Source organism: Cygnus olor, chromosome 9, assembly GCF_009769625.2.
Source record: "Cygnus olor isolate bCygOlo1 chromosome 9, bCygOlo1.pri.v2, whole genome shotgun sequence".
Classification (NCBI taxonomy): Eukaryota; Metazoa; Chordata; class Aves; order Anseriformes; family Anatidae; genus Cygnus; species Cygnus olor.
Window position 1 is genome coordinate 2,842,124 of NC_049177.1, and position 144,179 is coordinate 2,986,302.

The 144,179-nt window shown below is 43.5% G+C and overlaps 1 protein-coding gene and 1 long non-coding RNA gene across 8 annotated transcripts; both read left to right on the plus strand.

Moving 5' to 3' along the window:
* The first annotated feature begins 5,653 nt into the window (after positions 1-5,653).
* Positions 5,654-99,121, plus strand: PID1 (phosphotyrosine interaction domain containing 1). Of its 7 annotated transcripts, none has more exons than XM_040566592.1 (3): positions 5,654-6,202; positions 45,928-46,074; positions 97,501-99,121. In XM_040566592.1, exons 1-3 carry the CDS (start codon positions 6,164-6,166, stop codon positions 97,975-97,977), a joined length of 663 nt encoding a protein of 220 aa, XP_040422526.1. In that variant the 5' UTR covers positions 5,654-6,163; the 3' UTR covers positions 97,978-99,121. The 7 variants fall into 7 exon arrangements, with proteins under 7 accessions (XP_040422526.1, XP_040422523.1, XP_040422527.1 ...); XM_040566589.1 differs by lacking the exon at positions 5,654-6,202 and adding an exon at positions 15,551-15,703; XM_040566593.1 differs by lacking the exon at positions 5,654-6,202 and adding an exon at positions 19,197-20,193.
* LOC121074494 lies at positions 68,575-74,706 on the plus strand. Its single transcript, XR_005822383.1, has 2 exons — positions 68,575-70,419; positions 71,983-74,706. It is a non-coding gene; the product is annotated as an uncharacterized LOC121074494 (long non-coding RNA).
* Positions 99,122-144,179: the final 45,058 nt, after the last annotated feature.

Here is a 144,179-nt window from a genome sequence, read left to right on the forward strand (position 1 = left end):
ACTCTGGTTAGCTCTAAAAATCTAATGCTCATTTTGGGGTGGAGATGGTAGTAAACCTGGGAGTAAAGCCTGTAGTAAATGACTTAGTAAAACTGCTCCCTGTTATAGAGAAGCACTGCTCAAAGTAGTCTCTTACTGTTATGAATGGCTGGATGGTTGAAACAGGACACAGGTTAGTAACAGCACACTCTGAATTATGTAAATGCTAAATGCATCTCTGAAATACAGAATACCTTCCCTGACGTCCTGTAGCTGCTACCATGGACTTTCAGTGATATTGGCATAAGACAATAATTGATACTAAGAGACCTAAAGAAACTAGACTTAAGCCTCCCTTTCATTTTTCAGGCACAGTTTGAACAAAGGTTGTGTATTTGCATCTGATGGCTGTCACACTAGTTTTTTTTTTTTTTTCATTCTTTTTCTTTATTCCAGGTATGAAAACTTTTTATTATGGTGACTTCCAAGTGACTTCCAGAAATGCTTTAAGAACTCCTGCCAGAATAACACTGTCAGAAGCTATACCCTATGCCATTTTTCATATCTCGTGTGGAACAGGCAAATACATTTGAGTTATAATTGATTTGCTAATCAGGTAGAAAAGAAATACCTGTTCTTCAGAGTTTTTGGTCCTTTTAGTGGCAAAATAAATGATTTATCTTTGAAGAACTACAAAACTATGCAAAGTATGTAAACAAGGAACTTGGTTGTTCTAAGGAACATACATGTTCATGGTCCATATTTTACAAGAGAGATGTTGCAATGAGCAGTAGTCCTTCTGCATATAAATCATGTCTTGGTAGGGATTCTTGACCATTCTGTATTTCTCTCAAGTGACTGACCTGAAAGATAAGTAATTTGTGAGGAGCTATTTTCCTGTCAGCTTGGAGCCTCCAGCTTCTGTAAATCATCCTGTAGTTCTTGTGAATTGTGCTTTGAAAGTTACTTTTCCTCCTTCCAATTTATTTTATTGAACTCTGATGGCATGTTATGCATGCTCTGTGCATGTATCAGTGCACTTCTCAGACATTTGTGAGGCACTGCACTGCCTGCCAGATGGAGCGGCCCTTAGACCTGAGGGACACAAACCTGTCCTGAGATATTTCATCCCAGCTCTGAAGCTGCTAGAACAAGTTGGTTATAGCCTATAAGCCATACCATGTCTTTCTGGGGATAGACATTAATGTGACAAAGGACATCTGCTATTCCATACCCTCCTTCTACAGAGAACAAATATAGCTGTATAGCAAATACCACCTGCTATTATTATACCACACTCCCCCCCCCCCCCCCCCCCCCCCCCCCCCCCCCCAAATCATCCAGATGCAGAAAAGGGCTGGTTTTATGTGCTCTTCCCCCTGGCAATGGGCTAATGGCCTACAGATCTCCTGTAGCTGGGGACAAGTCTCAGGGCTTGTCATTGACCTTCAGCGCTTGTGTTTGGCCCCTTTTTCTTCCTGGCCTGAGTTTGGCCCCTTTTTCTTCCTTCTCCCTCTGGGAATAGGAGAATATCCCTGAGTGTTCCTCCCCAGCAGCACGGACAACTCATCTTGCATCTGGAGTACTGTGTCCAGTTCTGGTCTCCCCAGCACAAAAATGACAGGGATCTCCTGGAAGGAGTCCAGTGGAGGGCCACAAAGATGATACGGGGCCTGCAACAGGTTCCCTGTGAGGACCCGAAAGGCTGAGTGACCTGGGTCTGTTCAACCTTGAGAAAAGAAGACTGAGAGGGGATCTTATTAATGTTTACAAATATCTTAAGTGTGGGAGACAGAGGGATTTGGCCAACCTCTTTTCAGTGGTTTGTGGGGACAGGACAAGGGGCAATGGCCAAAAAATGGATCGCAGGAAGCTCTGCACCAACATGTGAAAGAACTTCTTCATCGTAAGGGTGATGGAGCACTGGAACAGGCTGCCCAGGGAGGTTGTGGAGTCTCCTCTGGAGATGTTCAAGGCTCATCTGGATGCCTACTTGGGCAACCTGCTCGAGGGAACCTGCTTTGGCAGGGAGGTTGGACCCGATGATCTCTGGAGGTTCCTTCCAACTCCTACAATTCTGTGATTCTGTGATCTCTCTTGGAGTGGTGTGAAACTTGCAGCTAGAGCTCAGAGTTGTGATACGTGTGCTAACAGGAAAATGTCATGATTTACATAGACTCTGGATGGAGTCAACCCAAAATGTTGAAGACAGCGTCCCTGTTCTTGTGGTTGGGTTAACTGCAAGGCCCAAAGAGAACAGTTGAGCACAAAAGCTAGAAAAAACGTTGACTAAAACCACAAATTTTCCCCCTGTGTGGTCTCCAGAGGTGATGTGCAGCCAGCCCCTTGGGTGACCATGGCTGGAGGAGAACACTTGGTCCCTCACGGACCAGTTTTCAGTAGCTTGGAAGAGGCCGGACCTCCATCTTCCACGGGCTCTAACAAACTTCATCTTCCAAGCCAGAGCGAGAGCCGATACGGAGGGCAGTGCACGGCTGGTAAGGAGCCAGGGCTGCCCGGCGGGGCAGGCTGCGGCCCTGGGATGGCGGCACCCGCGGGGTGGCAGCACCCTGGGGTCACCCGCCTCGCCGCGCCGCCCGAGGGGCCCGGATGCGAGGCCGGGCCGGGCGTGCAGTGGCAGCCTGGGCCGGGCAGGTGGCAGCAGAGGCGCTGCTGTGAGCTCCGCGGCAAGCGCGGGAGGGGGCCCGGCCGGCTCCGGGCTCCTGCCGTGCTGGGGAAGCTGGCGAAGGGGTAGGGGTGTGGGGACGGGGTGCTGGCCCGGCCGGGGCCCCGCCTGAGCGCCCGGTGCAAGCCTGGGCGAGCCGCATTTGTCCCCAGCTTAAGTGCTCCTGTCAGCGGATGGATCCAGTGGGGGTCGGGCTGGGAGGGCTCCTCCCCGAGCTAGCCCCCGACCGTGCCAGCCCGGGCTGGGGAAGGCCTCCCGACAAAGCCACCCGGCCGATCTGGCCCTGAAGGAGGACTGGGAAGGGTGAAGTCTCACGAGGTGGAACTTCAGTCGCAGCACTGACGTTTTCATCCGATCTCGGCTTCGTTTCTGGAAACGGCTTGGCGTTCCTCCAGCAGGCCTTTGCTGACAAGCACCTGAGCAGATATGACGTTCCTCAGGATGTAGAGTTTCTCCTTTATAGCAACAGACACCTGATGGGGAATAAATTCAGCACCTCTGAATGTAATTATGTGTGTGGGTAGCTGAGAGGAATAAAACAGGTCCTCCTCACTTGTGTGGCTGGAGTTATGACTACAGGGAACTACTTTGCCCCTTCAGATGGCTAAATCCTTCTGTACCCAAAATTTCCCTGATTCCATCCCCATTTTGCCCGCAGCCTCTGAGCTCTGGAAGAGCAGACCCGCATGCTACAGTAGGCAGAGCTGTGCCCCTTCCCTCCAGCAGGGCAAATCCAGCCCAGCCTCCCATCGGGTGCCTCCAGTCCCATTTCTGTGTGAGCACCACTGGCTTTGGGAGCCTCTTGTTCCTTCACTACCACCATGTTTCCAAGCTTCACATGCTACGTGGTGTTGGCTGGGCTGATGCCTGCCATTTGTAGGTGCTCTGCTGTCATGGTCCTGGCCTTGGTGGGGGAGCAGAAGCCTCCCATCGGCCTCCCATCGGCCTTTTCTTCCTGCTTGGATAGGGGAGGCCAAAAAAAACCACAATTTGACTCAGGGAAGGGGTTGGTCTCTCAGACTATTCCTTGTTATGTATAATTAAAATAAAAGAGTGCATTATTAAGAAGAGCTATTGAGTTCCTACACATTCCTAACATAAGAAATGGGAGCCTCAGGGCAGTCCAGTGTGTGCCCAAACCCTCTTGCCAGACCTGTGGGCTACTGTGAAAGCGATGTGCTGGGTTATGGCTTTCAGTCACCTTCTATTTTGCAACAAAAAGTGTGTGGGGAATTGTTTGTTTGTTTAAAATGTGTTTTATCTCTTGGAGCCTAATACTCCTGTGAAACGCTCTGTACAAGCAGGTGAGCAGTGGGAGAAGGGCAAAGCACTTGGTAGGTGCCAGATGAGAGATATGGAGCAGAACTGTGCTTTGACCTCCTTTCTTCTCCTCTTTACAAGTTTGTCTTCTGTTCCTGGAAACCTCGGCCAACACTATCTGCCAACACTATGGGGCCATGCAGGGTCAGAAGGGATGGCATGAAGTAAATTTGAGTCCGAGTCACCTTTATGTCCATTTTAAGCATCTTATCAGGGAAATGGGACTGGCCTAAGGCCAGAGTCAGAGCAATCTGAATTCTGGTGCTGCCTCAAATAGCTGGAGATTGTTATGAAGATGGGCTGAGCGCAGTGTGCTCTCAGCTCCCACAGGCTCCTTAGCCTGATGTGCCGGTCACTGGTGAGGGCTCACTCAGAAGTTGTCTTTGTACTTTCTGGCTCTCCACTTTCTGCTTGCACTGGAGGTGATCCCACTAGTGCAATTTCTGTGCTGCAGAGCAGCTTCTGTGGGATCCAGCTTCTGAATCCTTTATAGCGTTTCCTAGCCCCCCATAATTTGGAAGTGCTCCAATTAGGTGAAGGTGATTCTTTCTGATGGGGAGTGGGTCAACCAGTGAAAACAAACAAAACTTCAAAGTGGTTATGCCACATCAAGCCCCGTCTGGGCTCAGTTGGCTTCATTCCTTCTGCAGTGCAAAATGGATAACAAAAATGACCTCTCTGGAAAATTCAGCTTTCTCAGTTATTATGAATTCCATTTCTGAATCCTCTTTTTAAGAAGTTTATGATAAGATGATTATTGTAAATAAGCTTCCCCTTTAGCAAAGAATAAATCATCAGATAGGCTTTGTTTGGTGAGATCTTTGGCAAAGGAATGTAAATAAATAAGCTAACTGAATAAACTTCTTTATCGGATGTGCTGAGCAGAAAAGGCACAAAGTTAATCATTTAGGAAAATAAGCTGGTCTGCTGTGCTTGCTTCAATAACAGGCCAGGAAGAGTCTAAGGGAAACAATCTGCTCTAGCTCACTGACCCCAGACTTTTTGCTAGAGTCCCACAGACCCAAAGAGATCCTGTTTATCAGTCTGGAGGCAATGCTGTCTCCTCAAGGAGATGCTCTTTGGTCTAGATTTTTGTTTAGTTTCTTTTCCTGTAGACTGGTCTTCTTCACTTCGGGGTTAGCTCCCTGCAGCAGAACAAAGATCTGTTATGAAGCCAGCTGTGACTTCTCTTCCACCTCCTGGGAACAGTACATACATGAACAACAATCTGAATTTGTAGTGTCTTAAGCTTTGGAGTCCGTTCTTGTTTCCAGATGAGCAAGTTAATGTCCTTGTGCATGTGATGATACATGGATGTCAGCCCATCAATGCCCAAAGAAATGAGCGTGTGACTGCTCTGATCTTTACCTCAGGTTTTTATTGACTTAGACGGATTTGAGCTAATCTGAAGTAAGTCTGGTTGGAACCTGAGCCGAAGAGCCAGAAACAAGTTGCACATATTACCAAAAATGCGCATAGCTGTTGTGGAACCAGAAAATCACCTAATGCAACTTAGATGACTTTGGCATGTAGTAACTGCAATCACACTTAGTTTGTCAGCAGAAGATTTAATTCTTACCTCCTCTCCCCCTAATGGCTTGAGGGATGATTATTGCCTCATCATCCTTTGCTTTTTCCCTTTGCTTGTGCTGTATCTTCTAGCGTGCCATTCTTGAGCACTGCATCAGGCAGGTAGTATCTCAGAGTGACACTGCTTGACCAGGGCTGTACAGTTTAACACCTAAATGAAACATTAATGGAGATAGTGGGCTGTAGCCTTTGTGAATGCCCCATTTTGTTGTCAAGCCATGGCTTTCTATTGTTCCTTGTTTCAAACACTCAGCATTTTGGCATAGTTGCATTTCTGCCCTTTTGCAGTGTTTGACTTAAAAACACAAAGTCAAGGTTGCTTGGAAAGATAAGTGTCTACAACAGAGATAGGATACATTTATGCCAAAATATCAGCACAAGATGGTTCTGTTAACAGACAGACCTTATGGCTTTGACCTGTGAATGTATCCACAGGAAAAGAAGCAGCATAGCTTCGCTCCTCAGGCTGGTGGCTTGGAACACTTCCATGGTTTGAGTGAAAGCTCTTGCAGATGCAGAAGTGGCCTTGTGAGCATTGCTCTGGAGCTGTAGCGGGTGGAGACCACAGGAGATTCCTGGGTTCTTACCATGAATCTACAACTATTAGCACAGCCCTTAAATTCACAGGTTAGTAATTTATTCTAAATTCAAATTGCATGTAATTAAATTTGCCTTCTATGCATGTCTCTGAAATGTTCTGAGATCTTTTCATGAAAGTCTTTTTGTGTGTCTATGATTCTAAAACAAAGTTTCGCCAAACTTCCCCTTTATCTAACCACTTATATTTTGGTTTAGTACCTGTGAAATTTATGAATCTGTGTAAAATCTAACAAAAAATATCTCAGCCAGGTTGAAAAAATATGATCAATGCCCTGTTGAATGTGGAAGCAATATTTATGACAGACCTTTACTGCCAACTCTTTTATGGTCTTTGCTTAGTGTATCTGCCTTTGGGCAATCTGCAATTTGTTAAAATACCATCATGAAGGCTGTTTAAAAATAGTTGTCCCATATGATGGCTTAGTGTCCATTCTTGTATTGAAAGAATTGAAATATAATAGTATACTCGCTTGCAATATCTTTCTGGAAATTATATCTTATGCCCTCAAGCCTATGAAACCAAGATGTAGAATCTCAGCTCATACATCTTTCATGTGAAAATGTGACCACTACTAGTTTCAAGAAAATATTTAGGTAATGAATATCAGGGCCATGAGGCCAATTTCATATACGATAAAGCTTCATTTACCCCAGCCACCTTCCAGAAGTTTGGCTTTGGCTTCTCCTTGTGAAAAAAATGGCTCATGGATACAGGTTATTCAGTGTCCTAACATTAGCTTATTTCTTACACTGTGTTGGGGTAAAGAGCACATATGATAGGTTCCAGTTCAGAATCACTTTCCATTTTTTAATATAAAACATGACTCAAACTAGACACAAATCTAAATATCCACCTATACCTGCTTTCTTCCTTGGTGTAAGAATGGCTGTAGGAAAGTGTAAAGCTGTGTCTGCATTTGATCGGAATACTCTGGCACTGCTGCAGGGGCTGTAAAAGGAGGAGAGCCTGTACCAAATCTCCCCTCTGGTACATTGCAGCAAAGCTGCTTGCAGGTCAGAAGAGAGTACTGACCTTGCTGCTCATGTCTAGGTGTACGGGGGGTAAGCTTTATCCCTTGCAATCCCCAAGGAGCAGGGGTGGGAAGGTGGCCCTCAGTTTTATCCACTGATAGCCTTATTCTAGCGAGTCGGTGTTATCCTTTTGAGGGATAAGACTAATGTAGCTAAATCAAAACCAGATTGTAGGGTTGATGACAGACCTTTTAATTGCATCCCTGCACAGGAGTGACAGGCAATTTCCACAGCCTCTTCTGCCTCTGCACCGCAGGGCTGTGAGGCACCACAAGAGCATCCTGCTTAGGGCCACACAGCTGCTGCTTTGGAAATTATTTTCTAACCAGCATGGAGGGAGTCTTTGTTTTCTTCTCTTGGGTAATTTGGCCATTTACCCACTGTCGAAATAGGCCTTTAAAGTCAACCTACGAAACTGTGGTGTCCCCGGTGTGACTTGGCTAACCAGGTGGGAGGAGGCGCTGGGTGACTGTGGAGGCAGGGGGCTGGCAGGTGCTTGGCAGGTGCTCTGTCCCACTGGGTTTTGTGTGAGTTTCCTTCCCGAGCTGCTCGGCCTAGACTGACTCGCTGCCACAGGTGTCCCTGGGGATGTGGTGGCTGGCACTGGCTTGGCCTTCCTGTCCCCATCTGAGGAGGAGTGAGGCAGGCGGGCCAGCAGAGAGAAACCAGAACGATTCTGCTCATTACTTGAGCTGGCTGCTCTGGCTGCCTGCTGGCTGCCTGCCCACGCTTCAGCATACTGTTGACAGGCACGTACAGCTTATTGTCTGCAAATGCTGATTTTTCCTGCCTGTCATAGGCCTGATTGCTTCCTGTGACACATCGGAGGACTGGTTTTGACATGAGTCTCAGTCCACTCTGTATATTTAGTTTGAAGGTGCAATTTTGGGCTGCTACTCTTGCTCCTAGAGGAGATCTTTCTAATGAGTCTGGAAACTTCTCCATGGTTTCATTACTACGCCTGTGCTTTGCAAGCCTCTCACCCGGAGAGTGAGATTTGCAGTAGGAAGAGTAGCAGGTCGCCTCCAAAAGTCATTCAGAAGTTACGTGCACTGGGAAATGCAACTTTCTGCTATGGAAGTGTGTGGGGTCTTTCACTTGGTGAGGGGACTTTCCTGCGTGGCCCAGGGGAGGACAGAGCCTTGGTGCTCTTGGATGGCTGCATGGAATGAAAATTGGGGGCACATGAGGACAGTGCAACACCTGGGATCTCAGGGATCTCAAATCAGTGTTAACTTGCTGAAAACTCGGTGTTTGTAGATCCTGTTATATGGCATTGATATTCTACAGAGCAGCCTGTAGTTGTTTGACTCGCTATGTTGCATCTATCATGTGAAGAAGGCAACCAGGCAATAACTGTCATGATGCAGAATAATTTCTTCCAAGGATTTTGTACCGAAGATGTGCTATCCATAATGCTTTATTTATGATCTGTATGTAATGCCAATTCCTCCTATTATTTTAATTTGAACATGTATTTTGGTTGTTTTCCCTTTGTATTGCTCGTGATAGACCAGGTCTGTCAAAACAAAACTGGCAAAAACCTCATGTATTTAAGAAAGGATCTGCTTTCACATGTGCCTATTATGTTATTCTGCCATGAATTTGAAATTGTTATTGTTCTACATATCGAAGCCAATGACCAGCTTTTTTTAATCCCCAGTACTCAACAAGCTGCTTCTCCCTTTCCCCTTACCCTGTGTTATTCCATGTGTGGTAATGACAAAGCCTGGAGAAGATTTTTAGAGCACTGACTTAAGTGTGGAGTTTATCAGTTTTCCTCTTTCACCCATTTCATTTCCACAGACAGATCATCTTACAATTCCAGGGAGATCCCTTAATTCCTCATAAACTTTGAAGAGTTTACTCTGTTTTAATACACGTGATATTTAAAATAGGGTAGTAAGTTAGCAGTAATGACAGACATGTTACGTTTAAATCAAAATGTCTCACAGTTGTGATTTACTTGGTGATATACACTGCTGAATTTTGAAAGAGTTCACTTGGAATAGGCTATTGAATGGTAAATATGGTGATGCTTTAATGACATTTTAAAGTTTCATGGAACACACTACAAAATTTCTGTACAAACTGGTTAATATTTTCTAATTTTGCTCCACTTTAGGGGACTCCTGTCTGCAGAAAAAAAAAATAAAAATCTCCCAACAAAACAACTACCATACCCTGGCAGTAGGGCTGGCACTACCCATGTTTTTTCAGTTGTTTTTCAAGAAGCCCTGATTTTGCATAAACAGTATGTTTTTTTTTTTTTTATTTCTCTTTTTCCATCTGGCAGTACCTCTTAAGAAGGGCAGAAATTGCAGACAGAGAAATATCTGACTTCAAATTAACAGTTAAATGCACTCTTCATTCAAAAGCAACTGAGATTTCTGAGAATTCATTGTCTCTCTCTTTTTCATCTGTATATTGCCTCTGATTTACATCCCTGTTCTTCAAACCTCAGTGTCAGGGGTGATTTATGAGTGCAATTTTCTGTGTAACATTCTGCAGCAATAGTTGGCAAATCCCTTCCCTCAGCATGGGGATGTATTTGTTACACACCAAAGAGGCACATAACTCCTAAATCTCTTTAAAAAGACACTGTTTAATACATTTTTGAGGGAAAATACAAATCCCATCTCATAATGCATAAACAAATTATGTTACAAGTAGATATGTTACCTGTGCAATAACTGCCCTGACTGCATGCCGATGGCAGTTTGTGGGATGGAGCCACCCAGCCCCTCTGGCCACCCCACACCAGTCTGCTTAACTGATCTCTTGCTTTTAGCTTGAACCAAGTTCCCAGATGGCGCTGAGGCAAAACACAAGCCCAGCTGCACTGCTGTGCTAGGGACTGCTCATGTTGAAATTTAAGCAGGAGCTAAATGAAGGACTTTTGAGATTCGTTAATTTTCTGTTACATATTTTTGCCTCTTCTAGGGTTGGAAAAGTTTACATATTTGTAGAGTTCATTTTTGAGTTGCAAAACTTGGTAAAATCTTGTGTGAAATGTTGATGGCATCAGCCTTATACTTTCAGCATTGACTCCTCCACTCTGGTTCCCAAAAACTTAGAAGGGACTGAAGCCCCATTAAATTACCATCCACCAGAGGTGGTTCTTCGGCTTCTCTGAATGCTTTGTAAATCTATATTTACTACCTCCATAGGTATTTGTCAGTGAATCAGTTCACATCAGCCCAGCAGCACGTGTTTGAAATCTTCCCAATAATCTGTGCAGTGCCCAGGTCATGGACTGAGAAGGAAGTGGTTGGCAATTGTGAAATCTAAATGACATTGCAAACCGTTTTCTTGCTGCGGTGATGTACTGCAAACAATTTTAACCACAGACGGTCAAAAGTCTCTTTCCTTAGTAAATGCTCTTATTCTGAGGGGATATTTATCACCTATGACTCTTCATTCATTCATTTTGTAATTTCACTGTCTCTAGTGCTTTCCCTAAAAACAGCTTCTCTATATGCACATGATTCTTCTCTTGTTTACGTTGCTAAAAATCAGAAGTATTTCACATTAAGTTCATGGTGTCTCATCTGTGCAACTCACAGAAGAGTCATGGACAGGAGCTGTAAGCAAGTCATGGACTTAGCTTCGTGTAAAAGTGATGTGGGGCGATTGTAATCTCTGAATGTATTTCTGGAGGGAGTATAACATAGACAAATAAGTATTTAATAATCATCAGAAGTAATTCACAAATAAAACCAGTAAAATCTAGGTGCACAGAGCTGATGGGGTCTTTAAAGGTTTTGTTTCAAATTCTTCTGGTCCTAGAAGAGAGTGAAGACAGAAGTGTCTGGCATGTGTCAAACCCCAAATTTTGTGTTATTTTCTGCTGCTTACAAGATTACATTACAAACTGAACTTGATATTCTTTGTGTATGTTAAGGCAAAATTGGCTGCTAGAGACACTCTGGAAATCTCTTTGTCCCCGCATGGCAGTGTCTGGTGAACAGCTGTGTCACTGGTGCTGTGGTGGGAGTGTTCCCTGGAGATGAGGACTTCTGTCCCTTCTGCCTTGTCCTTCCTGTGTCACCCCACCATGTGGTCACTATCCCCAAAATGCTCTGTGCTTTGGCTCCATCAGGCTCTGGGCCTCTGCTTTTCCCCTTTCCCATCCTTGCTGTCCCCTCTCCTCTGTGCGGATCCCTCTGGGCTCCTTGCCCATGGTCCCATGCCCTGTGGCTCAGCCTTTCCTGTCACCACCGCTGTAGACCAGAGCCTGCCCAAATCACTCTCTGCTGCTGCCCTGCCTTTTCTGGGTGGCCCAGATTTGGGAGGCCTGGGCTCCCCGGTGCTTCCTGACAGCTGGTGCTAGGCCGTGGTACGCGGAGCTAGGAGGCAGCTACCCGAGCTCCTGCCAGGCTCTCGCCCTTCCCCTGCTGCTCCACCATTGCCAAGATCTAGGGATTTGGCCTTTTAAAGCCACGCAAGCCATTTGTGGTAAACTGCTGTCTGCAGTTGTTGGCCTGCCTTGGTTTTGGTGCCTTGTTTGTGGCGCTGGTGTCAGCAGGGCTGGCACAGTCCAACACAAAGATGAGGTGACACCAGATGAGGTGACAAAGATGAGGCCAAGAGGTGAGAAGAAAAGACAGCTATCACAAAACATGGCCAAGTAGGTCCCTAATTGTGCACGGCACGCATTTATTGACTTCTATTGATTTATAACCCCAGACACCTTTGAAGTCATCTTCCAAGTTGTTGTGGGGAGAGGAGGAGAAGCTGTTTGGTGCTCCAGGAAGGCAGTGGGACAGTTCCAGCTGAAGAGACCATTGGGGACATGAACGTTTTTGGCACCAGCATGGCTGACAAAAAGCACCTGGTTACCATGGTAACCCCAGCAAGCGCTTCTCAGGCACGTTGGAAATCAGGACTGGATTGCACCCGGCAAGCCTGGCACAGAGGGGCTGGAGAATATGCCGTATCCAAATCTGAATTATCTCCCTTCTCTGGGATACTTATCGCTGCCCCAATTTCACAAATCATTAACACCGTGTTGCTTCAGGTTTATAGGATCTCCCAGTGCCATTTTAAAATATTTGTGAAGAGGATAATGAGCCAGATGCACTGTGAGCAGAAGTGGCCTCAGCTGAACTACCACTGGTGGAGCTGCACTGCTGCACCTGCAGTCATCCCAAAGCACCTAAGTAATCAGAATAAAGACAACTACCTAAATAGATGGTGCTGCACGGGTGGGATTATACAGCAAGCAAGTATGTAAATAATTTTTTCTTTCAATTTACCAAAGCACAATGCTGAAAGGCAACCAAGGACCTTTGGAGATACGTGGTCTGCATTTTGTCAGTATTTGAAAGAAATATTCTTGCTGTTCAATTGCTGTGACTTTAACAGCAGCCATCCCATATCTCCTGGGTAGGGAATACAGAGCCGGATCTATAGATGCGGCTGTACCTATTAAAGGACGGGTATCTGCCATTTAGAAGTTGCTGTAATTTAAGTTGCCTCTCAGGAGCTACTGAAGCCAGCAGGTGAATGAGTCCCCTCAGAACACAGGCTGCTGATGTTGGCAGCTTGCCTGCGTCCCATGGCCAGACACGGCGCTGGAGGCCCAGCCTGGCCATATCCTCCATGAGCAGCACCAGCACCGCTGCTCTGCCATGCTGAGCCTCCGAGTACACGTGGTGCCACTGGAACTGGAAATCTCTGACTTGGTTCTTCACTCTGTCCTCTTTGTATCATTTAGACAAAAAGCAGAGATAATTCCATCCTATCTAGCTTTGCCTTCTGTGAAAGATGAAGTTCTACTTAAAAATACATTTATTGTTAATTTGAATGTTAAAGTATGATAAAGCTGTCAAAAAAAAAACCACAAACAAACACAAAACACAAAAGTTTCAATTACTTGGATACTGTATTTTGGGTTGCTTAGGCACAAAACATTTTTTCAGAAAGATATCATTCATACAATGTACTTGATGTACTTCATCTGTGCAAGGATGCTATGTTGGCTTGGAGTGAGTTGACAACAAGTTTAAGAGTAAATTTAGATTTTGGAAGGATGTTGTTAATTACAGCTCTTTATGGGACATTAAAGTCATCAATTAGGCAAACTCTGCAACAGCAAAAACAAGGTAAACTGAATTCTGAAGAAAAAAAAAAGATGGGTTTAATGACTCATGTGTACACTTGATAATCTTGCACAATCAAAATGAGGATCTTGGAAACTGGAGTTGCAAAGTCTGCACAATATTTGGGGAAGCAGCATTTAAGTAACAGGATGACTCTTCTAGTGATATGTTTCAGTGTGAAACTGTAGTGCCCCTAATGCTAATGGAGCTTGTTAAGTCCAATTATACATTGGGATTGGCAATCAGACAATTTTAGGTAATTAAAAAGGCAATGTCTTCAGAAAAAAAAAAAGTTTGGTTTTGTTTTTGAAAGCAGAGGAGCCACGTTGCTATATACACCTTATATTAGTGTATGAGATGGCCCCAAAGGGAAGACAAAGAGCCATTGAGAGAGAAAATACCCGGAGTCACTGGAGAAGCTTCAAATTTGCTTTGTGAATAAAACTGAAATTGGCTTATTCCATCAAAATGGGAGAGCACCCCTGGCTTCAGTATTTCTGCCTCGTGACCACTGAGAGACGTGGGCCTAACCTGGGTAACACACTGCAGTCTTTGGAAAGAATTATCTTCATATTAACTCATTACAAGAAGAAAAATCCCAGAATTTGGCACAGAGGAAGGAAAATTAATAGAAAAAATATCTGTATCTTCTTACAAGCACATTCTGGAAAATGGCACATCCTGGAAATATTAATTCACACTATTTATTTAAGCAAAAGCAAAAGATTTCTGACTGGCTGGGGACGGAACTTCCCTAATGCAGAACAGCTCAGATACCCAATAAAAAACAGTGCTCGGATTAAAATATTAGAAGGTCTAGGTAAAAATGACTTCATCTTGGTGAGACTGTGACATGAAATCACCCAAGCTTGATTGATCATTTCCTGAACTCGGCCCTGTCTGGTCCCTCACCAGTCCAGCCGAAAAATGAGTTTCCTGCAGAGGCGTCGCGGGGAGCCTCAGAACAGGAGGGGACACTGCGCTCGTGCTGGGGACAGGAGGAGCATGTCCCAAGGGGCTGAATCTCCTGGGACAGCAGGAACCCGTATGACAGCCGAGTGCTGCTGGAGGCTGCACGCCCCTGCACTGGGCAGCTCTGCGGCTGCCTCACTGCTACTGCGAGGGACAGCGCCTGGGGAGGCTCCGGGAGCTTGCACGGTGCTTTGATGTCAGAAACCAGCCAGCCTGATTTCAGAAACCTGCAGCCAAGCTGCTCCACTCTACCCACAAGCGTATTCCTGCCTTCCTCTCGTATAACACAGGCTGAAGCATACAGCGGGCATTTTCTCCACTTTCCCATACTTTTGGAAATGAAGTGAGTGTTTCTGCTTTTCTGTTGCAATAGCATGCCACCCATTTCACAGAAAATGAAATGAAAATGAAATGAAATGGTTTCCCTCAGTGGTTTTGGTTTGTATAAAAGTCATGTCAATGAAGAACGAAGAAGCCTCCTGCCATACAGTTGGCCCCTTCCTGCTAACTGTGGATCCCAAACCCGCTTCGTGAGGTGCTGCTGACAGAAGCCTGGGTTTGTATGTGCTCCCAGCCACTACAGGCAGTGCCGGCAGGTAAATTCACTGTTAGGAGAAGGGCAGCATCAAAGTTTACTTGGGAAAGAGCGGGGCTTTTAGGAAATGCCTCCCTGGCGTCAGTTGGAAGAAATGAGAGGGTGACGGGGCCACACGGTGCCACCCTGTCAGCTTGTGGGTGAGGAGGGCAGCACCCAGTGGGGTGAGTTGTTCCCCTCCTGGGGAGGGGATGGGCCAAGCCCCTCTGCTTCATCAGTTAGCCAAGGCACAAGCCTTGAATGGCTTTCACTAGCCCGTCCCTGCTAAGGGCCATGCCGGTGGCGTGTTTCCAGAAGCAATTTCGAGGTCTGGAGGCCTCGCTCCCACCACACGCAGCCTCGCCTCGATCCTGCGACGACGCGGTCACGGGGCTGCTTCCCACAGGCGAACGCGGTGGAAACCCTGGCTTTTTGGGAACGTGCACAGTTGCGTTTGGGAACACCGCTTTGTCATGTAACACACCGGCAGCCAAGAAACGACACGGCGCTGGCGCGACGGCCGGGGCCGGGGCCGGGGCCGGGGCCGGGCGCGATGCCCGGGGCCGGGCGCGATGCCCGGGCCCGGGCCCGGGCCCGCTCCCGGTGCACCCACCGGGGACCACCCCTTGCAGCGTGCTGCTGCTCCTGCTGCTCCTGCTCCTGCTGCTGCTGCTGCTGGTGCTGCTCCGCCCGGGGGCGGGCCGTGGGCGGAGCGGGGCGCGGAGCGGAGGGGAGCGGGGCGCGGAGCCGAGCGGAGCTTTGCGCGCCCGCGGAGACCCCAGCGCGCTCGGCAGCGCCTCCCGCCGCCGCGGCACCATGTGGCAGCCGGCCACGGAGCGCCTGCAGGTAGGCGGCGGGGCCGGCGGAGCATCCCCCGCCCGCGGCAACGGGACACTTGGCTGCAACTTCTCCCCCGGCCCGGAGAGGCTGGGAACGGGGGGCGCGGCGGGGCTGCCCCGCTCCCGGTGCCCGCTGCCCCCCGGTGCGGGCTCCGAGGGGTTGGGGCACGGGGAGCGCAGCCTCGGCGCTGCTGCCCCGCTGGGTCCGCGCAGCCCCGCGGCTGGAGCGGGGTCCTGGGGGAGCGGGGTCCCCGGGGGCCGGGTGTCGCCCCCAGATGTGCGGGTCCCAAAGGATCGGGGAGCTCCGGCCCCGCTCGGCCGGGGTGCTGGCCCCGGTTCTCTGCGTTTTTTTTTTTTTTTAACGTATGCTTTTATGCAGATTTGCATGTAAATAAACTCAGGGTGAAATTTGAGACAGGCAGACGGCGAGAAGAAATCCAACTCACTTTGTAGTTCCACTGTGTCTACTTCGTTAGTTTCCAGAGCAAGTGTCTGCTGAGAGAGAAGCGGGCATTTTAAGCAAGAACCAGCGGTCTTACTTAGCTGGGTGCCAATGAAAGGTTTTTATGGCTTTTGCGACTGAAATTGAGAGTTTGCTTTGATACCATCAAGCAGAAAATTCAGAGGTTTGGCTTGAGTTGATACTAAAGCCACACTGAGCAGATCTTTGAGCATGAATCCCCCCAGCCAGGAACAGGAATAGTTATTTTTCTCAAAAAGGCATACTTTTCTCTAGGACGAGGAGCTTGGTTTGTAGTTGATTGGAACAATAGTTTGTGGGTTCCAGGACAAATATTATTGTGTAAATTCTTACGATGTAAATATTACGAACCTTATGTAATATTATTATGTAAACACATTATTATTTGTTTGTTTCCCCTGTGTGAGCCAGAAACCTGCGGGTACCAAAGGCAAGCAGTGAGATCACCTGTGTCGTGGTGATCCTGGGCCCGGTGCTGAGGCTGGGGCACCTGTCCCACCTGCACTCCGGTTGGACCGTGCCCCTGGCTGGGCATGTGGCCCCGGGATGCTGTGGGGGAAGGACCCGAGGCGAGGCTGCACCCAGCACTTGGGGCACAAAGAGCAGCAGAGGGAGGAGAGGAGAAGGGGAAGGCTGAGGTTAGCAGTGGTGTGCAGGTCTGGATCATATGGATGTGTCCTGTTCTTGGATTTCGGTTTAAAGCTAAGATACTAATGTAACAAGCAGGTGATGCTGCCTAGGAGAGCATGAAAGGCTAATTAGAATCAAGTGCTTATGTTATGTAGAAGAAAGTTGTGAGTGTAACCTTATTCAGCTTCCTTAGGCGCGTGCGTTCCGCTGCAGTCCGCTATAGCTCGCAGGGATGAAGTTATCGCATCCTGCGCCCATGCAGGCGTCTCTCCCTGAGGAGCGCATGGGGAAGACCACGTGCTGCAGGGAACCTGGGCTGCCTGAAGGGGGGACACGCACCTCGCTTGCCTGTTGCAGTGAGATTGAGGTGCAGGGGAGGCTGTGCTCTTGGGAGGCAGCTAGGAGCCCCGAACTGCTCAGCAGTGGCCACTGATCTTGTGCAACTTACTGTTGGTTGCCTCTAGCTGGAGCCTCCAGGCATCCTGAGTCTCCCAAGATGCTGAGTCTGTAACTGTGGTTCTTGCTACCGGGAGTTGCTGGGGAAGCGTATTAAGAGCTGTAGGTGCTGTCAAAAACAAGCCGGAGGGATCCAAACCTCCAGAATTAAATGACGTTTTGACTTGTGCTAGTTACTGGAATGAGAAGGGGAAAGCTTTGAAAAAGCCCCAAGAAGCCATTAATAGTTCTGCGTTCACATGAGGTTAAATAAAAACATAGTAAACAATGGGCAAAATGAATGCAGTGAGCACCACCAAGGAGGAAGGCTGCTCTGAGTCACTGGGAGGCAATCACCTAATTAAAAGTTGGATTCTAAGCTGTATACACACAAGCCAGAGTTGCGTTGGCAATAGATTAGCTAATATTCCCAACTTTTTTTTAAAAAAAATTTGAGACTTGGTCATTTTTAAGTAGCCTGATCTCTGTGTTTGTCTCCAAGAACCACCACACGTTGTGCATCACCAGCCTGGCCAGAGCTGCTGGCAGCGCTGCCTGGCCCTCCTAGGGGGAGCTTGTGCAAAGCAATACATATGTGTTTTTTTCCCTTCTTTCCATGTCAACATCATAATCCAGTTTCAGGTGTCCCGTGTCCTTCCCCTTGTCCCCAGGCTCCCTGTCTCCTGCCACCCAGCTGCTGTGAAACAAATCTCGGTGCCACCAGGGTACTGTGAGGGGGGCCCCAGCTCGTCCCTGGTGCTTCCCCATGGCATGGGTGGGAGGGTGCTGGGCGTGGGGTTTGGGCTGCAGCAGGGGAGACTTTGGCTACTGGGGCACTGGGTAGAGTTGATGATATCTTGTGGTCTCTGTTCACATGTTGTGCAGTTATGTGCCAGTCATGCCAAGATGCAGCAGTGTTTGGGGGATGTATATGGCAGGTTGCAGCTCTGTCTTTTGTAGGCTCTCCTTCAAGCTGATGTATGGGTGCAGAGAGCATGGAGCTGGGCTTTCACTTGTATGTGGTGTCATTGTGACTCAGATGCATCTTGCGTCAGTTTCCAGCTGTGCCAAAGTGCAGGTCTGTTATTAGTCCGTGCTGTAGCTCTGTGCTAAGTAAAACAGCAGTGAAAATATTTTCATCTTTCTGCATATTTCTTTTGGCCTGGTTTAGTAAGAGACTGTGAGCCGACTTTGGAAGTGGCTGCCTGCTGTCCTGGGTCAGCCCTGCACTCCTTGCTGAGGACAGCTGCGTGTGGTTAACTGAGAAGGGCATGCTCATGGCAGTGTGCAGACACCTGCCTCCTTCTGGGAAGGGTGCAGTGGTTGTCTATTGCTTGTGGGTCTCTCTTTCTCAGTCCCACCCGGTGAGCAACAGGGCTGCATGTTCCTGGTCTGTGGCTGTTCACGTAAAACCTGCTGTTGTTCTGAATGTGCTCAGTCCTGTCAAGTTTCACAGTTTGTGCTGAAGTTTTTGGCTTTGGCTGTGCGTGTACAAAAATCCCAGCAGACTCCCAGTGTAGTTCCCAATGGAATTAAATGGATTAGAAGAATAAGCAAGAGAAACGTAAATATCAAGGTTTCTGGAATTTCCTTGAAAATACAATACCACTTTTTCTTCTTTGTTCCTTCCCCTTCTGCCATTCTTTTACCTATAGCAATATCTCGGCCACGTGCATTTTCTCTAAAGTCCGTGGGACTGTTACTTATGTGGGACACTGCAGGGCCAGGGCACTGCCCGAGTATACCATAGGGATCAGCCGCTCTGGTGTGGTACGTAAGAAGGTTGTGATTTTACAGGTAATACAGGCATTAGCATTTTCCATGCTCAGTGTAAAAGGGATGATCTTTGTGTCTCTTTTGAAAACTTTTTCTGCTGTAATTTCTGCGGCAGCACTTCTTGTTTGTGTTCAACTAAATGCTGGTGAAAGCAGAGGACTTGTGTGTGCCCTGCCTCTGTTGGAGTCCTCACCGGGAGGTGCAGCGCATATATAAGAGCTGGTCCACCGGTTGCGATCACTGGGCTCCAGCTGCGGGCGCCCTCTGCCCTTTGTGCATGGGTTTGATCGCACCATTTGTGGCAGAGTTTGTCGGTAGTCGCAGGCAGTGCTGCCTGATTTTTGGCTTGATGTTTGCTGTGATGGCACTGGTTGAAATAAAGCCAAAACTCTTCTGAAGTCCGTGTTTAAAACTAATTCCAAATGTACCCTCTGTGTCTGGTTCGGGACGGGAGGGTTGCAGCTGGGATTTCAGAGCTGCTGGCCACAGTGTTGCTCCCATGAGGGCTCTGAAGTGGTTTTTGAAAACAACCAAGGTCTTAGTGCAGTTCCATTTGCTTGTCTGTGAGATGACTGGTATTTGCTTTGAAACCTAAATTTTCCTGGAAGCTTGATGCCAGACATTGTTTCTAGATAATAAATCCCTGAGGGTGCATAGTTTCCGAGTTCAGGCTGTCCGTAAGCCCTGTTTATAAGTCTCCCTGCTGCTTCTCCTAGCACGTGTGGGCAGAGGATCGCCGTGTCCAAATACATTTCCTTCAGGAGTGGGGGATGCGGCGGTGCTATAACCTCGAACGTCCCTGTGTGGAGCTGCGCCGAGCTCTCATTGTGGAAGTAGCTCTTGCTTCTGTCCTGTGCGTGGTACCACTGGTGGGCTTTGAGAAGTGGTGGTGCCTGCTGCCATCATCCCACGTTGCATCTCTGCCTTTTGGATGCTTTTCTTGGGCAAGTGGTTGCCTCTGGCTAATCAGTCCCTTGATTTCTGCCCCACGCTACTGGAAGGCAGCCAGGGTCCCCACACCCGTGCAGTATGCTGCACAGCGCTTTCCAGTATTCAGAAAATATCCTCTACCACCTAGGGTAAACATCAAACACCTTTCCTGTGTCAGGAATACGGAAACCGTTCCCTGAAGAAAAGCCAGCTTTGAGCAAAGCGGCATGTGTGATGGCTTCAAGGTAATTGGGTTGTGGCATGCGTGTCTCTGCCACTGGTTTTACGGCAACGTTTGTATCTGTTAGATGTAATGTGGTTTTAGGTGCTGTCGGTGCTTTCAAATCAACTTCTCATCTTGGTATTATATCTGTAGTGTTCCGATGCACGTCTACTGAAAATGCGCTATACAGTCAGTTGAAACAGTGTTTTTCAAATTTTTAACAGCATATGGAATAACTCCTCCTTAAAACCAACACAAACAGATTGCAAGTGTAAAGCATACAAAGAGCTGTCTAGACAGAAACTGCTGCAAGACATGTATAGCGGGAGCGATACTACTACTGAACTCTGGTTTTATTAAATATTATGTCAGAAGGAAAAAGTGAAAAGTATTTTAAATTTAAGCTTATATCATGTGGATGCAAACGTCCGGGAAGTCTCACAGCACAGTGTTTTGGCATTATATAGCTACAGGATATTTTTCAAGGCATCAAAGTTTTTATGCCAGTTTGCTACTATGACTTTGCAGCAGTCAGAGATCTTTCAAACAAAGCTCAGTGAATTGCAGCAAGCTCATCTGGCACCACTTAGCCTGGGCAGTGCCTTTTTTCTACATTATTTATTCTTTGTAGAAAATGAATGGCTCTGGAAAAATGCTAATTTTGGGAAGCATTCTATGACCAAAAGAAAATCAAAATCAGTGACTGTTTTGTGGAAAGTCCTCTGGGAAATGATCTTAAGGGTTCGTTTAATAGTGTACTACCAGTTTCAGTTTATAAAGCTGACAGCCTGTTTGATGACCAAGACAAATAAAAATAAATAATTAAAAAAAAATCAATGATTTCCTTGAGGAAAGGCAGTCAGCCCAAGGCATTCAGTCTAAATAGTTCAGGATTTTGACTGCCTGCTTTTTTTTTTCTTTCTGTTCCCCAGTGGCAGCCAGTAGGACAGTCCATAGCAGCATTGCCATCACCTTCCATGGGTGGTTGTGTGTGCAGCAGGCAGGCCTTCAGCTGGGCGGCGGAGCCTCTGGCTGCAGGGGCTTTGTGCCTGGTTGGTGTGGTGGTGGTTCTGCCTGCCATCCGGTGTGCTGTGCAAGCAGGATGAGAGCCTGGCCTGGGCGCTTGTGGATGTGGAGCTGAAAAGTCCCTTCAAGCAATGTTTAATACTTGCTTTCTTTTTCCACAATGCTTTCATGTATAATAATTGAACTTGCGCTTCAAATAATAGCTGGAAAGTTGCAGGTGACAGCAGTGTTAGTCTACCGGGCTCTTCTTGATTAAGTGCATAAAAATCTTTGAGCAAAGATTTTAAATGTGGGTGATTGTAAAGTGTCTGTGAAAAGACTTAATGTGACCTTTCATGATTTGTTTTTCTTGCTGAAATACTGAAAACGTGGAGTAGCAAATACGAATCTTGATGCATAAAGTCTTTGGGGGATTAATTTTTTTAAAAAAAGTTGTGTTCTGATACTTGATATCTCTTTATTTTAATGATAGCACTTCAACAAAATTGTACGGACTCAGAATGATAAAGTTGATTTCGTTACAGTGACCCCTATCTTAGCAGTTCAGCAGTGGCTTCTGAAGTGTTGGTTGTTTTGAAGAACCTCCATGCCTGTTTTCACTGGCTGTGTTTAAATGGTAGCTGCTTTTCTGATGAACCAGTTATTGTTGGTAATAGTTCCAGTGCAAATTCAGAAACTTAAAAATTTTGCCATTCTCACTGTTTGCCGCCTTTGTTCTCTCACAGGCCTCCCTCACCCCCATGCCAAGGGCCTCAAGCGAGGGGTTGAAGTCTGGGGCAGGCCCCAGGCCTTCTTTGGCTGTCCCACTCCACTCTTGCTGGTTAATGGCTGACCCTGCTTCCAGGCAGCCTTAACAGCCCTATGTGTGACCCAGATCCCTGATGGGCTTCCTAATGACTGAGCTGAGCTGTGAGCACAGGTATCTCAGAGCTGTGGCACCGAAGTCACCAGCAATCTTGTGCTGTGCCCCTTCATGGCATTGGATCTGTGCCATTCCAGATGGTTTTCAAACATCTCCTCATGTGAAAATATTTTCTCCAGATATATTTGATGGGAATTGCCAGGAACACTGTGAACAGATAGAAAGTTAATTAAATGTCCTGGAGCTCAGATTTGTGGCCGCTTCTTTCTTCCCGCTCCAGGCTCCCTCTGGGTTTCAGAGATGGATATTCCATACGTTTCGTGTCAAGCGTTCAGAATGACCCTGGAGTAAGTTTCCAAATATTCAGAGCCTCCATTTGGGGCCAGGCTTTTCCAGAGAGCTTTTTACCTGGTGGACTGAGCTCTTCTGAAAACATGACCACTCATTCAGCGCCTGTAAAGAAGTGGTGTTCAGAAGTCTGGTCCCACCGGGGGAGTATCTGCCCTGAAGATCTTGCAACGGGAGCTAGCCCAAGCTCCACTGGGGTCTGTACCAGCCTTCATGGGCCCGACTGGGTTTCAGGGCAGGGCAGCAATCCCACCTACTGGGCTGTTACACGGGATCCAGAAAGCATGTATGGTCTCATTTAAAACAAACATTTCTCCACACTGTGGAACTTCTTCCTGAGAGTGGGCTGTGGTGCTGAGAGACAAAAGGTGTGGGCAGATGCAACCTTTCCTCTCTGTGTGGCTGCAGGAGGAGGCTCTGCATAGCACATCTTACTTGCTTGGTGGCTTTCCTGTAGCTGGAGATGAGCTTTCCTACTGTCAGGATTAATGCTCGCTTTCTGAGCTGATGATGATACTGACCTGAAAACGGTATTGTTCCTTGGGGGAAAAGTCACTCCCTCTAGTCTCTCTGATTAAAACAGAAAAACAAAATTTCTGTTGTTATTTATCAAACATGACCAGTCCAAATTAATATGCTGAATTTGGTTTCTAGTGTTATGTTAAGAGACATTTTTCTCAATTTTCCAGTGTTGCCTTCTGGAAACAAGACTGCCACCAGGAGGGCTGTGTCTGGGTGTGCTGGTTCTTGTGGCTCTGGTGTGGAGCTGGAGCACACCAAGACAAACAGCAAAAACATAAGGTTTCAAAAACAGAGTTTTAATCTTCTTTTTTTTCCCCCCGATTTGAGACTTTTTAAAATAGAATCTTTTTCCCATTTTTAGCTTTTCCATCTGGAATTTATTCTTTTTTTCCTCCCCAGTTTTTGACCAGAAAAGTTCTTTTTGGAAGCCCTGCCTGTAGCTCCCTGAGCTGCCTGGGGGTCGAGGCCTGGCACAAGCCTCCTCCCTGCCTCCCCACGCAGTGTGTCGGCAGAAGGCGGCAGAGAATTTCTTTCATCTTTCAGAAGACTGTCAGGGAGGAGTCAAAGCAAGGCCTGGAGAACAGATTTTGGTGGTGTGGTGCTTGGCAATTAGGGCTTTCAAAATGTCTCGTGGGCTGAGTGAAGTTTTCATGGGGTTGTGTGTGAGGGGACACAGGCAGTATTACTGTGGGGTACAAAGCAATTTGATACATTTCTCATACGTAGATATTTTAAGACAGAGGTGAGCCCTGACATAGAAGCACTTGGATGTACACGTGGAGTGTAAAGCGAGCTGTTTCTGTGATGCTTTCCAGGCTTGCATACTCTACAGTGTCCGTGTTGCTTTTCGTGTTGCCAGTTCCAGCACTGTTGAATGATAGTAAATCAATTTCAATGTGAAGTGTTTTATTTTTCCTCAGTGTTTTGTTTTTTGTTTATAGTCCACAGGAATATTCCATGCTTGACTATAACTTTGAATCAACAAAAATTGTAGAGGCTTGAATTTTGTCCCAGTGCTTTTCAGGAGGAGGCTGTGCAGTGTGGATCTGTGCAGGCATCAGTTTTCACAGCTGGGCTCTGTTGTTTGGGTTAGAATCAGAAGGAAGGATATTCTAAAAAATTTCACAGTGGTCTTCTCAACAGTTTGGCTGAAAGGGGCCATTGAGCTGCCAAGGACAGAGTTCGGGTCATTTCCTGGTAGCTGTCCAGTGGTGACTGGGCAGCCTGGTACAGGAGACAACCCCATCAGAAATACTGGGCTCACTGCAGGGTCTGGGGAGGTGAAGGTCAGCCTTTCTGTGGGACCGAGCAAGCCTTGGACTGAGACAACTTACTTTCATAATCAAGGGTGAGGAAAAGCCCTGGCACTTCAGGACAGTATTCACTGAAGTTTTAGTTAGTCACTGTTTAATTTTTTCTTCCCTGAAGTCACTCTCCTACATCCTTCTTACGACTGAGATGCTGACAAGTTTTGGGCACAAGCGGTGGAGCTCATCCGACTAAGGAGAGTTGTATCTGAAGAGATTGTGAGTTGCAAGCAACAGCTGAAATGAGTTAGAGAGCTCTTCTCCTGCAAAGAGCCATCCCACCGCTGCAGCTGAGGGATTTCACCCCGTGGCCAGACAAGCTCCCTCTGGTTTTCTGAGCCCAGGACAGGACTGCAGCAGGTTGGAGTGGGGCAGTGGGGTGTGGGTAGGTGAACGTATCTTGGTATGTTTGTCAGCAAAACAGCAACAAGAGAGGCTTTGGACTAATGTGAAGTGCCTTATAGAGATGAGGAGCTGTTGGATGTGGGGGCAGCCGGATGTCCCCTTGGTGGGGAGCTGTCAGCAGCTGGGGCCAGAGGGGGCTGGGGGCTGTCACAGCCCAGAGCCCTGTCTGCAGAAACCTTGCACTGGCATAACTTGGTTCTGATTGGTTACGAGAAACATAAATATTGTTAAATGATTTTCAGAGGGCTGTTATGTTGTCTTTTCGATTTAGGATTTTTATTTCTCAACAGCAGGAGTTATTTGTGGCTGCTTACATGACATTAGAAAAATATCCATGTGCAGTGAGTGAGCAGCATTAACCGTGGAAATGTCCGTAACTGGTTTGTTCTGCAGTTTACTATGCCGGCTCTGAAAGCAACAGTCTGACCTTCAGTTTCTGTGTTATGGTTTGAGGGTTTTCTTACGTGTATGTGAAGCTTTCCAAGATAAATGAAGTGAATGTGGTTTGGCATTTAAATCACTGATGTTATATCAAGCTAGAGAATTTCAGAAACTGTTAATGTCTAAATAGATGTCACTTTGTTCACATGGGGATAAACTTTGCTCCTGTCTATCTATATGCAGATCTCTTTTGGTCCAAATTCTGATCTTGGTAAGTTGGTATTAATCTAAGTGCTATTGCTAATGTCAGGGGAGCTGCTCTGGATTTCTTTTCCTCTGAAGAAACCTCATGTGTATTTGGGAGTGTCCAAATTTTACCTGATTTTTTTTTTCTTTATTTTTAAGCAGATATATGTGACTGTGAAAAGATTTAATGTCTGAGCGAGCCAGACTGAACATTTCTGTGTTACTCTTTTTGGAACGCGTTGTTACTGAGGTCATTCTAGACCAAGCCCTCCCTGTTTGGATAAGGGGCTGTTACGTATCCAACCGGAACGTCTGTGTCACGCTGCAAGCCTGGAGCGTGCTTGCTTTGGGGTGGAGGAGAAAAGCACTTTACAAAATATTTATGGAAGCATTAATAAACCTGGTGGTCACACGGCTTCTTCCCTTTGTGAGGGTAAGGGGAGTGCGGGTAGGGGGCCCGTGGGTGCCATGCTGGGTCCCCAGGCGTAGGCTGGTAGCATCCCGGGCTCTTGGCCACCAACCTGGGGCCCTGCAGTGCCCATGGCCACCTCCTGCTGTAGCCTTCAGCCTTCCGTGGGCTGTGGCCTGGCTTCAACAGATGTTTTTGAGATTTTGGTTGAAAAGCGTATTTCTCGTTTGTGAATGCAGTCTGTCTCTGATTCCTTTTCTTATTTTCATGTTTTCTCAAGAAAATGTAACGTTTGTTTCTTCAAAGGGTTTAAAATGCCTACTCCAGTTTTTGTTTTTTTCAGCATTTATCAGGAGCAACAAAAAATGTTTCTTATCCAGCAGCTGTCCTTACAGAGTTGAAATTAGAGAGCAGTCTGTCTTATCCTGGGGAAAACATCATTTCCAACATTTTCATATTCTCAAATCCATATGTAGCACAATAGGAAAGTGATGTCATATTCTTCCTTATTATTCCAAAATCTATCCGGAGTTTTTAAAATTTAATTAATTAATTAAATTTTTATTTTAAAATGCTTTCTGGGAAGTTTTTAAATCTGGCCTCCTGAGTTTTACAACTCAACATATACCTGAACAAAATCAGACTGAAACATCTGCTTTCAAAAATGTCCGAGGCCTTACAGTGTTATACGTGACTTCCCATACAGATAGAGAAGGGGTGCTGGGAGTTTGAAGAATAACGAAGCTGATCATTGTTAATCGTTGCAAGTCTGCTGCAGAGATATAGACAGTGGAGTGGTTATGGCTGCATAATAGTTTCCAGAAAAAATAGCTTGGCATCTTTGTAGCACCCCAGTTAGCAGGCATCAGCAGGCAGCAGTATAGTTGTTATAGATATGAATTCTTTTATTAGTGCTGTCCAGCTAGTGGAGCAGGTAAGGGCTTCCTTTCAGTGCCAGCTTGAATCTGACCCGTGGGATCGGTGCACTGGGGAGGGAGCGGGGCTGCAGGCACCTCGCTGGGGGACTGCAATGGGAGCAGTGACACCGCACAGCTTGTCCGTCTGTTATCCTTCCCTGGGGGTGGAGGAATGGCTTTTAAGCGTATCGTCACCTCCTTAGCATCGTCGGTTTTTCCTGCTGAAAGGAGGTCATTGCGGTGCCAGTGCTGGCAGTGCCAAGGTGCGGCTGCGTGCTGGAGCCTTTACGCTGCGCAGTGGTGGTGCCCTGGTGAGGAGCAGCTCTGGCGACTCTTTAAGGCAGCTTGCTTTGCCTGGGTGACTGGCGATGCTAGACCGTTGGTATCACAGCCTTTGGCCCACCTCATCCCTCCTGCGAGTGGGGTACGGGGATGCTGAAGTCCAGCAGGCCTCCAGCTGAGCAGGGGCTGCCCGGGCAGTGCATGGCACTGGGGGGAATTGGGCTTGGAAAAACTTTGGGCTTTGGAGGAGACTCTGGGGATGGGCTCGTGTCTGCAAGGGGAAGCTGAGAGCTCTGGTTCACTGTGTGCCATTGGTTCTCGCCCACCCTGATGGATGTGTGCGGGAGCTGACTGTCGTGGCAGCAAGTGTGCACTGCGAATGCCGTGCTGTGATGTGCTGCCCATGCTGGCTGGTCCAGGGTGTGTTACCTGATCCCACGTACAGACCCAGGGTTTGCTCTAGCGAATGTTTAATGCTGTTCTGCTTTGTACACCTGGAATTCAAGAGAGAACACTTTTTTTTTTTTTTAGCTCATCATCATATCTTTGAAACTAATTGTAAGCAAAATGAAATAAAGCTGAGCACGTGGAGTCTGGACAGATCTTGGTAACATCTGGACCAGCTTGTCTGATACCATGTTATTTCTATGACTTGATTTTACTTAACTTTCATGCAATGTTGAAATGCTGTTTGTCTGTCTGCTGGATGGACAAAGGCTTGGTCCTCGCTAGAGGAGCTGCAGTGGGGGGCGAGATGATTTCAGGCAGTTCCAATTTCTAATGTGCATGTTTTGATTAATATCTCGTTAACCTCATGTTAACCCCTAACACTCTGTGGTTACAAGGATAAATATTTATTCCCAGAACGTAGCTGTAGATACGTGTTAGGATTAATGCTAAATTGTTAGTATTTAGTACTCACTTTAAGTAAAATCAGTTTATCAGGCTGCTTCCTTTTTTTTTTTTTTAATTGCCAAACGAGTGTGCACAAACAGGGTTCAGATGGCCAGAGCCTCCAGAATCTCATTATCTTAATTGAAAAATGTCAGCCTTTGACATTAATAAATGATTTAGCTAGCACATGATTCAGTCACTGGGGAGAAATGAAATTGGCTGTTACAACCATCCCTCGCTTCTAGATGATAGTGATAAGCTACAGCCCACAGCACTTCAGAATTAATAGCTCAGGGCTTAGGACATTATTTTCATATATTACAACATCTCAATTTCATTGCATTTGGTAACATTTTATTCCGAAATATCTTCATGTAGAAAAAAATGGAAGGTACACGAGGGATATCCTCCTGTACACTCTAATGTTGCCGTTCAGCTTTTTACAGTCAGCAGATGTGTTGCCAGTGCTTGGCCTCTTCTTTTCCTTAAAATCAAACTGTTTTGTTTGTGTTGACCATTAAGCAGGGCCACTCTTCACTTACCAGAGGAAATAAGTTGTTTAGTCGATGTTTGGGTCTAGCTGTATATTGAACTACTGCAGTAAACAAGTAACTAATTCTCATCCGAATGTACTCTGTGCATGGATTTTATGGAGGCTTCTGGAAAAGAAAATATTTTTCTGTCTAAAAAGCATTTCCTACCCAGTGACTAGCTGTAAAAGAAACAGCTTGAAAGTATTTCCTGGCCGAAGGAAAGGTTCGGTGCATACTTCTAGTTTGCCATTGTGGTTAACATCAATATGTGTTTTTCTAGCGCTGCTTAAGCTTTCCTCTCTTTTATGTACCCAGAGTTAATAAACAGAGGTACAGAAATAACAATCTGTCTGAGTCAACCTGCTTGATCTTTTCTTTTCTTTTGGTAGCACCAATCCTGGGATTTTGCAAAGGGTAATCGGAAGATTCAGGCTTGGCTCTGCTTCTCGCTGAAATCGCTGGTAAAATACGGACAGCCTTGCTGCTGGAGCGGGGGCCTGAGGCTTGTGGCTTGGCTGGTTGGCTTTTGGTGGTTCGTGTCTTTGTTTGTTTTCTGAGAACTAGATCGGTGCAAAATTTAGCATTGGCATATTGAAGGAGATGAATAGGTGAGGTGAGCCCAGCCAGAGCAGACAGGTATTGCTTTTGCCGTTTGCTTTGTGAAGCTAAAGTGTCGTTTCTTTCAGTTTCTGAGCTGGGTTAGTGAACAGCTGGCAGGACTGCCAGGAGATGTGTGGCTGTGGCTTCGCACAGTGCAGGCTTTTTGTGTTGTCACCAGTCAGCAGAGGAAAGTTGGGATTTGCAATATTGCTTTTTCCAGAAAATAGGAAATTGAAGGTGGCAAACACACATGTCCTCAGGTGCACTCAGGTTTTGAACGGAGGGGCTGGGGCTTTGCTTCATGCAGACTGCCCGTTCTGCTGCCACTTTGCAGTTCTGCCACTCTTTCAGTCCTGACTGTTTCTGTAATAACAGATGTGTTACAACTTCAGGAGATCTGGGGTTAAAGAACCATTAAGGTTGGTCATCTCTGTGATACCAAAAGCTAGGCTAGATAACCTTGGTCGGTTTTTGGCAAAAGTAGGTTTGAAATGGTTTTGAAGGCTGGGTACAGACAGAGCGAAACCCATGACTATATCTCGTAAATTTGCTCTCCTGAGCTGCAGACCGTCACCCAGCAACTCAGGCCTGAAGACTGCGAGTTAGCCGTGCTCTGTGTATGGACAAGTGAGTGCACTGCCGTTATGTTATCACAAAACTGGAGCTAAACCCAGCTGGAAATGGAAAAACCATGTCAATCAAAATAATAAAAAGAGGGGGCATGCTCCTAATAAATGCTGCAGTGTAACAGTAAATACTTGCACGCTTTTATAGAAATAACAAAGCTCTCATTTCAGCCATGCGCATATTTTTACTTACTGCGAGCAAGCAGCCGCCTGTGTCGAAAGGGCTGTGCTCTGAGCACTGAGTGAAGTCTAATTTCTTGCAGGATAGCATTTGGGTTTTGCTAAATATTAAATCATTTGGTGCACATGTATCTCTTCTGGAATTGAAAACATCTTTTATTTATTGGGCTGAGCTGGCAGCCAACACAGAAAGCAGTCTGCATTTTGTTTATCAATCCACAGAGAAATCCAGTTCTTCAGAGTGTAATTGTCATCTCCCAAGAGCATCAATGGAAAGTTTAACTATCTCCCAGTATCTTTCCTAATTATTTAAACATGGCCATTAAGGAAGGCGTTTAATTCTTTAAATAAGGTGCAGAAGGCGTTAGCAAATTGAGGGACGTGGTGGAGGATTTAACTCCATGATTTCCGAGGTTTTGCTGGCGACAGACCACTTGGCTGGTCCCTGGAGGTGCTGCAGACCCGCCTCGCTCGGGAAATCCCATCCCTCGGACCCCTGCCCTTCTCGCCCTGTGGGGATGCTGCTGTGGTGGCTGTGGTTTTGGACCATGTGTAGACTCTTGCTGGGGAAGCCCTGATTGAAAGCACTGCTCTGTGCTGCCATCTATGCAGAGGCTATTCAGCGAGAGTAAGCAGCCTAGTCCTAATGCGTTCATTAAGCTATTCCGTTCATTTTAATTAGTCTAATTTAAGCTTTGATATATGCACATAAAAATGGTCCATGATCATTTCAGGGCTTGGCTGAAAACCTCTGGTACAGAGCTGTCAGTAAACCCATAGCAACGCGTGAATGCTGGAGGGATTCGGATGGATCTTTTCAGATGATTTTTGTGCCTGTGTTTGGAGAAATGGGAACGTGTGAAAGGTTTTCCTTGCAGCTGAGAAAATTCTAAAAGTCTGCCATTCTGTATTTAACTATCAGGATTTTATTTATTACGGTCCTAGCAGGAAGATTTCTTGCATAAATTGTGACATCCAGGTTCACTAACTGAACACAAGGTTTATTACTATATGGACTTGATAATTAGTTTGTAATTTGTGCATAGGCATTTCATCCTGGCGGTTTTCTCGCAGCGAATAATTTGCCTTTTATTTGTTGAGGCTGTTTTTTTTTCTTTGATGAAAACAGAACTCCCATTCATGATGGGCACAGCAAATGTAGTAAAACATTATCATAGCTGGGATTTGTTGTACACTATGGATTTATGTCAAGAATGTTAATGATTTGTTTATGAATAAGTGAGCCTGTAATATTGTGAAACAATATCTGGCAGGGCTGCTGAATGGACATTTTGAAAGCAGAGGATTCTTGAATTGAGTAAGCTGTAGATACTTGTATGTCTCAAGCTAGTCATAAGTAGGCTTATGGATTTTAAACAGAAGTGTTTATTTATCATTATGCATTATCATCTTCTACCGCACTCATCTGCCATATGTATGGGCCACTCAATAACATGCAAAGAGGCTGTCAAGTATTTTTTTTAAGGATAGTTAATCTCCTTCTAGTAGGCTTTATTTCAAAAATAGCTGTTTTTTTTTCCTTTTTCCTCAAAAAAAAAAAGAGGCCTTAAGCAGAGCAGTGTGATGTTTGCAGAGTTGCTGGAGATCGGGAATGTACAGTGGATTTGCAGTGTCTCACTTGGGTGTAGCACCTGGTTTAGCAGAAGAACCACCTGAATTTCCCGATGAAATACGGGCACCTGAGCCCAAAGCCTAGGGGCTCAAGTGCTGGGTTTGAACAGCTGGGCTGTTCTGTGGAGTGTGTCTAAACTCTGCCCAAGAAATTATGGCATTTCTTGAAACGGCGTCTTGTACTTTTTAATGAGCTGGGCTATCAGCTCTGTATCACTGGGTGGTTAAAATGGAGCAAGAATTGCTTTAACGTTAAAACTGTGCCTGGAAGACTTCTCAGAGAAATTGCTTATGATTATTATGTGAATATAATACAGGAAGACAGCTTTGCTTCTTTGCTGTGCTTTTTTTCATACTGAGTGCAGTTTTGAGAGTTGAAAGGTACACACGGAAAGCAATGTTCAAGTGGGAACGGCTTTGGGAGACTTGCAGTACTCTCTCCCCTTGAACGTGGGTAGGGAAGAGAGGTAAGACACAATTTATTGAGATGCAACTTTTATAGAAGAATTGGATTTCCTCTAAATACGGTTTGATTGTGTGCCAAACGGAAAAGCGGCTGAGGCCAGAACACATCAGGCACTGAAATGGAGAAGGATCTCTTCCAAACCGAATGGGCTGGGGGAAAATGAGCCGAGCATTGCTCGCTCCTTCGGCTGTGTGTGCGTACGCACATCTGAATAAATGGGAAGATGCCCTGCTCTGTGACAGCTGAGGATGATGAAGCAGCCATGGTGGGCAGCCAGGCTGGCTGCAGCCTAACCCAGTACGGGCAGCGACACCCAGGAGTGCTTTATAGGGCCTGGGGCAGGCGGCCGGAGCTGCTGATGTGCAACCGCTGAGATTTGTCCCCGCGTCCTGTGAGCGCTATTTCTGCCATGGCGTGTTCATTGCTTGCGCTGCTTTCAGAATTGTCTCCCCTCCCTTCCCCAGAATCGTCTGGTCTGAGCTGGTAATTCAGCAAATAAATAGCCTGCAAGCTTCATTTTGCTCCTGTTCTCCAGTACAGCAGTGCACAGGCAGGGAGGAGGGCATGGAGGGAGGCTGTGGTGGAGCCGATGCACTAATTGTTCTCCATATGGATGCTTGTGCCCTGTCCTCGCTCAGACCCATACCGCACCATTAAACACTATTAAATATTGTCAGCATAACAGTAAACTGCATTTGTGATTTGTCTACTGTGTAAGCAGAAAAGGCAATCCCAAATCTGCTTCAGGAACAGCTTTATTCCGTTGGGTTGGGAATATCAGTGATGGTCACCAGAGCCTGTTAATTTCTAACTGCAGTGGTGATAAAACATGAAAGTGGAAATGCTCATGTCATAGGGCAGGAGTTGGAACTAATCACTTTTCTACAGATGCTACAGGGAAAATAGATTACAGCCACAGCCCTGTTTCATGTGCGGGTTGAAGCTGGTTCCCTATTTATACAAGGGATGGAGCACTGCATGGAGTACCATGGTCATCAGATGATATCTAATCTTTATTTCTACAAATAATTATTTTTAAAATTCAGCGGTTAAGCAGATGTACTTGTTGTTTAGCTTTTTCATTGTGAAACAGTCAAAAGCTATTGCCATTCCTTATGGATAAGCCCTGCATATGCCTGCCTGCCTTGAACAACAGAAGATTTTGTTAGTTTGTGTTCGTGTTTCTGTGGGGAGATGATGTAGCTCTTCAACCTCTGATTTTCCCTGTTGTGCTCTTTGTAGTGTGGATGACACTGAGCTGCTTATGATACCCAACCAGCACTTAAAGATGTGAAAAAACAAAACTTGAAACATTTCTGTTATGGTGGTTGCTGGATTGCACCCAAGAGGCAACAGGCTTTGTCGAATGATCAAAGGTCCCCTGCTCTCATCAGCTGCTCAGAATGGAGCAGACAGATGTTTATCTATCTGATTGTCTTGTAAAACTGTAGATTTGCCTTGTGCAGATAGCTGTGCATGCAAAACTTTACTGATGTTATTTCTGAGGCTTTTCTAATGTCATCTGAAAATCTGTTCTAGACGGAGAACCTGGGATCTGAAATAAAATAAAAATCAAACAAGGATACCTTCCACTCCTGAAGTCTCCTAAGCCTCAAAATAGCATAGTTGGGTTAAAGGTCAGCATATTGGAGGGGAGCTGGTGGTGATAGAGTGATGTGGAGTTCAAGTGCCCTCTCAAAGTCCGTGACTGCGACTAGCAGCTCACCCAGACTTTCCACTTCTGGGTTTTTCTGTTTCAAGATTTGCTTCTGGACTGAATTGACATAGATGTATTTGTTTATTTATTTTGAATGACAGTGCTTTAGTTGTGGTGGTCTCCAAAGTAACTTTCCAACAGCACCAACACTTTTACAGACTTTCCTTTAAATAATAGTAAAACTTGGAATGCAAGAAGACAAACCTCTGACATCTAGCTTGGAATCAGCCCTCAGGAAGAGAAATACCCATCTCGAGCACTGGACTCTGACCTCCTGCTGACTTTCCCAAGTGCATACCGAAGGCAAAACCTTATTCTGTGCCTGTCTGAGGCGCTGAGTGCTGCATGTTCATGAACAGCATGTAGGCAGAGAAAGCTTTGTAGTGCAGTCTTGGGGATCTCGGCAGCTGCAATGAAAAACCAGTTGGCAGTGAGTGGTGATGAGGTCTTGCATAGCTGTTGCATTATTCTCTGTGTGCCAGAGAGCTTATCCGACAAGCTCTGCATTGAGGTTCTCTTCTGTTGATGGCCCTCCGTCAGAGGAGTTGGACCTCATGATACTAGCTGGTGTTTGCTCTAAGCGCTGTGTAAATTATCTTTCCTTTCCAAGATGCTATGAGCTAGACAGTTACTTTTGCTAGTAACGTTTGTGGAAGAGGACAGGAGACTTGCTGGAGTCCCTTCAAAAGTCCCTTGTGGATTCTTCTCCCATTGCAGAACTGGGGCTGACTCACACAGAAGCAGCGCTGAAGGTTCCCATTGAATCCCTGTGTGTGTGCATCCATCTGTATCGTATCTGCAGCCTACCTGATTATTGCCATATCAGTAAATGGCCAGCATCAGCTTTATTTTTTTTTTCTTTTCTCCAGATTACTGTCATTGACATCGCTTATCAGTTTGGCCCAGAGATTTTTTTTGAAGGAACTGTATGTCCATTATACATGCAAATAGCTTAGATAAGCACAGTTCAGAAGTAGGGCTGCAGCATGAAGAATTGCAAATAAAAGAAAAAGTGGATTCTGTGATTGATAACCCTTGGGCTTAGTGGTCAGAATGCAAATAAAAGCTGCAAATCTGAGCAGAGAGACATGCTATAAAAAGCATTATCACAAGTTAAGCTGTAGAAGACACATTTCTGCATGGCAATCTACTGGATTTATTTTGGCAATTATTTATTTGTGGCAGTCGTGTTTGTGAAAATGGAATTTTTAGCAATCTTGTTATAATTATAGAGGACTGAGTATGTAAAGCTGCTCAAACATTTTACATCAGTTTGCTTTTTTTCAGCCAAATACATGTCTTTTTTGATTAAAATTAGTGTCTTTTTTTTTTTTTTTCCCAGAAGAATGACTAATTGGTACAAGATTCAAAACTTCAATTTTTTATCAGAGGCACCTAAATTCTTTCCCTCCCTTCTCTTTCAGGGTAAATAATTTAGATTTCAGATGCACTGAGTTTGATAAAAGCCACCTTGTTAACATCTCCCGTAGAATTACAGCTCTGTGCATTTTGAGGGATGCTGGAATAACTGCATCAGTAATGCCTGTAAGTTAAATTGAATGGGGCAAGGGAAGAAGGCAGTAGGGAAATGCTGGGCAGGCAGTTCATTTATTTTAATTTTCCTGGTTCTTTCACATCTGTTTAACTAGCTGCCCAACACATGTACATTGGAGACTGGAAGTGTCTTGGGCATTCGGAATACTTCCATCGCCTTATATTACAGGAGCTTATGTTAAATCTGCATCTAGGGAAGCTCAGAGCTTTAAAAGCCCAGGCCCTTTTCCTTGGTTGTTGATGTTCTGTATTATTTCATTTCCCACAAGCCTGAAATGTGTTAAAGTTTTGTTTGTGATAATTGGCAGGGTTTGCACCAGGAAACATTTAAAAAGGAAAGTGAACCTCACTCATTTACATTCCCATGTCTCCTGCAACTTCACTGCTTGAAGTTGAGCCCAAACTCTCAAAGTTGACTGGCTTTTTTTGGATGCAAAATAAAATTTAAGTTGTAAGGTGCCTGAGAAAGGATCATGTTTAAGGTGGCCATGTTTAAGGTAGGGGTGGGGTGAGGAAGGATGGGGATGTGCTGAGAAGAATGATTTTCCTATTCTGCTTGTCTGCTGATGTGCAGGGTTGTTTATTTTGCAGATGTTTTCTGCGTGGAAAACTTGCCAGTCATTGCTGTGTCAGTCAAAACTTGGAGCAGATCGGGCAAAAGCGAGAGTATACCTCTCAGAAAAAGGGGAATCTGTCTTCCCAATGTAAGAGGTTGAACGACAGCCCTTATGTAGGCCTGAGGTCTTAAATTATGCCAGTCTTGCTGGAAGGGAACGCTGGGATAGTTTTGAGCTCTTACATTTAATGCACCTAAACAGTTTAATATTTCCATCAGTCAATGTGCTTCATTGCATTGGTGATGCTGAATTACAGGACTGAAATAGCAGCGTCTAGTTACTGCTGTACAAAGCAGTAGTAATGCCACGCGTAGGTGAATGTAGTAGCACATGTAAAGCAGCAGCAAAAAGGGGTCTGGTGCAGTTCCCGATGAACTTCATAGCTGTTTTGCCCTGGATTTCTATGGAAGCAGGGAAAGTTTTTGCATGGCATATGGGATTCCTAAAGTCTGGGATTTAGTTGTGAATGAGTATGTGTTTCCAGAATGGAATTACTGGAGTTTGTTTAATCAATTGTGGATTCCTCCAGAGTGACGCTGCAGTGCCTGTGTGAGGAGTTAGCTCTGTTTAATTGGTCCCATATGTATTTGCAGATAGTATATTAACCATGCCTTGGGGGGATAAGGGCTTTTGGTCGAATCTCTTGGTGCACACTTTATTTCTTTTCTGGATTTTTTTTTGTTGCTGTTCTAAGAACTGTAGGCATGTATATAAGTATAATCACTAGCATTTTGAAACTTAATACTCAGCAGAGGGTTTAGTTAGGCTTCTGCAAAAATATCTGAACTTTGACAATTAAAGAAAAAACTGAGGTTTTACAGGGAAGCTGGGATTTCTGAGTATCTCTGGATTTGGGTGCTTAAATTGGGAGACTCGGGAGCTTAATCTCCCTTCTCATCAAGCACTAAGGACTTGGCCTTTGAAAATCAGAAAAGTGGAAACATCAGCAAACATTAATTACTTTTGGAAAACCTTGAAAACACCATGCAGATCCAGCCTTTACATCCGGAGCCTGTGGCTGTGAGAGGGCTGTCCTGCCTGTGGCTGCCATAGGTCGGCACCAGGCAAGGCGAGCGCCGCTCTCAGCCACCTCACTTGAATCATTTTGTGCTGCAAAAAGCAGAGTAATTTTGCATCTGTCTGTTTTGGCTTAACTCAACCAGTAAGGTAGTTGCAGGAGAAATAGGAATGTAAATGAATTGGTTTGATTTCCTTTTGTGAAGGTTTCTTGGTGCAAATGCTGTCAGTTATCCAACTCTAAATTAATTAGACACTTAGTGGAAGGGTATTTTTGATCATTTTCTGTAGACTCCCTTATTCCTGATATAGGCTCTCTGGTGTGCTGCTCTTATTCATGGCTTTAAGAAGTGAGAAGACCTACTGTGTGAAATCTCCTGGGGACAGGGGTTATGCATTTGCACTGCAGTGGGGCCCAAGTTTTATCTATATTCTGCATCATCAGCCCCAAAGGTTTGTATCGCCGTGAATCCTTGTAGGGGTCCTCCCTGCTGAATAATTTGCTGATGGTAGTGAGACAGGATTAATAGTGCAGAGATGAAAGGCCTGTGAGCATAGGGCTGGCCAGAGGGGACGTGTGTGTGTGTGATGGGACAGCAGTGCTGGCCAGACGTGGTTCCCCTGGGTATGCCCTGGAGCATGTCCTGATGGCACTCGTGGGGATGTGTGGAGAGAGAGGAGGCTAAAGCCATCAAGCTTCTTCCTTTGTCTTCTGCAAGACTTGGGGGGATGCACCATGATAGAGGCTTTCCAAAAAGGAGGGTGACTTGCTGAAGGAGCAGGTCTGTTCACCTGGAGATGGCTTACATCCCTGGGAAGCAGGAGGACCCCTATTCTGAGACCTTCGGGAATGCCAGGCTTTAGTCTGGGGACTGTGTCAGACCCACAGAAGTCATTTCTCTAAAACAGAATAAAAGAGTAACCAGGAGTGAGCGATAAAATGGACAGCTTTAGAGAAAGGAGTGGATTACCATTGTATTATATCATTAGGATTGTGTCTCTATCTCATAGCTGTAAATACAAGAATTAATAGACTTGTTACAAAAGTTCATTTGGTTCGTATTTATCCAAGAATTTTGGCAAGAATTTGGACACTTTTTTTCTGCAGTGTTAGCAAACATGCGCGTACCTAGCAAATAAATCAGAGCAAATTCCCTGTTCGTAGCAGACACCTCTGTCATCCAGTCCTTAGCCCTGTCTCAGAAAACGAGTCCCAGAAAGGCAAGAGGGAGATCAGTGAACTACAGAACTGCCTAACAAGTTATCGATTTATTGCAAAAAGTGAAGGAGAAAAGTGAAAGTGACTGAAATGCTTTTTTGTTGTTGTTTTTGAAAGAGCTGTGTTGGGGAATGCAGTGGCTGTCTGGCAGGTATTGTACAAGATGATCTCGCTTTGCCAGGCTCAGAGTGAGGAGAAAGAATGTTTTAAAGCATCCTCTGACACAGAAATTATTGGAAAGCCTCCAAGAGCAAATTGAAAAACCAACAACTGCCTTCATGCTGCAGGATTCCATTGTTTTAATATTGGGCCAACTATACCAAATAATACATCCACTGGAAACTCATGTTAGGGGAAAAATATGTTGGAAAGCAGCTAAGGGGTCAAGCTCAAAATCGAAGTGAATGGACTTGACATATCTATGCTGCTGCATGTCCTATTTTGTTCTTTCCTTTCTTGTCAGTTCCTATTTAATTTTATCAACTCTTTCGTTTCCTTTTTTTCCCTTTTAAAAACAACAACAACAACAAACCAACAAAAAACATCTAGTTTTCTCCTGGGCCTGTGTTCTGGTTCCCATTTGGGCTGAGAAGTGCAGGGGCTGATAAATACCTGGGTTCGCATGGAGAAATTCTGGCATACTGGTACTTTTGGAAATGTAATCTAGTTAAAAATCCAGGCTTGCAAGTGGTCACAGTGCTCTTGGGGAGGTACTGCTGCTCTGGTGATGAGAAGATGAACAGCAGATAAAGAGGATGACTTTAATTTCCTTTAGTGCTGTGCATGGGGGCCATGTTTCCCAGGCAGGTTTTCTTTGACTTCTGAACGTAGCAACACATTTCAAAATCTATTTTACACTTATCAGTAAAGCAATAAACTGTCAAAGCCCAAATCCAACTAGATGTAGTTAGTTGCACATCTTCAGTCCACATGCCTAATTTCCACTGAAATAGTGGACTGGGAACTTAGGTACTGTAATGTTAAAAAAAAAAAAAATCAAAAAAGCTATTGTAGTGCTATGGTTTCTTTTACCTCTTCCACTGACACTTTAAGGATTTCTAATTGTATTTTCCCGCTTACTAGTGTTCTGAGATACTGACTCTTTATTACTCCGGTGTGGATCTCTATAGCGGGACTTAAGTTTTTTAGTGTTTACAGCTAAACGGGGAGCGTGGTCGCTGAATATCCTGGGTATTCAGATTTGCTGAGGTCGGGGGGTTTAGTTTGGCTGAGTGTAGAGAGATGTTAGAGGATCAGTCATGAAATTCTCATCTGGCTCTGAAGTTCCCTGCAGTTTGGAGGGTGTTTGTATCTGGGACTGTGTTTTGTTTGGGCAGCAATCCTGCTGATCGGAATCGCATAAGCTTGGCAACAGGATGGAGGAATCCAGCCAGAGCAAACTCAAAGTACACAGGGTCTGAGAACAAAACGTTTCACATGAATTAAATTGTGAGGAAACAGAAGTTCTTCAAACTTGTAAGAAAACAAGGCAATGTGAGCATCGTCACACATGCAGCTGGGCGATCAGGGGTATGGATAGGCTGTGCAAGTTTTTTTTTTTTATTTTTAATGGAATCTTCGTAGTTGTGGATTTTTTAAGGGCTTTGTTTTATCACAGCAGGAAGCAGAATATTCCCCAAGAAGCTGGTATTGCAGTGGGGTGGAATAACTCTCAGCGCTTGCATGCAGCAGCATCTTTGCTGAAAGGATTTTTAACACCTGGCTGAATTTGGCTTCCTCTGTACCATACCCTGCACCTGGGCTTGTGTCCTCATCCTGCTTTTCTGTCTACAGCCCTATGTCCCTCTTCACTTCACCTACCCCTTTTTTCTGTATATTATGGGTTCCTCCATCTGACCTTTAACCTTGACCTCCTTGTTGTGTTCACCGAATACAGGAGAGGCCCAGGAGAAGTCTTTGTGCCTGGCAGCAGGCAGCAGCGCCTGCATGATGCTGGCTACTGCTCTCCTGCCACTTCCCTCTCTCCAGTCTCAGGCCTTGCTTGCTTTGATGCTGTCTTCTGCTCGGTGTCCTGTCACACAGGTTGGGGCGCACCCCAGCAGCTGCAGATTACTCTTTTCTGTGCCAAAGTGCTCCCTGCTGCCCCGTCTCTCCTCCAGGCTGCTTGGTGGGGGGTGGTAGGACCAGGGGACACAAGTGGGGACGTGGCGGCTTGCAGTCTTTCAGTTTCTGGTGCGTGACCACACAGGGTGTGAAGGTCTCTTTGTGACATGATGTTTGCCAGGTGCTTTGCCCCTGGACCCCTGGGAGATGCCGTGCCCTCAGTGTGGGCATGCTGAGTCACACCATGGGCTGCCTGAGCTCCTGGGCTTCCAAACTGAGTCTCACCTGAAGGTGAGTCCATCGTATCCTCGTGTTCTTTAACCTAAATAGCATTTGTTATCTGTAAGGGATCGGATGGATTTGGTTTGATAGGCTGGCAAAATCCAGCTCTCCTAAGATACTAGAAGGGATACACTCGAAATAACCACCAAATTTCTGGATTTAGATCAGTTTCAAACAGATTATCCAGGCCAGATCTGCCTGAGTATAAAGACTTGTGACAGGATCTTGGATTTGTGCACGCCGATCAGTGCTGTGCTGTAGAGCAGGCTGCTGATGGGATGATTTCTGATTTTGATAAGCGCTTCCATCCCCTTTGTGGAGGGTTTCATTGTAGTGTTCAGTACAATGTTTATATGAACTGCTGGTACAGGATAAATAAATACTGCACTGAGAAGTATAATGTGGGGAAGAGGAAAGAAGCATTTAAAGTGTATTACCAGTATTTGTTTAACAAGAGATGGATCAGATTTGACATTTATCTGTACTGGATTGCATTTGCTTTAAATAAAACAAAGACTTGAAATGGATAAGTTTTCATATGAACTGTATCTGAATTCTTCTTTTCTTGCCGAAAATATAGAGCTTGGGGTGGGGTGTTCCTTGGGTCACAGCTCTGCTTGCGTCAGTGATGGGATAAGCGTACTGCTAAAGGATGATTGTGTTTTCATCTCCTTTATCTATGAGTAAGATAGTGGAGTCTGTTGTACATACGGACTGGATACTTCAGTAGTCAAATTCCGCTGAGAGAAGGGAAAAAGAACATTTGGACTTACCAAAATTCTTTTGCAGTTCATTGCATTTGGTTTTGTCCTTGTTCTCCTAGGCTGCTGTTGCTGTGGGATGCTGTTGAACAGTTTGGGTTTCATGCCAGAACTAAATGAATTTCAAAGATAGAGGAAGTGCTTGCACAAGGTAGTACATCATAGAGGTTATTTTTGAGTCTTCCCAGTGACTGATCTTTTGCTATTGCTCTAATGTGGATTTCATCTGTCAGTTTTCTTGTAGGTGCTGTAGAAGATTGAGTTTTGCTTCTCATTTTGGCATATCCCTATCTCAGAGGCTTTTAACACATGTTAACACCCTACCAGTTTGGGGTTTGCAATACTGTTCGTTCAACATGTGTCTGGCAAAATTTGGCAAAAGATAGGAAGTATCACATTTCCAGATGAGCTGATGCAGCTGAATGTTGGTTATAACACTGATGTTAGGAGATAATGGGGGCTGAGGGCTATGGGTCTGAAAACTTTGTTACGCTCACTGTGTCACAACCCGTATAGCCTGTAAACTGAGTCCGTTTTTGCTGCATTACAGATTATAATGAGTTATGGTCCCATTTTTTGTGACTCATATATGTATATGCACATGCAACATATAATACTTTCTTAGTTGTATTTATTGGAGTTTGTTTTATTTCCGTCACCTGGTAGAGAATAAAAGGATCTACTAGCCCAGTCTTGGCTACTGAGTACTCAATACTGTAAACAACAGCGGCTGTTTAGTTATGACCTAAAAATGAAGAACTGTGCAGAAGCGTTAAGCATTGTTATTACAGACAGTCAGTGCCTACTTTTCTCCTCAAAGACACATTTAATTGTATAGTATCATAGTTTTCTCCAAGCCATTTGGCCTGGGTTGTGGAAAAGGCCATATTTTTGCTGACAAATTAAACCAAAGCGCTGTTAATTTTTTTAACAGCAACAGAAATTAAGTTTGGACTAAATGCATAGTAACCTAAAATTTGCGAATTGAATGTTGTAAAATAGTTATTCTAGAGCTAAAACGTGAATGTTGAGTTGATAAAATATATTGAAACTATTCAGAAGTACTTGATTCTTACGTTGAATTAACATGTAGCTAGGAGAGTTAGTGATAATGAAATTTTCACTGCAATACGGAGCACTTACCAAGGAGGAAAGAATCTTTCATACCTCTGTAGTGACAATCATGGCCTGCTAAGGGTTTGGGTTACCAGTTGTACACTGTCCCATTTTCTTCTATAGGGGGAAACGATGCCATTAGTACTGGTAACTAAGCAAAACAAAATGATGGAACTTGAATAGCTGAATGAGCAAAACCATGGTTTAGTATTAAGATAAATTTTCAGTGTTAGTAGGGTCTTTACTTAAATTTCACGCTGAATGGTTTTATGTTCAGCAAGTAGGAAAAATACAATGCTAATTACAGCTCTGATCCTTTCTTTGGCAATTCAGCTATTTTGTTTGCTCAAAGAATTTCAAAACTTGCTGCCAATTTCTTATTGCTATGTTGCTCCTCACATTTCTTTCGAACATAAAGTCTGTATCAGTAACACCATCTAAATGGATAAAGGATGAATGATGTGCAGTTGCAAGCTGATATATTCGTGCCAGTTAAGAATCTCTTCTTTTGATGTTCAGTTTAAGAGCTACCAAGTGAAGCTAGTGGTTCTGGCACATAGAATGTGAATGCTATAATGTTCTCTGAACCTTTATTTACTGAATTGCCAAAGTCATGCTTTTCAAGAACTTTGTGAACTTAAAGCACTTTAAAGAAATATTTTGGGTTCACAGCAGTGGAGAGCTAATGCTTTTTACTCAAAAAATACATTGGCTACTGTTATATGTCAGCATTTGCCAACAGTTTCCGGAGGAGATGCCAGTTTGGAGTGGAAACTAAGAAATGGATTCAGCGAAGCACTTTATCCTGTTCTTGGCTTAAAGCACATGAATAAAACCATTGACTACCCACGTGTGCTTTACTGGGACTGCTCACATAGTGAAAGTTAGGCACGTGTTTAAATAACTTGCTTATTTGGGTCTCACTGCATGATGTCTTGCTGGCAGAGTCTTGATTTTCTTATGGCAACCAAAGTATGACCTGTGCACAGGGAGTACAGCATTGTCTGCACCAGCCACACAGTCCAAAGCAAAAGGATATTTCTGTGTCCACCCCCAGTCGATCCTGCATTTCTCTGGCAACTAGTTACCTATCTGCTGCCAATTGTGCTCTAGTGTTTTTGGCATTCAACCACTCCAACTTGCTGCTCATGCAAGTATTGAATTGTCTTTGTAAGGTGGAGAGTAGGCTTTTCCTTGTTTAAGACTTTGTATGTGGCTGTTAAAACATGAAAAAAAATAGTTTATTGTCACATCTTTCCTCATTTGGTCAAACTTTGCAAGCAAAACGTTGTTGGTAGTCCCACTGAAGTTGATAGAGATGCTAGCAGAGGAGAGGCACAATACCAAAGAACCAGCTCAATGCTCTGAAGCCAAATGGAGGTTTTTCATCTGTTGAACATCTAATGGAAGCAGTGTTCTTTATTTAAGAACCTCTGTAAACAGCTCATCAATGCAAATGCAGCTCTTCCAGCGTGCTGGGAGGGAGAAGTGCTGTGGTGCTCCTGAGGGCCAGTCCCAGGCCGGGGTCATCCCAGCCCTCACAACCAGCCTCCAGCACGCTCTCCTTTCTACATATTTTCTCCAGAAGTACAATTTCTGCAGCAAGTTAGCCGATCTAGAGCCTGTATATAAGAGCAGTACAAGCTATTGTAGTTGTAGGAGACAGCAGTTACTTGACGGGCTCAGCGGGCCCAGTAGGCCCAGTGCTGTGGTTGGCAATCAGCAGTGCTCCATCAAACCCAGGATCTCAGACCGAGCTGGCTTTATGCTCTTTGGGGCTGGCAAGCTGTTGTCTGGCCTCTGCTAACAGCTTTGCCAGAGAAGCCTAGGAAACTCCAAACAAAAGGCTGCTAATCGGAACTGAAAGGTGAAATGAAATAGGTTCTCTCCATGAGTTCAGTAATCCTGGCTGGCAAAGAGCACTGTTATCTTCAGAAATATGTGTCAAAGAATATTCTTCAATGTATAATCATCTTAAACAGAGTGCTTTTTTTTTGCTGGAGATGTGTTTGGGAGAGTGAATGGGATAACACGTAATATGAGCCAGATGAAAAATAGTATGAGTAGATTTTTTCACTGGAATGGAAACTTGAATGCTTGCATAAACTGCACAGAGGCTCTGAAGTATTATTGTAACAGGCTGTAACTTCATGCGTGAGGTAGGAAAGCAAGTATTATTTTCACAGGCTGTTAGTGTTTGTGCCCTGAATATGCTTACAAGAGTGTTGAAAAAGCTGTAGATCTAGGATCGTAACAATTATTAGATACAGACACTGGTGAGGTAAGGATTAAATTGTTTCAGAAGTATATTGTTTTAACAGGCTTTCAGTTAGCTAATGATAAAGTATTTATGAATTACATAGGAGGTTTATTTCCAAGAAACTCTCGTGAATTTTCAATGGAAAACTTGAATCCACAAAAATCTGTATGAAAACATCGTAAAATCCAAATGGTTGGATTCATCCCTTGTGTATAAATAAAATATTTAGTAAGCACTCTCCTCACCTAAAGCACAGGACTGAAAAGCAAGGACCTGAGTTAAATTTCTAGCTCTGATAAAGCCTTCTTGTATGGTTCTGGGAAATCACTTAGTGGCTCTTTTTCTGCAGACCAGACCCCATACTGTTCCTCTGCCTTACAGAGGTGAAGGGGAGGCAGAGGAAAGGAGTGGTTGCAAACCAAATTAAGAATCTCCCATCAAAAGTCAGAGCATACTGTTTGGTTTTGATAAAAATAATAATAATAATAAAAAATGGAGACATTGCACATATGTCTAATAACTGCTGATTTATAAGAGTCAAGTTATGAAGCTTTAACAAATGCATATTTCTTCAGACAGAATTGTAGTATATTTCTAGCTGGAATATGACATTAATTTGTTTCGTATCTGCATAGTTTACCCTTTAGATACATTTTAGCAAGCAAAAATACTTAGTTTCTCAAATCAAGGTCAGTTCAAAGAAACATCTAAAAATTGAAAAAAATCTGACTCTTCTGATTCTCCAAAATTGATTTAGAAACTTTTCATGGATTGGCTTTCTTCACTTAAGCAATTACTGAGAAACTTTTAATTCAACAGTGTTAATGTTCACTTGGCTAGTTCCTCTTCCAAGTCTGGGAAATTTTCTTGTTTGTTGTAGCAAGTTGCAAGTTTTTAATGACATCCATTTGTTATGTACTTGTAGTGGCATTTACATTGGAGACTATGGGAACAACTGCTTACAAAGCAGGATGATTTAAAATTCATAGGCTAAAGGCAAACTGATGAGGCATTCAGCTTGGCAGGAATGGTAACTTCTTCTAGCCTCAATGGGATGACATTTAAATACAGATGATAGAAAACAAGAAAGGTTGAAACAGTGGTTCTTTGAATGGTCTTTGATCACCTGTTCTTTCCTTCATATTGTCATTAGTAGTGGAACTGGGTCTAAGAGCAGTTTTTATAATGTGCCTGGGAGTGATTAGAGGTTGAATATAGACTCTTTTTGGGACATACATAGATCTTCATGTTAATTTGGCAAATTTGGAAATGTTTTCTCTGCTCAAAATGAGTAAATCATCTCATTTTGTGTGTGTATATCCTTTTAATTAAAAACAGTCTCCACACTGCTAATAATAACGGATATTCACTTTAAGTTATAAAGCTTCTTCACTCTCCCCATGGAAACTTCCAAGGCATTGAATAGCAAGAAAAACATGCAGACAGGTCCAACTATTATCTCTCATTTTTCTGCACCAGAACGCAATATAATTGCTTTTGTTTCTCTGTTCAGCACTTTCAGACCATGTTAAAGACCAAGTTGAATGTCCTAACTCTTCGGAAGGAGCCTCTCCCGACAGTGATCTTCCACGAACCAGAAGCCATTGAGCTGTGTACCACAACGCCCCTCATGAAGACCCGGACTCACACTGGATGCAAGGTACTTGCAAGCAAAAACTTGAGGAATGAGACCACAGTGGAATTGTCCTATATATGTAAGAGGAATCTAAAGAGCCCAAAGTAACCAACGTGGTCATTGTTCTGGAAACCCCATTCACTACCACTATTACCATAAGGTTTCTAAATCAAAAATGTCATTAGGGGGTTTCTGAAAAATTCTGGGCTTCAATGAAAAATGTGGTGGAGGTGTGTGGCACAACACAAATAGAGAATTCTTGACAGCCTCCCAGGAACGTTACTTGCTGTAAACACAACAGTTGCTTTCTGTAAGTGCTAGTGCTGAGATGGGAGATGAAGAGCCAAGTGCTGTGCATTTGCATTTAGCAAGCTGTACTATCAGAGGTATAAAACTACTGAAATAGGGTTGCAGGTTAAAACTCAAGGTTGGTTATAAAAAAAAGTTGGGGAGCAGTTAGATCATCATTTGGTTAAGAAAGAACATGAATTTGCCTACTTAACATCAAAGCAGCTTCTGAAAAAGCTCTGCTGCTTTAAAGTTTAATGGCTTAAGAGCTCCGAGTGCATTCTTCTGTGGAAAGAAACCATATAAAAAAAGCAAACAAATCTACTCTGTGTGTATCTTGTGTTGGAGCTGTCTAGCGTCATGGCAGAGCTTGCCTCACCTCACAAACAGGCAGCCTGAGCCAGGTCACAGTTTGGCCTGTGCTGCCCTTTGGGGCTCAGCAGCCAAGTCTACTTTGCCTGCCTCAGGAGTTGGTCATGTGGAGATACCTACCCTTAAGGGTCTCCAAAAACAGAGAGAACTGGGTTTGAGCCTCCTCTGCTCTGTAAAGCATCAGCTGTAGAAGAGCCATTCCCTGACGCTGCAAGTGCCAGGTAAGGTCCAAAGTGCAAGTAAATGTCATAACGCTCTATTCTGTGTGGTGTATGTGTGCACGCATACACAGGCACTCCTCCTGAGCAGTTGTCTTGTTGGAGGATCTGATGGGACTGCAATGGGGATGAAATAATTTGCTTCCTGGTGAAATCCCCTGCTTTTCGTAGCATACTGTGCACATGGCATGGGCTGTGGGTGTGTCATAAAGGGCTGTGCTCTGACACCTCCAGGTCTGGTACTTCCTCAGCAAAGTTTCTTGTTGGGAAGTGTTATTTTTGTTTGACTTTTTGCCTGCCACGATAGCTGAGAAACAAGACCATTGCTGGGTATTGAAGCAGTGCTGCCCTATGCTGATGTGGTGGAACACAGGGCAAGTGACCCTAATATGCTTTGTATGGTAGCACGTAGCATCTGCTCTTCCGTGCTGAAGTCTTATGTCCTTTATGTTGACATCTAATGAATTTTTAGAGAATATTAGCTATCATAAAAACGTTTCACAAAGTGTCTGATTTTCACCCCTATTGAGAGAGAGTTCAAACATAATAACGCTTTCTGAAATCAGTTTACCTCTGTGAATGTGTGCAGAATTTAAATGAGCCTTTTTATTTAACCTATAGTCCTTGAACTGAAAAGACGGATTGCAGAGAGACGTTGAACCACTCCGTGAGGAAAATCTCATTCTATATTTAGAGGTCTTTTTTATTTATTCATTTATTTTTCATGCAATATATCATAGTAGTGGTGACTAGGGAACATCTGCTGCCACAATGTTCCCCTTTTCCTGCCTGTACCAGTTTTTTCTTCCCTTCCCCCAGTAGCCAGTCAGTAGCCACTGACCTCCTGTCAGTGCCAGAGCATTACGGGGATGGTTTTGGGGACATGGCCAGCCTCCGTTTATCAATTCAACAATTGTGAGTTCCAGCACTTTGCTTGGGAAGATGATTCCACACGTATGTTGTTCCTATGGCTAAGAAATCCTTTGTAGTTGTTAACTGAAGTGCTCCAATTTTACCCAGTCTCTCTAGTCACAATCTTTTAATTTTTTTTTCCCCCTGACTAAATATATTCTTCTCTAAGGGAGCTTACATCCTCCAGCTATTTCTAGGTAATTAGCCTTTCTCTCCTCTTTCCCCTCTGATTATTAGTTTCTTGCTGAGTGAAGTGATAATAGTGTTGCCATAACAAAGCCAATATTTTATGAGTTTTCGCTCTATGGGGTCTGATGCATCACTGTTATTCCAGGCATAACTGGGGGAGATGCTGGGGTGTTGCTGGTACCACTGAGCTTCCCCGGTTTGGAGACATAAGCTTTTCAGGCTAGAGTGAAGTACCCAGTTTCTACTTTCTTTCATGAGTCATGCTCTTTTGATCCTTAATCGTTTTACTCCTCTTGACTGAAATTCCTCCAATTTTTCTGTGTAATCCCATTAATGAGATAGCATCATTCTTCTGACAGAGGCTTCAGACATCTCGTTTTATTGCACTGTTTTAACATAAGCCTCAGCTGGCACCATCATGTTATGGGAACTTGACACATGCAATTGCTTTGCTGTTCAGAGGTCTGGGCATTGGTTTTCTTATGTGATTGCTCTTTTCCTTGTCCTTTCATCACAAGACAAGCTTCTCTTTTTCTTTCATTCAGCATTAGCTGCTGAATCCCAAAGAAACAAAACTTCTCTGCTGAGATCCAATCTCATTCTGTAATTGAATGTGATGGCTTTAAGAATAGCAGAGAAATGTCTTGCTTTAATTCAGGCAGAACCCCCACAAAATCTGGAAAGTTAAATAAATGAAAAAAATGCTTCCCGTTCCTCCGCAGTTCCAGATCTGATGCAACTTCACTGCCATTGTGTTTCCTGAAATACATTTTTTACTTACAGCAGAAGGCTTCAGACTCATTCCTCCCATCACTGCACGTCCACACCTGCCTGCCTGGGCTGGCTGCACTGTCGCCATTCCCACCCTGCCAGACTTGGCGTGATTTCACCAAACAGGAGAGAGCAGATACTGTTTGCATTGATTTGCAGCGCAGGGCTGTATGTTCACATGTTTCAGAGCTTGTGATGCTGGTCGCTCACTAAGGCAGCAGTTGACTCGAAGGCTGCAGATCCCAGGGGGCATCTTCTTGCCCTCCTTCACCTCCATTCCACACCAGCTGTGTTTGCAAATGGGGAGTGACAGACCCACACTCTGGGGTTGCACCGTCACAGTCCCACTCAGCAGGGTTCCTGGGCTCAATAAAGCATTCAGACCCTTGTGAAGGGTCATTTGCTTTTGTTTGAGCCATGGTGTATGTTAGGTGGGAGGCAGGTCTTGGGCCCTGGAGGAATCCCAGCCATGGCTGAGACCCCACATGCTGCCTGCTTCTTCCCTACAACGGACGTGGGGTTTGTGAATGCTGGAGCACCAAGCATCATTGGTGGTAGCTGGCCTGAAGAATGAAAAATCCCAACTGGCTTACTGTAAACCTGTAAATAGCAAGTCTCAGCTTAAGCTAAACCACCTTGTGCTTCAGAAGGACACAAAACAGTAAGAACAAATCTTCTATTCTTCCCAGCTGGACCACGTTTTCAATCACGGGCTCCTAATTTGCTGTTATTTAAATTGAACATGTTTGTGTATACAGGCATGAGTGCCATTTAGATGCATTTAAAAATGTGTCTGTCCTTGTTGAGATCCTAAGGATTTTGATTTGACTGTGTTTGTCTGACTTGCAGGTCTTTCGTGTCAAACGTGGTGTGCTCTTGTGTTGCAGCTGGAAACTTCCTCTTGCCTTATCACAGCACTAAGTACTGCCAGATGGAAACTGAAAATCTGGAACCCCTCCAGAAAATAAGTCTCTGTCTGCTCAGAAATGTGTGCTTTCTCTGTGACTTTTAACAGATTTTGTTTAAGTTCTGTGTGTTTTATTCTTCCTTAATGTCCTTACTGGCTTACGCTGATTCTAATGCTTCATGATTTCTGTCCGTTTCAGCTATGGTGCTGGTGTGAAGGGAACTGCCTGAATGACTCCCTCTCTATTGCTGTAGCTTTTCCAGGCACTGCTGTATTAATGCAAAAGGACAGAGGTTAAAAATGGTGCCTCCGATTTTTCAAGTGGTGCCATAGGTTTAGCATTTTTTTTTTTAATATTGGAAGGCTCTTCAAAGTGAAGTTAGTGCTGAATAATCAGTAGCTGGCTGTAATCCACCTGGATAACGTGATCTTATTCCTTCAGTTCCCACCAGTGGATAAGCTTTTTTCAGCAGCATGGGAGGCTGAGATGAGAGAAACATAAACAGTGCAAATAATTACATTCTTAAGAGGATGCTTTTATTAAATGGCAAAACATATATTCATGATGTGGTGTTTACAGGCACGATACACATTGCTCGCCTGTCTTATTGCATTCAGTTGTTAAGGTTATTTATTCAGGCTTTGTGGAAGGTATGATGTTGAAATTTCTATGGTGGTATATCTTAGTTTAAGATTGCTAAACAAGATTTAGTCAATTTGCATGCATTGCATTACAGCAATACTGGTGTTTTAAAATCAAATCTTGTACATATTTAAAAAAAAACAGCTAAGGATTAATACCAATAAATGGAATTTGGTCTTTTTGTATAGCTTAATCATTTTGCTTACAAGGAAAAAAAAAAAAAAAAAAGAAAGAAAAAGGTTCCCATGCTAAACTTGCTGCTAAGCTTGCTCGTGACTGCAGTGCGTTTTACCCCATGTGTGTGCAGGAGGAAGGGACCGTGGCCCACAGCTGGGCTTCCCTGGTGCAGCTGTGGGGCCAGCGGCTAGCACCACGTAGCATCTCCGCTTTCCGGCTCCTGTACTCCAGGCCGTTTTGCTCCCTTTTGTCTCTCTGCCTTTCACCCATTTTTGTTCTTGTCCCACAAGTAACTTCCACCTTTAGAGACAATATGGACACTGCTAATAAATCTCTGCATGTGAAACTGCCCCCAAACGGTATGAGCGATGGCATTTACCCCAGAGTAGCAGAGAGTGGCATGTAGGCTGTGAGGTAAAAGCTCATAATGAGTTTGTGGGATGAATAGAAAGTGATATTGATAGTGATCTGATTATGTTCCCTAGAAATATGATGTTTTTCATTGGAATACTTATTTAACTAAGTAAAACTTTGTCTTAAAATTGCCCTGCTAGGCCTGACTCTGATTCTTTGTGTGAGAGAGTCATTTAGGAATAATGTCTGCTCAGATGTTGTTGCCTATTTTTGATATTCTGCCTTGTTAATTTTGATTGCAAAGGCCTTGCAGCAGGGCTGTCTCTTACCATATACTTGTAAAATAACCCAGTTCTACTCTACCCTAAATGCCTCTACAGCAAATTTATTAATGCTGTTGCTGCTTTTATTAGTCGTGCGGTTTTAAAACTTAAATACTTGTGTTTTTTTTTCCTTTAGACCAAGTTCTTAAGCCATTTTGTCCAGCATTTCTGTCCTGTGTCCTGTCCTAATCAGCACAGCCATGCATCACTGCTCTCAATTTCAGGAGCCAGCTGGTCCATCCCAGTGTGCTCCCCATCTCCTGGGCCTGGTGCCCCCTCAGCATTTGGAAAACACCCCAACTGTTGAAGCATCCTCCCAGGTGGCAACCCCGGCCTTGTGCCTTTTCCTCTTTGCTTCCCAAACCCCAAATTTTTGCTCTGGCTAGTCAAAGAGTAGGTGGATGGCTCCCCTCTGCTGTGCTGTTAGTGAGCGTAGGTTGTGGTTTGTGTCTTGACAATGAATCAGTCAAAATTAACACAAACGTTGTGTCTCATTTCCATACCCATAAACCAAGGTGTTCCTTATTGTTCATACCAACATATTGGCTCAAAAAGGTTGAAAATGTGCCTGAAGACTTCCTGAGATGGGGAAATCCAGAAGATATAAATTGATGGCTAATGATCCAGTGTTTTATTTAAATTTCCATTGAGGATTTATATACCTTGCTCCTCTTAAACATTTATTGCTGTTTTGACTAGTCAAATCATAGCTGGCTGGAAGCTGCACGTACTCTTAAAACCACCTCAGTTTATCCTAATAAAGCTTAATAAAAATGGTTCTCTTTCCAGCTATCGCGTGGTCAGGAATTATTGCCTTGAGTGCAGCTTTACCCAGCTGTAAATACAAGTCCAGCTAGCTGGCTGGTCTTCGTTACTATTTTGTAAGCCTGTAACATTAAGATGGCCATTAACTTTAACAAAGATACAGATTAAACAAGTGAAACAAGCTAAACCATACCATCACTCCCGAGTGTACTGTTTTCTACCATATTTAATGTGAATGTGAAGCACATAGCTTATTTTTGTCTTGGTTCATTAGAGGCTTTCTGTTATTATCCTTAAGCGTTACATATTTTGTACTATGAAGAGAGCATTTTTCTATTAGTCTATCTTGTTTTTCCACTTCTGCCCCTCATCAAATGAGGTAACGGGATGTGTGTGAACTCTTGCATGGGGCAGATGTTAATAGGTTCAGTATCTTTAGATATAGTGCTCATTGGTGAGAGACAAAGAGTCTTTAATGATGTGTTTTCCAAAAGTGGAGTTCATCAAATAAATTAATGCTACAACAAGTAAGTTATATGAAGACAAAGTATTTTATTTACTTTTTCTTAATGTAGTGTTGCAGAAATGGAAAAACAAACAAACAAAAAAAAAAAAAAACCAAAAAAAAATACTGAAGTTAGGGAAGAGTAAAGTACTTGCAGAAGCCTTTCACGTGACTGCATCCCAGAGTGCTTCACAACAATTTGGCCAAGTCCTGTTCTACTATTAAAAACAGAGTTGAATGTGGTCCTTTCTTTGTCAATGCATGACCAAATGGCTGGGTCCTCTCCTGCACCTATGAAGTTAACAGCGGCTTTTGCTCCACTGAGAGCATGATGGGGTGCCCTGCAGGACGGCAGCAATCTTCACACAGTACATGCTCTGTGATGTCTGGCACTGGCTGCTCTCAGATCCTCCCTGAAGCTCAGCACTCTTGCATATTTTATTTATTTCATGTGCGGAAAGCCCATTTACGTCAGTGAGGATTGATGCTTTAAATGAGTGCAGAAGAGCTAATAGAAATATGAAGGGTAGATGGAAGTGGAGAATGTTGTTAAAATGTCATAATGCTTCATTTCCTGAAGTCCAGGAGTCCTAGGTGGAGAATATAAATTGGCTAAAACATTTATTAAATCTTAAACTGAGCCTGCTTTCAATAGGACATTCTGCAATGTTCAGTTTTGCTGTGTTGGGTGTATTTTGGTGTAATTTTATTTGCTTACTGGCGAAGTGGCATTGTAAGACTAACATATTCTGAGGGCAGTGTAAGTTATGTCCTGTCAGATATGCTGGTGGTATTTTTTTTTCCATAACGTTTGCACCACTGACATTTTTCCAGCCATGGTTCAAGTAAAGGGCATCTTGTTATTCGGGAAGTTCTTATATCCCATCTGAAAATGGTCTTGTATTTCACAGTCAGCTTTGTGTTTCTGATTTAATCACCTTTAGAGGAAAAAGTATATGGCTGTTTTCTACATATGGTGGAGTAATTTTGCTCTGAATGTATGCAGGTTAATTAAAGGAAAACAGTTTTCCCTATTTCTATTTATTTTTGGATTTTACTGATGAATGTGCCTGTTAAAACCATTTTAGGGAGTTCCACAAAATGAGTAAGAAAATCACCTTGAGAGAACAGGAGGATTTCTGGGACCTGCCCTGCATCAGTGCAGGACTTGAGGTGCCCTGGATGCAGGCCTTGCTCCCTCTGGTTCCCTTGGGATTTCCTTCAAGAATAAGGGAGCTCAGGGCTTTTGCTGGGCATCTTGCGAGTGAAGTTAGGAAGTGAACTGGGTTTCGTAGAGAGTTTAATGAACATGGTCATGCACACCCCAGGGAAGAAGAGAGGATTTTGTTGTCACCAGCGCCTTGGGCTGGGTAGCTGGGTAGAAAGGCTTCCAATTGCTGTGGACCATGCAGATGATGCTCAGGTCTGTGTTACCCAGCAAGTCCTGGCTGTTAGGATGCTGAGGGTCTCCTTAGCCCCTCCTGGGAGCAAGGCCCAGGGTCCCTGGCTTTGCATGGAGAGTGGCCTCCAGACAGCACTGCTTTGAAGAAATAGGGGCAGAAATGTCACACCGCAGTGAGAGCACTCTCATTCCGGTAAGCCAGACTTTGCTCAGATATGTGTGTCCAAGTCCACTCTCATGGGCAGCAGGCTGCAGAAAATGTCCTCTAAACAATAAATAAAACCTTGAAAAACACGGGGAAATAAAGTCACAGCATCCATTAGGACGTTATGCTTTACTCCTCCAGTTGGTACATGTAGTATATGGCTTGCACAACCACCTTGTACATCATATTTCATTTCACACCCCTAGTTCTCTCCCGGAGGCAGGTGCAGCAAATAAAGAAAACGGAAATAATGCATGATATGCAGCCTGGGGAAAGTATTGGTAACATAAACAAAAGTCCCTTTGGCTGGAATCGAGTACGTCCTATGCCTTGAGAGCTTTGATGGTATTAGTTGAGTTTGACTTAACAAAAGCTTGAATTGGAAGTCATCAACCCTTAATTTTGTTAGCAAATGATATTTATCAGCAGAAGTAGTCTAAATTCAACCCCTTAATGCAAAACAAGGCACTAAACAGTTTATATTTCAATTAGGTGTGGAAGGAGAGAGCACTGTGTAAAATACAGATATATAGAAATTGAAAATAGTTCCTGTGACTTGGCTGAGAATGAGCACCAGCCATTCCTGAATTTCACCCTTGCTTGTAAACGCAGCTGGAAGACTTGTGTGGTAGCAAGGAGACAGGCACTGCGTGCTGGTGAATGCTCAGCAGCAGCTTGCGTGTATAACTTGTATTTCTGTAGGATTTCTCACCCAGAAAGATCCTAAAAACACTTTCTAAATAGCTCTGTTGTCCCCTGCTGTTCAGGCTGGCCATTCCCAGCCAACAGCCCTGGTTGCAGAGTCAGATCAGCTCACTGGTGCTGGGGGAAGGCTTGATGGGGACACTGTTCCACAGATAAAATGTGTCACAGGAACACTACAAAAGATGGTGAAAATTAAAAATGCATAATTCTGTTAAGTAGTAATGGACTGAAACAAGGTAATAAAAAGTAATGTGTATTAATGCAATTTCTTCAGTGCACGATACTCCAGTGAATACTTCTCTATCCTGGAACCCAATGTGTGTTTTGTCAGTTATAGAAATCCCAGTCTTCAAGGTACTTACAGCTGTTGTGTAACCATGGCTGTCATCATAGGAGGTAGCATACCAGAGGAGTGTTCTCTCACAGATTATTTGGGTATTTTAAAACAATTTATCTATCTGCTGATGGAAGTATTTAAAACTTAATAAATACGAAATTTCCTGTGTTAGGATGTAATCTTCAATTACCTGGCTGTTAGTATCATATGGTGCGTGCCCTTAAAGGAGAAAATTCTGCCTTGTGCAGCCTGGCACATAGCCAAGACACCAGTTTGAAGCATGGGGCAATGGAAAGGTCCTAGATAGCTGCAGTTCTGTTAGTATGTTTATTTCTTGTGCTGTAGGAAATATTGGGCTCATCACAATTGCTCAGGCAAGGCCTTCTGGTCACAGGAGCTAATTGCTTCCATAATATTAAGGTTCAAATCTCTAAGACTTAATAGCTTTTGACATATAAAAATTAAAATGAGATTGAAATTTATTATAGTGGTTATGCGAGCAGATGCTGCAGTCACTGACGATTGTTTTGTTCTAGTGCGTCCTTGAGCGACATTTCTGTGGTGGTTAGGCTGTTTCAGCGGGATGTGGAGTTGTGACTTGAGCGGCACCGCTGCGGTTGGCTGGCGGGCTCAGGGAGGCTCCCGCTTCTCTGCGGTGCTCAGAGGCATATAGGGCCCTGCTGTGAGCTGGCGTTCGGGAGAAGGCACCCTTCCTTCATAGCATGTGATGCTGTTCTCTTACAAAACCCAAGAACTTCTGGTTCAGTGGCTGTTGCTCCCTCGTATCCTTGCAGCGGGAGGAATGGGCTGCGAGTGCTGTTGGCAGATCTTTTTAGGCAGTGCTTTTTTTGCAACAAAGACGTGCGTGCTTAGTGCTTATTCTGTGGAGGTATTCTGTGTAGCTCTTCCCCTGAAGCCATGGATATTGTTTCTTTGATTTCCATTAGAATACTGCAAAATTTGCATTTGGCACTGGGCGCTGATGTTCACACTGGTTTGAGCCAACATGACCCTCTAAGGAATACGTAATCTCTGTTTACAGCTGTACTATGCCCAAAGCCATCAGTTTTTATTTCGGAGCTGATCCTGGGTGCCCAAAGCTTCCCACTGAAGTAAATGACATTGCCAAATAAAAAAAAAAAAGAGGCTGAAATTGGATTGAATTACAGATCCATTCCTCCACTGGCCTCGTTTATGATGCACAGGCTGCGGGACTGTAGATTAATGTTGCAATCAAAAAAAAAAAAGATATAATTGGAGAAGAGAATCCTATGTGTGCCACCTCTGTTTTTTGTTGATCCCAGGAGTAATTGCTTGTACTATTGCAATATAGCTTGCGATGCAGAACAAAGTATAAATATATTAGCTTGAAAGAGGAAGGAAAATTTTCCATTCCTGGGGATGTATGACAGTGTATCAGAAGTATTGTTTGTTTGTTTCATGAAAGATTGCATATTTAATTAAATGTTTATAACAATAGCCATTTTTACAGCATACTTCTGGGCAATTTAAAGACTTTTGCTATATGTTATGTATTGCTGACCTACCTTTATTGCAGTCTGCTGTGAATATTAGACTTCAGGCTTGTGGAAATTCAGTAAGATTTCTTCTCTACAATTCTAGCTTGTATAGGAATAACAAGTGCAACAGAGTTATGATTTTTTTTTTCCTTTAAAATTGATCTGTCTCCTTTCTTCAGGAGACAGCCTGGTTTGGAAAAACCTGTAAGTACTGTTGGTATGAACTTCCCTTGTACTATCAATCCAAGAATCTCTGGTATTTGCCTTTAATCACAGCACGATCCTGTTGAATGATACATACTGTCATTGAAATAAGATGCTGAATTTCACGGACAATGTCAATTTAGAATTAAGTTTATCAAGTTGTTATCTGTGAAAGTCAGCAAAAAATTACAAGGTTGAATTGGTAGAACCTTGGTAGAACCTTGATAGAACTGGATACTGTTTTATAGCCAGTGAGAGTACAATCTACTCCTTTTCAGGAGCTAATGTTCACATGCCTGTTAGGTAACAGGATTGTTGTCTGGTTGTTAGAGCATAGCACGCTGGGAGGAAATTAATGAGTTAATCAGCTGGAAGATGGTCTTAATTCAGCATGCTCTTTTTTCGTCTGTAAAGCCATATAGTCTTATATATAAGATATAGTATAAGGTATTATACTATAATAATAGTATAAGTATATAGATATATAAGATATAGTCTTCTGATTTAAATGCTCTCAAGATTTAAATGGCATGGCAGTGACCTGCACTTGATAATTAATAACAAACTTGGGATGTGGATGACCTCTTATTTAATAAGGGCCCATATACAAACATTACAAATAGAAGGAACTACTTTAATATAAATGAGCAAATTTTGGAAGGAGAATAAGTTGAAAATTTGGGGGATTGGACTAGCTGATCTTTCAAGGTCCCTTCCAATCCCTAACATTCTGTGATTCTGTGAAAATGTTTGCTACTTTATAAAATTCATTGAACTGTTTGTTAATGAATAGTTATTTGGTTGGATTTTTTTCATCCTCAGGGTCTTTTACTTTGTGTGTGTGTGTGTGTTCTGGTGCTCCCCCTCCCCGCCGACAATTTATTTTTCGGTAGCAAAGAGAAAACAGGAGGGAAAAAAGCAAGCTTCAAGTCAGAAACAAAGATTTAAATTAATATCTCTAAGGTCAGAGAATGATCAATGTAAAGATTGGTGTAGTTGAGTATGAAACTGGAGAGGAGATAAGGAAAAAAAATGAAATAAGGTAAGATAATATCTGTCTCATGATTATTTGAGAATGTTCTTGAGGTGACTCTGGGTATTCTGTAGGACAGGATGAACAGAAAAGCTGGTTCTAGATCTTTATGGAAGGTGCTTCATTGACTGAATTATCTATAAGGCTGGGAGTAATTCCTGTGCGCTGATTCATCTGACACATGCTTTCAATATAGCGCAATAACATAATTTACCTTTCTCAGCTGTTTGTAATCATGCTGCCTAGAATCACTGTGGGAATTGCCATAAGATGCAGTTTTGGGGTTGGTTTTTACCATGGTATTAATTGGTGTACTTCCTTTGACTTGGCTGCTATGCTAAATTATGTAATCTGAAAAACTTGTGCTTCTAGTTCGACATGTGGCTTGGTATTCCTGATGATTGAAAGTAGTCTGTTAATGAAATCAGAGTAATTGAATACAGGATATGTGAACCAGTGCTGTTTGTCATTTGTTATTAGGCTTAGGTGTTAAAAATATTTAATGATTAAATGATTCTTGAAATGCTTTTTATTGCATGAAGCATCTTGTAGTGATTTAAAGGGAGGTGTGTTTTTTACCCACACAGCTTGCCTGGAGTTATGTTTGAAGGTCTTTATACAAGGCAAACAGATTGTGACTCTGCATTCCCAAGTTGGAATATCTGATATCAATCTAATAAATGTCTGACACCTGATGTGTTGCACACCTGAATGCTCTTGTGCACATTTACATTAGCCAATGTGGTCTTTAAAGATGATAAAGATATATATATATATATATATATATATATATATCTTTATATATACACACACTAAATAAAATCTCACAAAAAAAATGTGTTGGGGATTTCTGTGCCTTGTCTTGCTCAGCAGCTGAAGTTGTGTCAGCTTTCCAGGTTGTGAGTTTGGTAGGCATTACTGGTGACTGAGCTTGGCTTTAAATAAATAAATGAAGTAGGAGGTGAGCAAGAGACCCCAGATTTGGGACTCCTGTGTGCCTCCCCAGGCTGCCTGGCCAGGATGGGGCTGCCCCAGGCTATATGGCAGCTGCAGGTGGGCCTGCCTGAGCCCATCGGGCCTGCAGGTCAGAGATGCTTAGGCCTGCCTCATGGCTATGGCGGGGCTGTGTTGCAGCCTCTTGGATGTAACGGCCATGGTAGTGCAGGGGAAGGAGCTGTGTGGGCCTGCAGCGCCCAGGCCTTGCCACAGGAATGGCTGTCTCTGTGCAGTGGCTGCAAAACAGCAATGCCCGAGCTGACAAGAGAAAGCTCCTTGGAGCCTGTCTTGATGTTTCTTGCCTCCTGATTAAGTCCTGAAACTTAATTCAGATATGTTTTCTCATCTTTCCAGTAGCTTTTGTGTTCACAAGAAGTTAAATAAGTCAACAGTAAAAAGCCTTGCTGTCCCCCCGAGAAAGTACCAAAGGAGAATGCTCAAGGTGTCCTGGCGTGGAGGGCAGGCCGCAGCAGCCCACCCTTCCCTTAGGTCCATCTTGCTGGCCCTTTTGGAGGGTGCTTGCATATCACTGTAAGGTGAAATTGGCTATCGGTGACTCGTGGCCATCTGAAGTACTCTCATCCAGAGATTATGCAATGGGAATTAAATTCCTATCATTTCAGGCAAAAGACTTTCAGCTTATGAGTCCTACATTGTGAAACCTGAGGACTCATATTGTGAAAGTCTATTGTGAAACCAGAGGAGAGAAGTAATTTAGCCTCTAGACTTTGTAGCAGGAGCCTTGTGAACAATTGTGAGGCGCTCTTGCTGTCTCTTTACATTTGTCAGTGTGCCCTCAGTTTGCAATGAAGTCATTATTTGATTCGCCATGGCAAGGCTGGTGGCACACTGGGGATGGGTGAAGAGCAGCAAGGCAGGGGCAGGCTCATGATGGATGGTCAAGCGCCCCACTTGACAGTTGTACTGCAAGGCAAACGGCCAAGGGAAGCGCATCTTCCAATTAAATATTAAAATGTTACTTTGCAATACATTTCATAAGTTTGTTTTTATTCCAGTATGGTCCTCAATCGATGGTGAATTTTACTTTGGAGTGAGACATAGAGATTTTGATTGCAGACGTCTGTAATTTTCTCCCCTCTTGACTTAGATTCCATCATTGCTTTCCATTATCAATTACTTTTATGTGACTATGAGTGCACGAGGTTACAGAAGTGCACGATGTTTCTCACATTGTAGCAGCTTTCTGCATACCAACCCTTTTGCCCTTTTGACTACATGGAAAACTATAAATGTGTCACACGGGAAGATTTAAATGAGTGCTGCTAAAGTCCCAGACGGTCATTTCAGAGTTGCCATTTCTTAAGAGCTGTCTGAGCTTTACCTTACATGCAGCCAGCACAGTCAAGCCGACTGAAATCCTGCTAATTATTTTGGAGACATTTTTGTGTGACATGTCTTGAGCAAAGAGTCTGAGCATCTGTGAAACAGATGAAGTAAAAATTCCTCTGGCTTCTATCAGCAAGCATAAGCAGGTGGAGCACATCCAAATTTTTGCAGCAGGGGAGGGGTTCCAGAAAACACAGTGTTTTTTACAGCATAGAGGGAAAATCAAAAGAAAAATAATTACTTATCAAATTAAGATATGCCATGTCGTGTAAAGCCAGTCCAGGAACAGCAGCTTTGTTTCAAGGGCTATTGTAACTTGATTGTCTGGTTCATACAGGAAATGAAGAGGACACTCTAGACCCTTCAAGATGCAAAGTCCTGAATCTAGGACTGTACATTGCAAATAGGATTCATTTCTTGGTTTGAAGGGTGTTACTTCTTGCCTATGCAGAGTTAAAGGTAATCTTTGAAATATGTTGCTGCATCATTCTCCAAATAGCAGTATTCCTGAAAATCAAATGGTTGGTGTGTTTTAAGGCAAAACCCAGGCATTAGAAATGAAAAGCATACTGCTGGTGCCCACAAAACAAAATGTGTGTGGTAAAAAGCTGTTTTTACTGCCCAGGATGAAAGGCCAGCTGGCATCAATTAGCACTTTATGCATATGCACTTCTATAGAAATAATTTTTACTGAGCATGTCTCAAAGCCTTTTAGTGTCAGTTAATTACTTCTCATAACAATCCTGTGCAGAGTTGCACCATTATACACACGGGTAGAGTAGAGATCAGGGAGGTCAAGTGACTAATCTGTAGCTGCACAGAGAATCAAAGGTAGTTCAGTTCCATCCTGTCCTATCTGTCTTTGCAAGGCAGCACTGCCTTCACTCAGAAAACAAAATACAGCATAAATTCAACAGAGAAATTACAGCAGCGATTATGTGGTATGTTTTAGAACATCTTTCATGAAGCAATGCCTTTAAACAGTGTATGGGATAGAAATAAGTTTTATTACATGAAGGACAGCTATAAAAAGTAAGTAATATGTACATTAATTGACTTTTCAACTTCAAGTGCATTCTTGATGTACTTAGATAATTTCATATGCAAAGAGTGACATTTCCAGGTACATGAAAGAAAGCCTTGCCTTCTTCTCAAGAAAAAAAAAAAAAGACTGCCTTTTTTTTTTAAAAAAAAATGCTTTCTTCTTCTGAGTGCATGACAATGCAAAAATGCAGGCATGCCAAATTCAGTCCTGTATGTGAAATGAGCAAATGTCCTTCATTGCATTCTCTGAAGTTTGCAGCCACTTAAAGGTCTGCAATCTTATTTCCATGTTGTCTTTTTGGGCCAAGAAAGTGCAGCCAAAACACCCAAATATGTGGCAAACTTGGTAGTTACCGAGTGGCATAACCTGATCCTTGGATGAAAGCTCAGTACCTTGCTTTGTGACTTTATGGTGTTTGTGTTTTCTGTCCCCGTCACACGTGCAAGGTGGAGAAGTGGGAGAGACTGCAGGCTTTAGTTGTGAGGGAGGTGTCTGAAATGTCACCCTTAAGTGCAGGGTCTTTTCTTATAAAGATTCCAGTGTGAGAAATAAGTTCTACCTTTTTTTTTTTTTGAGGGTTGTTATAAGGGGGAAGGGCCTTTGTAGAAAAAGCTACCTAGTTCCCTGTTACCTAGTGCTCCCATTGAAATCAGACAGTATATATACAAATCATCCTGCAGTTGTGCTTGACTGTTGCCTCAAGATATGAATGGCATTTCTTTATTTCCAGCTGACAGGTGGTATGACTGACGGTAAAATGAGGTTCATCATTGTAAATGAGCTAGAAAGGCCTTGTGGTTTTACACTGGGGTTTGGTTAAGCTGGTGTGTTGGTTCAGGTCTCGGGGCTATCTTTCCAATTAATTCTCCTAAAGCTGATGGCAGAATAACATGAAACACGTTAAGGTGTCAGGTGATGGTGAAAGGCGGAAAGTGCTGCCTGATTATACAGTTATGAAGATATTTTTAATAGTGTTGTATATTTGGAAGTATATTTTATTCATTTTATAGCAGTACAATTCTACATCAACTGCACTAAACTTGTGGAATTAACTCTGATATTCCAGCACTGTAACATAAAGCACTCTTTTAAGTCTCTCCAAGGTGAGAGGAGTGTTTAAAAAACAAACAAACAAACAAACAACAACAAAGAACAAAACAAAACAAAAATCCACACACAAACCCTAAATGTTTTGTTATAGGAGATATACTATTCATATTCTATGAAGTGAAATCTGGTTTGTATTTCTTCTTCTGAGTGCCCAGATGATATAAATGATTATGGCCATCTCTGTATAGCACGAAGCAAGCCACAAGCGTTTCATGTCTGGAACAGCTTGACGTAATCAACACACGTCTAAGGTATTTAAGGTCCGTATTTGGTGTCTCAAAAAGCCATGGCTCAGGCTGCTGTTCCCAAGTGTAAAATTTGGGGCTCTTTAGGAGAAAATGAAACCAAAGAAACACCATGCATTCCTCACAAATAGTGTATATGTTGCTATTAACTTAATCCACAGTTTCATTCTCTCCCTGTTCTAAACATAAAAGAAGGATAAGATAGTATTGACTCCTTTTGTCCTGGTTCCCTTACAAGGTGTGAATAATACCCCGTTCCCTGACTTGTTCCTGGGTCCAGCTGCCTTGCACACCTAATGAAAAGATTCAGGCAGGCGATGGGTCTGAGAGTCACCTTCAATTTAGATTTCAGATTTTGCACTGAGGATACAGACGTTGGCCTTATAATGCTGTATATCTCTGAATTATTTTGTGGAGGTCATACAGAAAAACTAGGACTGTGGTTATGCTGGGTATATAGCAATGCACTCTGGCTTTGATACCATGACTAAATCCTCATGGTTTCTATAAATCAAAATTAATTTACCTGGTTTACTTCAACATGGGGGAGGGATGAAAGAAGCAGATACAATACGGTTTTGTCTCAGACAAGTAGCATTGGCTGGAGATGGTAGTTTCACATTTATGACTGTGAAAGTCCTTTAACAAAATTTCCAAAAGATTAGTTCAAACAAATAATTTTCCAATTTATTTTGTTTTTCAAAAACAAAGAAATAAATTATGAACATTATAAGGATCATCTTCCTTTTCTCTTTTGAAGCCCATGGAAATAATAGTATCTTGGGGCCCTTTTGTTCCTCTTTGCAGAGCGCCATGAAGAAAATTGGTTATTGCCTTTTTTTCTCTGTCATTTTCTGTAGATTGAATAGAGATTGATTGCTCTTCTGGGATGAGAAAAACAGGCTGTGTCTTCTGTGATATTCAGCATCAGTGGAGAGCACGAAGCAAGCAGTTTAGTGTTGAACTCGAGTGTCAGTGAATGTAGGTTCAATTAAGTCAATTTACTTATATAGTAGATCCTGTTTGTACAGCAGCTCCCCTGCTCTGTCACTGTCTGGAAGCTGTTTTTTCATCATAGTTTTAGATACAGTTCTTATTCCTGTTTTGAAGTCATGATGAATCTTCCTTTGATACTGGTAGTAGATAGATTTGTCTGAAGGGTACTGTTGCATTTTATGTCTCCTGTTTGTTTTCTTGTCTTTTCTATCCATTAACAGCATACCCTTGCTAAGCATGCGTCTGAAGTTGTGTAGATACACAGATACTTGAAGAAATACATTCTTTATTAAAGTTAAGAAGAGAAGTTGTGAAAGACAATTTGAAAATTCACAGCGGTCATATAATTCTCTTGGCGCCTTCTTATTTTCTGATTTTTTTTTTTTGCATATGCAAGAAGCCCAATAGCACTGTAGAAGTCATTTACTGGTAGAAATGCTCATTTGCTACTGCAGTTGGCGTAGCTGTGTATGCGGTGCAAGGCCCCTTTGCTGTCTGTCCTGCATATTGTGTCTCCTGAGTAGTCTATGAACAGAAGTTATAAAAATGACTTAGGATTTTGTTTCCATGTTTTTGTTTGTTTTGTTTTTTCCATTATAGGAAATGTTGTTCTTTTGTTATGTATCTTTATACTTATTTGCTGCTTGGCATTGAGTTCCCCATAAAATCAACATCTATGTTTAAAAATATATTTTTTTAAAGGCAGGCTGTCATAAACGCATATGGATGTGATGGTATTCATTTAAATTGTCTGTTCCAAACCCCACAGAGGTGAACTCAGTTGAGAAACAGTCTATCTCCATACATCAAACATATGTTTACCTAAAGAACATTACTGTCACCTTCCAGGGATATTACCAATGAGAGAAGCGACAAAAGCAAAGGATCATTCCACGTGTTTGGAGGAATGTTTTACTTTGCGGTAATCCTACGGCATGTGTTTGAGTTTCATGCAGAAGTAAAAGTATTTGGCTAGTACAACTATTTTGCATCCCCTCCGTCTTTATGTGCTGAGGTAGCTGTGTGTTTTCCTGACTCTGTCTGTATGGGTGTTGAACAAATGCGTCATCATCTTGTTCTGTATTTGCCCTCCAGCAGTGGATGCCTTGAAGAATAGAAACTGAAAAGTAAACAAAAAAACATTGCCTGCACCTGGCCAATTGCTCAGTGTTTAAAAGGGTGTGGGATGAAGTAGTTTGTGCCTGATCTCAGCTGGTGATCATCATATGGATCCTCTTACCCTTCAAGCATGAGATTGATTACCTTGGTCTCTTTTTGTTCATGCTCATGTAGCTGTGAATGCACACCTGCTAAGTTACCTAACTCTGTAAAATTACCTAATTTTATAACCCTTTAACTAGGGGAAGTACACTTGGTTAAAAGAGAGCCTCTTTGTCTCAGCCAGTAGCATAAGGCCAAACAATGTAAAAGTGGTTTTCTTGCAGAAGCTTGTAGCTTACAGCTGCAGCAATCGTTTCTCAGGTGGAGGTGTCCTGCTCTGCCCATGCTGTGCCCAGTGTAATACTTGATACAGGCATGGTGATACAGGTATACTCTAAGTTAAGCACACCAAAATGACTGAACCTGCTGGTGGTCTTGCAAATGGTTCAGTCTTGCAGGCTGGGGCTGAGTCTGAGAGGCCTATGCAGATCAGGCTGCGATATCTGAAATACCTGTGAATTCTCCTGGTTAAGCAGGACAGCTGAAGGGTTAATGCTGACCCTAGTATTCCTGCCCAGTGTTTAAATCACAGGTTAAAAAATAATCCTGTGCATCTAAAACCAATTGTCTGTATTTTTCATTGGATGTAATAACTACTGGAAATAATTTTGAAGTGCAAGGGCAATTAAAAAATTGTTCTCATAGAAGGGAATATTGCAAATTATTAATAAACGAGTGGACCATGGGCACAGCTATTCTCATCGCCAGCGCCAGTCCTGAAATGCAGCAGCATAGTTCAATTGCATTCTGCAGTAAATTTATGCAAATGAATTGTCTTCCCTACTGATGGGAGCTGTTTTCACTCTGGGCAGGATGAAATGACTCTGATGTCTCATCCTGTTTTTTCCTCCCCTTTTTTCCGCCCCCCTGATCTTTGGACGTGTGCTCTCATTGTTTTTTCTTTTTCCCCCCTGCGGTTCCTCTCTGTATTCCAGACAAAGAACCTGTTTTTAATTTTCATGTGTCATGTCTGTCTCATAAAACACACACACTGGATCATATGACTGTTGTGCAATATTAGAGTGCTGTTGAAATGAATATCACATATAAAAACTTGTAAAGTCATCTTGAAATAAAAATGTACCAAGTTTCAAATTTGAAAGCAGCAATAATTCTGTGCAGATGACAGACATAAAGATAGGCTGACCACGAATGAACAACTACATTTAAAAATGGTCCTCGTGGCTTTGTCCCCAGCCCCTGTCACCAAGCCACCCCTCGCAACCCAGCCGAGCAGGGGCAGGTGGGGACCAGCTCGGCACGTCGAGCAGGACGCCGTGGGGCCGTGGTCAGCGCTGCGGTTGCCCCTTTATTGTGCCTGGAAGAAAGCGTCTGTCCGGGATTGACCCGAAGCGTAACATCTTTGGCTCACATCAGCATCCAATTATGAATCAGCTACATACGCCTTAGTTACGTTGGTCTGCCCTGTCCTAAGGCTGTGTGTGACTGAGGGCCTAAGATTTACTTCACGTGTGCAGGCACAGGTTTGGTAGTGCAGCTTCAGGAGGTCAGTGGGAGGTAGGCAAGGGAAGGAGGTCCTTCATGGTGTGGGCCACAGACTTCAGCAACTGCTTTCTCTGCAAGGCTTGTGAGCCAAGGATGTCAGAGTGTTTATTCATTCTATTTTACAGTCACTATGAAGCATAATTTTTGAGTATGTTGCAGCAGGAATAGTTACGGGAGTTTTAAAGTAAGTCATCCAGCTGAAAACACCTTTTCTGCTTCTAACCATTCAGACAATAATCTGAACTGAAACTTCCTAACATGGGACCCCAGATGGTGTTTGTACAGGTGAGGATATCTGTACTGATGAAGCAGAAAGATGCGGGGATTTTAATGACGCGTGTTACTGCTGAGTTTTTCCTGTTTCCCTGGGACTTCTGCAGCATCAACTCCACAGCACATGTTGCAGCAGGACCCACACTGTCTTTGGACTCCTTGCCCTGGGAAGAGGGCATTGGGCCCAAAAATAGGCCCTTTTCCTCCTCCTCCTCCTCCACCCCTTCCCTTCCCTTAGCTGAATGCAGCTCAGCAAAGAGCAGGGTGGTGATGGTGATCTGAAGGGGGAAAGAACAAGGGAAACTGTAGAACATGTAGGATGTCATAGGAGCAAGTCAGGAGACTGTGCCAAAAAAAGCAGTTCTTTCCACATAACTATGAGCCTATCGTACGTGTGCATTAGACATGGTGCAAAATAGAATGAGAGAAGTTTTTGAATGCTCACACAGAGGGGAGGGGCTGTGCAGCTACGTGACGACTGACAGGATGTCATCATTTGGGGATAATTTTGTTCCTCCAGGATAATTTGTTGTTCCCATCTTACAGAAATATGAATAGCAACAGGAAGGAGTTCACAGATAACTCTGTTAACCTGGAGTGCTGTACACAGTCTGCTCTTGTATTGCTATTATTACACACATCTGTCTTATTTGAGAAAATGTCCTTTGCTTTTCTTTTGTGCAGTGTTTCTTGACTTGCTGTCATCTAGGTGTGCTGAATTGTGACACCTTCCACGATCAGAGTAACAAGAGGTGGTCAGCAAGGCACCCATGCTGTCATGGGGCTTCAATTTTTCTGAGTCGGTTTTTGTGGGAATGGACTGGGATGAGGCAGGAAGGGCTGGGCTGAGCTGAATGAGAGCAGAATGTGCCCTTTGTACCTGACATGCCTGCTGGGTTTGGGTTGCTCGCCATACTCTTATACGCTGCATAGGGAATTAAAGCAGCTGCTAGTCCACCAAAGATATTGCTTGGCCCTCTCCCTTGGGGCTTGTCTCCTCTGCATTGTGCTGCTTTCAGGTTGAGACATCACTGGGAGCAGAGGTGTGAAAGTGCCCTGGGCAGGGCATTCCTGGATGTGAGGGAAGTGAGGGAAACACCACGGCCTTCCACATTTGTAGGAGAGAGCACCCATTCGCTGCAGAAATGCAGCCCTGCGATACAGGGCTGAGAGCATCCTGCTGTGGCGCAGCTCGGAGAGGTGAGGCCATGGCCCAGGCCTGCTGCTGCTCGGGATTTGCTGAGATGGGAGCACAAGCAGTGCACTGACACGTTCCTTCCCAGCACCTAGTGGGGAGAAGGGCTGAGCTCTCTGTCTGTACGTCTGTCCCTGCGCTCTGCCAAATCCCACGGTTACTAAGGCTGCCACATAAACAGACGACACAAGCTGATGACACAAAGCTGGGAGGAGTGGCTGGTACCCCAGAGGGCTGTGCTGCCGTTCGAGGGACAGGCTGGAGGGTTGGGCTGAGAGGAACCTCATGAAGTTCAACAAGGGCAAGTGCAGGGTCCTGCAGCTAGGGAGGAATAACCCCAAGCACCAGTACGGGCTGGGGGCTGACCTGCTGGAGTGCAGATCTGCAGAGAGGGACCTGAGAGCCCTGGTGGGCAGCAGGCTGACCAGGAGCCGGCAATGTGCCCTTGGGGCCAAGAAGGCCAACGGTGTCCTGGCTGCATTTGGAAGTGTTGCCAGCAGGTCGAGGGAGGTGAGCCTGCCCCTCTGCTCAGCCCTGGTGAGGCCACACCCGGAGTATTGTGTCCAGTGCTGGGCTCCCAAGACAAGAGGGACATGGAGCTACTGGAGCGAGTCCAGAGGAGGGCCATTAGAGAACTGGAGCAACCGTCGTATGAGGACAGGCTGGGAGAGCTGGGCCTGTTTAGCCCAGAAAAGAGAAGACTGAGGGGAGACCTCATCACTGTGTATAAATATCTGAGGGGAGGGTGTCGAGAGGATGGAGCTGGTCTCTTTTCATGTTGTGCCCAGTGACAGGACGAGAGGCAACAGGCACAAACTGAAGCACAGGAGGTTCCGGCTGAATACGAGGGGGCACTTCGTTACTGTGAGGTGACAGAGCACTGGGACAGGCTGCCCAGAGAGGTTGTGGGGTCTCCTTCTCTGGAGATATTCACCCGCCTGGATGCCCTCCTGCGCAATGTGCTCTAGGTGATCCTGCTTGGCAGGGGTTGGAACAGATGATCTTCAGAGGTCCTGTCCCACCTCGGCCATTCTGTGATTCTGAGACTGCAGATCCAGAGGCAACAGGTTTGCGAAGATCAAATCTCACGGTCTTTCCCCAAAGTGTGAAAATCTCTAGTTTTTAAACACTTAATATTTGGTGACTTCTGTAGGATAGTCTCCTAGGGAAAAATGCTCAGTGAAAAGTATCGTCTGGGCAGCAAATGCTGATCAAGATACAGCTAGCTTCATGGAGCTGCTCACTAAGTAGGAGGCAGTCTCCATGCCACAGACTGGAAGCAATCATTTGCAAGAACAGGAGTTTTTCATTCCTGACATGCAGTTTTGTTTTTCAGAAAGTCTGTGGTTTGGTATACTGGCCTTGTAAAAGCCAAAAGGAAACGGAAAGGTCGTGGCCATCAGGGCATGTCTCTGTCAGTTCCCTTCTCTCCAGGTTTGGGGGGCAGCAGGAGGGAGCACAGCACACAGATTTCCAGCTGACCAGAGCAGGGTATGGCAGCAGCTGCAAACACTTCTCTTTCAGGCGGAGAGGTAATTTCAGCACTTCTGGAGGCTGATGTTGTACGAACTGCAGTTACTTCAGAGGCCCTTTTTTTTTTCCACATGTGAATACTTGGACAAAGCAAAATATTTTTGCTTGGGATTCTTGGACTCCCCTCGTGATGCTGTTGTTGTACAGAGATTCTCTGAGTTCTTCAGGCTTTTTGTGGGGTTCCTTTGCGCTGACTCAGAGAAGGATTTCACATATAAGGTGGCATATTCTAGTCTGACAGGCTGGTGTAAACCTGGAGTCATTCCAGGGCAGTAACTGAATCAAACTCTGGCAGAGAATTGCGCTGCTATTTCTAGATACTAACTTTCCATGATTTCTTTCTAACTTGCTTTATCTGTTTTCTATTGTTTTTAACAGTGCTAAGAATAGAACAGATTGTTGTTACAGTGAGTCTGTTTTTAGAAAAATTATAACTAACTATTTTTACATCTGGCTCTGTGTTGCATGTGTGCTTGCTCTCTCCACACTATTCCCGTGTATGTCCAAGGCCAGGCGCATGTCCACAGCGCTGTGGGCATGGGGAGAGCTGGTGGCAGAAGTGGCTGTCCTTTGTGACAGTACATCCATGCCCATCCTTGTGCTTGTCTTCCAGCTTTGCTTGCTGAGGATTTTTGCTTCGCAGGAGAAATGGCCATCACATACCAAGAAGGAGCTGTATTTGTGGGCTGCATGAACGTACAGTGCTACAAACCTGCAGAATATCTTCTTTTTAGGATATTGTATTTGCTGGATTTTTCTATTTTCCCCTGCCATGTTCTGGCTGCTGGGCAATGCAAGTTGCAAACAGGAGCTGTGAGCTCTTTGTGTTCTTTAACATGAAGTTTGGGTCATGGTAGCTACCTGATTGCAACCACATTGAGAAGCCTCTGTTTTCTTTCCATTTCTTTTTATTTTTTTGAAGATGTGGCTTAAGTGTGGCTGTGGATGAAATGGTAGTCTTGCTTCATCCCAAGGCACTGGGATGATGTTACTGGGCTATCCAAAGGAATAAACCCTGGTTGGTTTGATTGTAACTTTGCCTTATTTAAGGAGCAGTTCCTATCAAAATACTGTGAGTAATTCATATTTAATTTTATCATTCTCTTGGCCTAAGAAAGTATCAAAAAACACCCACAGATTCAAAACTACCACAACTAGAGTGCCACAAATCTCTTCGCTCTCAGTGCAGGTCGAGTTGAATGCCTCTACCTGGGGTGTTAGCAGCAGTGGGGCAGGTGGGTCCCTTCTTGGGGTCGCTCTTTTGCTGGGGTGACAAGTGGAGGCAGCTGCCCGGGAGGAGGGACTGCTGGGCTGAAGTTTCCTGCCATGCATGGGAAGTGTATGGCAATTTTCTGTCTTTCACGTTGCATTTCAAAATGAAGAGGAATACGGTTTCTGATATTGGAATAGGTATTGTCACATGTGGCCAGGTAGCTTTCTTGCTCACAGTATTAGACAGGAGGTAGGCAACTTTAATTGTACCAGAATCAGGAAAGAGAAAAATAGTAGAAATGGGAGTATTTAACAAAATGCTCCGAATTCTGGAAGAAGTTTGATGTCTTTTAAAAAATTATTATTATTATTATAATTTACTTACTATTTTGCATTTCTAGAAAACTTAATTTCTCATCAGGTAACAATTTTAGGTCCCCTTTCTTACACTTATGATTGAGAAAGATTGTTTTAATGCTTGGTTTTGCAGATTGTGGGAGAATATATATTTGCATATGTGAACTTGTATATAAACGTTTTAAACGTGTTTCAATGGTGAAAAAACCCTTTTATGGAGCCCTTTCCATTTTCCATCACGAAGTCTATTCTGGGTTTGTTTGGTCTCCCTCCACCTTTTCCCCTCCAAATTAACATAGTGTCAAATCTGTTAAGAAAATGTCCTTGCACTTTAGGACTAGTACATAAAATAATAAATCATTTTTGATTAAAGGGCTGCCCTCGTCAGGGTAGTCCTTTAGTTAGGAATTCTGCCATACAAAGGGCTCCTGCTGAAGACAACAGAAATTCTGTGCATAAACCCACTGGGGGCCTGCACTGCAGCAGCCTCAAGGAAAAATCCTAAGTTCTCTCATCATTACGTGTTTTGACTGTAATGTTTTGTTGTTGTCTTTGTAATTTAGCCATTCTTACATCAAGTTAACCATGCTTTTTTTTTTTTTTCCTTGGATTGCTATAATGATTTCTGCAAAGCTCATGGAATTTGCTTTGCTATGTGGTTGTATCCCAAGTGGGGTTTTTAATTTTAGACCAAACTCAGCCTAAACTTCTTCATTTAAATGCATTTTACATCAAAGTCATGGCAAAAACAAATGTTTTGCTTGTTTTTAATTACATGACAAAACTGGCAAAACACTGTTTAATGCTGGGCCTGGGTTCCGCACCTAAGGAGAGTTACTACTTACATTACCTGAGTTTGCCAAAGCTGGTGGATGAAACAATGTTGTTTATGGAGATGGAAGTAAGTGAATGATGGAGATTTGGGATGTGAAATTCATCAGGGAAATGTTTCAAGGCATTCTTGAGCAAACTCTCGGTCCTCTAATCCCTTCTACCAGTAGAGGTCCTTTTGATGCACACTAAGTGATGCTTATCAATTGAAATGGAAATCTATTATTTACATTAGGGACTGATGGTTATCAAATGGGCATCTGTGATGAAAGACCTGTGCTTCGAGGAGCTCTTCCCCAGCAGCTTAGCAGCAAAGCACTGATGGTTTTGCCCCCGGAGCCAGAGAGGACAGGGGGTGTTCCTGAGGGCACCCCATCTCTGCCGTGTTAACTGCAGTCTAACACATCCCTGGATTTTCTGCGTTTGCCGGAGTGAAATCAATTACTCTTTCCATCAGTGCAAATCCAGTGCCATTTGAAGGGCGTTTGGAAGATTTGTGAGGCCTTCTGATAATTGCAAGAGTAAATTATTTTCTTGCTTAGCTGGGGAGTCCTTTTATAATCTTGGAGGCTTTGTGTGGGCAGAGCTTTGTCTGGCTGCTTGGGCTGGGCAGCATGGGAGGAGGCAGTGCTGTGCCTTCTCTGTCCCTATCTGCCTCCGTGCCCCAGGCTGGGAGTCACGCCGATGGTGGGAAGCAGGTCACTGCCGTCCAACCGAGCCAGACTTGAAAGTGGTGGGTAGTAAAGGAAAATTCTTAATCTCAAAACATTTCTATGTCAAACCTGCCTTCAGCAGTGCATAGGGAGTGGATGTGAAGGGACCGTCAGGACTGCAGCACCCGTGGTCCCTGGCTGCCCACTCATCCCCAGCTCTTCCCTGCCCCGGAGGAGAGGGGGGAGCCTGGGGCTTCGCTCTGTGCTGCGTTTTCTCCAGCAGCTCATCAGGCCTGCAAACGGACAGGCTGGCAGGCCACTGGTTAAGCCAGAGCCCATGGCAGTGCAAATTTCCATGCCTGTGCAAGGCCTTGCAAAGGCATTATCTACGGGCCGCAGATAGTTGCTGTCACTGGGAACCAAAGGCTTTTGGTGCAACTTCTGCCCTCTCGCAAGGTGGAGTATTTTCCAGCACTTTCTGCAGAACTTCTTTACGCATGCAAATGCTGGCGTGCAGCTCTCCTTCCAGTTTTACTGCTGTTTGCCTCCTGCGAAATTCCCCCCTGCCCCACTGCACATAGCAGGGGCAGCGCGGGGATGTGATCCTTTGTGGGGTGCCCTGTCCTTACCTTGCTGGGGGTTTTTTGGACACCCGGGCAGTGCAGGGACGCCGTGCTGCAGGGCATGCATTGCAGGGCACCCAGCACAGGACAGGAGGATGCAATGTGCTTGTGGCAGCTTTCTTGGCCGGGTGTCAAAAGCTGAGCAGATTTGGTCAAAGAGGGTGAGCCAGGCTTATTTCAAGAAGAGTTTCCACTGTTACTTGGCTATAACATATGTTTTATTGAGACATAGCAAAGTTACAGTCTAAATTCAGTCATCTGCCCACTTGGAAAATGCCCTAGTGTTGGTTTTACAATTATCTTTGGTTTTTAAATTCTCAGCCATAACTTTCCAGGAAAATCCCTGAGGAGTCTCTGCAAGCCTAGCTGTGAAATTATGTGGGTTTTATTGATTTCCGCAGGATAGATCTCTGATCTCCCATTTTATGTACTGTATAAAACATCTTCACTTACCTGTGCTGTCAGGGATGCTGGCCAACAGTGAGATAATACATTTGTGGAAACAGATTTATTGCTTCGAGCTGAAGAGTAGGAGACAACTGTACTAATTGCTACGATATAAACCAGTCCATACCAAATTTTTTTAGGACTGCTGTGTGTTCCTTAGAGAATGTATGGAAGTAAAGAGCTGCACTTCATAGAAACTTTGTACAATAATTAGTTTGGCTCGTATTAAGCCATTGTGAATCAACTAACCTGTAATGATGAAATAGGGGTAGGACTAACTTGTGACAGTTACAGATGTAGTTTAACAGCTTATCACATGTGAAATCGGTTAATAAGCAATAGGGCTTAATGCTGTGATAGCATCTGGTTTTGTTTTTTCTACCTCCAGCTCTTGGCTTTATCCCACGGGAAGATGCGCCTTCTCTTTGACAGTCGGCTGGATTTTCCAGCTGCCAAGTCACAGAGTAAGCTTATTTCAGACCTTGGATTTCTGGCTGTGAATCCAAAGTAATTCAGCCAATTTCAAAGAAGCTATTTCATATATGTCTGCATATATATCTGATGGAAAGATTCAGCCTATCATCCCATGTAAAGAGATCTGTCCATCTCCTCATATATTGTACTGTGTGAGCTAATCTTGGCAATGGAAGTTTTATCTCTTTCTGTGCAGCCTTAGAAAATGATGACTCCTGTGCCTTTTTATTTCATTTTTATTTTTCAAGTTATCTTTCTCTCTGACTTTCCCTGAGGCTGAGGCATCCAAGTACTATCTCTCTAGAGGAGATTTCAGCAGCAGACATTAGGAATGGGGAAAGAGTAGCGTGATATGAGTCATTAAATAGCAATAAAGAAAGCAGATTATAAACTGGAGCTGTCTCAGAACAGGAACCACCTATTGTGAATTTTCAGGAGTTTTGTTTGCTTTTGGTAAATGCCTGCTTCTCTCTAAATTGCAAACTGAAAGATGAATGGGTGAATGTGCTTTTTGCAGTTTCACAATTAGTAGAAGCTTCAGTCATGGCACAGAAGTGAGTCAAAAGTCCCTATTTCATTCCTTCCCCATTTTTCACTCATCTTTGGTTTCTCACTTACCAAGGTATTAATCATGTTTTCGAGGGGAGTTTGGGCTGTAATAGCACCTTTTCTTGACAGCCAGCTTCAGTTCCAAGAGGGAAAATCCAAAACCAGCCAACAAACTGAAAAAAAAACACCATAAGACACCAAAACCAAGAAAAACATAATGACCCAAAGTGAAAAAAAAAATTAAGAGCTATCTGTTGCAGCAAAGAATTTCTGTGGAGTTGAGAAGGCCACATGAGAGCAGAGTTGTATCCGGCCCCCAGCCCCTGTTTGGGGTACTCAGGGGCATTTGAGATGGTGGCTGGAGCCATGTCCCGAGAGGAAGAAACGCAGGTGGCTTATTTGCAAGTGACCTTGAGGAACAGTGCAGGCAGAAGCTGGACCATGCAATCTGTTATCCAGAGTTCAGGCTCTGTAGCGAGAGGTGCCGTACAGCCACGTGCTGTGTGCAGGCTCCCTATCAAGTGTGGTCAGAGCAGCCTCAGCAATAAACACCCCTTCCTACACGTCAGCCCGCAAAATGTAAATATTTAAGGGGTCCTGTTGGAGGGTAAGCTCTTTCAAGAGCCTTCTGTTTATAATCACTCACAAAAGTAACTGTTTCCTATTATACAAAGAGCATGTGGTAGGTTCCTGTGCTTAAGCACTTGGCTAACGTAGGACGAGGAGCACACGGAGCTGGCGAGCTGGGCTTGCTGCCACTTTGTGCACACTCCACTGGCCGGGCACAGCTTTCTGCCCCGCAGCGATGGGCTCCGTGTGGCACACGGTGCTGGTGCCACTGGTCGCAGCCCAACGCTGCCTTCATCCAGCACAAAACCGGGCAGAATTCAGCCACCCAGAGATGCAGCTGTGGCACCTCACGTCTTAGGTGTACAGCTCACCTGCTCTCAGCAAGCTGGGCTCTTTTTTTTCCCCAAGTACTGAATAACATAGGATGCAGCTCCCTGCAGAAATTCACTGATCGGACCCTGTTTTTTTATGAGGACACAGGTATTTGGAAGGTATAAAGGTATTTGGAATATACTGCTTTTGATATCTTTGAGGGCCAAACAGTTGATGGCTTTGTAGCTGACTTGCTGCAAATGCTGACATCTTTCAGGGCTCTGCTGGCACCTGCTCTCTGGGGGAAAGATGTGGTTTCAGCACACTGTCACCATTTATTTCTAACTTCTGCTTTATGAAAATGGTGCTACCAAGAGCCTCCTGCGCTCCAGAGCAGCTTTTTATGGTTCCTCATGCGCTGAACTTGTAGGGAACAGTGAGCTCCCAGATTTGTTACAGATAAAAATGTGTTTTAATCTTGTTCCTTTTTCTCTTTCTTCTATCTTTTTGTTGTTGTTGTTCCAGAGATATATTTGTGCTGCCACAGTGCAGGCCCAGCTATAGTGTCTTTACCTTGTATCACCATAAATGCTTCCAGCATCCCAGGCTGCAGCTGAGGGGGGCAGGATAAACACAACCTTCAGAGTGTCCTGAGCCTCTGAGGTTTTTCTGCATGGGTCCAGGTCTCCCATGCAGCAGCATCTGGCTTTGCAGGCAATTTCTTGTTCCTTTAGACTGGTGCCCCTGGATTAGTCGTGTCAGGGCAGGAGTCTTGTTTCCTAGTGTGGAGTGATGTAGGATGAGTTAATGTCTTATTGAATTAAGAATGAATCTTTCCCTGCCTTGTGTTGTATTTGACAGTTGTTTATGATCTGATACCAAGTTATTATAAGGTAGTATTGTTTAATCTCTTTAAACTGATGCGGGTGAGTTATTGAAGAAGGCTGAATATTCAGCTAATTTGATCTGATTAGGATTTATTCAGATAATATTTATCGTAAAAGTGCACTCTGATTAGATTTATTAAATGTTACTGTGAGCCATTTACCCTGGAGAGAAAACAAGAGGTAAAAACGTTCTGGGAGGCTGGCCAGCAATTTGGAAAGTTCATAATAAAAATATGATTAATGGATGTTTGACATTGTTTGATATAATCTTATTTCTGTAGTTAAGGTTTTTCATCCAGGATACTCACGTCTGCTCTCCATTCACATATATTGTACTACCTGAGGGAAAAAGGAACAGTGCGGCTAACTCAGATGATTGTTAGGAAGGAAGTTCTCAAATTTTTTAGTGTTACTTGAGATTTTTGTATTCTCTTAAGATCTCTCAAAGATGTAGGTCATGTGTAAACTAATTTTCTCCATATTTTCCTTTACCATCTGCCTGCCCCATGGCACCTGTGCTGAACATTCATGCTGCTGCTGGTGGCTGCTGTTTTGTGAAGAAGCGGGTAGGAATACAGAAATCCCTGTTGCATCTCAGTTTCTCAGAGACAGCTGAGTAAGAGGAAGTTGAGGTTTTCTGATGGTACAGGGAGTGCTTTGCTCTTGAGACTGGCTGGATCAGAGTGATGCAAGGTCAGCTCTGGCTTGGACTTATGAGGTACTGCGAGCAAATAAATGGTAACTTATTCTTCCATGATGGCAGTGTACAAGTGGTGCCATAAGGAGATGTTCCCAGCTTTTCAAGCTGCTGGTGGCATGTTCCATCTTAGTTTCTGATTCCTTCCCTGTTTGCAATAGCTGTATCAGCTTCTGTGAATGAACTGGTTGTTTAGGTTGAGATAAAGAAATAAATACGAGCCCCTCAGAGCTACCAGATCCCAAGTTAGCCCCTGGTGAAGGTGCATTACAGGTCAATCTCTGTGCTTGGTGCACAAGAGGATGTGATTGTTACAGCTTATTACAGCTATGGATCTCCTTTTTTACCTGAGGTGAGAGATTCAGCCTCTAGAGTTGGAGGTCCCCTGGTTCACCAAGGAAGTGTTGGCCGTCACCAATATCCCATGGACAGAGTTCATATGAGGAAGAAAAATGTTTTTATGTTGTCATAGGCTGTCATATAAGCAACTGCAGAATGATTATTTCCAAATCCAGTGTGTCCCAAACTGTAGACTCAACAAGACTACTTTGGTGGGTTGCTGGTGGGTTGCATATCCACTCAGCTGGCTTTAGATAGATGTCTGCTGCCACAGAGTGCTGTATTTGGCCACCGAGTGGCACTCCAGACCCAGCAATCTAACAGGGGAAGGGCATATATCTGTAACCAGGTTGCAAGGATCTAAAATACAACTAGTCACAAGTGTGTAGACAGCATTGAATCAAATGGAATTGCTGAAGGTTAAATTACTATCTTCAGAAATGTACTATAGTATCCGATTTGACATTTCTTTATCCCAGTACAATATAAATATCAAACATGATTAGCTGTCAGGGAGCAACAAAAATGAGCCATCATCTTTCCAAACATTTCCCTCCAGAAATATAGTAGGAGGAATTATGAGGGGAAAAAAGAAAACAAAAACTTGGTTGCTGAAGGTGGATCAAAGTTTCAAAATACCCATTGAAAATAGTCTTTGTTTTGTTTGCTAGAATGTTTGTTTCCTGGAAGGTGCTGTGGCATTGATGTTAGAGGCAGATGTTCAAGCTGCTGCATCTGTTGCTAGATACAACCTGTTGCTCTTTGGGCAGTGCTAGTTTTTTCATCCAGCCTTAGTGTTGCTTCCAAGTTTTGTTTTGACACTTTGAGGTTGCGTTGTGCTTACAGAACCAAACCTCCCAGTAGCTTGCCTATTTTTTTTTAATCAAGAAAAGATCAAATAAAGAATCACATTTAATTGACCTTGTTGGCAAAGTTAATTGTGAGCAACTAGCTGTAATCCATAGCTTTAAATTAAGATATTATAGGTCAAGCAAAGCTCTGGTGTGAATCAAATTTGAGTTACATGACCATATTCCAATTTAGGGTGTGCTGGAATTTAGGCAATGCGATATTTAAAACATTATTCAGTGCCATAACAAGTCATCCATCATACTTTGTGGATGTAGAATTGTTTATAACTGCTTTTATTACAGTGAACAGTTTCTAGCTTATAGTATAATTACTATTCAGACTGTGTGACATCAATCTAATTCTCTTTTGTGAGATTAGTGGGTAACTCCAGTCTACTGGTGTACATGTGTAACTGTGAAGGCAGCTGTTGGAAGAGAACTTTAGCAGTATTTCAGAATAAACGCACCTGGTAGAGCTCTAGTTCCTAATGAAGATGGGATATCTCATCAGATAAGAAATAATTATCGTTCTGCCTCGAGTCAATCTGTCACAGAGCACTGTTAAGTTTAATGACTATTTTCACAAAAGAGGGAAAAGTTGGTCCTATCCACTGCAGGTTGGTTCCTTGTTTCAGATCATGCCTGGTGGTAATCACATAGCCCTGGCTGGGGTAAATGATTGTAGCTTCACTGACGTCTGTGTGTCTTTCTGATTTACACTGGGCACAGATGATACCCAGCATTCTCCAAACAGCCCTTTAAATGTCAGCATCCTGTGGTGGGAGGCCATATCAGACCAGGATTGAAATTTCAGAATTTTAAAACGCTGCCTTTTAGCTTTTAACTGCAAATGCCAATCAAATGTGATATTTTTCAGAGATCCTTTTTTCAAATTATGTAACTTCATCTCATAAATGTCTGTGCAGTGAATATGGGTACCCATGTGGGATGTCTTTTTGTGACATTAAGTGCTCTAGAGATCAGTATGCAGATGCTTCAAGGACAAAATCTTTGTATGCTTTCTGGTTTGTACTCAACTTGCAAAGAAGGCTGTTACTTTCTAGGCTTTTGCTTAACTGAGATAAAATTAAACATTATTGGCTGAAGTTATAATATTTTTGTATAGCATTTGTATTGCATTATGAGTGGCATCCTTAATGACTGATAATTGCAATCATTTTGGAAGTGTGATGTTTCTTTTTTATGGTCGTAGAACTATAAACAGGTTTAATAGCAGTGTAACAGAAATAGTTTATCCTTTAAAGGCCTAAAATGAGAAGTCATTCTTCATTTTTATCTTAACAAGTAAGTAGAACACTTTTTCTATTTTCCTCCTAAGTAGCAGTGACCTGTCATAGGCAAATGTTTGTCTCATGACTTTCCGTTCTTGAACCTTGAAAGAGGTATTTAGGAAGTTAAGCCAAACATTTTTTTACTGCATTCATGTAACCCAGTGTACTACCCCACTTCTTTATCATACAGGTTTCCATTGGTAATGTCGGATAGTTACGCAACAGAAATAAACGTCTACATTTTAGCATATACTAAAGTTTTAGCATTTAGCATATGATGGCCATAAAATGCTGAGTATGTAGATACCTTGACCACTCACTCAGAATTTGTTTAAAAAGGGAAAAAAGGAAGAAGTAAGAAGGTCTGACTGCTCAGCCCTGACCTGGTGGAAGTGCTCAGAGCCCAGCAGCACCTCTGAAGGAGTGGATGCTGCTCCGGTGTGGCCAGCTGGAGCGGAGCTCTGCTGGCTGGAGCTGGGAGATGGGGCACCAACGCATGAACCCCATCTCTTGCTCTCAAGGTGAGCACCCTGCTCACTGCCGGGGAGACCAGTTGGGTACAGGGCCACTCTTATTCCAGTGTGCTTAGGGTGAAGATGCCGCAGCATAGGGTGCTAGAGAGGGTGTGGGTGGTCAGGCTGGATTCCCACTGCTGCCTCTGCCCAGGGCAGCACTCCCCACCTGTGCCGTCCTCCCCAGCAGACAGCCCATTTTGGTAGGAATGCTTTGCAGGGTATGTTTAGAAACAGAGGAGGAGGTTATGCTCGTGCTACAGCTGTGCTGATGCTATGGTGATGACAAGCTCTTTATCTGATCTTCTGGGATTTCCAGGCTTTGTCAGTGGCTCCATTTTAGTATATTATGTCCTTTTGGAATTCTTCTCGTCCGCTGTCAGCTTAAAGAGATCACGCATACCTTGCACAATATCTTTTCTGCACTTTACTCACTAATCTGACTCATCCAAGCAAATGTGTCATCTCTGTATGACCACAAGATTTCCTTCCTGATAGGTTTGATCACGCCAGAAGACTTTGTAAGCCAGCAGAATGGGCTTTTGATCCTTTTCTGTTTTAGTTTTGGTGCAACACAGCTGTTACAATGGTGCCTCGGCTACGTTAGGGACAAGCAGAGTTATTTATCTTGGCTCCTGGTTCTCATTCACCATATGGCACCACGGCTTCACTCTCATCTGTTATGAGAAGCTTCAGTAGTCCCACATTTCCCTATGTGACACTGATGTACTACTGAATCACAGAATCATCTAGGTTGGAAGAGACCTCCAAGATCACCCAGTCCAACCTCTGACCTAACACTAACAAGTCCTCCACTAAACCATATCACTAAGCTCAACATCTAAATGTCTCTTAAAGACCTCCAGGGATGGTAACTCAACCACTTCCCTGGGCAGCCCGTTCCAATGCCTAACAACCCTTTCAGTAAAGAAGTTCCTCCTAATATCCAACCTAAGCCACACCTGGTGCAACTTTAGCCCATTCCCCCTCGTCCTGTCACCAGGCATGTGGGAGAACAGACCAACCCCCACCTCTCTACAGCCTCCATTAAGGTACCTGTACAGAGCGATAAGGTCGCCCCTGAGCCTACTCTTCTCCAGGCTGAACAACCCCAGCTCCCTAATCCCGATGTATCAGGCAGCTAATTTTATGTACAGATTTCCACACTGAAAACAGTTTAGGAAGTCTTTCGTATTTTCTTGTCAGATCTCTGTGAGGTTTCTGGATTTGTGTATCAGTTCAAGCCCTTTAATGCAAGTAGCCATGGAACGTGTGACTGAAGAAGAGGTGAAGGAACAGACACCAAAAAGACATTAAAAACAAGGGGATTGTGCCAAATGACAGATGTCATTGCACAAGAGGCTGGGCTGGCCACCATGTTTCCGCTTTCTGTGCTGGAGGTTAAGGTTGTATTTGTTTCTTTCACTTCACAAATGCTGGTGACCCTGTGAAGAGCAGGTCAAACCCCAGGCAACCTTCCTGTTAGGCAATGGCTTGGACTAACTCAGGGGCAGCAGAAATACTGTAGATAGTCGTCTGTCTGACAACATAGTATTCGTGCCATGAACCAGAGCCAGGGCTTTGCAGTTGCTTCACGCTGTTTTAGTGGCCAGTTTATCTTGGTTATGACAGATCAAACAAGGCCATATCATAGGACTCATAAAGTTTTGGGAAAAGTATGAATAATGCTGTTGCCAAGGAGAGGAGCATTTGTTTTTCCTCTGTGGTGTTAGCTTGCAGGATTGACTTTGACTGTTAATAGGGCCTCCAGTTCTGCCCTCAGTTTTCTCCCTGTCGGGGTATCTCGACCAGCTTTTTTGCCTTTTCTTGTTCAGGAATGTCAAAATCGCATTTTATTTCAGCTGTTGCTCTTCTTCATGAAGTCGCTATGAGGAGAGTGGGAACTCTGAAGAGCATTGCTGTGCTCTCTGCTGCCAAAACACAAAATAAATCCACATGGGCTGATACTGAGGACTGGAAAATATTTTTGTAGGTAATTTAATTAATTTTAGGTAATTTTTGCTCCATGACCTTGGTGAGTTCCTGATGTCTGTTGCTTTGCTATCAAAGAGTTGGACACCAGTATATCTTTTTATTAAAAAAAAAAAAGGCCCCAAGTTGAATGGGGCTTTGGGCAACTTGTTCTAATGGAAGGTGTTGCTGCCATGGCAGGGGTGTTGGAACTAGGTGGTCTTTAAGGTCCCTTCCAATACAAACCATTCTGTGACATATATATATATATATATATATATATATAAACACGCACACACATATATATATATACCCACACACAGTCATTTCTTAGTAACTTCAAGCTGGTATCTGTTGGAAAAAAGATCAGCAATAGCTCCTCTTAATCAGGAATTCAGTGGATCTTCAGAATAGGAGGTGTTTGTTTTTTCCAGCAATGCTATGTATGTGACGATGTCCTTCAGGTGTAGTTAGGATTTTCTTCATGTGAGCATCATCTGCTGAGGACTTTATAAGAAGCGGAAGAAACTTGGATTAGGAGAGTATGTGCTCAGTAACAGGTTACAGAGTGATCAAGGAGAGTGATTGTACACTTAACCTAACTCAGTCTTCCCTGAGTGTTATGAAGGCTGCTGTGTATGGCTTTATCCATCTGTGTGGAAGGATTTGCGTTCCTCTGCTGTTGAATCTTAGAGAATTCTTCAAAGCCTAAGATAATGATTATGCCAGCTGACAAGTCCTGAGCTTTATGTCCTTTTCCACACTTGTAGGAAACCCTTGGATACAACTTTCTGTTCTGTTGTTTTGTGTGTGATGTGCATTGTGTGTGTTTACTTTTTTCCATTTCAAAAAAAGTACCTACATGTAGTAGCTTGGTTGCTGGGATTGGGGAAGAATACAAGCAAGATTAAACTCGTCTTTTGCCATTGCATCTTCAATTTAATAAGTTTAAATACAAGATCTTGTTTATACCTGATTTTGCATTGTGTAAGTCTGATTGTCAGTTGGAAAGTGTGAAGGACATCGTCTCCTTTGCCTAAAGTGTAAAATGAAAAGTCCATTTGCCTTTTATAAAGAAGCTCTCTAGAACAGTTTGCTGCACATCAAAGAGAAATGTTTGGTTTCCTGATTTCTTCCAGGCAGTTTGTAACACAAGTCCAAACCCAATCTGTAAGTAGTAGCCAAAATGATTTTTGCCTTAACTTCTCGCTTGCTAAATCTAATCATGCTAGTTATGTATTTTTTCCAAAGTACAGCAGCCTTATATAATAGAGAGTAGATTTCACTTTGGCGTGTGGTACTGTGCCGTCATCCTCTTGGACCACCTCCAGGAGAGCACAGGTGACAGTTCTGCAGGGATCTCACAGCTTCTCTGTTTTTATTAGTCTTTTCTGGCTGGTATCCTCTATGGTAATGACCCACCCGTGAGATGTACTTCCTTTGGACCACTTCATGGAATTTCTTCTGTTCACCTTCTAGAATTTCTTCCCAATATCTTAAATTAAAAATGTCTGGGTAAACCATTCAATGTTCATTCTAATCATCAATTTATGATCAGATTATCTCCGTTTGAGGTGCTATAAGAAGTCTAGAGGTATTCTTATGGATCATTCAGGGACTTCCACAGACTATCATGTGTCCTCAGGTTTGCTGTCCACCTTGGGAACAGCAGCATCTTCAGCAAGAGCTTTTTCGGGGTCCTGTCATGCCTCTTTCCCTGTTCTACATTTCCACTCTTCCCACTTGCTGTGGTTTTCATGGCTTCCACACTCTGTGTCTTAACTGTGTCCTGAGCAAATGCTGCTCACACCTATTTCCATCAGGCAGCCTGTGCAGCAGTGCTGTTGTGGCACTTGCCCACTGCCAGCCCTGCTTTCCTGGGCAGGAAGGAAGGAAGTAGAGTGAGTGGAAGGGAGGAAAGAAGTCAGATGCAAGAAAGCAGTGAAGTTACCTTGCTTCATGACTGCCTCTCCTTTGCATTTGCTAATTCCTGGGTGATTATAATAGCCAAGACCTGCTCTGCAAAGTGAGTGGGAGAGTAGCAGACGTACTGGTGTCAAGGCAGTACTGCCATATGTTGTTAGCAGGCACTGCTCCTAATGATGCTGTACTGGGAATGAGACACAGTATCCTGAGCACTGCAATCATTTTAAACCTCTGTGTCTCTTTTTTTTTTTGCAAGGGTAGTACTCTGAGCATAGCTGCTAGAGCCAAATTTCCATTTGGTTAATTATACTGCTCCCTCATAAACTGCCCTTGCAGTTTCTCTTGGTAATACTATTCATCATCTCCTCTTCTAAACTCTGGAGCTGGTGTATTCTGGGACATTAAGCAGCAGCTGCTCTTTATATTTAGATGATATAGCTTGCTAAATGCTTCTTTGAGATAAAGGTGTTATAAATAATTCAATGGAATTATTTTGTAGTATGTGCATGTTTATCATATCCTGTTAGAATAGTGTAGTGCCACTTTGTGTACGCACATAGGCAGTTGTTGCTGTGCTAAGCTAAGCAATTTCTTGGGTCTGAGAAACCTAAGGCTGTGACAGGCATTACAATATGGTGCATTAATGCCACTTCTTGCTGTTAACAAGTTCATCCACCAAAGGGCCACGTCCCAGTTCAGTGGTGCACGCTGCTTGATCTTGCTGCCTGTACACTGCCATGGCAGGGCTGTGTTGTTCTTGCTGTGGCCACGTTTTAAATGTGGAGATTTTTATAATCTCTCTTTAGTACTTTTGTGAGAAGGGAAATGCAGTTGTTTTGTGTCTACATTCTTTAATTAAAATCTTATCTTGCTAATGACAAAACAAGAAGACAAATTAGAATCTATACTGTCTGCTGTGTGTCTTGGTTTTTCAGGTAGGGACTAACTTGTATCTCAGCTTTTTCTCCTTGGGAAAGAAAGGTAAACAAGATTCTTCAAAGAAGCATCATGTGCTGGCTGCCCTTGCCTGCAGTGATAAACACTTTTTCTTCTCTCTCTTTTCTTTAAAATTATTAGTACTTTTTTGTGTGTGTGAGTTTCTTATAGAAGCAGGAATTTTCTTGTAAATAAAATCCCCCCACAAGAACAGCTAGGTTGGTCTGTTCAGATTTGATTTTTGCATACGTGGTTTGAACTTTAATGCTGTTCTTGGCTTTGCCCTGTCATTAAAGAATCTTCTACCTGATTTCAGCCCAACAAGAGATATTGGCTTGTTTTGAAGAGGCAGCAGAGGAGAGGAGTAGAAAGATAGAGACAGATGATAGGGGACAAATAGTATAGTGTGTGCTTTTACTGTAAATACCTAGATGTTCAGCATACAGTAAATTCAGTGTTACTCAGAATGCTGTTTTCTGTCTATTATGCTGTCTCTCATAAGTTCATGCATAATTAAAACTAAAATATATGTTGTTTTCTATTTAAAAGAATTTAACCAAAGTAATAACAGCTTTGGTAGGAAAACAGACTGTTAGGAGAGATGTATGGAGGACTACAGTCCTGTGGCTGGAAGTACACTTGTGTATCATAACAGAATTGCATCAGGCTCCCTGAAAGCTGGGATGCTTTGACTTTGCTCACTTAAGCTTAGGTGGGGAAAGCTACAAAATTTTAGAAGATGAGTAATCCTCATATTTTTAATGCAAACTCCCATCTCTCTTGCCAAATTTCTATCTGTATTTCTAGATATTGAAAGAGGGGTCGGTTTCTCTTAGCGCATTTGACACATGTTGCTGTCTGCTTTGTTGAAAATCTCTCTGTCAGTATCTCAAAACAAATGGAGAGCACTCTAACCCCATGGGCTTTATTGAAGTGCCTTGAAAAATTTGGTTCCTGCTGTGTGGGGAAGAAAAACCTTCCCCTGTGGGCTGTTTATTCCAATCTTGGCCATTGCTTTGTCAGTTCAGGCCCTGCTGCTTTGTTCTTCCCCATCTGTCTGATACCACGGAAAGCATTATGCATTATGCACTGGTTGGACTCTTAGTTCGGTATGGTGAAGAACAATTAAGCTCTTAAAAAGATATGTCTATTCTATTAAATATTTTCAAAAAATATATGGAAAATTGTCAGTGTATGTTGAAGATAAACTGCTGAAGTTAAGCATTTATTAGGGAGCTGTAAAACACCTTGTTGATGGAAAGCATTGAATTAATTGTTTATCTGGAAAACAATCATCAGACTTCTGAGATTTTTACAGGACAAATATTGCGGTCATAGCTAGCAATGTTAATTCACTTTTGGGTGGTGAGACCTCACTGAGTTTACCATGCTGCAGAATTGCCTGTGCTTCATAGGAGGGATGCATTTTGCTTAGAGACAGCATCACAGACAGCCTGTAACACTCATTGCTTTAGGAATTTGTCTTTTGTTGTCATGCCGAAGAGTGATTTCAGAGTAGTGTTGCTTTATCCAGTGCTGATCCTCTCATCCCTGCTTAGGCCAAGCAGCAACTGGAGCGAAGGTGCCTGAGCTTCAGTGGCAGAGCACCCGCTGGGCTCCCTGCTGTCCACAGCTTTGCTGCGTAGTCCCAGCGACTGTCAGGCTGCCAAGAGGAAGATAAAAAATGGGAATGAGTGGAGCTGCTGCTGTATTTCTTTTACCCTAACTTCTCCTAAAGCAATGTGGGATATAGAGAACAGATGAGTGTGATGCTCAGTGGTCGTTCTGAATCAGTATTGATCCCACCGTTGTGTTTTGGCACTGTATCTTTATATCCCTTCTTTCTTACTCTTCATACAAATACAGAGATCCTCTGCAAATACAAATTAGAGCAATCTTTTTTTAAAAAATCCAGATAGCAGTTTTGTTTGGCTGAGAACTGCAAGATATGGGCCCCTATATAATGTTATTGATTATTGTATTTTTAACTCCAGGTATTTAGTGTTGCGTGAGGACAGTAAGCGTCAAGAAAAACAGTGAAAGTCTTATTCATTTTCATCAGAAGTAGTTTCTTTTTTTCCTTAGATCCCTAAAATTTGCACCAGGTTGTACTCTGTCAAAATGAGCAGCAGCAAGGTTATTTACTGTAGATTTTGTCACTAAATCTTTGCAAAGTCAACTTCAGGGCCAGTGGAAACCATGAAAATGAGTTTTCTGCCCTTTGTAAAAGCAATGACCTCTGTAATACCAGAGAGATGAACTGTGAGAATGAAGGGAGCTCTTAGGACTTCGCTGTACAACTGGTGTGAATAGCAATTGGTCTGACCTGCAGCCTTCCGAATTACGCTGCGGGAAAGCTGCTATAACGGATATCTAAATTGCAGCAGTGATAACTAAAGCTGCCCCCAGGGAAAAGGACCTTTGCCCTTCTCCCCTTCTCTCCTTCAGAGAGTCTTCCACTTTGGAGTGCTGCCTTCTAGCCTCTCCAAACCATGGCTTCATCTTCCTTTCATCTTGGCTGAAATGGGTACCAGAGAAGTCTCCACTTCTTGGTTTTTGCTCCAGGCAGTTCTGGGCAGTGCTTTCTGGCTGCCGTGTAGGTTTACACGGCCTTAGAGCTGAAATATATGCCAAGAGAGTGGGCTGGGGGTAATACAGCTTTTCTGGGGGGGGCATACAGGTGATGTTGGGATTAAATTAGCCAGATGGAAGGGAGGCTCCTGTTTCAAGTGGCTGTAAAAGATGTTGTGTTGCCTGGAGGAGATGAACCTCTCCGGTGCCCAGGTACCCTGCATCAGTGCCCTGCATCACTGCTCTGGGTGCTCATGCGGGGCTGAGAATCACTTTTGGCTATTTCTCTGCTGGCTGGAAAAAGATTACCCATCCTAGCCAAATGGAAAGTGACTGTTGAAGGCACAGGCCAACACTAAATCCATTGTGAAAACAGGACTTTGGAGGCACTGTAAACCATGGCTTTTGCAATGAGTTAGTATCTGTATGGCATCATCATCTTCTAGCCTTATACCTACTCTATGGGACGTGTTTGTTTTCAAAAAAATCTTTTGTTTAGTCTGCTAACATACTGTTGCGTGATTGAGTGGGAAACTTCTGGTTGAATGGTAAAATGGTGTCATGAACCTTAGAGGCAGCGATGAATTCTTGCTGCCTGTACAGAGCCTGGTTTGCTATGCCCCCAATCTACAATTTGATAAAACAAACATACATCTGATTGATCATTCATATTTTTATCTAAGGACTCATTTAGCAATAAAAAGAGTTGTTCAACTATATTTTCTTTTTAATAATGTATTTAGTGCTTTTTACTATGTTGAAATACTCAAGGTCTGTTCCTCTTTGCTGCAGTGTAGGAGTTGCAGCCCAGTTGTAGGCAGAGTATTTCTGCTTCTGCAGCCTTGGAATAAGACTTTTCCTGGATATGCTATAAATTGTGAGAGCTGGAAAAAAATCTCTAAGGGTTTTGCTAAGTCATGCAACTCATTTCACATAGTGGTGCATGAAGGAGATGTAAAACTAATGATTGAGTACCTTAACAGGAGACTTTGCAGATGTGGGTATAGTTACATTTATATGGGGGGTGATATTTCTGTGGTCTGCCTTTCTCTTTGGGGAATGCATTTCATTTGCAGTATGTGGAGGATAGCGGAAGGAATAAGTGCTGCCATTTCTGGGACTCTCTCATGTCTTTGTGGTTTGTTTCGTAATTACTGTTTTTTTTTTTTTTTTTTTTTTTTTTTTAATTTTACTGCTCTTACAGCACTCAGTGGGGGGAAGAGCTGAAATGGTTTAGTTTACTGCTTTTTAAGTTTTTATCCCTGTTCCTCATGTAATGTAGGCCTAATGTTTCTTGTTTCTTGAAATACAAAAATAATTTATAGTCATCTTCAGCCATCACTGATGTTGGATTCTTTCCCTTTGGCTCTTAATTTCAGGTGTTGTCAAGCTGTGCCAGGAAGCAAGTGAAGTTGAGATATTTGGTCTCCAGAACTCAATATCTTAGTAACACAGGCTTTGTTCATTTTTATTACTTGGCATCTTCTTTTGAAAGGAAGAACTAAAGGGAAATACAAGCATCTCACGGGGAATGCTCAAAGAAAGGAACCCTTGGGACAAATCTCTTAACCATAAAAGATCCTGAAAAACATGCACTCTGCATGGCTTTCTGGGAGTACGTCAGTGTCCAAAGTGCTGGACAGTATATAAAGTACACGTCTCGGTGGAAACAGTGGCCCATGTTATACAGCCATTCCTGCACTCACCCTTTGCATGCTCCATTAAGTACAATTGGAGAACTTTTTGTAGGACTGGTGCCAAAATGAGCTTTCTGTGGGTTGGAAAGGAAGGGGAACAAAATAAACGCAACCAGCCCATTCCCCCCCTCCACCCATGTGCTCCTTTTCTCCGTCTGTTACGAGACAGCAGCTGTGAGGAACCTGGGGCCGAAAAGCTTTCTTGAGCATGATGAGTTACTTAATCAGATTTCCATGCTCAGTTTCAACCTGATGTAAATGTCATAAAGGAAGTGTAGGAAAAAATAATGTAATTTAAGCATGAAAGTAAAGATAGATGTCTGTTTGGGGGGAGATCACGCTCATACACACTTACGCCACTTTCTCCTGGCAGAAGGATCTTCTCAAAGTGAAGGTTTTGAGATGGTAGAGGAGAAGTTTTGAAAGGATTTTGTCTGAAGGGAAGTCTAAATAATTACAAGTAGTAACTGGAGTATGAGCTGGTTTTCTTCTCACTTCCCTGGCTACCTCCCCATCTCCTCTCCTCGCCTTGGGAAGCCTCCTGAAAGATGGCAAGAAATGGCTTAGGGGTATCCAGGAAAGCATTTCAACCCAATGGTTACTGGGTATAGAGAAACGAAATTATTTGAGGCAAAGAAATGAGACGGAAGAGGAAAATGATCTAAATAGCAAGATAAAGAAAATATTTAGGAATATAAGTAATCATCAGCTTGTACAGTAGGGTGTCCAGCAGCCCTGCTGAGGTTGCGTATGATCTTTGTTCATTCAGTTATGTCTTGCTTTGCAACCTTTTTAAATCGCTGTTAGAACTAATGTGATTCCTTGAGTTTTAAATAGCGCAGCGTAAATCTTCACTCACATCAGGACCCAAGTGTCTCTGAGTACAAGCTAATTTCAGTTTGCCAGTTCCACTTGATTTCTTTTCAGACTCATCCCCGCAAGCCAAACCACAGAAAGAGTTTCTTGTCCAGTGAAAAATTAAATGCAAAAGAATATCCCTTTGTTGTTAATGGGAGGCTGTGAGGAGTGGTGCTGTGAGGGATGAAAAGCTGGCTCTGCCTGAGGTTGACTTTGGGCTTGGTTAACTGGGCTTTGCTAGTAAGACAGAGCCTCCTGGTTGCTGGATGCAAGTTGCTCTTAGGTCTAACTGAGGACAGTAGTTTAATACCCTGGGTAGTTTATAAAGAAGCTTGTTGAGCAGCAGCCTGATGTAATACAAGGTGAAAAGCTCAGACCGCTGCATTTCTTAGGGTTGAGTTTCCAAACGAGAGCTCTGCTTGCTGCCTTATTTATCCTGTACTGGCTGTTTGGCTTGTGGAACCAGTGGGCTTTTTCTTGTTTGCTTTTATTCCCAGTGTCTACCAATTAAGCTGCAAAGAGTAAATCTTTTCTTTTCCAGCACATTTATTTACCAAATATTAAACTTGCCAAACATCAGTGTTTCCCCCCTCGTCCCATGCCATGGCAGCTGGCTAGGCGGGAAGGAGGGCTGTGCTCAGCCCCGGCGGAGCTCAGTGTCCCCTGCTGCCCTCCCAAAGTGCCATCAGCGGGAGGCCTGGCCACCAGCCCTATGCCTGCTGATGCTCCCTGCTTTTTCTGCAGCTGTGCATCGGTTCATTGGCATGAATCAGATGTTAACGAGGGGTGTTTTTTTCCCTCCCTCCTAAACTGGAGGGCAGCCGTCAGACTCGATGGTTATTTTCTGTTAGACAGTTGCCCAGCTCAGACTGTTCTCCCTCTGAATTGCTTCTCCAAAATAAAACACTTCTTTACATATTTCTGCAAGCCGCATTACTGCACTCACTGAGTATTTCTGTGTGCAGAGGAGCCCAGCAGTTCCCACAAAGCCCCCATGTGTGTGCTGCGAAGGCTTTGGCTGGATGGCCTCAGTGTGGGCAAAGCAGCCCTGACAGGCAGAGGGAAACTGTGCAGCCTTTTTTCTCTCTTCTTAACCGAGTTAGTTTGTTGGGTCTTGAGCAAACGTTGCTTGAACGCAATTCACAATATTTGCTTAGTGACCCAGTGGAATGTCTGGGATATTTTTGTTTTTCCTCCAGAGCCAAAAGTGCTCCTTGGCTCTGCCTCCCAGCGCCGCTGGCCTACAGGCGAGGAGGGCCGGGCTAGGCCGGGCTGGGCTGCGGGCAGCCGGCTGGCAGGGAGTGCTCCTGCGCGGGGCTGGCTGTGGGAGGGGAAGGTGCTGTAAACAGCACTGCAGCTGGATCTGCTTTTATTGAAATAAATGTACCAGGAAGCCTGCTGCAGGCCTGCTTGCATCCTAGCTCTGCTGGGGATGAAAAATCCCACTTCAGAGCTCAGAGCCATGCAAACCCCAGTGAACCCTGGGACTTCCTGGCTGGGGAGCAGGAGAAGTTATGCGTGCTCCCATTGCAGTGATACCTGTGTCCTGGCTGGCTTTCTGACTGCTGCACTGTGTCCCCATGCCCTGCGGTGCTGACAGATTTCCCAGATGGTCCTGCCAGGCTGCCCAGGGTTGTGTGCTCAGGGATGGCAGGGTGGCATCCTGCATGAAGGGGAGGTGTGCAGGTGGCAGTGGCTGTGGTGATATGTGCCCTTTTTATTTATGTAGTTATTTTGTCTCTGAAGCAAAAAGAGGTGATGCTTGGGATCCACCAGCACCATATCTAATTCAGGGAGTGGAAGCAAGTACAGATAACTAGGGAGGAATACAGAGAATCCAGAGACATCCAAGCATCCAGTGATGATATTAGGAAAGCTGAAGAGAGTCATACAACAGAGGGAAGACAGTCACCAGTGCTAAGATGTGCATAAGACTCCAATTCCTATAGAGTAGTTCTAGCATCCTGCTGGCTTTCCCCTTCCTCTCCCATGGCCAGCCGCTAACCTGAATTGTCTCTCTGGGACCAGCCATGCAGGAGCTTTGACCTTGTTCTGCTGTTCTTACACTTTGTGGTGGTGCTGTTTGGGTGACAAATACCTTATTTTATATCAGGGCCTGGACTTCAGTGACTGCAAATATGCAGGGTAAATAGCCAATGGCTCAAGTATAGTGCTTTGTTTCAATTTTTTTATTTTCTTTGTTAACCTTGTTTATTTGTTAATTTTGTTGACGTTGACCCTCATTGTCTTGCGTGGAAGAAATAAATATATTAAAGAAATAACTGAGTAGTTCATTTTCCACATGGCCCTTTGTTCATATCCTTGAATAGTAAGGGAGGCAGGAGTCCTGTGTGCGTACGTGTTCCTGTGCCAGGTTCCTGTGCCAAGAGAGCATCTGCCCCCGCATAATGCGATAATTACACCTCTTTACAGCTTGGATCTGCTTTCCTGGAGCAGTATTATTTGACAGACTGGGGATGGGGAACAGAAAGAGAAAAAGAAATTGGACATCCTGACTTCAGGAACCCAGTTGAGGCTCATGATTTAGGGGCAGTATGGACTTACAGTGGCAGTATGGACTTGCAGTCCATACTGGTAATGAAGGAGCCATTGTGCCCAGTGAGCAGTCAGCAGCAAAGGGCACTGCAGGGCTGGGTCATGAAGCTGTGCTTGGCACATGCAGGAGCTGAGCTGTTCTTTGCTCAGATGAGCTAAAGGTAAATGATGTGTGCTCAATTATAAAGAAAGGAATTGTGTATGGAAAGTGAAACCTCCATATTACATCTGACAAACTGGCCTGTGCTAGAGTGAAGGTTTCTGTCAGCTGTTGTATCGGTCTTTTAAGAGTTTGTAAGCTTTTGAACCTAGTTATTAAAACATATTTTCACTATACCTTCCTGGACTGAAGGGATTTAAAACAACAGTGTCAAAATACTCAGGTGGTTTTGTATGTCTGGCACAGTGCATGAAAATGACATTGATTAATCTTGTGTGTGTTGACATGAAGCACCTAAGTGTCAGATAGCTGTAGGTATGTCATGCAAGGCCAAGGTACAGTGTTTTTCCGTTGAGGATTTTGAGGATTTTGTTGGATACTGACATTGGGGTTGGCAAGTCTCTGGAGCAAAATAAGGAGCTCTACAGAGCTTTTGCTAAAAGTTTGAATGTTTGCAAGCTCAGAAGTGCTGAAACCACAAGTATTTGGTGTCATTTTGGGTGGCAGCAGCTTGCCAGTGAGAGAAGGATCAGATGGAAACTGCCAGTTTGCCACAGAGAGGATGGAAAGAATATAGATAACTTTAGACATGTGCAGGACATTGTTGTGAGTTGGATCTTTTGGGAATTCATTGGAAAAATGGAACGTACAAACCAAAGTGCTTCAAGAACCATAAAGAAATACATTCCTGTCCCGGAAGAAGATGTGATGTGAGATGCCTGTGTTTCTTAAGGTTAACACAGTGGCAATGAACTGGCTTTTCCATTCCTTTTTTTTTTTTTTTTTTTTATTTAACTTAAAATACAGTGTCCAAATCAAATACATGCTGTAACAGCTTGATCATAATTTACACATGCCAAAGAACCTGAGGCTATTCCATGTTGCACTGAGGCTGGAGAGGGGGAATGGGGCTGTTGACCTCAGCACATGTAGGATGACACTTCTATAAGGATGTGTTGTGCTGTTACAATTCGATTGTCTTCCTGGGCATCTTCCATTGACCTCCGTCCAGTGTTTCAGAGAAAGAAAAAGCATTATTTAGTGAACATTCGCTGGTGTTCAGTGCTGTATTATCACAGGTGCTGCTTTAAGCCTGAAGTGTGACTATGGCCAGTCCTTGAGCCCAAGATAATAAAGCTATACAGTTGATGCTGCTCTTCAGATACTTCTTCAGTGTGTTTTACATATGCACAAATAATAATAATATGTCTTTCTGTGCCCTCACATCTGGCTCTTACAATTATTAAAGATGAAATTCTTTTCTTTTTTTTTTTTTTGTACTCCCTATTGCCTTTACACTGATGAGACACCATTGATTTTAATGGAAGAGACAACCAGTGGGAATTTGTGCCTCAAAATAATTTTCTTCTCCATCTGATAATGGACGGAATAATCTGTTCTTTGATCTTCAGTTGGTGAATGTAGAAATTGGAAAGGAAAATGGTTGTGCTGTGATAGCTTTCCTCCAATAATGTTTGTGGTCAGTGATTTCTGGGCATTTAAATAAGATGTTTCCTTTAAAAGGTGTGTCTGCTGGGAGACATGATGTGCTTGGAGCCAAAGTGCCAGGAGCATTGCTTGTGGAATAACCTTGTGACTGAGAGTCAGGGAGAGCTGCCCCGTAAATCCATCGCTTGTCGGTTTTAATTCATATTGGTACCATCCCTACAATTATGCAGATGTTAATATCTGATTTACTAAATTGGCCAGCTCCAAGTAGATTAGTATGTAACACATAATATTTGAATGATATTTAATCATGAAGAAATCTTTGTTCTGAAAAGAGAGCTGCTCTTTTTTTTTTTTTAATTTCTGTTTGTCAAATACTCAGCATGTCTCACCAGTCCCTCTGCATCGTCCCTTGCTAGATACAGAACAGGGATTAAGTAATGAAATGTTGAACATTGGTCTTAACTAAGAGCTTTGGTAATGCTGTTCTTGTGCAATGCTTGCATCTCGACTAGGAAAAAATGATTTATTTCTTTTTGAAACAAAACCTAAAACATTACTAGTCATTGAGGTTTCTTTGTAAAACAAAGGTTTCAAAAACAAAGGTTTCTGAAACAAAGGTTTTATTTTTTCTCTCCTGTGGACTCCTTGTTGTATTGTCTAAGCATCTTATAAATATTTATGAATGCATCCTCAAAGGAAAATGAATGTATATAATGATGATCCAAAGTGGTGTTTAAGGAAGCAGCTTTCCAAAGGTTGCTACACAGTTATAGCGTGACACAAATGGGACAGAAAATCAGACCATTAAGCCCCATTTTGGTAAACAAGCCATCATCCCATCCCATCCTTCTTACTAGCTACTTTGCCTTGGCCACTTTCAGAGCAATTCACCTCTTTTCTTCATCTAGTAACTTTATTAAGGGATTTATTATTATTTTTTTAAATCCCAGACCTAGGCAGCCCAAGCAAGGAACAGAGAGAACATGAACTCAGTGTGTGCTCCCCTGGGACAGTCTCAGCTGCCGGAGGTGCCCTGCGCGTTACCTGGGAGCCATCCCCACGACGCAGCTGCGGACGGCTGCCTCCCGCAAAGAAGCCCGCAGTGCAGCCATGCCCTGCAGGCACTGTGGACTTGGGCTGTGCACTCATGAGAGGCACTTTTCTCTGCTTGCTCCATGTGATACCGGTCTTCTCTGAGCAGCGACTGGGGCACAAATGTTGCAGCTATGGCATGATCTCTCTGGTGGCTGGGGATTAAACGCAGTGTTTGGGCAGTGGCGGAGTGCATGAGCAAGACGCTAATTCTCTTTTCCTCAGGGTTTAGGGGCTTTGTACAAATCTCCTTGAAGTCAGTGAAGGACTTCTCTTGCTGCAGTGGGCTTTGAATCTGACCCCATATGCACAACTAATTTACAGTCTGCGTTAGTCTTTTGCTAGCTGGCTTGTGAATATGAAACGGTACTGAGCGAACCTTTGCAGGATACACTGAGTAGTTGTGAACATGCGAAGTTGCACACTGATCTTGATCTTTTCAAAGTAGTGTGACTGCAAATGTATGTTGAGCTATCCCACAGTATGTTGCAGCCACATTCCTCTTTGGTCTTTTATGTGCTTTTTATATGTGTTCAGTTGGCATTATAAGCTCTGAGGTTTTCTTTTATGCTGTTCTACAGTACTTTAGGGAACTCATCTCTCATCGCTAATAAAATAAAACAAAACAAAACTCTGGTAGGTCTTGCCTTGTTAACTGTTGTAGCTGGTGTGGTTCCCACTGTTCCAAAAATTATAAAGCCTTATAAGATTTAAAATAGTCCCAGTCCAAAGCATGAATATTTATAGACAAAGAATAAGACTTCTTATTTTGAAATGTCAGTGCTATGAAATTGCTTTTTTGGCAAGCATGATTAAGCCACATAGACTTCCAATAATGTTTTGTAAGCTTATTTTTTAATTATGGCTTAATTTAAGTCTCTGAGCTTAAGAAAACCTATGAAACTAGCAGCAAAATATTTTTCTTGTGGAAAATTTTGTTTGCACGGAATACAAAGTCTGTATTCCTTGTGGATTTTTGATGTTTTTAAACATGGTGATCCTGTATTTTTTCTTTGCATTTTTTAAAGTGTATCAAAAAAAATAGCTGATATTGTGTATTTAATACAGCATTTTGAAGAAATTAGTTTGGAAAGTGCATGTAATTACTTTTTCTCCAAATGCCTTGAGTAAAATACACGAGGTTATAAGACATGAAGCGAGAGGCGCCAGATTCTGTCTCAAACAGTAACTGCTGCAAGAGACAAATTAGAAGTCATTTTGCTTTCATATACTTGTTCTTAAATGCAGCATTCTGACAACAGCAATAAATGGAATTATCTGCATAATTGTATTTATGTAGTGTTACCCTATCTTTTCTAGAGAAAATCTCTTTTCCCAGATTCAGCTGTAAATGGAAGAATGCCTCTTTAGCAGCTGTACAGATTTAAGGGAATGTTTCTGCACGCACTTAATATGGAATTTTGATAGGGACTACTCAGTGAATTTGATTTTTAGTGAACAAAATACAGTAAGAGCACAAAAGACTTACTGCTTTCCTGTGCAGATTGGATAACAGGATATACGTTCAAAATAGCGAGACAGAAAGGAAAAGAGATGATTTGATTAAACTAAGCTAGATTTATTACTAGATTTTTTTTTAGCAGCTTATTTTCTTAAATCAAAGTAAGAGATGTCTCAGCCCTGTAGCTCAGCCCTTTTTGAAGACAGAGTATTGAATAGTTTTGAGCTGTTCCTGGCTTACTACTGAAGTAGGAACAGCAAAAGTGCTGGAAAGACAGGACTGTTTTAGAAAACAAAAGCCAAAACTTTTAAACAGTTGAAAATCCTCTGCTGTGATCATGGTCTTCTGACCCCCTGCGGCCTTGTGTTATCAAACTAAGAATATCTCAGTTTCCTTAGTATTTGTATCATATCTCAACCGTTCAATCTGAATATAGTTAAATAAATAAATAAAGATGGTGGCTGGGTGGCACCCCAGCTACCTGGGACGTGCTTCACTGGCACTTAGATTTGCTATCATGAGCTTAGAGATACAGGCGTGGGTTTTCAACCTGACTTTTCCAGGTGAGCTGAAGAGAGTGCAATCCCTTGAAATTTGGAGACTGAACATTTTTTACATTTGGGTTTGAGTGGTGAAAACAACGTTTGAAGAAACAAATACCTGGAAACCAATCTCTCTCTGTTTTTTTTTTTTTTTTTCTTTTTTTTTTTTTTCTTTTTTTTCCCCCTGAAGGTGATGGGGAAATAGGGGAGTTTGGGTGAGGGGATTGCTTGTATTTTTCAGGTATAGGAAAATTCCCTGGGATGGCAGAAAGCAACACTGGAGTCTAGTGTCTGTGTTTCACCTATCTTTCCTCTGTTTTGCAGGTTACATATTTGGGTAAGGTTTCCACAACAGGGATGCAATTTTTGTCAGGCTGCACAGAGAAACCAGTCATTGAATTATGGAAGAAGCACACGCTCGCCAGGGAGGATATTTACCCAGCTAATGCCCTTCTGGAAATTCGCCCTTTCCAAGTCTGGCTGCATCATCTGGACCTCAAAGGCGAGGCAACAGTCCATATGGATACCTTTCAGGTAGCACGTATAGCCTACTGCACTGCTGACCACAACATCAGCCCAAACATCTTTGCTTGGGTCTACAGGGAGATCAACGATGACTTGTCCTACCAGATGGACTGCCATGCTGTAGAGTGTGAGAGCAAGCTGGAGGCCAAGAAGCTGGCTCATGCTATGATGGAGGCCTTTAAGAAGACTTTTCACAGCATGAAAAGTGATGGCCGGATCCACAGGAATAGCTCATCAGAGGAAGTGTCTCATGAATTTGAATCTGACGATGGCTGACTGAACTCATTCATGGTTCAGCAAAGGCAGAAATGGCCTAGGGAATGCGAGCTGATAGATGAATAAGCAACAATTGAAATTGGGGAATGGAAAGGCTGCCAAACACTTGGCTGACCAGCTTTTTAAATCAAAAGAGCAATTTGGTACCTAAAGATATGCATCATTAAAGTAATTATGTTACATTGAAATCTGCTGCTGTTGTAAACATGAGAAAAAAGCTTCCCTCTCCCTCCAAATCTTTCTCACCCGCCCATCGCTGTCCCTTTCTCATCTCTGTAGTTCAGGTGAATACTGCAAAGTAGATTCATTCCTGTTTGTCTTACAAGACCGGTCAGGGAATTTTATTAGTTGCTCCTTTGGCGTTCCTTGCTGGAGGCTGATGCTGATGCACAAGAGCAAGTAGACCTACAGAGCCCTAATGGCTCTTGAAGAGTCTTTCTCCAAGATGCATCACAAAAATCCTTTGACCATACGTAGGCTAAGACAGCCGTACATAGCCTTTTAGACTAATGGCCTGGCATTCTACTGTTAATTCACATTTCACAGATTGAAAAATGAAAAAAGATCCTTGTATGTACACATTATATCATATGCTATCCTTTATTTTATTCATTGTACCTATTTTCTTAATATACCTGCTGTCACATCTTTCACCCGGCACCAGTAGGTGCAGTTTCAGACTACAGACTGCAGGATACCAAAAACGGGTGGGCCGAACCCCCACGGTGGCTAGGAGTACAGTGAGCCAGCACCCCTTTCTGCTCACGTTCAAGCTCTCGTTTGCTCAGTAGGAGGGCGGCCCACTGGTAAGAGTTGAGGGACACTTGGGTCTGTCGGTGTTTGAACTGTGACTCCTCACCAACCTCAGGTCTGAAGTGGTATGAATATGGTAACCTCGACTCCGTGTCACTGGTCTCCGTGTCACCGGTCTGTTGGGCCTGGTTTGATGGAGCTGGCTCTGCCTGGCCAGGAAGCCAGGGCTGCATTACTGTAAAGATCGAAGGAAACGGCCCCGTAGGAGTCAGGTCTGAACATTTGTTCTGGTTGAGAAGCCCATGTTAAGATTCTCATACCTTTCCTTGTGCAGAGATATAAAGAGTCATGCCTTTCTTAAATGCAAATGTTTAATAAAACTCAAATAAAAGGAAAACCTTGTTTCACTTGATATTTTTAAAGGCCAAGAGCAGATCAATAGTTCGCAAGTAATGCTGCTCCTTTATACAATTTTGTTCGTAATTATGGTAACGTTAGGGGCACTAGGGCACCTTACAGAAGCCTTAAAAGAAAGCTAATTGAAGCGGCTAGCTCTGTGTCTGTGTTTTGTGGGTATATATGTTTGTATGTGAGCGTGTATGTGTGAGTCCCCAGTGTTAAAGCATGTAGATTGAGCATGGAGACATATTGAGGAGGGCCCACACCTCTTGGAAATATGCTTGTTGCTTTACAATGTATGTAAACTATTCTCGAGCGCAAATGCATTCATACTTTAATAAAAAAAAGTGTTTGAGTTAAAGCTTGGGAGTTTTAAGCTGTCTTTCCAATGCAAACTCTGTGGTTTTGTTTCATGTGTGTGGGTTCTGTGTTCAGTTGCTTTATTGGAATGAAAATGTTTATTTAATTCCATTTAGCATTACATCAGTCTCCATGAGAATTGCCTTCAATAATTTTAAATTATTTTCTTTTAAATATTTGAGGTAAATTATTGCTATTGAGGTGTTGAAGTTTGATTTTGTTTTATTTTATTTTTTTTTACCTTTTCTCTGTGTGGACATGGTTTATAATTTCTGCATTGCAGGAGGTGGTAGAGATCTCACCCCACACAGACATCTGGCCAGTTTAGATGAGTTGTGCTGAAGAGGAGCAATGTCTCCCATCCAGGGTCATGTATGGGCTATGTGTTGGTCAAAATAAAAAAACTGAGGCCTGTCACATGTAGCTATCAGTTTGACCAAAGGCAAAATTAGGCAAAACTTCCTTTAGCTTCTCACAAATTATTATTTTTTTTTTTTTTGCAGAGACGTAATCGCGTTTTAGTTTCTGTACTTGTTTGAATGTTCTGCCACCAGAGCTGCTGTGAACTAGCGTGTGGAAGCCTGTGTTCCCCTGCCTCAGCCAGATGTCCCTGCTGAAGGGAGAGCTTTGACCGTGAGTCTCAACCCTGCACCAAAGGCTGCTCGAGAGTGGCAGAGGGGCAGGTGGGAGACACCAGCTCTCCTCACGCACAGGAGCTGAGCCCCCTGCTGTGCACCCTGCTGGGTCCTTGCCACCCGGCTCACTAATGTGGCACACACGTTGGTGCTGCACGTGGCCCAGGTTTGGGACCTTTCTGTAGGCCAAGCCTGTCCTCACCCTCTCAGCTGGCTGCAGGGGACCTAGCGCAGCCTTGCTGACCAGGTGGCGTAAATGTTGCTCCGATCTCCTGCCTGGCCTACAGAGGAGGGCTAGGTCAGATGATCTGGTTTTGGGGAGGGCTCACGTGGTGGCACCCAGCTCAGGAGGAATCCGGGAATGTTATTTTAACCTGTTTTGCCTGTGGTGATGCTTGTTGTGTGTGTTGTCACAGGCTGATGTTAGCAGCAGTGCTGTGCACGTGCTCAGTGATGGGGGGTACAGAAGCTACGAGGGGTCACTTGGTGGTGGCTGTGGACTGTCGTACTTTGTGGCTTTTGGGAAATCAGTGCTTTTGAGAGCTCAGGGCCTGCCTGTTTGCTAGGTACCTGTGTGAGTTTGGAAATGTGTTCCTGGGTGCTGGTTAGGGCCCTGGAGGGACTGCTGCACAGGGCGCACTGCCTGCCGCGTGTGCAGCTGTCGCCGGTCTTGTGCTGCTGGGCTGCAGCTCAGGGAATTCCTGCAGTATTTGATGTTGTGGGGTCTGCAGTATTCCTCAGCAGTTGGAGGCTCTGGATCATGGGAGAATAAAAATGAAAGGTAAAGGAGAAAATTCTAGTTCTTGTGATTAGAAAATCAGACCATTTGAAATATGAACCTGCTATTTTCTAAGGCTTCAGACATGCAGGGGAACGTGAGGGAATGTGAACTCCAGTTTATCTTAGAAAACTTGAGATTTGAAAAATAATCAGTATCATGAGTTTGGATCCTTAGATCACTTTGCATTCAGGCCAAATCCCTCTTCATTATCAGCACCAAATGTGTGATGCCATTTGCATGAAGGAGAAAAGCTTTGACTCCAAAATAGTGAGAGTATCAGTTATCACTGAACGTCCGTTGCCAGTAGATACCAGAACGAAACATCAAGTTAAACTTTTCCTTAAATTAATCTGCTGGAAAAGAAAAATCATAAAATTTCCATCAGAAGTCACTTCCAATTGGCCAAAGACTTTTATTTTCAACTACAAAGAGCACAGTTTTGGATCTCAGGATTTTGAGCATCAGCCAGGAGAATGCATAAGGGATTTCTTTCCCTTTTCTGTGTGTAGGGGAGTGTAGAGAAGGGTCAGATATCTAAGTGTCTTATTAAGAATGCAAAAAAAGCAGAGAGCATTTAGGTCATTAGACGTCAACATCAATATGCAGCATCACTAGGTCCTCTGTGTCTGTATACACATATGTATTTATATATACATATATATGTATGTACACATGTCCACACACACATCTTGAAAGTTGATGCTTGTTAAGTATTTTGTGCATGCTCAATACATGTAATGGGAGGTGCATTTGTGAATAGAGTCCTGCATAATAGTGGTCAGATAGATGGATGACTTCTTAAAGGCCTTTTTCTCTAGTGGGAAGCAAATTAACTTGTCTATCTACATACAACATTTGATATACTATATGCATTATTTACCATTTACCACCAGAGCTGGCCCATTCTATGCCCAATTAGCTGCTGTAAGAATGATGTATGATTGGACTCGTTTTTCCCTGTGGCAGTGGAGCTCTGAATCGAGATTTTTTGAATTATTAATTTGTGTGTAATTGGGAAGCGATAGCTAAAATGTATGGTTGTTATCCTGTTGACTAGAGTGTTAAGTCTGCCAAGAGAATACATCCTTTCTGGAAAATAGGGACATTCATTATAACTTTTTTTCTAATGTAATTTAAAACAGATAGAGGGTGTTTTTAAAGGTTCCTCTTTTGTTAAAGTCAAGCAGAGGGTTTCCTTCCTTTTGTTGTGCAATTTATCATCGTTGGCTGCTCTTACCCATTGCCCCAACAGTGGGTGCAAGAGTCTTTCATCTCCAGGACATGACTTTCCTCCGTGCTGCCCTGGGGCCAGGCTGAGGGCAAGCCAGGGATTACCCCCCTCAGCAGGGACCTGGCTGGACCTTCTGCGGAGGCTGCTGTCTGTGCCACTGCAGCCACAGGGACTCCCCGTAGCATGGCTGTACAGAAATACTCGGTGTTTTCCAGCTTGGTCCTTTGTTGCTCATTTACCAGTGCCAGGGCACATGCTTGCAGCAGAGCACACTCCAGAGGCTGGGTTGGCACAGAGCTCTCTGGGAGGAGCTGAAAGAGGCTGGAAGGAAGGTGGGTCAGGCTGTCAGGTTGGATTCGTACGGCTAAGTTGTAAACACTAAGCTTCAAGTTTGGGAAGACCTCTCTTGCATGTCAGTAGTTCATCGTAAGTGCCGTAAAAATGTTTTCTTCAGTTAGGACTGTAATTAATTTTGATTGGAGCTTTTAAAGCAGAAACAATTATTTATTGAAAAAGCTTTTATGTTTGGAGAGATGCTATCCTGTCTTCTGCAGAGCCTTCTCTGAAAAGAATTTTGAAATATGTTGGCAGCACAGACCTGGTGCATGTGGTGACCATGTGCTGCAAGCAGGATCAAAGCTGCAAGCTGCAGGACTTGTCCTGGGGCTGGGGGCTCCAGGGCTCCTCAGCAGCACTGTCTCTGTCTGTTTTCCTTTTCCATCAACTGGATGATTTCAAACAGTTACAAACCTGACTTACCCCACCAAAGGAGGAGTATTTGTAATGTACAGCTGAGAAAGCATTACAAATACTTGTGGCAGCAGGTCATGTAGGCATAGGCATGATTTCCAGTTATTGCTAGATGGGAGGGGAATATCTGGGGGGTGCTTGTTTTGATTTTAAAAACTTTTTTTTTTTTTAATGTCTGTGGTGGAAGGCATGTGTGAAAAGGCTGTTGATGTTTTCTCATCAGGAGGAAAGTCCTCATATATTAACACAAGGACTTGGTGCACTTACATGGGCAAGGTGAGAACACCTAATGAAAAAATGCCCCTAAAGCAGCCCAGCTCTCATGGAAAATAAGTGTTTTTTAATTATTGTGCATGTCGTGACCCAAAATCCAGCCATGCCTTCACAAGGGGGAATATTACTATGCAGACAGGAGTGCCTCATTTCTATCCCAACTTTCACCATCACAAGAGTGGGAATGGGGAAGATATTACTAGATTAAAGTTGTCTATTATGCTTTGAATTGCATTCTGCATTACATTCTCTGCTATTTTCCTGTAAATCACATTGCTGTCAGAAAGAGAGGAAACATTATAATCCTATGAATAATTCATAATGTGGATGATTTTATTTTTTTCTTCTTTGTGAGCAGCATAGCTTTTCTGAGAACGACGGACAGGAGTGGATTGCTGGCATCACCTTACGGATTTAATTCTGGGAAAGTTGGTATCAGTCATATGCACGTGGAAAAAAAATAAGTTATTGCTGTCTAATTAGTTACCTCTAGTTTAGAGAGAGTAGAAATAGTTTTAGACGTAATTACTGAGGATATAATTAATCAAGGTTTTCTTGCGCAACTGGGTTAAATTCTTGTGGCCTTCTTCCTGAGTGTGCATGCTGCTGCTCCCTGGCTCAGTCTCATCTTTAATAGATTCCAGACCTGGTGGTTTCAAGTAACAGCAGATATTCCAGATCCCAGGAGAATGATGAAATATGCAGAGGAACTTCAAAGGAAACTCCTCTAGAAAGGAAAAACAAGGTTAAATGATGACATAGTCACCGGTGGGATATTTTTATATCCATAAAAGATGTCAGGCCTATCCAAATGCAGAAGCAGGTGAAATCTGAAACTGTGCTACATCATGGTGGTGCCCGAGACTAACAAACAAACCGTGCTTCATGCTCACCTGGACGCTCCTAGAGAGTTTGCACCCAATTCTCTCCAGGGTTTCCGGTGATTTTTGTGTGTGCTTTTTTCTCGAGTCTGCTCTGACCACACAAAGAAAAGGCATTTGCGTCTCCCTTCGCTTTTGCTATTGAACAGCAAAGGAATGTCTGTGAGGAGCTGGAGCCAGGCCTACCACAAGAGGAGCCGTGTGGTCCCCGCTTTTCTACCATGGCCGTCCCATTTTACCCATCCTCAACATCCCCAGGAGGTCACTATCACTTCCAGTGAACTTTGCTCTGCTCCCTGGACCACCACAGTGTCTTCTGCAAGTAGCATGCCCTGGTAGCATTTGTGTGACGTGTCAGAAAAATACGTCTTTTCCTACCAGTGCTTATGTGGTAACATATTACTCTGTGCAGAGCTGAGGGGGAAAGGCCAGAGCCTCCTTCCTGCTGTTTGCAGAAGGGTGACCGACAGTAATTGCCCAGCACTCACTAATTGACTCATTAGAGGTCTCAGCTGGTGTGCTCACAGTAGGATGAACACGTCTGTAAGGCCTCAGCTGATTAGAAGTATGGATGTCAGGATGGTGGTGTGGGACAGGGCCATAGGCCCTGGTGTATGTGGTGGGTGGCTCGCAGGGAAGGGCATGGGGTTGGGACAGTCCTGGCATCACCGGCCGTGGGGTGCTTTGAGCTTGGCCGAGCCGCAGGCGGCAGTGCCCAGCATTAGGGTTGGGTTGGGTTGGGCTGGCATCCCTTGCTGTGGCCGTCCGCAGCAATTTGCTCTGCTTCTCTCACTGCTGTTGGTCTCCCTCCTGTGCCTGGTGATTTCAGGGGGTGAGAAGTAGCAAAAATCCTTACAGAAAATAAATAAATGAATAAATAAATAAAACCCTGACCAATAACTCCCCAGGATGGCGCACCGCTGCCAGGCAATACCTCATGGTGGGCCTTTCTCCTGGTGTATGGTGGGGTGCCTCGGGCAGAGGTATTTAGCGCCCATCTCACACAGGCGTTTATAGCGTGGCGTATTGCAATAGCTGGGGGATGCGTGTCAGGTTGGCTCATTTCTGTTCCTGTCGTTTTGTTTGCCTGGCTGGCACCTCTCTGCTCCTCCAGCACTGCGATGGCCACACAGGAGCTACAATGCTTCCTCTGCTCGCAGGATGGGCTGATGCTGAGTTGTGCTGAGCTTTCCTAGGCCAGCACGCTCCGGTAGAGCAGGTCACCACGTTCCCTGTGCCTTGCTTACAAAAATCCTAATTTATGCTATTAGAAATGGTAAGAACAAAGAGTTTGAGCATGGTTTATGTTTTGCTTGAGCACTGCAGTGGGTCTCAGCTAATTCATCAGCAGTGGTTCGTTCTGCTTGAAATCCTAGAGAACGGCTCCTCTCCCAGGGCATTTCTTCTGACTTAATTGCCAAGTTATAGTGAAATACGAGGTTCATTGTTGTCTGCTGGAGCACTGGGGATTCTGTTTTGTTGGCACATTTTTCATGACCCCATGTCAGCAGCATAACTAGGCTATGAGATAATTTGTATGCTTTAGATGAGCAGCTGAATGCATCTTCACTGAAGAGAAAAATAAGTTTGATCAGTCCAGCGGAATTAATTAGGTAAAACAGAGAATTAACTCTAATCTTGTAGATTAAGTGATGTCAGACAATGCAAGACGTTAGTATCTTTCTTGCAGGTGGAAATCAAAAGGGTCCAAGCTGGTAAACTGAGATTTAATAAAAATTAGAAAAACAAGAGCTGTAAATGTGGAAAAAAGTACTACAGCTCAAAAGGCCATTTAACATCTGAAAGGAAAGAATGGTGTACCTCTATTTCCCCACAATGCTTCAGTTCTACAGTGGCTTTCCCCTCATTTCCTAATTAAGCAGTTTTGAGATTGTGAGGAAAGACATCAGCCCTGCAAGCCCAGCTCCACCTCTTTGTGCTGTTGCAGGTGTCCTGCTGCTATCGCAGGCTTTTGGAGGCTATTGAATGTACTGAAATTTTGCTGGCAACAGGGATGAGTGTTGAATAGCAGAGGAAAAAGTAGAAGAAACAGACTTGTAATGGTGCCTGCCTCTCCTGTGGAAGCTGTGTGTATTACTTTGAGGAATGATGAAGGACTGATTCTGTGCAAATTTTTGCCCTGCGTAAAACTCCCTGCATGGGAGGTAACTGATGGCAGTCAAAATCTCTTAATTGGGAATTGCAGCAGTGACCAGCTTGGCAACGCAATTCTCCAGCTTCCTGGAAAACAAGTATTTCCGTAGGGTTATTAGAGATCCCCCCTGGAAACTTAAGATGTCAAGGCTTGTTGTGGCTGGGACACCAGGGGCCTGATTCTGGCAGCCTGGGGTAGCAGGGAGCATATCTGAGGAGAAAAACAGCAGAGGTAATAAGCTTCATTCTTTGGAGCGTTGCTACCCCCTTCTTGTTTGTTGGTACCTGTTTCTAACTTCAAGGAGTCCCACAGTGAAGTGCCAAGATATGACATCTCATGATGCAAGCAACAGAAAATAAGTTTAATGAATACTGCATGTTCTACATCCCATAATTTTATCCATAAGCTCTCAGACTTTTAGAAATTGCTCTGAAATTGGCAGCCTAGACTTAATATTTTCTACCATTTTACCATCACATGCAATTTTAGTTCTCAAGTGACTCCAATTTTAAACCTTCAGTGATTTAAACAGCTGCACTGTGCACAGGCTCGAGTGAGGACATGCTTTTGTAATCAAGCAGCCCAACTCTAAATTTTATGGTATGATGGTTACTGTGCCATTCAAACTATGCCCCATTAGACAGAAGTGCATTCCTTTGATTTTACCAAAGAGACCATAAATATAACAAAACGCATAGCTGGAAAACATGATTTCATGCCTGGATTTTTCAGCTCCTTTCTAATACAAAGAATAAATAAAGTGGTCCCTGAAAAGGGCATCTCTGCACTGAATCGTGTTTGTATTGTTTGCATGGCTAGCAGAGTTCATCATTAGGCTTACCAGAAAATAGATGCCTGTTACAACATTTAGAGACATAAGGAACTCAGTTTTCAAATCAAAAGAGTAAGAATAAAAGTGTAACATCCTATTTCAGTAGTTTAACATGTGGAGGCTCAGAGCTTGGGGGGAGGGAGTTGTTATGCTTGATATAAAAATGTAGATGATGTTCCATAAATGCATAACTAAAACTAATTGTCAGCAGTCATACACTTGGCAAACTGTAAGTCTTATTGCCTGAAAAATTCTTACTGTATCCTTCCTTTTCCCTTCAAGGTGATGTAATGTTTTCATCTCTGCAAACCTGGTTTCAAGAAAGATTTGGCTCCAAAATGGAAATCTGCTTTTGATTCAACGTTAGGTCCTAGCAGACAGTACTTTTCAGTGCCATTTGTTTTATTGCTGCAGCCTTTTTTCAAAAAAAAAGTCCCAGTGCATGTTGGCAACCATGATTGGCAGTACATAGCCTGTGCAGTCTCTATCTGTAATAATGAAGGTTACCCAGGTCCTAGTGTTAATTCAACACCAACACAAAGTAACTGAATAAATTCAATCAAATTTTCAAAATAAAATTGAATGGCTATGCCATCTGGCATTAGTGAGGCAAAAAATAAAACAGCATGCACAGGTACAATAATTGAGAATTTAATTTGGGTAATTAAGTTTAATACATAATAAAATTTTATAGTAAACATTTAAAATGCTCCTAAAAATATAAGTGCTTATTTGCTCAACGTTTTATGTAGAAAGGTACTCATTACAAATAGATCTATTGGGTAATTTTGCACTGTGAGTTTTTATGTAAAGTATTGACTTACATCAAAGCATGAGTGCAAGCCGTTGGCAAGTGACTTCAGCTGGTATTGGATTAGGTCCAGTGGGTGAATGGGTAAGCTTTGTGCAAGATTTAAAAATATAATTGCTCTCCTGAAAACCTCAAATCAGGTACTTTTCCTTGCCAAAACTGGTGATTCTTCTTTTAAAAAATGTGCAAAACCAGATATTACTTCCCCTCCTCTCTCTCTACTTCCCACCCTTAGTTTGCTTGGTGCTTCCTCAGGTGGTGAACCTGGTGTCTGGGCACATTCCAGCAGCATTTGCAACAGCCAAAGGCAAAGTGGTATCCAGCTGGCATCCCTTGTCCCACCAACGCCGCTCTCCCTGGACGGGCAGCAGTCAGCAAGCCTCCGTCCCACCACTTGCTGGGGGCAGGTTGGGTGCTGCCAGTGGCAGAGAGGAAGGAGATGGTGGAGAGGAGATGGCCCGGCTGAAGTTGCTGTCGGATGTGCCGGTGGGACTGGGGATGGACTGGGTTAAAGGCTCATTGCATCTCCCTCTCCCTGTTTCTTTCCCCAAATTCCTTTGGACGGGCTGATGGCAGTGCCAGTATCAAAGGATGTTTGCGGATAAGGTCAGAAGAAAGGTGGCATTAGATTAGTCCCACCTGTGACTTTTAGCACTGGGGTTGATAGCCCATGGGGGCTCACTGAAAGCATGTGAATAGGTGGGCTTGGAGGCATTGTATTTTGGATGTTATTAAAAGATGATGTAATAACAATAAAGCTTGGCTGCAGACTAGTGCCCTTAGAAATGTTGAGATAGTGGTAGCAATTTGCTAAATTGTTTATCGGTTAAGCACAGCATCAAGGCTCAGCGTGCTCTGATTCACCGTCAGCTCACTTCAGAACATCAGGAATTCTTGTCTGGAAGCAGCTCAGAGGCACTGTACATGGGCAGGATAGTGACAGTGGAAAACCCCAGGCAATTTTACATTTATGTGGGTAGGAAGCCAAAATTCTTGCGTGTACTTCAAGCATAGCAAATACTATTTTTTTTTCTCAGACATAAATGTAAGAAGACATGGTAAAATGTAATACGAGTCCCTCCTGTAACCCAGGAGTTATCATAGCAGGCAGAGCAGTTCTCCGTTTTGTGCATTATCAGGCCTTTGATAATGGCTTTTGCTGAAGGCTTCAGATGCTGTCCCTGCAATGCTAGAACCTGCCCACTGGAAGAATTTTTTCTCCAGTCTCAGGAGTCTGCCCTGAAATATGTGTGTTTACATCTTTGTAAATGTATTTACCTCATCCAACCATCTGATATTCTCATTTTCTATGGAAATGTCTAATCTGTACGTGAACCCCATTAAGCAATTGAATGCAATGACAACATGTGGCAATGAGTTAATAGGTTGTGCACATGCTGTGCATTTTTTTTTATCAGTAGTAAATCGTTAAAGCTGTTGAAAATCTGTTTGCTCTCCCATGCACAATTCCTTGCTCCGATACAGTGAGAAGGGGTAAAGTTAATGCCATTCTTTTCTGCCGTTATTTATGAAACCAAATATTTGATGTCGTGTTTGTGTCTGTTCCAAACTAAAAAAAAATTAGCACATCACCACTGATTTTTATTTCCTTCTTACAGGTCTCCTGTTTATGTATATATATTTATATATAAACACATTTAAAAACATGTATAAAACCTCATGAAAGGACATGTCAGCTTTTTTACATAACTACAAAAATGTTCCGCAGTGCTTTGTTGTTCTTAACAAGCCTGCTTTTAAAACTGTTCTTCATAACCTTGAATATCCATGTTTTCAGCTGGAATGCTTTATAGCAAGTGGTAGTCTTCTCACTCATAAAAAATATCAGTATGTTTGGCATAATGATGAAAAAATGTTTTCATCAGTTGTAGTTGATAATGGATATTTTTTCACTAATTGGCAAGAGAGTCGTTAATCTGGGATATACTAATTGATTTGGCAACTGTTTGTGAGTTTGCACTCTGATAAAACAGTTGAATATACATACTTTGGAAAGCACTATAGATACTAAACCTCTGCCAGCTTATCTAACAAAAGTATTCTCCCTGTTTTAGTCTTCAGTTACAGTACTGGCATTAAATGAATAAACTTGATTAAAAAAATAAAAATATCTTTGAGGAAATAATATTGCCTTGAAAAGGAAATAGGGCATTTAGTTAAGCACATCCTTTGTCTACAGAATATTCTACGTAGATTCTTGTATCGCTTTGCAGGATTGGGTGCTGAGTGTGTATGGGGCAGGTGGACAGTTTTGACAGCCACAGATGTGCCAGAAGGAAAAGTCCTGATGTGAAGCCTCAGAGAAACATCTCCAGGCCTGTTAATCAAGCACATGGGTCCGTGCCGCAGTCTAAATGGGTGCTATTTGTCCCAAATCAGTGAGAGGAACACCACCGCATGAGAGCGAGCATTCTGAGAGTTAGGGCTTGCAAAGCGATGAGAAGGAAGGCTGGCCTTCAGTGCGGAAAGCTGGCCTTTACTCAGTCCTTGTGAGTAAAGAAAATGCCCATTTTCCCCAGTAATTAACAGGCAACCTAACATCTCCCTGGTGCATCTTTCTGCAGCTCGAGGGGCAGCTGCTCTGCTGGCCAGCCCTGCTTTGCTCAGTGCATGCACAAGGTGCTCGGTGCTGCACGGCAAAGTGAATCCTCACTGATGCTGTCTCTTCTAGCAAAAGCATTTGCTGTGAAGCTTTATTAATTACAAATTGAAGGCATCTGCATATTCAGAATAACTGCAACACTTTCCTCTGGAATGCAGGAGATATTTGGCATTACCAGCTTCAAAGTGGGGGGAGAGGGAGAGGAGGAATTTAATTCTGCGCGTGTATGAGGTAATGTCAATTCCTTGCAGGCAGGAGACTGGGGCTTAATTGATATCATATGGCTAACAAATGTACTCCAAAACCAGCCTCATTTGATCGCTTTTTAATAACTAATAACTCTCAGTGGGAGTCCGAAATATGTACGTATAAAAAAGCCTGCTGGAGCTGCCTCCCTCGCCTGCCAAGATCGCTGTTACTGAAACAAACGTGTACCTTTTGCAGTCCTGGAACAGACACCAGCGCCGGCTGGACACGTACTCTGTCCGCCAGCCCTGGCCGGGAGTGTCTGGAGGAGCTGCGGTGCAGTGCAGGATGCGTCCCGCCGGCAGCGGTTGCCAGCCCTGGCCTCGAGCTGTGGCTGGAGGGGCTTGCATCGCATCCCCTGGCTCTGAGTGACTGTCTGCCCACAGCCACAGAGCTCACAAGGCTAATGGTGAGCCACCTGAAAATGTTTCTGCCAAGAATCACTTTTTCCCTGTGGAGTTTATTTCCTTCGTGAACCACAGAGCAAGGATTTGTCCTCAGTTACAGGGCAAGAGATCCAGCAGGGGCTCAGCTCCCCGGCCCTGGGCATCCCCACTCCTTGAGAGCCTCCTGGTTCAACTTCCAGCCTGGCACAGCAGTGGGGCTGTGCTGGCTGCAGGCACAGCTGTGTCCCTCTGCGTGTCCCCATGTCCCCACATCCCCATGTGTATCCCTGGCCCCGGAGCCCCACAGCCAGTTACATAAAAGCTGCATCAGCAGAGCAGGACCTGGCACAAGCAGACATTTGCGGGGCAGGGTGTATGTACAAATGGCATCTATTGATTATAGCTGACAAAATCAGCTTCTCAAGGGAGATCTTCAGTCTTTAGTTTGTGTTTTCAATGAGGAGCAGCTGCAGTATGACGGCTGGCATTGCTCTCTGTTTCATGAGGGGCCCTATATGAGAGTTAAAGCACTTGCAGCACTTGCCTGCCTTATATAAACTTAATATGCATTTAGGAAGCGTTCAATGCAACCCAAGTTAAGATATAGCAGGGTGAAGTTTCAAACAACATAAACTTCTCTCTGTTTGATGCCTCACTTTATGACCTGTTAAGCTAAACACTGAACTAGGAAAGAAGAAAAGCAAGTCCCATGCAACGCGGCCGTTGTAGTGCAGGCATTGTTCACTGAGCACACCCAGGGCTGCCGAGGATGGGGAGCAGAACGCTTCTGCTCCTATTTGGCAGGTGGTCGGTGTTGGGGCACTTAGCGTATGGGCTTAAATTATTACGGGCAAATATCAGTTCAAGTAATTCAAAGGGACGCAGCTTGCAGTAGCATGGCTTGTCTCAGTGAACTTTAAGGCAGACTGTTTCAGCTGCCATCCTAGACACCAGCGTAATCTTAGGTAAGTTTTGTGTGGCCCTGAGCTTGAAGCAAGGCAGATCCAGCATGCCTTTAGTTCTGCCCGTGGCTAAACATTCCTCTCATTCATGTGCATCTGGGACAGTGTTGAAAGGGATTGAGGTTGCTTTTTTATAATCAGAGCTGGAACTGGACAAATTGTGCTTGGGATGACTCACAGGTATCTGACTTCTGTCGCTTAACATGAGGGGCAGAAGCAGGAGTAATTCAAATCAGAGTTTGCAGGAAGGGTATCAGTGTCCATACACTGAAAACAATTAAAGAGAAACCTCTCTTAGGATTAGAAAGACTACCGGGAAGACAGCAAAAAATGTGGAAAACTTTATGCAGGCCAGAAAAAGGAAAACAAAACACAGGGCTGCATAATTAATGATGAAAACAGAATTATATTCTGTTTGGGAAGAAAATAAACACACTGAAAGAGTCCAGAGACACTTCTGCAAATAGGGACTGATGAATGGAGACTTCTACTGTTTTGGTGAAGCAATATTTTAAAATTAGTAGAAAAAATGATGAGCTTTTAAGTTATTGCTCCAAAAAGCAGAGTTGAAATGCTAGAAATGGCTGGGTTTTATTGCAGAAGGGAAGCTGAACTGCTGCAGTGCCTGTTGCCTTTCTGCTCCCCCTTCTGCGAAGCAGCAGAGGTAGCAGTCACATCACAGCACGTCTTCCCTTCTCCCCTCTTCCTGGAGACAGAACAGGGCCAATTTATAAGTATCATTCCTGGAAGCAATGTCAGGAGAGGTTGTGGCCTGTTACCATTAAAACACCTGGTGACTTCGTTTTATATGTGTTGTGCACTGATATTACTTCACCTCTATAAAGCTGTCTTTGATTATATTTTATTAGGACTTGCACCAAGTTGCACAATACTAACGCAGTTACTTATGTGGGGATCTTTCCCTTGGCCTCCTTTTTGCCTGTTTCTCCCCGTCCATCACAGCTCAGCCCGGCCAGCTCAGGGTGACTACATGTTTCATTTCAGAGGATTAGATAATCAAAAGGCATTGTTCCTTCAGAAATGTTCATTAAAAAGCAAACAAACACAAAACAAACAATGCTTACTGCAATGGGATATTAACATGTTGTTCTGAAACTCTGGTACTTTAGTTTTCAACTTCAGTAAATACATTTTAGCAGAACTTGCAAGAAATAGCTCACTGCTCTTAGAAACAACTTGATCTTATGGAAGTGAAGAAGCAGCACGGCTGGACAAAGTAACAGGTGGCTTTCTTATGCTTCCAGGTGGGAGCTGCTAGGCCCTCATACAGCACTGACTGACTAAACAAACAAACAATAACCAACAGATAACCCCATGCCCTCTTACAGGAATGGTACTGCTGTAGGGAAAAATGATAAGAACAGAGATTGATCTTCAGGCCTTTTCCATAAAGTTTCGGCTTTACTGAAGACACTCAGCAAGCACTAGTGTGACCAGTTCATCTTCCTGTTTCAAATGCAGACCTCCCAGCCTTCTTGGCTGCAAATCTCCTTGATTTGTTCAACTGCTGACCTTTCATTCTCTGCCAGCTGGGTACGATGTTGGTATCAGGCCCTGTTACCAACAGATCTTGGTAACAGCAGCCTCGTGGGGACCTAAAGACAGGATTATTATCATTTATATTACTAGAGCTTGTGTCCTGCCTATAAGCTGTTACCTGCCATCCCAAAAGCTGTGGCACATCCTGACAGTTTCCACTGCCTCCCTGCCCTGTCTCTTCAGTCCTTCATACCACCCATACTGCTGGAAACCCAGATCCCACCCTTGGAGAACCGCGTTGTTTGCTTGGCTGGTGCCAGGTCTGTGCCCGAAGTGGTCCCCGCGCCTGGCTGCAAGCATGGGGTCGGAGCGGCGGGCGCTGCCCCGGCACAGCCCTGCCCTTGGTGTGCAAAGGTAAGCGTGCAGATGTGGCTCTGTCGCGCTTAATTGTTTCCATTTCTACAATGAGATGATATAAAAATTCTTGTGATGCAAAGCATGCAAAGATGCTCGTAAAAAAAAAAAAAAAAGTCTATTAATTTTTATGCCTCATAAATGTAAACCACAATTCACTTTAAGCTTGCTGTAAAAATATTCCTCTTAAAATTTGAGTTTATAGGACACAGAACAAATAGAATTTCAGAAAAAAGTCTGGCTTCTATTCTCCTGAGAGCTCTGTTAGTGTTAATTAATAATTCTGGTTTGCCTTTCTTTGTTTTCAAGGCTTTTCAAGGAAAATGCTGCTGAAGCTCTGCTGTTTCACTGCCTTTCTTTGATAAATATTTTATCAAATAGTAATCAGCATCTTGTAATTCAATTGTACAGTCTAACCTAGTGCAACTGAAAGAAGCAAAAGCCGAATGCAAAATGACCAAACCTTTATATTATCAGAGAAGTTGGATTGCCTTGATATTAATTTCTCTGAAAGCTGAGCAGCATGTTGCCATTTTGCTGCTGCCAGCCGTTTCCCTGAGTGGCAGGATTTGGCTGCTAGCATTTAACCCTACTTTTAATCATGCTTTTGGGAACGTGGGTATAGCAAGTGGTGGTGCTCACAGAGGCACTGGCTGCTGTCTGAGCAGTAAAACAGAGCCTGGCAGGCACTGATGGGTGCTTGTACCTCTTGGGTGGGTGGGAGACATTCCCCCTGCTACCTGTCTGCAGTTGGGGTGGATGATCAAGCCGTAGGCTTACTAATGAGGAGCTGTTTGAAAACCATGTGGCCTTTTTGCCCGGGTTGTGCTGGGCACCACATCACCGGCCTGGTGCGGAGCATCGCCACCGGGTGGGAGGACCGGGAGCACACCAGCTTCATTTACAGGCTGCCAAAATGCAGGCCTCGGGGCTGCGTATTAATGTAATAATCCTAGCTACAATAAAACAACTGTTTTTCAGAAGTGCTGATCTCCCACAGCTTTCAATAGCCTTTATTTACTTATTTATTTATTCATTTATTTATTTTAGTGCTCTAAAAATCAGAGCGGTTTCCTTTCACTGTCCAAACAGAGTTGTGTGTCAGGCAGCCTTCAGCATAATGTTGTTTCAGGACTGATTCTCATGTTCTGCTGAAGCAAGAGGCTTGCAAACTATTTGGGTTAGTTTGTTTTTTCCTGAAATATTCAAAGCATAGTGCTATAACTAGGTACCCTTCCCCTGAACAGGCAGAAACCAGAGGCACATATGGGCTGGCCCAGCGCAGAGCCCTGCCTCTCCCCACAGCTTGCCATGCTGTTCGTCTCCGCCTTCTGAGAGCCACAGCAGAGATCCCCCCGTGGTTTGCATGCTGGCTGTTGATGTCCCTCCAAATTCAATTCTTGTATGACATGAGCCTGCCAAGCTTTCCTGGCCTTGTGTGGTCCGGGGTTGCTGATGCACTGTTCGGTAGGAAATGGAAGGCCTAAAAATAATGCTTGTTGCGAATAGACGATCCAAAAAAAAAAAAAAAAAAAAAAAGAGCAGGCCTGTGCCTTGCCCCTGTAGGGATGACAGGAGCAAGTAACAGGAGCAAGGGCTTTTTTACACATATGAGGCAGGAGGAGTTGCTGTGATCAGTTCACAGGACCAAATCCAGCTCAAGATCAATAAATTAACTTCCAAATCCTTTGGCCCAAATTTATGTATTTTGGAGTAGAATTCAAAATAAAATAAAAATGCCTGAACAGGAAAAGCAAATCTACAGGTCTGAGCAGACGGAGGGTTTATCGTTTCCCCATCCTGTGGTTCTTTGGCCAAAGGGAATCATAATGGTGCCAATACTGCTGCATTCATTAAAGGAGAAACTAAGAGGCAAGTTATGTGGCCCACTCAGTGCTTGGTTTGTGAGGAGTGGTCCTGTGCTGAGTGTGGACCAGGCACGTGCAGGAAGGCCTCTGAGCTCCCCGTCGTGCTCGCCGTCCTCGGCTGCAGGAGGGTGATGCTCTGCCCAGCCACCACACATGTGCTTGATAAGCAAAGACCCATGCTGGCTCCGTGCTGCTCCCCATGGGGTTTCTGTGGGCTCTGGCTGGATGTGGCAGTGACCACGGGGCTCAGCTCGCTGCCCAGAGCCTGGCACCGCTGCTCCTCTGCCACAGGAAGGTCATGCCTGTCTGGGGTGAGCCTGGCAGGCAAAATACACAGTGTTTTCTCAGAGTAACAGCCCCTTTTCTTCCTCAGAGGGGCTGTGTGTGCAGAGGCGTTGCTCACCGGTGCGTATTGGGCCAGCACAAGTTGCTCGGTGGCGGTTTTGTCCCAGGTGCAGAGCCAAAGGTGGGGAGTCTTTCCTTAGCCTCAGCGCTTCCCCATCGCCATCTACCCTTGGCTGGACACAGCTGCTCTGGCCAGCAGAGGCTGCAGCACATCTTTGATTCCAGAGCACGCTGGCATTTGTGTGAAGTAACACGAGGATTTGAGACAAATTCACAACAGGAGTGAAACCTCCTAGCTGATAGAAATCCCTCTCAGATGGCACGTAACTGCTGAAGTAATGCACAGTGCGTGGAGAAAATGCATCCCCGGAACTCATGGGCAGCCCAGGGGCACCTGAGGATGGTGGGTTGCTCTGCATGAAGCATTTGGGCACCGAGAGCTTCCATGCTCTATAGGGAGAGGAAAGATATATGTATGCATTATATGCATGTACGTTAAAGCTGGAAAGATGACTGGAGAATTTTACAACTGCTTCATCTAAATGCCAAGCTCCCAAGACACTCCAGCCAGCCTCCTGCCCACAGCGGGTGTCTATGTGTGCTCTAGGGGTGTTTGACAGCTGGGAAGGATGTGGGTGGAATGAATCTTCTGGAACATGTTGGCTTTTAACGAAACAAACTGTTTCTGAGATAATTTTAATCGCCTCTGTGTCCTCAGGGTGATCAGGAACCGGCCATTTTTGCACTGCTAAATATTCTGTGCATGGGATTGCTACACCCTGCAGCCGAAGGATGATTTTAAAAAACGTTTAGTTACCTAATTCCCTCTAAAATCAATACTCACTAATTAGCACATGTATTTCTCTTCACCCAGAAACATAAAAATTGCATATTACTGATAGGCTACACAAATATATTCCTTGGTCTCTGGCTGTTATTTACAAAGATAGATGAGACGAGCTGGAAAACTACCTGCAGGCTGACCTGGGTCCCACATTCCTGCCTGGGGGTGCTGGTGATGGAGGTGCAGGCACAGCCTGGCTGTTACAGGTGGAGGTCGTCACTGTCAGCAGGCAGGTCACCAACCTGTGCCCTTTTCCTCCTCCACTTTAACCTTTTCACGGCTGAGGACATGTTTATGGGATTGGGGAGCCTGAGAATGCATTTTTCCCTTGATTTTTTTTTTTTTTTTTGTGATGTTTGAGGTAGCAGAAAAGGCCAAGACAGCAATTGCCCTTTCGTGTGTCCGCTCAGCCCCTGGCTTTTTCCGAGGGACGAGGCAATCAGCCTGACATCACACAGCTTTTCCCTTTCCAAAGGCAGGGAGAAGCAGGGGAGGAAGCCCCCCTGCCCCCATCCTCAGCTAAAAAGAGATGACCTGGGCATTGCTAACCATTGACCGATAAAGCCTTGAATTATGTGCTAAACTGAAAGAAGCCTGAAAGCAGATGGCGATTGCTCATAGTACTGCAGAGTGGAAAAGAAAGAATTCAAAATAAGCAAAATGCCGAAAGACATAATTCCCATTGAAGCACAAGTGTGAGAGACCCAGGGAGGGGCTCAGAGGCAGGAGCCTGAGCTCAGGGTGCTGAGCCCCCTGCTTGGCCTTAGGTGAGCAGCCCTCACCCTGTGCCCAGCTGGACGGTCCTGGGCCCCCTCCCTGCACTAGCCCCAGGCCCTCCTCCTTTCCTGGGCTTCGCTTTCCAGCGACAGCACTGCGTCTGGGAGTGAAACGAGGCCGGAGAGATGCTTGGAAGGTGTGTGATGGCATACGGCTCTTCCTCATTCCTGGGCTGGGCAGTAAATAGTCATATGCTTAATGTTACCTATTTTAATCCAGCTTTGCTGGCCAAATACACAAGATGCATGTGTTTACTCTCTGTCTTTCTTTCCTTTTTTTAACATAAAAAATCCATGCATACTACTCATTGGCACCAACTATGTTGGCTATCAGATTTCTGCTGCTGTACTGCAGCTGCTCATTTTTCAAGCAACACCGATGAGCCCCCAAAGCCAGTGAACTGCGATGCAGGAGAAGGAAGCCTGGGACATCAAATGCGGGCACCAAAAGCAGGACTATATTGGCAAAGTCTGTTGGCTCTATATTGGCTCTTTCTGTTACATTCTTTTCTCTTCCCAGCAGGTGCTTTACGTTAGGAGCTCAGGGCACTGACGAGGAGATAGATAAACTCATGTGCTAGCAGCAGGAAGGGAGGTTGTCACAGGGTGTTTGGCCACCAGCCAGGCACCTGTCCCAGCTGCAGAACCAGTGCTGAATAATTGTCATTCTTCTACTGCTGAAAAATATTTATCTACCTGTATAAAAATCCCAGTATATTTCTGAGCAATATATATCTGAATTCATTATGATAAAATGTTCTCGTTAAAAATTATTATACTCACTTTAGAATTCAATGCAAAGAAGATAAAGAATTAGTGATTTTATTTTTTTACTATAAAAATCTAAGAGTCCTTTGCACTTTCACTCAGTGTAAGTAGACATATTTACAACCAGCAATTCAGTTTGGTAGTGCTCTCTGTGCTTTTTTCTGCTCTGTCATCAATAAAGAAAAACAGTGAGCAATCAGTTTTTAAGCACAGTTCTTAAGCATTGTGTTTTTATAAGATTTTTACACCACTTCTATGTTAAAAAAGCAGCAAAATTAGGGTAGAACTAATGAAAATAGTCTTAAAAATGTGTAGCTTTTTGGTGTATCTAAATAGAGACTAGGAAGAAAGATTTGAGCTCTTGCACTTGGTCTTTTCTTCATTGCACATTTCAGATGAGATCCAGCATGGACAGACTCATCTTCTGAAGTTCCTAGGTGTTTTAATCTGGGATTTCAGTTTATTTTCAGCAAGGTAAACAGTGGGCACTTTGGCTAATCTGCTGCGAAGCTTTCCCTGAACTTCTGGGGTTTTGTTTGCTGCTCATGTCCGCGGCACAGGAAGGTGGACTTGCAGCTGACCTCATGCAGAGCCACGAGGATTGACTGTGCCTGATGTGAGCTCTTAGGGACACCTGCAGGGCCAGAGCTTTGCACTGCATACTTCTATCAAAGGCAGTCGTTTGCTGTTTTGTGCATGTGGAGAATTTTGCCCTAAAGATCCTTTAAAACGATTTATTCTTGAAGTGGTATTCTTTTAGTATTTCTGTAGGAAGCTGGGCTGCTCCGAAAAGATGGCCATGCTTAGGGCAGCTGAGGAGAACCTGGGGGGATTGCCTACCATTACCAATTTTACAGACAAAGTATCCACACCAGTGGGGCATCCTGAGGGCTCACTGCGCTTCAGCCATGCACCGAAATACAACTGCTTTCCTCCTGAATCCAACCCAATCGACAAATGCTGTGTCAGTGCCCAAGGGTACCCCTCATCCTGCTGGGTTTCCACTGCCCATTCAGAAGCTTTGCCAGCATGGAGCCTGGTTCCCCTCTGGGTCTGTAGCAGGAGATGTCCGGGACAGGAAGGATCATACTGTGTCCTGTGAAGGGGGGGGAAACAAATTATAGACCTGTGATTTCAGTGCTAAAAATATCTCTTTTTGTCCAGGTGGGAGGTTGGGATCAGAGAACAGTGCAGGGAACAAAGTGCAAAATGGACAGCTTGGATTTCAGTCCTTCTGAAGCAAGAAACCCTTCAATTATTTCATGCAACATGTGGCCTTCGGTGCTGGCGGGCAGAGGCAGAAGTTGCTACGCAACCAAGCAAGCAGCTGGTGACCTGAGCAGCCCAGAAACCGGGAACTTCGACAAGCAGGAATTGTCTTCAAAACACAAACAGGCAGAATTTTATACTTTCGTCCAGTTTTCATGTTTGCCTTCATCTGGATTCTGAATATATTTAGCAAATGTTGGCAGAGGGTTGTGGAAGCGCTGCCTGTGGTGCAGCTAGCGGCTGCTCGGGGGTCCATAAAGCTGTGGGAATTGGGGTTTGGAGCTGGTGACAGTGATGCTGCGTGGACACAGCTGATGAGGGACTTTGACTGGGCAGGAGCACGGGGCAGGAGGAGATGAGGTGGCAGAGCAGGTACCTTGTGGTTTGCAGCTGCCAGCCCCAAATGAGGGCTGGGCGGTGCTCTTCATGCAGGGCTGGGTGCTCCAGTGTCGCAGGTGGATGGCTGAGGAACTGACAGGGAGAGCCACAAATCTCCCCTCAATTACAGCCAGGGTGCTCAGGCTGCCACCTTGCACTCCTATTGATAAAATCTGGGCAGTAAATTTTATCAGAGTGAAAAAAAAAAAAAAAGCCGCAAAGTGATAATCATCTCCAATTCTTAGTGGATAAGCAACTAATGAGAGATTTAATGTACTGCAAATGGAGGAGGTAAAAAATAAAATAATAAATTACAAACCTCTGAGAAAAATGGCAAAAAACTGCTGAAGACCTTTAGGAAGATGGAAAAGGAGGAAAATGTTTTCCAAGTAATGTTTGTTACAGGGTAAATGCACAGCCACCACCCATCTTAAATCAGACACATGAGGGAAATTATACTCAAGCATGTGCGCTTGCTCTGCGTGTTCCTTAAACTGTGCTCCAGCAAGAGACTCTCATCTTTTATTTTTATTTTTATTTTTATTTTTTTCTTATAGTAAAGCTCATTTCTCTGCTTCCAGGAAAAGAGTCTGATTTCTCTGTTGATGTTTTGGGATTGATAACAGTGCAGGTAGCCAAGGAGCCTTTCTTCCCAAAAAGCTGTTTTAAAATATCTATTATAGAAGTTAAACCAACCTGGAGGCATTAATGGAAAAAAGCACCGAGGTGTCCATCTGTGAACCTGCATCATGTCTGCCTGGAGCTGGGAATCAGTGAGCAATGAAGCCATGAGGGACAGGTGGCTCTGACAAGGAGAACCGCTGCATTTGTAAGTGGTGGGTGGGTGGTCCATGGGAACGTTATCTGAAAGGAAACGAGCAACAGGCTGGAATTTGTGAGTCAAGGCTGTATTCGATGGGACATGTTGCTGCTGAGGATTTTTATGGCTGAATGTGTAAGAAAATTACATCTTACAGATATTTTTAAGCAAGAATCTGCACGATCAAACTGCATCCCGAACCTGGAGCAGGGAGATGGAGATCCTGCTCAGGCCCCAGGTCTGGCTGTCAGAGGTGACCACGCTGGCTGCAGTGGTGACTGAGGCAGGTAGGAGAAAAGGTCTGGGAGGCGGGTGGGAGATAGACTTAGGGTCTGCTTGGCAGGGCTGTTCCTGGAGTGAGAAGAAGGCGCCAGGAACTGCTGAGAGTTTAGTTTGGATGGGAATGCGAGAACTCAGCAAGAGCAGAAAGGCAGCTAGGAGTCGGCTCGTGCTGTAGGAGGGAACGAGGGGCCTTATGGTGGGTGACATCTAGGGAAGAACAAACTGCTCCCTGGGGAGAGGAAGCACCATTTCAGATGTCTGCAAGCCAACACTCATTCTTCTGGTGAGAGTGGGCGTGAAGGCTGGTCTGTGGAGAGTCTGGCCTTTTTCCAAACACTGAAGATATGATCCTTGTTCCAGAGAGCGTACAGTCAAAACCTAAAGAAGACAAAGACGAGTTCAAAAGAAACAACAAGAAGAGAAATTCAACAGTATACAATCTTCATCGTGTCATTAATTGTACATAATGATTTGCCTGGCCTTGGCACTGCTCCCAGGAAGTCACACTGGGCTCAAGAATGCAACAGGATGACGCATGGCTTGGAGATACTGTGTCAAGCACCACCTGGTTCCTGTTAGCTGAATGCCTTGCTGACATTGCTCTGTCATTCTTCACTTGACTGAAAACTCATGGACTCATTGCCTGGATGAGGCTTGATGGAAATGCTTGGTAAACTTTAAGAGTTTAAAAATGTTTAAGAAATTAAAGGAGGAAGAAAAACAGAGCTCAATAAAATCTGTAAAAATGCCCCTCCCCCCCCAACATCTTGTACACTATATACGTTAAATTGTGATCTCTGAACCGCTAAACCTTTTTTTTTCTTTTTTCTTTTTTTTTTTTTTTCTTCTCAAGGACCTTGATGTTGTTTGTGAATGTATGATTTATATGAACCTTGTAAGTAAATCACACCAGATTGTTTTTAGTACCAGAGTTTCACTATCCAGCACATGGGGGTGCACAGCTGATAGGAGATACAACAACCATGAAACACTAAATATCCACAATGGCTTCTGGATGCATTGTATGCATTGAATTCATTGAATATTTTTTTATGCTTTGAATTTTTAATGTACTGAATATTATTATTATTATTATTTTTACCTCTAAAGCAAATGTACAGAAGTATGTGAATGCTGGCATCCTTCCTAGCCTCCGGCAGCCTAACTGACCCTTCTGCATTGCCTGCTATTGCTGCTAAACAGGATTTTAACTTTGTGGCTAAGAAACCTTGAGGTCAGCACAAGAAGATGTCCAAGCGGTGGATTCACTTCATAAAGGCCTTTTTGGCCACTTTTAAAAACATAAAGTTAATTTCCTTATTAACAGTGGGGTGACGTTTGCTCTTACTGCCTTTCCCAGTGGGGAGATATGTTGGGCTGTTACAATATGGTGTCTGTGTGTGTGTGACATGTGCTGGTGGGCATGTAAGTCATGCACACGTGGGCACTTCTGCCTATGTATCTGCCTACCACTAGTAACAGCCTGCAGTGGTTGGCACACATAGCTGGGAAAGCAGGGTTGCAAAGCAGCTTGAACTGACATGGGAGGCAGGAGAGCCTGCTGGTGATAATTAGTGTCTCCTGGGGAGTCACTCTGTGTTCCTGAGCTGCCCCCAAGGAAGAAAGCACTACTGTAAGTGGCACGTGTTTGGGTGGACATCCACTGATTCAAGCTTGTCGCCTTTTGTTGTGTAAGGGGAGCTGTTGTCATTTTTAAGATTGGGATTAATGAATCTAATGAACCTTTGCTGATTCAAATTTGTACTCAGCAGCATCTCTGTGCAACAAGTGAATGAGAGGAACATGGTTCAAGTGTTTCCCCCCGATCCTATTTCTGATGATGTAAATGCATCTCACCAAATTACTTTTTCAAGAGAAAATGCAATACTATCTTGCTTTCAATGAGCAATTGTGAAATCAACTGTTTCCTCTATTTAAAAATACCATTTGTATCTAATTATTCAAATCAGAAATACGAGGAGGACCACATAGTTACATAGTTGTTCATGAGGCCTGAAGAGATCTTGCTATAACCGCAAAACCCCAGCAAACCTAGAGAAATGAAAACAACCCTAAATAACGACAGCTGAATGGAAAGGGGCGTGTGTGTGTGTGTGTGTGTTCTTCTGAAAGGCTGCACTTCTACAGGAACTGATGGGTTTTAGTTATCTAAGATACAACATTGGTAACAGAAATAACAAAGTGAAGAAAATATCCTTAAGACAACAAATACCAGGAACATCATCAGGAACATGCTAAGACGTGGCTCAGACAGGCAATTAAATAAGGAAAGCATTCCTGTCTTTCCTTATCTGGCTGTGTCTTGATGTTTATTTGTTGGCTTTCAGTTGGAAATACAACTAGAGGCTCACATGCTGTATATAAAATAAAAATTTCTGCTGCGACACTTCTTTTTGCATAAAAAGTTACATTTGACAGAGGTGATGCTATCATAGAAGATGTGACATTCAAATATTCTCATAAATTAAAGTGATTTCATGATGCACCAATAAACCTATTCCGATCACTGAAGAAAAGCATCCACAAGAGATACAAACAGAAACCCTAGCCCCAATATCCGCAGTCAGTGTCTGCTTTCTGTTGTCAGCTGCAATCCCTTGAACCAGGACTAGCATGGCAATGGCAGCAAAGCTATCTGGAAATATAAGGACCTTAAAAAACAGCCAGCCCTTCCTCTCTCCTGCCCTTACAAGACCCTTTCCCCTAAAGTAGTATTCTCCCTTCAGGTTCAAAGCTCTCCATTACCTGTGGTGTTTCCCCTGAGCCATCTCTGACTCCAAATGGCAACATTTTCTAAGCTTGATTCGCCTTTTATTAGCAAAACTCTGCTGATGTACCAGGGAGAGAAGGACGCTGCATTGGTTGGAAGGACTTTGTTCAGTTCTTATAACGTACGGGTTTTTCACGGTTGTCTTGTGTCCAGGTGAGGGTGGTTCAGCCTGCTGGGCAAACCAGAACCTGCCACTGAAAGAAGGCGCCAGGGAAGAGCGTTGCTGGCACCCTGGTGCTGCTCCACCAAGCTCAGTGTTGGGAAGTTTGGACAAGTAATTTCTGTGTTGACGAAGGCTTGGGAAGGTGCAAGGGCAAGGGTTTTCACGGCGTGAGTCGGCAGCATGCTGCTGCAGATGGCTTTTGTTTCATTTCTGCATGCCATGAAGGGCTGCTTCGCCAAAGATAACATTGCTGCTTGTAGAGAGGAGGCTTCTCTGGCTTCAGTAGCCTGAGCTACATGCCATTACAAGAGGAAATCAGAAATGTTAAGCATCACACTGAGTGGTTTGGATGCCTCTGCTTTCTCCCAAACCCTGGGGATTGTCAGGGCTCAGCAGAGATGTGGACTGAAGGAAATCTGGGCTAGTAAATGATCTTCTGCTTCCAAATTTATAAAATTTCATCTGAAAATAGCATCAGAGACAGTAAATATGGGATCACACAAAGCTCTATTTCTGTGGGGACTTTTCAGAAGAACCTTATTTTAAGGCAACACTAGCCTTGGAAATAACTTATTGCACTTATTTATAAGATGCTCATAAATAATTTACGGTACATTAACTTGTAAATGTGATAGCTTTTGAAATCATTAAGCCCCAGTAGCTTGCTTTGTAAATCCATTGGCTGGGTCTCATTATTAAAAGCTAATTAGCTCGTTCAGCTGGAACTTATTTTGCAAAATAGCTATGCTATTACTCTTCTTTATATTACAACAGATTATATTACTCCTTAAAATATTCCAGCAATAGCATAATGGAAATATTTAATAATAAGGATATAAAATTCTGTACAAACAGAGAATTGCATTAGCTCTACAACATTTTTTTTCCAAAGCCTGAGGAGGTATTATGATTATGATCGTTTTTAAGAATATGTGATATTAGCAAGCTTTAATATACACCTTACTTATTTAATATTAAGGGTTACAATTTATACATGGGAAGGATATTTCTAAGGTGTTAACCTGAGTGCGGGAGAAGCTTGGGCATTCTGGTCTGTGCTTAAGGCAATTACACTCCTGAAGGGAAGCTTCTCACCACTGGCTGCCGTGAGGAAGGTGCAGACCAGGCTGTGGGCAGTGCGTCCACAGCTGCCAGACCCAGTTGGGGTCCTGACGGGGTGAGCCCCGCTTCACATGGACAATACAGTGCTGAACCACCCTGCACCATCCCACCCTGCATGCCTGGCCACAAAAACACTGGAGGAGCTGTTTTGTAGAATGGTTTTATTTCAGCATGAAGTAAAAAGACATTTAGAGTCATCTGTGCCATGGCCCTGCCTTTAGGAGGAGAGGCTCAGCAGGAAAATCAATGGACACCAGGAATTAAAAAAAAGGACATCTGGTTTGATAATAATCATCTCTGTTGTATCTGAAAGGTATTTGCTATGTAAAATATCCAAGCATTCTTTTTTTTTTTCCTCTCCCCCCCCCCCCCCCCCCCCCCCAATATATTTTAGGTTTATATTTGTTTTGCCTTCAAATTTAAACATAGTTAAACTTCGGTACATTTAAATCCCTATTAGCAGCTTTTAAAGGGATTAGGGCAAATGGCTTTTATTCTGCAGTCACAATACTACTGCTTTCAGATACATCTTCTTGGATTTCCTGTTCAAAAGAAAAAAGGAGGAATTTAAGTAATTCACAGCAAAGCTACAATGTCTGCTGCTGCACTGATGAATGTTTCCCTTTAGGAAAGGCAGTTCTCATTAATATAACATCTGGCTTTCATCTTGAATAAATACAACAACTCAAAAGCAAGAGAAAAGGAGTAGAAAAATGTGAATTTTCCAGCATATGAGGCAGCCAAAGGCCTAACTGACACAAAGAGTATCTGGCAAGCAAAGCTGCTCAAGGAACTGCCACAAATTAATGTCTGGGACACAGAGTTTCAGGGAGACTATTTGGTCACCAGCAATCCCAGAGGAACGGGATGACCAGGAGAGCAGAAAGCAGCAAGGACTGGTGATTCTGCACAGCCAAAATGGCCACGACCAGCAACCCCTCGGGGGCCTGTGCCATATGAACTACAGTGTGAAAGTGGCAGGGGCTCAGTAACTGCCCTGTACCTGCTCTGCATGCTGTTTGGCAGCCTGCAGCCTCCCTTTGCTGCTCTCCCCCTCATCAGGCCACGCACTTCACCCCTCTGGGATGCTAAAAGTCCAGATTTTGTGAATTAGTGTTTAGAGAAAAAAATATCAGAGAGAAAAAGATTGCAATATTTATCCATTTTACCCTTTAATAGTAAAAACACCCAACCAACCAAAACCCCTAATCGCCACCTCACCTTCCTCCCAAAAAATCCACTTGGAGGATGTGGGTGAACTGGGGGAAGCAAAGGCACAGGGCAGCGGCTCCTGCTGCTGGGGCAGGGGAGTGCCATGGCTGGTGGCACAGTGGCTTGATGGCAGAGTGACATGGTGGCACAGTGACATGGTGGCACAGTGGCATGGCCACATTGTGGGTACAATCCCGCAGGGACCTGCTGAGGTGCTGCAAGGCTCCTGAGCAGAGCTTGCTGAAGCTTGGGCAATCATCACAGTGACTGCGGCTGCCAACTGGAAGCAGGAGGGAGCTGGCTATAAATGCTTTTTTATTTCTGCTCTGTTTGAGCTAATTGTGCAGCGTTTCAATTTGAAAGCTCTCCTAATTTAGAACTCTTAAATTTAATTTTATGACTTTGAATAGTAGCCAATCTCACGTTTAATTTTTGCTAAGACTTGTCTTTCTCTTTTCTGAATGCCTTCTGCTCGTGTTTATAAAACGCGTTGTGAGGGCAGAGACCAGTGACACACACCCAGAACTGGCTGCCTGAGGGCCCTGTACCTTCTCCTTTTATTAGGTCTGCTCCTGTCAGCCTTAAAATTCTGCAGCTTTGCAGCATGCCCCTATAAGGTAAAATTCAATTCCCCCCATTCAGCAGAAGGGAAAACTGGTGCACTGACCAGATAAATTACCTGCCCAAGGTCAGAGCTTGGCAGAGGGAGCAGCAGCATGTCAATGAAACCATCTCTGACCCGTGATAAGCCTGTAAGCTGTTCTTGGTAGGAAGCACTAGTATGGGTTCCCTGTAGCAAAGAAACAATAGTTTTTTTTTTTGTTTTTTTTAGCCCCTTTCCATGTTATTTATTTTTCCTTTCTTTTAGCTTCCTGCAGCACCCTTTACACAAGTCTTAATGGTAAACGTGATGAACGGATGATTGGGCTACAAGTGAATGAGTGAAAGCAAGTTTCTGGGGCAGAGACAAAATTGTTACAAATAATTTTGTAAGAATGCACTGTATTCTGTCCTGAAAAAACACAGGGACCACATCTTGGCCCAGAGACTGCAGCCCTTCCCTCACCCCATCTTTCGGCAGTTCCTGGGGTGGGCCAGTCCTGGAGGGCCCAGTCTGAACTCCGGCATTCCCCAGTGGCAGCCTGTGTATGTGTATGTGTATGTGGAAACCAAAGCCCTTGTATTTCAAGACATAACGTTTCAAGAAGCTAATAACTATTGACTTGACTTTTTCAACTCTGACGTACATTATCGCTGATGAAGAGAGTCACTTTTTCACTACAGTGGAAATATGGGGAAAATTCTGTTTCCTGCTGAGAAAAATCAGTATATACAGGAACTGCAACCTGGAAACAGCCTAGCACCATGAGAGCTTGGTCTTTTTTGCCTTCAGCTTTCTGTTGTGATGGGCTTCTCTCACCCTGCATTATTCAAATAAAATACCAGCAACATTTGTGAAATTTATTATGCTTTTTTTTTATTTATTTAATTTTATTTTTGACTGTGTAATTTACTGTACATAAATAACAAGGGAATAGTGAGGAAAGAGAAAACTTTGATACTCTCCCTTGCTGCTGTAGTGGAACCGAGTTGGAATAGTGACGGTTTTGTGCTTGGTTAGAGGTTCTGCCTTCACATGGAAAATGGCTTCTTCTGAAAATAGGTTGCAATACTCTTAATTTTCTTGCCAGATTCCTCAGGACAGGAGGCACTAGTAATAGTCCCTCGGCCTGTGCAGGAGTTTTCTGTTCTGCTTTCTGGGAAGGCAGAGGGCAGAGGATGGAGCAAAGTCAAGAGCTGAAAGTTTCCAAATGCAGATCAATGCTGAGCCTCCACAGCCCTGTGGCACAGAAGAGCCACAGGCATGGGCAGCAGGACCGCCACTGCTGTAGCTTCTTTCTCCAGCTTCTACAGCATCCATTACATATGTTGTCTTCCTCATGCTTTGTGCATGGTCTGGAATGCCATAAAATCCATTTCCCCGGACAGGAACAGATGTACTTGATCAGTGCTTGTGTTCTCATTGGAACTCACTTTGTTTCGGGTAGCTTTAAATGGAGGTGAAAATGATGAAGGTGAGACCAAGCAATGCAATCAAACTGTTTCCAGTGAACAGGCAGACACTGGACATGTTGTATTTATCCCAGGCTGCTTAATGACAAATCCCTCATATAACATGCTGTACTTCTGACATTTATTACAATTTGTGATTTGTGGGGGGAAAAAAAAAAGCAATCTATATTAACCTCAAAGCATCTCAACAGGGCTCAGTTTGCTTAAATTTTCAATTTTTTATTATTTCATCTCAGAAGAAAAGCTTTATTTCTATAATCAGAAGGAAATTTTATTAAGTTCAGAAAAAAAATGAATTGGCTTTCAGCAAATACCGTTTGGCTTCTGAATCAGGAAATAAACCAACCCAGTATGGTGTCATCATGTTACAAAAGGAATACTTTGGCTACAGGTCAACACATTTGGGTGTTTGTTTCTTCATTTGCATTGAGTGTATTGAATTTGGATGCATTGTTTGGGTCTCTGTCAGCCTGCCTTTTGAGCAGACAGTTCTTTATGGTGTACATTTGTCTGCACAAACACACAGTGGTTGCAGGGGGTTGAAGGTGCAGTAATTAATGGCTTTTCTGTCAATGCCTTCCCCTGACTGAGGGCACACCATTTGCTTCCTGCAAAATGGTGTCACAAGCCCACTAAAATCAAAGGACCTGGTCATCTTCACAGGCCAGAAATCATTCCTCTTTGTATGGTGGAGAGGGTCCCGTGCCTGCCTCCCCGCAGCCTTGCTGGCAGAGTGGAGAAGAGCTGTTTCTGCTTCCCTTTCCAAAGCACCAACATCAGACGAGGCAGGCTCTGTCAGAGGTATTTCCATGCATTTCTGCTTATCCCATCACTAATGACAGGAAAATCTCATGGGGAGGGATGGAGCAAGGGGAAGGGGAGATAACTGAATAATTCTGGTTAGTAATATTCTATTTTCTTATATAAATATTAATCATTTCCCTAGGAGTTGCGACTGAGTGCAAACATAGAGTTTACTGGATTTTTTTTAAACCATATTAGCAGAAGCACAAGCAGGGGAATCTCTGTGACAACTGTGACCAACAGAAAATTAATTAGGATTCTGACTCTAGTGCTGGTGTCTTAGGGCTCTTTGCTTCTTTGGATTAAATTGCATTAAACTCTTTATTAAACAGAGCAGGCAGCTTGGCACTGGAATCAAGCCCACATCTGCACCTGGATTTTCCTATTAAAAGTGGATAGAATAAAAAGAATGCTAAATCCTCTTATCCATGACTCAAGACATACCAGGCAGGACATATTAAGTGTATTTTCTTTTTTTTAAAGTTTATAATCATGGGTATTTATCTACCCTGGGTTTCCAGTGGTGTTGGTTTGTTTGTTTGTTTTTTTCTTGTTGGTTTTGGAGTGGTGTTTATTATTATTATTATTTATTTATTTATTTATTTATGGTTAAAACACGTTCTTTTTTAACGAGTATCTGCCTGGTATTCCAGATCCCAGGATGAATGGTTTTCTTGTATTTGCCATGAGGCTGAAGTTAACATGGGCATGTTTGTTTAACAACAACAATGTACACAACACAGCAAGTGAAGGAGCCTTTGTTCATGTACCACCATCAACAACACTTTCAGCAGACTCAGGGAATAAAGCTGTGAGTTAACTTCTGGTGTGGATGGAAAATGAAGTGTTGAACCTGGCTCTCCTCTCATTGATGTTGCTATAAAGGGTGACCAACTCCTACTAAGTCAGCTGAATTATATCAGAAAACAGGGAATTTGGCTAATGTTATTCAAGGTCTTGTATAAATAAAAGGGATGTTTGTGTCTGGTTTAAGGATCAGGTCCTGATCACTGAATTTAATAAACATTTAGCAGTAAGTCTACAGGGAACAATAATGACAGGGTAGTTTAAAAAGGAAAAAAAGTATTATTTAGGTTCCAGAAGGTGCTGGAGGGCACATCATCCTTTTTCTCTGCTCAATGCTAATTTCTTCCTGATGGCAATTTCAGTTTTTGAAAATAAATGCATCAAAACCATCAGCGGCCCTACCATGGGGCTGCGGCTTCTCTTGCTTGTGGAAATCCGACAGTGAGGTTGGCTGCTTCAGTCTGCAGGGTGAGATTTGAGAGGTGCAAGTGTGACTTCCAGCTTTGCCACAGAATTTCTCCCCCATGAGCCCCAGTAACTCACTGTTTGGCATTCCCATGTTGCAAAGAAGAGGTCACCATCATCTCTCCTTTGTTGCAGTTCCTCACCAATTGCCAAGGACAGCGATGCTTCAGGATGTGCTGCCTGCTTCCACCATCTAAGCTGAAAGCATTTCAGGGTAGGAATTAGCCCTTGGTTAGCACTCTCTCTGGTGTGCTGGCTCTTGATCTCCCCTGGGGCTTACCTGAAGTAGATCTAATGGCAACAACTGTTATGTATAACTTGGCAGAGCCCTTGCATTCTTCAGCCCTGCCCAGAAGCACAGTGGAGTTGTCTTCTGCATCAGAGCTTCGTGTTTCTTTATGCTGTGTGCACTCCTGAAAAACACAGTGTCTGTGGTCCCTCTGGCTTTGCTCTTAAACATTAGTGAAATAATATTTCTGAGACTCATGGCTGAGAAGTGGTCATGTGGTGGCTGCAAACATTTGGATGTTAAAATGTTTGTTGGAAAACTGCATTCATTCTTCTGCGAAAGTAGCTAGATTAACATCCCACTTTCTCACCGAGCAACTATGTGTCCTGCAGTTAAACAGAAGGGGAAAGGAGCACTGGCAGCTTGTGTGCTTTCTGAAGCTTTACAGCTGCCTTAGCCTGCTCTTCCTCAGCTGCAGCCACAGAGCTGGGACAGCCGAGAGGCAGGGTGTGAGAACAGGGAGACAGGATTGCTGTACTTGTGCGGTGCTCAGAGGTGTGTCTTTTCTCTTTGGATTAATGTTTTCCAAGCATAACCCATGGTTTTGTACTACCACATAGGGCTGTGTCAAGGAGCTGTGTGGTACTGAGCATGTCAAGCTCTCTGCTTAATAAAAGTGCCTCCAGTTGACTACTCCTAAATATCAAGGGGTATAATATATGGATTTGAGGAAGCTGGTAGCCCGTTTTGTGGATAAGGTTACATGGAGGCTTCCAAACCTTGCAAAATCATTCTGCCAGTGCAGGGACAGATGTGAGACAAAAGCCCCAGATGTATCTATGCAGTTGAAGAGACCCTGGCAGCCACGAAGAGGCATCTCAGTGGTGACAAGCCCTGCCTGCTGCTCGTGTCAGTGCCCGTGGTGCCCACCTGCGGGACTTCAGATGGCTTTAGGAAATAGACGCTTCACTTTGACTCTGCTGCTCATTACCTGATTTAGCAGGATCATTTATGAACAGTTCTTTTTTATCTTTACCAATAAAACTCAATGATTCTAACTGCTGTAAATAGAACAGCACGCAGTTATACCCCTGTATGTCTTTTAATGTCATTCCACACCCAGTAATGTGGCTGCACAGCACAGCCAGCATTAGGTTTTCTGTGATAGTTTAATGATTAAATGAATATCTGTATGGTATCCTAGGAACCTGATCCCTTATAGATGATAATGTGGAAAATGGAGGGCATGATTAAAACAACTGATGGGTCAGGGTTCATATAACTCATTTTCTCATGACAAAAGCAAGGTCACGACTGGAAAGATGTAATGCACATTTTATAGGTGTGTATCCAAAAATTATTTGATGGAGGGTTTTCTTCCAAGACAAGGGGAAGACAGATTTCTAAAATATTTTGAGGTGCTTGAACAGACAGAGGCCCCACTTGCCAGCCTGCACTGATGCTGAACAATGCTGCGGGGCTTACAGAGGGCATTTTGCTAAACGTCACGGAGACCACCACAAGAAACTGCAGTGACGTCTGACATTACCTCATGGCACAGACTGTAATTGGCGCTAGGTCCTGTTTTCCAGCACCATTCCCAGATGTGTCCTCGTTCACTGCTATCACAATTTGTCATAACAATTCCTTCTGCTAGCTGAGCTTGAACTCTTGACAGCGAAGTGATGTTTAATTATATTTGCTCTGTTTTCCTAGCAGTCTTCTCACTAACATTGACATACTGCAGTTCTGCCTCAAAACTATTTTAATATCCCTTTATGTAATTTATTCCACTAATTGTCTTCAGTTACTTTCTATTGTTCAAATATGTATGGCTTAATGAACGACAGCAGACGATATATCCCACATTACTGCTGGTACCAAGGCAGCCACCTACAAATTCCATATATCCTTCAGCTGTTGAAGCACTGCTGAAATGTGCACAAAGAAATCAGATGACTGCAGCTCAATCTATTGTCACAAAGCTCAACATTTCCAATACGTTCCTCAATGAACCATTATTGAATTGAAACAATTTTTTCTTTCAAACATTGCATAGAAAATATAGTAAAATATAACAAATCCCTGACATTTTGTTCTCTATCAGTATTATTTATTGCAAATACTGCCGACTTAATGAGAGACGATGATTTTATTCATTTAGCTGAATGCTCTCAATGCCAATAGCCTCCAGTTCCATGGTCATTTCACACCCGTCCCACTGAGGAACCTCCTAGAGCAGGATTAAGCAGCATTGGTATGGTGCTTTTTTTGTTTGTTTGTTTGTATGTTTTCTTTTCAGTTGTATTGGTAAGGTACCTTCACATTTGATGGGCCATGAAGGCAGACAGTGAGCCTTTGTATACAACAGATCAGTGACACCAAGTCAGGAGTGTTTGTGAGACGGGGATTTAAGCATTTACAGCAGGTGAGATGGGTGAATTTTGTGAGACAGGAAACTGTCATGCTGCATAGCTGACCACATGGCCATTATTTCTGCAGCTTAGCTATATGTGTAAATTAGATTGCTGCTGCCTTAAATCCTTACTCAAAAACATCGTTCTGAAAAAGTTAGGAACAAAGACATGTGAATGTGCAGTGCTTATAATGTACATACATTCCTGGATAGACCGTCTTATTCTTTGGATGCCTCCATGAATGGGGAAAAACCACCACCACCACCACCACCAAAACATTTAACTGGATTAAAGCCTGCAAGATGAATATTTCTACATAAGTGAAAAAAAAAAAAAAAAAGTTACATGTAGTTATCTAAGAATTTCCTAAGAATGGATCATGGTACAAACAAGAAACTGGTGCTGGCATTATTAGTAGGATTATCTGTTATTTTCTGATGGCCTTTAATATCATCAGTGATTTGCATACAGAAGCTTCTCCTGCAGAGATTACAACCTGGATACATCACTGGTGGCACACTGCAGAAATTACATACTGAATTCAACACAATGGTAGATAAATATCCAAAGAGTTAAGAGGTTTAGTTAGGAAAATATCTGAAGAGTTAAGAGGTTTAGTTAGGATTTTATCTCCAGCATACATTAGCTTTTCTAACAAGATCAGGTTCCTTTTAATGTAAACAAACACACAAACATGAATACTGGCCCATTAAAGGTAATACCTCAGAAACATCCTCAGAGAGGGCTTGTTTTCCCTCCTGAAGACAGCTCAAACCAAATAGAGGAAAAACAACAATAAAAAAAAAAATTACTGACAGAAAAAGAATCACCAGACATTTGATGAAGCTGCCATCTCAGCTTGGGGATTCAAATCAGATTTTGTTTTCCCCTAATTAGTTTGACATTTGGGGCTGAAATGACCTAGAGGGGGATGGTAAATGCTCGAGGACAGGACGCAAGCACGCGGTTTCCTTCTTCCTCATGGGTTAGCTGCCCCACAAAGGCCAGAGCAGCGTGAGGGTGCCGGCTGGGCCAGCTGGGTGTCCTTGCACCCCAGGGCTGTGCCTGGGGCTCCCAGTCCTGCTCTGTCTCCAGCCGGGACCTGAGCATCCCCAGGAGCTGGATGAGGGTGGGTGCATAGTCACAGCCCGCATCCCTGCATGTTGCCTTTTCAGGGGCCGTTTTTTTGCAAACTTTCAGCGATTGTGTGCTCTCTTGAACGTCGTCAGAATTATTAATGCACCTCTTCCTCGCTCAGACCACCTGTGTCTTGCGTGATAAATAGGAACCATTAAGCCCCAGGTTAGGAGTTTAGCAGCTCCTCCACTGCTGTCAGTGATACATAATGTATCAACGGTTTGTTCCTGTTGGACTTCTGCCCTCTCTTGCCCATTTTTTCCCTATTTCATCTTTGACTCCAGTTCAGCTTTTAATCCCATTCAATGAATGACCTACTTACCATAAGGGTCACCCACCTTTCAGAGCATTTCTGTTGTACCTTCATGACATCCGCATACAAAACCTATTGCATCCCATTGTCTGTCCACAAGTCTGAAATAATTTTTGTGTGCAAATATTATTTAGGTTATATTTCATATTTTTAGTTGTCCTTTACTAACAGGCATTAATCAGGACAGGAGAATGTCTTTGATACTCATCTGTCCACTTTCCTAAGACCATATTGGAGCTGCCTTTTTGTAACCACTTCAGGATAGGTATGAGCTCAGGAAAAGTATTTTTTTCATCTCAGCTCATCTTTTAGTGTGGAAACCAGCTGGCATTTGCAGCCAGCATATCAGTTGTGCCTTCATTAAACTCTGCAGCCACTCTGGCGAGTCTTGAATGCGTAATCCATTTTTTGCAGCAAAACACATACAAACAATACAAATTAGGCACATGGATAATTTAAATTATTACAGAAGATGTGATCTGATTTCTTAAAAACAAACAAAAACACGTAGTCAGAATAACATCTGCAGACACTGTAAAAGTAAGATAGTAAGTCTGAGTTTTTCCAAGACTCGTGTGTCCCGGATGAGTAGCATTTTTCCATCTTTATCTTTGACGTGTGAGTGCTTTCAGGTATCTCTCGGCCTGTCTCCCTCCCCCAGTGACCCTTAAGCGTTTGAGCCCTTTGTTTATCACCTACATCTGAAATGTCTGATTTCTGAATATGCAGCTGCAGTAGCGCAAGGGCAGCCACTGGTGCTGTAGGAGGTGCTACTGTTTAAATGCTTGGGCTTGACTTTTGTCAGCTATGTTTGGGTATTTTGCTCCTAGTGTTTATCTGGATGGAGACCCCATAGTCTCAGATATTTCCTGACATGAGAAGCAGAAAATTCAGCAAAACACTACAGCAGGCAGAGTTTTCTCCCTAGAGACTGGTCTGTCTCAGAAATATCCTAGGCATGCCAGCAGCTCTCAGCAGGCTCCGATGTCCCCCAGGCAGCCCTGTGCTTCCTCCAGAGAAGGCTGACTGCACACTGCAGGGTGCAGGCTCGGGAGGCTCTGCCTGGCTGTCAGACTTCAGGTGCCTTTTTACGACAAGTCCTTGTGGTGTGAAGCCCCTGCTACTGCAAACAACTGCTTGCTCTCATTTTGGAAGTGGCTGCTGTTATAGAGGTCTTGTGAAGACCCTTGGGAACTGGCGAGGGCTGTGCTGTGCAGGCAGTCCCTGCCTCTCCTCTGGCAGCAGTGCCTCCTTGCCTGCTCGCAGGGAGGAGAAACAGCTGAATGCCTTAAATCCTTAGAGTATATATATGAAGCACCGGCTTTGGATGGAAAGGCTGGAGTTCTTCACCCTGAGAAATGGTGGTGAGCAGTGTGTGGAGGACAATGTCTGCTAACATTGACGAAAGGCAGCAGGAAATGTGCTCTAGCTTGAGATCTTCCATTCGCTTTGCTTTGTTTTGCAAGATGCGACAAAACGGTAGAGGAATGAAAGTAATTGTTCCATTACTTCTTTACTGTAGGTGGTGTGAAGAAACAGGAAGGAAAGAATAAAACTATTTTCTGCAAATCCTGCAGAATCTCCTATGACAACTCAATATTTATTGCCCTAAATCTGTGTCCAGTTAAACAGCAAATGCAGGGTTTTGCTACTGGATAATGATGGTGGTGGAAGGATTGTAATTAACTCATTCAAATGTGTTGCAGGAGCCTTATTCCCATCCTATGCCTTTATTTCCATAATCATGGATGCAGTTTTGTATGCTGGAGGCACTGTATCAAATCTGTGATGGAAACAGTTGTACATCAAAAGGAAATCTTCACTGCTCTCCAAAAGCAAAATAAAGTGCTCTCTGCTCACCAGCCCAGAGCCCTTTCTTTAGAACCTTTGTATGAAACAAGCCAGCCAGTGTTTCCGCTATTGGCCCAAACCAGGACATTAACAAGTAAACTGCTGATTAGTACCTCAGCTGTAACAGCATCAGAGGTTTCAAAGCAACAGTAAAGTTATTTCAGGAGTAAAATAGAAAACCAGCAACAAACCTCAAAAGGAGGACAGTCACTTGGAACTTTGCATTCCTCTCTACTCCTAGCTGCATTTTACTTGGGGTTTCTTTCTTGCCAATCCTGATTTGAATGGATGATTATGTGATTACTGCAGCCTGCCAAAAGCAGCGCAGGGCAAAAATCCGTAGATGAGTTAGTGGCATTTTCCGCTCGGTTCTGTTCTGTTCGTGGTAGCTTCAGGTGGCGATGCTGTTGATATTTAATAGAAGAACTGGCCTGTGTCCAGCTGCTGTCCTGCATTCCAAAGTAGCAACTGATTGGCTTTGGAAAGCTCCCAGGAAGCACTGTTTTGGGGAATGAAATAAGAGAAATACTCTAACATGCACATTCTGCCGTTCCGTCAACTTCAAAGGGAGGTGAAAGCAGAGTTCAGCTGTGCACCCTGCTATACTTCCACATCACGCCTGAAAAAGCAAGACAAGGTATTGTGCCAAGGGGAGTAGATTTCTTTGGAGACAGCATGAAGAAGGAATGGAAGCCAGGACCTGATTATGAGAAAGTTGTACAGGGCTCGCAAGGCTATAACTGCACTGAATTGTGACTTTTCCAGGTTCAAGTATCTCTGAGGGTTGCTCACACTGGGGTGTGCAGAAAAAAGCCTGTGATTCATCCACTGTTAGCTAATTTATTTCTGGAAACTAATTACAGAGCATTTAAAAAGTATTCAGTAACATTATGATGGGCTTCCACTTCAGTAAAAGGAGTTTAAACAGCCTGGTGGATGATGCAGTACAGTTCTACACTGCTTTTCTTTATCCTGAGCAAAGTATGGTTGTCAATTGACCATAAATCTATATTACTTCTAATGGCATGGCACTTTTCAGACTCATTCTGAAAACTCATTCTAGTAGTACCATGCTAAGAAGGATTTTTACAAAGAATTTGTAATTCATTTACAAAAGAATCTTTTTTTTTTTTTTTTTTTTTTTTTTTTTTTTTCCCCTCCAATTTCCTATTCAAAATGCAATTCTTAGGTTTTCTTTTTTTGTGGCTGCTTGCTTTGGCCATTCCAGCTGAGAATTGTCTCAGGCTAGATAATGCTACTCCCTCATCTGCTGCACTTTCTAATAAATACTCACCTGTTTCAGCCTCTTCTCAAATATATACTTCATACACTGTAGACTTAAGTCTACTTTCCTTTCTTAAAATCTGTTTTAATGAGCAGAGAAATGAGCAATGATATTGTGTTGAATGTAGCTCCGCATTTTTCCTCAGCCTGGCTTTCTCTTAGTCTTCCTCCAGCAACAGGCTGTCCTGTGTATTACCCTGCTGTAGACAGCTATACTGTTCTGCCTTAAATCTGTGAGGGCTCAGTGAGCTGGAAGAAGGTACTTAATATTCCTTGATATCAGCACATGGCAAGGGGGTCATTATTTTCAGCCCAAACCTGTCTCTTACATTCTTTGATATAGCACAGAAACATGGCAGTTAACATACAAGTTTTTATCTCTGCTGAAGGCCTCTTAAAAATGACACTGTTATCTGTTATCCATCAAGGACTGTCAGAAGCCAGATCCAAAGCGAGTGGATTTCTAGAGTTTGCCTTCTTTCTGTCCAGAAGAGATCCAGGGATAGAGGATATTCCAGACGATATGTTAGGACTTAGTTTTTCAAAATATACATTTTTAAGTACATATAAATATATATAAAATGCAAACATAATGGATACATACATTATATAGTTGCTACATAAATATGAAAGTCCTAGACATGAAAGCTTTTTCTGCTTCAGTGATATAAACACACACATTTCTACAATTCTTTTGAATATGCATTTGCTTTTATCAGTGTACCGAAGAATGCTTTTATTCCTCTATACATTTTTTTCTCCTAATAACAGAAGCAATTTTTTTTATTTGTCCAGCCATTGTCTGGTACAGTAATATGACTCATCCCCAAAATCCCAGGATATAACGTATATCATCTGCAATCCGCATATACAGCCATTCATTCTTAATAACACAGTCCCAAAGAGAGCTAATCATTTTCTTCAGGAGAAAGTAAGTATTTTCCTTTGGAATTGTCTTCACTGATTGTTGAATACCCTTTCTGTTCACTTTTGAAAGAACACAATTAAATACCTGATTAGGTCTGTCAGTGCAGTCCAGAGAGTAGGAAGAGGAGAAGACCAGTGCAGAAATACATCTCTACAGAAGCAAACTGTTTATTTACTCCAGAGATCCATAAGCCACACTGTGCTGTTATAACAACTGACCCAAACAAATGCTGAATGGTATTTTAATTATTTTTAATTAATGATATTCTACTTTTCTCCTCAAAAGAAGGAAAAAAATGTTTGCCAGCTGGTCATGTAGTTGAGATACTTTCCTCTGCCTGTGGGGCTGCCTTTGCTCAAAGCAGTTAAAACAGAGATACAGACTGGCTTAATAGTAAGTGGTTTGGAGCTTGTAGCAAACCATTACTAATACTTAATAACCATAAATAACTATAATTATAAATAACTATAGTAATTAAAAATATAAATTATTTCTTGGTTTGTTTTGAATGTTGCTGTGTCTGCCTTTAATATCTTCATTAATTGCAAGCTTTAGCTGTTCCAGGGTGGTTTACTTATGTACACAAACAATTATTTCATCAGTTTCAACATGTGCTGTATTCATGCAGTAGCACAAAATGGTAAAGTCGGTCACAGTTGTAAAATCTAGAAGGCATTTACATAACCCATAGGGCACAAGACACTAATTTGTCTGAAGGCCTCCTTTAAATGTTTAGTTCGTTCACATTTGGATTTATTTAGCCCTTAAAAGAACATTTCACTGCACTGAGATTTTTCTTCCCTGCTTTCACCCCTACAATTAATTACCACAGAGCTCAGCCATTGCAGCTACCTTTTGTGATTCCACACGTCATTGCTTCTCATGGTATTTCTGTGTGACATTCAAGAAAAAAACAACTAATTCCAGGAAGCTAAGAATCCGTATTTGCTATAAGACTTGCTGTTTCACCTTGATATATACCGAAATCCCCAGGAATTTTGCAGAGCCACATGCCACAGGTGTGCCACTCCAGCCCCACACTGTAAATGAAGGTCTGCCCTTCCCTCAGCCCTCTGGTTCACCTGTGCTGTCACTTGGCTTTCCCAGCCTCTCCCCCATGCTTGTGCAAGGGGTGTGATCCGGACTGTGTGTGACACCAGGAGCAGTGGATCATGTTTAGCTTTGTCAGGGAGCCACAGCTACACAGACCTGATGGTTGGCCTCTCCTCAGAGGGACTCAGCTCTGAAGCAGCAAACAGCCATGAATTTTGTACTGACATTCTCCACGTAAACGCAAAAGGCTGTTATATGGCATCATAAGCCAGCGAAAAACAGTTCAGTGGCATTTCCAGATATTTATAGACTTCACGGAAGAAAATTTTCAAGATTGCTAACCTGTGCCCTCTGTGCATTGAAACTCAAAGAAGCTTTATTGCTTATTTCAGTGAAAAGTCAGGTCAGCACTAAATACACTTTCCCTCTCCTTTTCCTCCAGCCACTACTGAGAAGCATCTCTGGCCTTTTATCACAGTGGTGATAAAAGATTTCGGGGTATTCATGAATATCTGTATATATCCTCACTATTTATGTTTAAAGTACACTAGAGGTGTGTTTGAGGTCTCTGCAGTGTCAGACATGGAAATGGAATTGGCCCATAGCAAGCTGCTTTTAAAAAGTGCTGATCATCTCAAAAGGCTGTTAAACACTCTTCAGACAAATATGCAGACACTAAACAGATTACTGGATCTTCCTTGGACAAATGTTGCAGCTGTTTGGAAACACACAGAAGCTGTAGATGATCCTTTAGAAAGGGAAGTGAAGGATGCCTTTTCTTTTGACTTCTCAGTGTGTTTAAGGCAGGCTGCGTTGAAGTACCCATTTTGTTCTGCTGTCAGTACACAGAGGTTAATAATCTTCCCCCGTCCAAAAACGCCTGGAGACTTTTCTGACAATAAAGCCAATGGCCTTCATTCATTTTGTTCACTGCAACATTCGCGACTTCATAACCTTTTTTGCTATATTGCTCTACTGATGCTAAAGAGTTATCACCCCAGCAATGATTAGGTGGCTTGCCCATAGCAGATCCTAATTGTACAAATACGAAACTGACATCCAAAGAAACCCCTGTTGGGATGTCTAAATTTCCATCAAAAAAAAATGTCTGGGCATCTTAATTTCTCCTGTTGACTGGGCATAGGATTACTCAAGTCCTGTGAATACCCTGCTGATGAGGCACCTTCTCCCATCTCCCACCATGCGGAGGGCCCAACTGCCCACCTGTTGGGTGTATTTTTCTCCAGAGCTTAATGAATATTTAACATTGGGAAAAGGGGAGAAACCTCAAGAGAAGATTGGCTCCGTACAAGTTATTCTGCAGTACCCCTTATTCTGTTGAAACTGTTCCCCTTTTCCCAGTATTGTCAGGCTTGCCCTGCACAAACCACAGCAAGCAGCTTTGCCATCCCAGCTCTTTGACAAATGCACAAGCTGAAGTTATTCCCCTGGGAAATGTCTGACTCATCTCGCATATCTTGGCGTGGTTTGGTAGCTGCGGGTCCTGCACAAAGTCCATGTTTCTCTCTGGACTGGATGTAGGTCCTATCCAGATGCTTCCTTTGGTACTCCAAACAGGCTGATATAGGGTACTGCTTTTTGTGGATCATGTTGTGAGGCACGTTATTGTTCCCATGTCTGGAAACTCAAGGCCATAGATTCCTGTAGGTAGCCAGATACCAAGATTTGCGTGTTGCTTAAATTACATGTATGGAGTTAGAGCCTCCTTTTCTGATATTTTCATGTTTCTGATATCAAAGACAAACTGTGTGTCCTAAGCAACAGCTTGTTATGGTCGAGAAAAAGAAGCATAGTGGGTTTTGATAAGAATTAATTATTTTGGGGTGATAAATGTGCAACACTATCAGCCTGTGATAGTTCAAGAGATAAGGAAATTAGCAGAATGCCTTATGAGGTGAATTAAATGTACCCATCAGAAATGTTTTTTTTGCTTCTATTACAGTGTGTGTGCAGATTCTCAGGACTTTGATGATGTCTAGAGCTATTAATTAATTTAACGTTCACTCAAGGTGAACAGAAGGAGAACAGCAAGAGTTATTTCTGATTTGATATTAGTCACAAGTTGAATGCTAAGGTCTGATAATTGTTTGAATGGTACCTCCCTTTGCTAACTAGTCAAAAGACACTGAATTTCATTAAATAGGATTACTGGGTCATGACATCCACTCTGTTGTGAATAGTATTTGATCAGGGAGAACACAATGAAATAACCTTCAGACAAGGTTTTCAACACACAAAGATATCTTAAATGAAAACAACTTGATTATGAGGCGAATCCAACAACTTTCAGGCAAAATTTCACCCATTTGTAAAAGAAAGATGCTTGGCCACAGATTTACAGATCAGGTTCAGAACTTGAAAAAGGCTTCCATTTTTTATATATCAAATAGAGCACTCCACATGGGCTCAATACACGGAATAGTGTGGAGGTGGGGTCTGCCCACTACGCTGACTAGATGTTCAGCTTTGATTTCTAACCCCCAATGAGATTTTTTCTAAGGAAGACAGAGGTTATATGTGCTGCCTTCTCTGCCAGATCTGGGGTTAACGCTTCTCACTCTGCAGACCATCTTTAAGAAAGCAGTTAAAGGGAAGAATAACCCAATGCAAAAAGAGTAGCATAATTTTTCCAGCTAAAAGTCTCTGCTTCATTAGACTGAACTACTTCATATTCTCCAAAGCTAGCAAGGAGCCAGGAAACACTGGTAATCATCAGTGAATGAGTTCATAAGTGTTAAGGAGAAAACTAAATTGAAAGCCATTCAACATGAAATCACAAATTCAGTTATGGATGATAAACTGCAGCAAGTGCCCACACGAAAGTCACGTAATCCAAGCCCCCATTTAATCGAAGTGGATTAGAGATCCTGACTGCTCCTAAGCAACTGGTGCCCAATGCTGGCTCACTGCTCCCATCTTCCCAACAGCTGGAATGCAGGTCAGAAAACATGAAAGCAATTCCTGTCTCCTCTTCTACAACTGTGGAGGCCAAAATACCTGAGAACAGGGCAGAGCTGGCATCATTTCAGCTGAAGTCCTAGTGGATCTCTAACAGACACTCTGACCACATCTCAGTACAAACAATCTGGTGTTAGGTGAAGCCATAAAAGTGTAGACATACTGCTAACACTGAGACAGAAGTGATCAGCACAGGCCCAATTTTTCATTGCCTGATATATTACCTAACACTACACTCAAACGTTGCTATTGCTTCTGTTTGGGAATAATGGAAAAACGGATCGTTACAAGGTGGCAGTGCTGGAGTGAAGGCTGGGCCTCAAAGAAACCTACAACGTGAATTGTGAGAAAGGACTAGGTAGTGCAATTTAATCACCTTCCAGAAACTGCGTGCAGCAGACTAAGGCTGATTCTATGGGATGGAAGTGTCCAGGGTGTTTCAGTTGTGTGTGTCACTGATGGACTCGGAAACCAAAAGTTCACAGGAAGTTCTGGACATGTGTGAGGGGAAATAATTTAAAGCAGCATAAAAATGGTCAGTAATGAGGTGAGGGATGTGTAAAATAGATAACAAAACACTAAAGGTCTTTTGCAAATCATTTCTGTGATAAAATGTCCCATTTAACAGTCCCGCTTAGATACAAAAGAGAAGAGAATGAAGTGTGTGTGTAAGGAAAAGTGAAGTTAGTCAACTGGATATGACACTGAAGTGACCCAAAGCACTATTTGGTTATGCAAAGGGCTCCTTATGCAATGCTGTTAATGGCACAGGGCTCAGAGTGCAGGTTCCTTTCCCTCCCTACAGCAGTTCTGTATGACTTGGAAAGTGCTGAGCATGACGCTGAGCTCACTTTTGTCACAGCAGAAGGAAACACTTCATTAATACTGTTACATTTGTGCAAATCTAATCTGGAGCTAGTTTATTTCTTCTGATTAAATAATAATAATAAAAAAATCATATTAAGTCATCCAAAGGTTCTTGAAAATGAACCAAAACAAAACCAAATGCTAACTAAACAGAGCAGTCAGGTGGAGTGAATGTTCAGTGAGCCTGGACTGTTTTCATTTATGTTCAAATGTTTGGCCACCAGCTTAGAAACAAATATTGAGAGAATAACATTAATTGCTATATATATTTCTATCTAGGATTTAGGTGCAGGCTCTGAGCAGACTGTGAGAAAATGTGTATCAGGCAAGGATGCTGGAGCTCTCAAACATGTGAAATCACAACT

Coding starts and splice junctions, on each gene's coding strand:
- PID1 (XM_040566591.1), top strand. CDS start 25,213: ATGTCACTTTGTTCACATGGGGATAAACTTTGCTCCTGTCTATCTATA. Junction 25,294..45,927: donor TGGTCCAAATTCTGATCTTG/GTAAGTTGGTAT, acceptor TTCTCTGTTCAG/CACTTTCAGACCATGTTAAA. Junction 46,075..97,500: donor GGACTCACACTGGATGCAAG/GTACTTGCAAGC, acceptor TCTGTTTTGCAG/GTTACATATTTGGGTAAGGT.